This window comes from Sitophilus oryzae, unplaced genomic scaffold (genome assembly GCF_002938485.1).
Source record: "Sitophilus oryzae breed Bouriz unplaced genomic scaffold, Soryzae_2.0 scaffold_847_pilon_pilon, whole genome shotgun sequence".
In the NCBI taxonomy this organism is placed as follows: domain Eukaryota; kingdom Metazoa; phylum Arthropoda; class Insecta; order Coleoptera; family Curculionidae; genus Sitophilus; species Sitophilus oryzae.
The window spans coordinates 1011010-1132905 of NW_022147469.1; the positions used below are offsets into that span (position 1 = coordinate 1011010).

General features: G+C 32.3%; 8 protein-coding genes and 2 long non-coding RNA genes across 13 annotated transcripts; 4 read left to right on the top strand and 6 right to left on the bottom strand.

Annotated features, from left to right (window-relative positions):
• Positions 1-38314: 38314 nt before the first annotated feature.
• LOC115889791 (nascent polypeptide-associated complex subunit alpha) lies at positions 38315-42344 on the bottom strand. Its single transcript, XM_030909872.1, has 5 exons — positions 42244-42344; positions 41820-41911; positions 41591-41769; positions 38893-39066; positions 38315-38837 (listed from the first exon to the last, which is right to left on the bottom strand). Exons 2-5 carry the CDS (start codon positions 41902-41904, stop codon positions 38619-38621), a joined length of 657 nt encoding a protein of 218 aa, XP_030765732.1. The 5' UTR covers positions 41905-41911; positions 42244-42344; the 3' UTR covers positions 38315-38618.
• A 570-nt stretch (positions 42345-42914) lies between these two features.
• Positions 42915-44703, top strand: LOC115889766 (RNA-binding protein 34). The gene is made up of 5 exons (XM_030909838.1): positions 42915-43746; positions 43802-43944; positions 43999-44222; positions 44315-44434; positions 44489-44703. The coding sequence occupies exons 1-5, from the start codon at positions 43079-43081 to the stop codon at positions 44567-44569; spliced, it is 1236 nt and encodes a 411-aa protein (XP_030765698.1). The 5' UTR covers positions 42915-43078; the 3' UTR covers positions 44570-44703.
• A 143-nt stretch (positions 44704-44846) lies between these two features.
• Positions 44847-46463, bottom strand: LOC115889767 (putative transferase CAF17 homolog, mitochondrial). Of its 3 annotated transcripts, none has more exons than XM_030909840.1 (2): positions 46335-46463; positions 44847-46150 (listed from the first exon to the last, which is right to left on the bottom strand). In XM_030909840.1, exon 2 carries the CDS (start codon positions 46141-46143, stop codon positions 45127-45129), a length of 1017 nt encoding a protein of 338 aa, XP_030765700.1. In that variant the 5' UTR covers positions 46144-46150; positions 46335-46463; the 3' UTR covers positions 44847-45126. The 3 variants fall into 3 exon arrangements, with proteins under 3 accessions (XP_030765700.1, XP_030765701.1, XP_030765699.1); XM_030909841.1 differs by having other exon boundaries at positions 46318-46434; XM_030909839.1 differs by having other exon boundaries at positions 46208-46404.
• LOC115889769 (mediator of RNA polymerase II transcription subunit 20) lies at positions 46316-47747 on the bottom strand. Its single transcript, XM_030909842.1, has one exon. It carries the CDS (start codon positions 47589-47591, stop codon positions 46956-46958), a length of 636 nt encoding a protein of 211 aa, XP_030765702.1. The 5' UTR covers positions 47592-47747; the 3' UTR covers positions 46316-46955.
• Positions 47748-48580: 833 nt separating this feature from the next.
• Positions 48581-49792, top strand: LOC115889771 (coatomer subunit zeta-1). Its single transcript, XM_030909844.1, has 5 exons — positions 48581-48724; positions 48821-49066; positions 49144-49277; positions 49343-49433; positions 49630-49792. The coding sequence occupies exons 1-5, from the start codon at positions 48707-48709 to the stop codon at positions 49675-49677; spliced, it is 537 nt and encodes a 178-aa protein (XP_030765704.1). The 5' UTR covers positions 48581-48706; the 3' UTR covers positions 49678-49792.
• LOC115889770 (guanine nucleotide-binding protein G(f) subunit alpha) lies at positions 49666-65953 on the bottom strand. Its single transcript, XM_030909843.1, has 7 exons — positions 65542-65953; positions 58566-58740; positions 58415-58512; positions 58175-58350; positions 53508-53661; positions 52139-52331; positions 49666-50031 (listed from the first exon to the last, which is right to left on the bottom strand). Exons 1-7 carry the CDS (start codon positions 65712-65714, stop codon positions 49840-49842), a joined length of 1161 nt encoding a protein of 386 aa, XP_030765703.1. The 5' UTR covers positions 65715-65953; the 3' UTR covers positions 49666-49839.
• Positions 65954-70658: 4705 nt separating this feature from the next.
• On the bottom strand, positions 70659-87877 carry LOC115889783 (sulfide:quinone oxidoreductase, mitochondrial). Its single transcript, XM_030909864.1, has 6 exons — positions 87456-87877; positions 87066-87396; positions 86704-86904; positions 86387-86596; positions 73130-73316; positions 70659-71195 (listed from the first exon to the last, which is right to left on the bottom strand). The coding sequence occupies exons 1-6, from the start codon at positions 87542-87544 to the stop codon at positions 70879-70881; spliced, it is 1335 nt and encodes a 444-aa protein (XP_030765724.1). The 5' UTR covers positions 87545-87877; the 3' UTR covers positions 70659-70878.
• Positions 87878-89172: 1295 nt separating this feature from the next.
• LOC115889804 lies at positions 89173-90553 on the bottom strand. Its single transcript, XR_004051511.1, has 3 exons — positions 90367-90553; positions 89777-90065; positions 89173-89308 (listed from the first exon to the last, which is right to left on the bottom strand). It is a non-coding gene; the product is annotated as an uncharacterized LOC115889804 (long non-coding RNA).
• Positions 90554-93502: 2949 nt separating this feature from the next.
• Positions 93503-96476, top strand: LOC115889800. Of its 2 annotated transcripts, none has more exons than XR_004051508.1 (3): positions 93503-94208; positions 94276-94565; positions 95072-96476. It is a non-coding gene; the product is annotated as an uncharacterized LOC115889800 (long non-coding RNA). The 2 variants fall into 2 exon arrangements; XR_004051509.1 differs by having other exon boundaries at positions 93503-93975.
• A 1073-nt stretch (positions 96477-97549) lies between these two features.
• LOC115889796 lies at positions 97550-120494 on the top strand. The gene is made up of 11 exons (XM_030909875.1): positions 97550-98007; positions 98073-98219; positions 98278-98402; positions 98459-98801; positions 98860-98981; positions 105132-105738; positions 110888-111170; positions 113948-113963; positions 114538-114669; positions 115055-115320; positions 118827-120494. The coding sequence occupies exons 1-11, from the start codon at positions 97926-97928 to the stop codon at positions 119767-119769; spliced, it is 3066 nt and encodes a 1021-aa protein (XP_030765735.1). The 5' UTR covers positions 97550-97925; the 3' UTR covers positions 119770-120494.
• The last annotated feature ends 1402 nt before the right edge of the window (positions 120495-121896 follow it).

A 121896-nucleotide genomic window follows, 5' to 3' on the forward strand; every position in this document is an offset into this window, starting at 1 on the left:
AAATTAACATTTAAAAATAAACTGGTGGCAACACTGAGTAACGTGTGATATACTCTATTAGTAACCTGTGACATAGACTGCGTAATCTGTGACATACTCGGCTAAAAAAATCACTATAATAAACTTGAAACTGTACCAACCTTGATTTCATGCATATTTTCATCGATAGGTTTGTATACATTTAAAAAACACAATCTAATAACAATTTTAAGAATATTAGTAGAATGTAACAGCATCTAAGAATGTAATACGTTTTGCAGGATTTTTACTTCTGCAGTTACTGCTACATGCGTATACGTCAACGTAAATAAATTTGTAATTCCCCCAACAAACACAACGGTAATAAAAGTAGTTGTAGTCTAGTTTATTAAACAACTCAACGTTTACACAATGCAGATACACCGTTAAATTCGCCTCAGTAAAGTTCTCTTTTGCCTTTTCCTCTGCCTTCTTCCTCTGTCTTAGTGATATATTTTTATTTACAACTTTACGTCACAACGTCATCAACCAGTTTTTTTTCATTCTTTCCATATTTTGTTTTACCTTGTATAGAAAAAGAGACTGATGAAGAGAAAAATTGTTTATTGTGCAAATTAATCAATAATTGCAATATTCTGAAACCGAAAAATTGTATTATAGGCATTAGTTTAAAAGAGTATTATAATTTTATTTTATTTGATTTAACCAGATAATTTTGTTTTCCATCGTGTTATCTTAATAAACTGCATTGAAAATAAACTTGTGCAAGCTTTTAACACGCTGTCAACTCGAAGCAAAAATCTACTTTAAAACAAATCTCTAAATTCTACGCGAAAAATTCTATAGGACTCAGTTTTCGTCCTTTTCTTCTTGCGGTGCCGTGCCCGTGTTCAGGCGTTGGCGATCTCCATGACTATTTCGTTGAAGACTTCTCTATCTTCTGCTGCATGAAACAGCCTCTCGACCCCCAGACCGATCTAGTTCCATATATTTCTCAGCCATGATAGTTTCTTTCGACCTGCCCATCTTCTACCTTCGACTTTTCCTTGAATGATCAAACGAGGAACAAATCAAAATAATATTTGGTGCCACCCATTATGTGTCCGAAGTAGCTAACCTTTCTGGCCCTGATGATGGTTAAGAGTTCCCGATCTTTGTCTAGCTGTCCAAGAACGTCTTTGTTGCTTGTACGTTCGGTCCAATAAATCTTAAGGATTCACCGATAGCACCACATTTCAAAGGCTTCTATTTTATTTTTACAACTTGTAAGTTCTGGGTTCGTTGAAGGACTATTAGAGCTACAATTTAAAAATATTTGTACAAGATACAGAGTGTCCCAAATAAGTTAAAAATATTATAGTTGTATTTTTTTAAATGGAACACCCTGTATATTATTCTATTTTTAGATTCTACGATTGAAATAAAGGTAAATTTGACTAAGGTTTATCACACTTAAACCTTACCGTTTTTGAAATATTTTCAATTTTATGAAATTACACTAAAAATTTTAAGGCTTTATTTCTCCAAGGGTATCAAAGTTTTTAATACTAAATATTTACTGAAGATTATTTATCGATCAGATATTGTGTTGCTATAATAAAAAATTTACTACCTTATACAGAGTGTTCAAAAATTTATATTAAATAATTACTAGCTTTAAACGGCAATAACTTGTTTAATTTAAATGGAACACCCTATATATTTCACATGAATCATATGCACAATGTAATTGTCTATCAAATTGTATTATACCATTTTTTACCTATCTCTTCAAATTTTTGTAGAAAATGCATTTTCTTATAATTTAGACCTCATTTATCACTATACCCATGAAATATTGACATTTTAGATTATTTTTAAAGATGTAACAAATTTTCAAAGAGTACAGATACTAATATTGTCGATATAGTTCGCTTATTTCATTAAAAAATAAAAAAAAACTGTTTAAATATTTTTTTGTTAACAAGGACCAATTAATATGATCCCAGCATTCAAACTACATTAATTGACTGTTTACGTTGATTAATAACATTTGCTCCAAATACTCAAAAACTGAATTTTGTGTGTGTATTAGACAGTGTGGTAAAAAGTAACACTTTGTACATTTTATTTCATTTTTTGACGAATGCTTATTTATAAAAACAGAAACGTTATCTTCATAACTTATTATTATATTGATTCTGAGCCAAATTCACACACACATTTATTTAGAATACTTTATTAATTAAACTAAAACTAATTTTTGGTCGGAAATAATGGATATGTATATTTAATTGGTATACTCTTTCACAAAGATTTAAATATTTTTTTTTGTATACCAATGGGCTTGCAATACATTTTGTACATATATGTTGCTTTAAAAAAATCTGAAACGTCTATATTCCATGGGTATAGTGATAAATGAGGTCTAAATTAAAAGAAAATGCATTTTCTACGAAAACTTGAAGAGATGGGTAAAAATGGTATAATACAATTTGATAGACAATTATATTGTGCATCTGATTCACCTAAAATATATAGGGTGTTCTATTTAAATTAAACAAGTTATTGCCGTTTAAAGCTAGTAATTATTTAATATACATTTTTGGACACTCTGTATAAGGTAGTAAAATTTTTATTATTGCAACACAATATCTGATCAATAAATAATCGTCAGTAAATATTTAGTATTAAAAACTTTGATACCCTTGGAGAAATGAAGCCTTAAAATTTTTACTGCAATTTCATAAAATTGAAAATATTTAAAAAACGGTAAGGTTTAAGTGTGATAAACCTTAATCAAATTTACCTTTATTTCAATCGTAGAATCCAAAAATAGAATAATATACAGGGTGTTCCATTTAAAAAAATACAACTATAATATTTTTTACTAATTTGTTACACTCTGTATCTTGTAAAACTATTTTTAAATTGTAGCTCTAATAGTCCTTCAACGAACCCAAAACTTACAATTTATAAAAATCTAATCGTTTAGCTACAATATTCCGTGTCGTATGTGGTGAACAACCCTGTATTCTTGACTTTTAGCCGTAATGAAGGTGGACCATATATAACAACGTAGTGTTCATAATCGGGTTTGCAGTGACAGGTTTCTACTAGTGAGCGTAGATTTTATTTTTATTAGTATTCTCTATACAGGGTGTCATTGAAATGGAGTAAAAAATCGGGAATCAGGGGGTGATAGTACTCCTAATAATAGTAAAAAAAGGTCCTATAAGTATAGGGCGGAAAATGCATATTAAGGGAGTTAGGGGCACTGAAAGGGTGAATTTAAAAAACGGTTGTTTTGAAATTGCAGGCTTAAAAAACGAGATAAAATTTGGAGAAAAAAATGCTCTGCCACAAATTTTGACCCTAAATTAAATGGTGATACTGAAAAATTATTTCGAAAAGCGAAAAGGGTAGTTTTTGCAAGGGTAGGGGGTTGTTTTGTGAATAACTTTTTTGAGGTTATTTTTTCTGCAACGTGGGTTCATTTTTTGAAAACTACATACTTTTTCCTACAAAGAAGGTACTCTTGTTGCACATCGCCCAGAGCGATGGTTTTCGAGAAAATTGAAGGCAAAGAGTTTGCTCGGATGGGTTGCTAACTGGTTAATCAACATAAACTTATGAAAGTTATGGCAGTTCAAAAGTAACCAAGTAGTTATCAAACAATTAATTGAAAAATCAAAATTTCATGATTTTTAAAACATCTTATTGCTTTCAATAAGTAGTTTCCTGTACTTATTGATTGAACCTCCACTGCTCACCACAAACATAAGGATAATAAAAGTACCAGAAGTTTATTAAACGATTGGAACCCAAAATACAAATACGCCATTACACATACCGACCAAAACGATTTACACAATGCGGAGATACACGTGAAATCCACCTCAATAAAGTTCTCCTTTATCTCCTCCGCCATGTTTGGCAAATGCACCGTGATATATTTGCCGACATATTTCACAAATTCGGGACGGCGTCTTACCAATTTGCAACGGGGCTTATCCCAATTTGCTTGATGTATCTCTGGCGCTCACAAAAGATATTTGGGCTACCTTTACGTATTTAACATGGTTTGGCATTAGGATCTCATTCTCGTATTATTGCGTTTCCTTTCCACCGCGATTTGTTATCGAAATGTTCCGCTTAGGTAATGTGATTTCATAAAATTATTAAATTTTTATCTAAAGAATGAGAGAAGACTATGTAAATCAGGACAAAAGAACGGAATACACACATTTTACTATTCAACAATCTTTCATCACAGCAACAATCAATTTCAAAAATCTACATTTCTTTGACATTACTAATATACTTTGTGCTTTAGATTTTATAGTTAATATATGCATGGTCGTGGGTAGAGTATAGTTCAGGGTGTCCCATTTTCGTGTGGTTTAGGGGGTTTGCCGTTTATGAGTATAGATACAAAGATGCGGTTTTTACATTACTATGCTACTTTTTTATGAAACTAAAGATGCTACACACAGATTTTTCTTAGCCTTCTTAGTTCCTGAAATACCGGGCGAAATTGAAAATGTTGCATTTTTCGACCCCCTACATATCTTGGTTATCTTATAATTTATCGAAAAGGTGAAAACAGAGCTCAGTAGACATTTTCATGTAGAATCCAGTGGCGTAACTAGTTTTTCGTTGGGAGCTGTCATTCTCAAAATATAACCTAAACTTATGTTTTTTTTGTTAAATGGGACACCCTGTAGGTATATTATTATTTTTATTAAATTTGCCTTATTATAAGCTTTCCAAAAATATAATATACCTTTTCATAAATAAGATAAAAAATACATTTTTTAAACTTTTAACATAGGCAGCCGGTTTATAGATATACAGGGTGGTCCGAACTGTATTCCGGAAACTTCGGCTGCATATTTTATTGATAAAAATAAGTAAAAAACTTCATATAAATGTATGTCCTAAAATGCTTAGTTTCGGAGATACAGGGTGTAGAAGTTTCATTTTTATTTCGATTTTTTCCAAATAATTTTTAAAGTAAAATCAATATTTGGATGAAAATTGGTGTCTGGAAGTTTTTTGACATGAGAAATTTGATTTTAATGTCATAATGACTCCTATTTGGAGAGGGCGCCACCTACATGTATTTTAATTGTTTTGAAGAGTAATAACTTTTTGTCCGTACTTGTATAAAACTATTTAATGAAAAAATATACATTTCCGTGATTTTCTACGTAAAAAATGTCTCTTGATAAAAATCGCTACGAGCAACCGTTCTCAAGATATTTACAATGGAATTAGTCAATACATGTCATTATTGACTAAAAATAAACATGTTGAGTAGATAGTTATTTGACTGAAATGAGAAATTCGGGAACTTTTTATTTTTTTAAACTAATCATAAATTTTTCTTCGAAAAAATGATGATAAAACAGTTTCTGTTGAACTTTTGGCACAAAAACATGGCAAATTTATGATTTTAGTCTAATAACTAATTAGTCAACATGTTTAATTTATGTCAATAATGACAGATATTGGTAATTTCGAATCCAAATATCTCGAGAAGGGTTACTCGTAGCGATTTTTACCAAGAGATTTTTTTTACGTAAAAAATATCGTAAATGTATATTTTTTAACTCGCTAGTTTTATACAGGTACGGACGAAAATTTATTACTCTTCAAACCAGTTAAAAAATACATAGCTGGCGCCCTCTACAAGTAGGAGCCATATTAACATCAAAATCAAATTTCTCATGTCAAAAAACTCCCAGACACCGATTTTAATCCAAATATTGACGTTACTTCGGAAATTATTTGGAAAAAATCGAAATAAAAATGAATCTTCTATACCCTGTATCTCCGAAGCTAAGCATTTTAGGACATACATTTATAAGAACTTTTTTACTTATTCTTATCTGCAGAATATGTTGCCGAAGTTTCCGGAATACAGTTCGGACCACCCTGTATATAGTCATGGCCAAAGACATCTAAATGGGTTGGTCATGATAATTGAATAATTTATTTAAAGTCAGATTTTGGCTATTGTCTTTTCCGGGCTAGTTTCTGTATTGTTTTTTGATTCACTGTAGGTACTAAACATGACAGAACAACAAAACGAAAAATATGACAAGAATAAATATTTATAGTCTGTCTAACGAGAAGATCCTTGACAGTGATAGATGTGTCTGTCATTTTAATTTAAAAGTAGTTTATTTTATTTTACAAAGAAATAAGTTGGTACAACTGGAACGCATAGCAGGAAATTAATATATGTATTTAAAATTTGACTGACAAGTAACTTCAAAATATTGTGAAAAAAACTGTATAAAACTGAAAAAATGTAATCGAGTTATTTTATTTAATAAAAAACGGTATGTGTTAATACAAAACAAACAAAAACAAGACACCACATACCAAAAAATATAAAAAAGAACTATTTCTTACTTTCAAGCTTTATGAAACTTCCCGCATTTATGATTATATTTATCAATATATCTTATGTACAAATACAAATTTGTAATATTCCGCAGGAATAAATAAAACAACATAAATAAAACAAACTATTTTATTAATAATAACACTTACCAAATATTATACCTCACAGGTTGATTAATTAACTTTAATCTTAATTTTTTTAAATCAGTACCTTTTGACATTATTTTTCTGCAGTACTAAAATCCATTATTTATCTATCATGTGATGTCGATATTTTACAGCTACTCTAGTTTTTAGTATGTGTTTAGTATGGTCCTTCTACCATATTCGAGATGCTATTATCTACGACGAGATAGTATACGAACTTTATTGATAGTAACTTTATTGGTGTATCTGTATAAGACTTTCTGCCTGAGCAGCGAGTATTAACCATAAACTGTGCTCTGGGTTCTACAGTTAATTTTCACTCGATTTTTCCTCCAACCTTCTTGATCTTGACTTCAAAAGACACAAAACACACGTAATAACACGAATCAAAATGCATCATCTTCCAAAACGCAGGGTATTTGACAAAAGTTGTCACAAAATTATAACCTATAATTTGGCAAGACTTTGACAAACGTCAAAAATCTAAAGGCGAGTTCATACGCATCGGCGTCCGTTTGTCGTTATCGTTCCGTCAAACCAATAAAATTGAAATACGATCTGTCATTTTTGAAATAAACCAATAAAACTGGTTAAAAACAACAAGTGACGACGCATGACGAATTTATATTTAAACCCATCCATAGTTAACTTAAAAATTATTAGAAACTTTTTTTAGTAAAATAAATAGATTGGTATGGGACGTCATCTGCCTTTCTTCTGTCATCGTCTGTCGAAATCTTACCTGAGAAAAAAAACAGAGTATATATTAGCCAACGAAGATTCTAATGCAGCGGCAGAACTATATTTGGACAGGTAGGTTACCAGGTACATGTATCCTTGCATGAGCTCATTTTCAGTGCAGTTTATTAAAAAAAAATGATGGAAAGCAAAATCACCTGGTTAAATTAAATAAAATAATACTATAGGTAGTTAAAAAATGTATTTTTTTACCTTATTTGTGAAAATAAGTCTAGGGTGTATTATATTTTTAGAAAAGTCATAACAAGGCAAATTTAATAAAAAAATAATATACAAGGTGGCCCATTTAAATAAACATAAGTTTATTTTATATTTTGAGAATGACAGCTCCCAACGAAAAACTAGTTACGCCGCTGGATTCTCCGTGAAAATATCTAATGGGCTCAGTTTTCACTTTTTCGATAAATTATAAGATAACCGAGATATGAAGGGGGGACAACATTTTCAATTTCGCCCTATATTTCAGGAACTAAGAGGGCTAGGATAAATCTGTGTGTAGTGTGTAGCATCTTTAGTTTCACAAAAAAGTAGCACAGTGTATCCGCATCTTTGTATCTCTACTAAAATGGGACACCCACTATATTTGACGATTCCATATTTGAAGGGAATATCAAAAAGATCAAACCAATAGCCACACAATGTAATATTGAAACTGCTTTTAGCTCTGAGACTACTCTTTTTATAAATGTCCTCACAAAAACAAAATTGGAATCTACTGAGGTGTTCATTAAGGATACACTGTCCTGTTAAAGACCCCGTGACAATCCGAAGATTGTTCTTGCTTATTAAATCAAGGAAAATCTTTGATTTTTCTCGGTCGTAAGTTCTGAGAATTTTTTTTCGAGTGTCTTAGACCGTTGGAAGATTTCCATTCCAGGTTACGGATGGAGGCTTCAGGTTCTTGAGGTCCGCTTTGAGTTGGTTCCCACTTGGGAAGCAGAACGGTTCTGGTCCAGTTAATGGGGAGTGTTTGCTTCTTTTCTAGTTACATTGTTTGCTTTTTTATTACCTTCTATTCCTTGGTGGGCCCGCACACAGAAAAGTAAAGTAAATATTTCAGTTAACGTCTCCTTTTTGCTACCAGGGCTAATCTGGACGGGTCCTACTTTGTTTACGCGAAATCCGAACCGCGGTTCTCGGCCATATCATGGTCAATGGCCTACCGACTTGGCAAGTGTCTAAATCAACTCTTACTCACGAGATATCCTATCTCATCCGGCCTCGAACCGGCGTGAATGAGCAGCGTGTGTTAATAGATTTTACACTTTTGCCTTTATTGGACAACAGCACGATACAGAGTTTCGAACCGGTCACCCGTCCATCCACTAGTATCGCCTTACGTCGCTTAACTTCGGTGTTCTAATGGGAACCGGTGTTTCGACCTATAGCTGGGCCGTTGCCCCTTTGGCACACAGAGTAGGAAAACTTTGTTTTCTTTGCCTAATTTGTTCAGCATTTCTAGGCATTCTTAGATCAACTTCGAATAGATGGTTACCCAGTTGATCGCATTAATGCTGCTTGACTATTGGATAAGATGACAATTTCTTGTTTCCGACAGTTCCTATCTAGTATAAGTTGTACGCATCTTTCGATAGCGTAGATCTCTGCTTGAAGGATGCCTATAAATTTGTGCTCTTGTTCAGAGTATTTAGTTTACGGCTCAAATATTCCTATTCCTGCTCCTGGTTTGGTTTTATAATCAATCGTATACTAAGGCAGGGGCGGATACAGAAATTTATTTTAGGGGGGGCCCAAATAAAAAATAATGCCAAATATGCCTTTTAGGGCGCCATTTTTAACCCAAAAGCCTAATATTTAACCTAATTTACAGATTTTAGGGGGGGGGCCGGGCCCCATGGGCCCCCCCCCTTGTATCCGCCACTGTACTAAGGGCTGGCAAAGGTTAGTCTTGGGTCGAGATTTCCGTATGTAAGAAAAGTACAATGCGTTTATTATCTCCTGAACAAAGAGAGGACAGTAAACACGTTCCCAAACGTATGAAATAAACCGAGAAACTGTGCACGTCGCTAAGAGACGTGGAAGGGATATAGCAGATTTGTCGCAGTTGACCGGTCGACCCAATCAATACCTCTGTCAGTATTTAAAGTTCTAGGGAAACGTGTACGTCATGCGTTCAACTTCACGATTTAATTACGTCTCGTAATACTTAATTTGTTTATTTATTAACGAGTCGTTGTAATTTTCTCTATAGCTTGAATTTTTTTAAGTGCAAGCTAAAAATACTTGCATTTTTGGTAAAAATAAGTGGAATTGAGTGGGTGTTTGATAGTGGTCGCGCTATTAGAACTACGAAATCGATATCTCGAAGACTATTAGAAATAATAGATTGTAGTTTTTTCAAGAAGTTTGTTAATATTTCTGCTGTATTTTCTTTGTAGACAGTATGTGAAAATCTTGATCAATAAAAAAATTACACGATTGCTGAAAATTGCTATGCTCTAAAAGTAAATGGATGGATTGTCTACAATTTTTGAATGGAAAAAACAACTATATCGAATTTTTCTAATGTAAACATATTGTAAAATATCCGATCTTGAAAATAAAAGAAAGTTTCAATATCTAAAGTGGTTCTTCAGTTATGGCCTGTTATGTGTTAAAAAGTTGAGTTTTTAAATTATCGCGATTACTGACGTTTTCTCGTTATAAAAAAATGACACCCTAACGATATCCTTTTAATTCAATTTCAGATGCTCAGAAACATGTCTAATGATTTTATCTAGTTATCTCTTGAAAAAAAAGTATTTTAACAATAAGCGGTTTGCGATCGTGATTTTACTTTACTTGATAGGGAAAGGCGTACCGGCAACGCCGCAACAGCACACCGTCGCATTTCTCTCACTCCGACTTAATAAGATCCCTATGCGATTTACTTCCACACATGTAAATGCCGACCCAAAAGTACCAGTTGCCAGCACGGTATACCAAATTATGGTATGGCCTTTTACCTGCTGAGCGAATGTTTCTCTCTTCCAATTCTTTTTATTTCTCAATACTACAGTAAGGTGTTTCTCAAAGTAAAGCGATGGACCAAACCTATACCGATTAACTTCGGAAAAATCATACGGCTGTGCTCAACTTGAGGGGTGGCACAACCATACCCCCCGATAAAAAAAACCCGTACTAGTAACCGTTACATGACACATACCGTATAAATAAAATTTGTTGAAGAAAAAAATGTACATCATTAACGAATTTATTCCATTCGCCCAAAGCCCAAAGTGCAATCTTACCAACCGATACCTATATTTTCCTATACCGAAGCACCTTAAGCAGGAATCGGTCTCTTAAAACAAAAGGATAAACAGAGCAAACACAGAAACATTTTATGATTAAGAATTTGTGTTTGCCGTACTTATTACCCTGAATAGACCGTCGTTTGTTCTGCCGGGCTGGATCGTTCGTTTTAATGTTACTCATGACCATTGATAAGCGGATTAGAGAAGATATATTCAGACGTTCTAAGACAGTGCAGCTACATTTTCCCGACTTAGCTAGGCCCCTGTTTGGCCAAGGAATTAGGTCCGAGAAAACTTTCTAAGGATCGAATTTTCCCGTTGTATAAGACAAGAGGCAATTAGAATGTTACATTTGTAAGGCTTTCAGTTCGACTAAAAGGGTAACAAGAAACCCTGGATGGTTTCTGTCTATGTTTTTCTTTATAAAGTTTAAGAATGATGTATTTTTTGTATACAATTCGATTCTCTAAAAGTCGTTAAATCTTTTGAAGGCAGATGACAACTTTTAAATGAATTTCTTAAGATTGCTAAACAACAAATATACAGGATGTGCAAAAGTGATAGACAATGATTTCTTCTTGGGACTGAAATTCTATTTTCAATTTTGACATTTGACACAACGTTTCGAAGCAGATGTCAAGCATGGCGAGTGACGAGTGCAGTCAAAATTAATTGTTACAGGATTTTTAACAGAATGCTGTCTTCTTAATGAACACCTCAATGGATCGAAGCTAAGAAACAACGGCGAATGCAGATTCTGTGGGGAAAATAAGGAAACACCAGAACACCTTATCACTGAGTACGCCGAGACGACAACCATTAGTACCATAATCTTTGGTACGACTGATATGGGAGATGAAGATCTAACCTCTGTAAAACCGTACGATAATACGAACGGTACGAAGATACGGACTTTTGTCAAAGCCCTGAGACTGTACGATGAACACATGCACACAGCATTTTTGAAACATAAGACACGGTTTCAGTCCGTTGCGTTGGGTACAAATTTAGATTCGAGTATGTTTTGACCTTACGGCTCTGTAAAAGTGGACCGACTAACCCTTGCGGTGTAATTGACCTCAAATCCAAGGAGGCAATAGAGAAAAAGGGATATATCCTCTATTATAGATTCGGGATACTATCACAGTATCTATCAGGTCTAAGGACAGACGAATAAAAAGGTGGAGAAAATGGAGACAGATCCTCTAGCCTCCACCTCACGGATATTTCAGCCGGAGACAAGCTCCTCGACTATGAAAGACACAGAGGACTAAACCTCAACCGTGGAAGGGTGTATACTATATTACCTTCGTAGAAGGTAGATCCCACTCCTCGGAGGATGAACATCTGTTGTCAGAGAAAGATGGTAATACTCTGTCCACCCTACAACAAGAATATCCCCATGTATGAGGAGTTAGAGACTGTATGATGATCTATAGGGTGGTCCAAACTGTATTCCAGACACTTCGGCAGTTTCATTTTTATTTCGATTTTTTTCAAATAATTTATGAAGTAACGTCAATATTTGGATGAAAATTGGTGTCTGGAAGCTTTTTGACAACAGAAATTGTTTTAGATGTCAATATAACTCCTACTTATAGAGGACGCTATTTACATATTTTTAACTGGTTTGAAGATTAAGTTTTTGTCCGCACCTGTATAAAACTACTAAGTAAAAAATATACATTCATGACGTTTTTTTCGTAAAAAAGATTAGGTTTGGTTATATAATTTAAAAAAATAAAAATTTCCCAAATTTATTATTTCAGTCAAATAACATCTACTCAACGCGTTTATTGTTTGTCAATAATGACTTGTTGACTGTGAATATTCCATTCTCTCTCTAAATATCTTGAAAACGGTTGCTCCTAGGGATTTTTGCCAAGAGACATTTTTTGTTACGTACAAAGTCACGGAGATGTATATTTTTTCACTTAATAGTTTTATACAGGTACGGACGAAAAGTTATTACCCTTCAAAACAGTTAAAACACATGTAGATGGTGCCCCTTACAAATAGGAGTCATATTGGCATTAAAATCAAATTTCTCATGTCAAAAAACACCCAGACACCAATTTTCATCCAAATATTGACGTTAGTTCAGAAATTATTTGAAAAAATCGAAATAAAAATGAAACTTCTACACCCTGTATCGCCGAAACTAAGCATTTTAGGACATACATTTAAGGTAAGCGCGCATTTATTCGCATCGGACGGACGTATCGGACACACGGAACGGACGAAAATTATTATTTGCCTTATTTTAAATGAGACAACGCACATACATACGTATCGGACGCATCGTAGACACGGAAATCCGTTCAGAATTATTAGGAAAGAATTAAATCCGTATATCCGATGCGTGCGGATGACGCCGTTCGTAAATTCGATGAAATGCGCGATGTAAAAAGGAATCGACTTGCAGAATTTGATTTGCTTTTAATGTTATTTTGAGCAGGTGTCTAAAAGAGTGAAAATGGATGACGGACTATTAATTTCTTTAGTGCAACAATAAAATGAACTTTATAATTTCAAAAACAAAGAGTACAGTAATCAGCAAGGACGCCAAAATATATGGGAGGAAATTGGGCAGATAATGAAACAATCAGGGACGTAGACGGAATATAATAGAATAAATCTTTAACATATAGGTATATTTAAACAGCAGAAAAATCAGTTTAACATCTTTTTAAAAATACTGTTCATATTTACATTATGGACCCAAATTCGTTCTTTTTTCTTGTTCCTTTGCTCATCCTCTTAAAATGCACATGCAATTGCAAATAATAATTCTTCATCAGAAATACTACTCATTTTAAATTTGGGAAGCAAATGTGAAAAACAAAAGTTTCGTATTAGCCCGCTTCGAGGATTGCACTAAAATGAAAATGCGGGAAGAAAATCCGAATATAATATGCGATGATAACAAGTATATTGCGATTCGTCCGATGCGTCCGTTGCGTCCGGTGCGAACAAATGCGCGCTTACCTTTATACGAACTGTTTTGCTTATTTTTATCTGCAGAATATGCTGCCGCAGTTTCCGGAATACAGTTCGGGTAACCCTGTATAATTCAAGAAAGGGGGACAATATAAATCTTTAAGGTCGCGGTGATCAACCCTTCCTCTTACTCATTCTACATTCTACGTGTTTTTGTATTCATCACAGAACTTCAATGTGCTGATGACTGTGTGCTAGTTGCAAATACGTTACAGCAATTGCAAGAAATGTTGAACACATATACCTGGCCATACGAGGCTTTGAGACTTAAGCTGAACATCGATAAAACTAAAATCATGTACACTCCCCCGAAAGATCACAACAATGCTATAAAAATCGGAGAAGAACTATTGGAATAAGTAGCGGAATTCAATTACCTCGGCAGTTTGATTTCGAAAAAGGCCAAATCGACTCTGAAATTCAGCACAGGATTAGCAGCGCCTCAAGAGCATTCTGGAAATTAAAATACAGGGTTTTCTACAATCATGACTTGAGCCCAAAAACGAAACTTGCAGTGTACCAAGCAATAATAATTCGCCATGTTATATGGAAGCGAAACCTGGGTGCCGCATGCCGTACCGCCGACACATGAACGCATTGAACAAGTTGCAACAAAGGCATCTTAGACAACTCTTAAGAATCGAATGGTTCCGTCATGTCTCAAACGTATCGGTCTTTGAAAAAGATAACTGCGAGAGTATTGAAGTGTTGATTACAAAGTCCCGCTTAAGATGGGCAGGTCACGTATGCAGAATGCAAGAAAACCGCATACCAAAATCCCTGCTTTACGGTGAGCTTGTAGACGGTAAGAGGAGGCCGGGTTTACAACTTAAAGGTACAAGGATATTTTCCACGAAAACTTAAAGAGGATTAACAAGCAGAATGAGTGGGAAGAAGCAGCTCACAACAGAACGGAATGGAAAAGAATTGTAAATTCAGTTAACAGCGACAACCAAAAAGTAAAGAGGCAACAAAGCAATGATTTTTGAATGTCCGGAGTGAGGTAGACAGATAACATCACGTATCGGCCTTTTCAGTCACAGAAAAGCTCATGGGGAAAACGCATTGCGTGACCATCTTCTGATGCGTGTCAAATACTCGTCAGCGAGTAACGGCAGTATGTATGTATGTATATGTTTCTGTTTTTCTGTTTTTTAAACTGATTATATGCACCTTTATGTACGCTTGTGGGTCTACAACATTAAAGATCATAAAATTGCCTGATGCTTCCAAAAGTAAAACGAGTAAACAAGGGAATGGAACACTTAACATGTACCTAGTACTAACTAAGTACCAGCGACTATCGGTCTGGCGTTCAATTTCGGCGTTAATGCTCCTGCATTGTGTCCCATTAGCGCAGACCTAACGCGATACAGATCACAAAGCCACCTGCTTATGGAACTGCGAAACAATTTTTTACTTAACACATGATTAACCAATAGTGAATTCCGACGACGATCAGTAAGGCAAACAGTGACATTTACATGAATAATTATAAGTTGGATGCGAAGCCTCAATTAGATAGCGGACGCCAACGAACCGGAATCATTAACGCCATCGTACTAACAGCGAAAATGGCCGGATTTTCATACGGAGCCAATTTGAAAAATTATTCAAATGCGCGGCGGTCCGTTACGCGCCGGAATATATTGTTCGGTTCGAACTACCAACGTTTAGCACAACAACAATTTAATATTGAATATTATTAATGGAAATAGAGCTCAGTATTCCGTCACTAAAAACAAAAAATATACAGGGTGGTCCGAACTTCATTCCGGAAACTTCGGCAGCACATCCTGCAGATAAAAATAAGTAAAAAAGTTCGTATAAACATATTTCGTAAAATTCTTAGTTACGGAGATACAGGATGTAGAAATTTCATTTTTATTTCGATTTTTTCCAAATAATTTCTGAAGTAACGTCAATATTTGGATGATAATTTATATCTGGTAGTTTTTTGACATAAGAAATTTGATTTTGATGTCAATATGACTCTTACTTATAGAGGGCGCCACCCCACATATTTTTTAACTGGTTTGAAGACTAATAACTTTACGTCCGAACCTGTATAAAACTACTGAGTAAAAAAGATACATTTACGGCGTTTTTTACGTAAAAAAGGTCTCTTGGTAAAAATCGCAACGAGTAATGGTTCTCGAGATATTTGAAATATAAATTTATCAATACCTGTCATCATTGACATGAAAAAACATGTTGACTATATAAATAGTTATTAGACTGAAACCATAAATTTGAAATGTTTTTGTGCCAAAGGTTCAACAGAAACTGTTTTATCGTCATTTTTTTTTTGAAGAAAGATTTATGAGTAATTTAAAAAAATAAAAATTCACAGTCCTTTACAAAGATGCAAACGGGGGGGCATTGAAAATGATGAATAAAAACATAAAAATATGATTAGTGTTAATATGAGTGTATTACATACGTATGTTTAAATAACGAACTTAACAAAAATCAACAGATTTAAAGATTCACTGAAAAAGTAGTAATGTTAACATTAAATATAACACTATTAATAATAATTATGCGATCGCACCTATCCGTAAAACAAGCAAGCAAAAAAACCTCGAAAAAAACAAAATAACATACAAAACATCAGGTTAACATGATGACAGATCATGATCAATGACAGATAAAGAATTCTTACGGAAAGTTACACTTTACGATATAACTTTTTACCTGTTAAAGGCAAACACCCCATTTAAACACAAAACTTTTTAATACCTACTACTGTATCTAAAAGACTTTTTTAAATTACTAAATTCTTTGCCACGCTTGTTTTTCTTGGCTGTTGTGCGTCACGTCACAGATTAACAGGCCCACGTTTGCACCACAAGGCGATGCTGCAGACTACTAGGTAGACCGGTCGTAGAAATTTATGTTATACAACTTGTAGTCAATCTACACAAATATTATCAAAAACTTTTTTTCTTTTAAAATGTGTTCAGATTTTATAAAAAGTATAAGTCAAAATCGCAAAACTTAAATTTGATATGAGTTTCTTAGTTTTTAACTAATATAGTGGCGAATTACAAAAATTCCTTTTCAATGAAAATTAATGAGTTAAATAAAATAATTTAATAAATTACTAGCTTTTTCTCGCAACTACGTTCGCGTTACACCTCGAATCGTTTATGCATTGATTTAAATGATTTTTTACTTCTTTATAGAGAGCTAGTGAACATATAGATGTTTTTTATTTTTCATCTTTTTTTTATTTATTAAGAGCACTAATACTCTCTTTATAGGTTATTTTTTATTCTTTGAAGGATAATTGAGGAAGATATATTTCCTTATGATGTCACTAAATAAACCCTTGTATAAAATTTTATACTGTCTGGTTTATAATGTTATAGTATTGCATTTTCGTACAGCAAACTTTCATTCCCTATTTTACTCCCTAAGGGTATAAATTTCATAAATTCGCTTTACCTTTGTGCCAATTTTTATGTGTATAATCCAGACGTCACCAAGTTTTATATAAATTTTTACTAACTTTACCCATTTGGTTGATGAATTTCAAAAATTTCTTCTAATTCTTTTTGTAGGATTTCATTCTTCTAGACGAAATAGTAAGGAATTTTCATACAACAAACTGTTCCGAGATAATTTTACTCTCTAAGAGGATGAATTTCCTAAAATCGCTTTGTGTAGCTAATTCACTAATGTCGTTTAAACGAACCTTTGTGCTAATATTTATGTATCTAAAGCTGGCGGCATCAACTCACTCTAAAATATCTAAAAACGTAATATATAATCTAACTGACACACCACTGACAATGACAACTAATTTATTTCTGGAGGTATTGTGTGTAGGTGTTTTCAGGTATGTTTTAGTATTTAGTCGTTTTACACAAAGAAATAGCCATTAAGCACTATAAAAATACTTCATAACAAATCTACACATATATACCTTTCATTTAAAAAAAGAATCATCAAGATTGGTAAAGCGCTTTCGGCGGGATGGATGCAACAAAAAAACCCTTTGAGCTTTTATATATGTATGGACTAATTATTTTTCCAACATATTTTACTTTGCAAATTTTTATAATATTCAGACTCGCCAATATCGTACTCCACCGTGTCCAGCCTGTTTAGCCAAACGTAGGCCGATTCCTCTTCGGCGGCGTCGTGACCCTGGCCGAAGGAAGAGTCTTGAAGACGCTCATCCGCGCATAGGAATAAGTTGACTGCGTAGCGTATTGCGTATTAATCGATTCTGAAACTTTCTATCTCGTGTATAACATGTTACGCAAGTTTATTATTTTAATCTCGATTTTAATAGATAAATGTGTGAAATGCCACCTGAATATCTTCCGCCATGACATGTTTTTACTTTTTTGTTATGGTAAAGTGATTTGTATAAACTTTATTCAATAACGTATATTTTCCTCCATTTGTGATTTTTTAATTTTAAGCGAAAATTAAGTATAACATTTTAGGAAAAAGAAACACTGTAATATTTAAAAGAATAAGAAGAAATTAGTCTTATTTTGAAAGGAAAATATAGAAAAAACTCTTTCTATAGAAAAAGTCTTTATACTAACCAGAATCCGGTGACATATACGCGGTCTCACCGGAAACATTACTTATTACTTCGCATAACTTGAAGAATATCTACTTTTAATAATGAACACTTCAGAAATACACCAGTAAAAACATTTATTATTTGAGATTAAAACTCGAATTAAATTATAAATATTAGTTACCTATGTTGTTATAGCTTTTATAGGCCTGTTTAACGACTTAATAAGTTACCTAGCGAAAAAATCTGTGCGCGTACCTACCACTATTGTTACAGGTTAATTCGTTAAAGAAATATGTTACACAAGTTAAAAACGCTAAAATTTTAATGGTATTACTTGTGCATTATTGGCCTTATAATGTAATTTGTTGGAATTATATCTTCTTTAAATATAATTAGACTTTTTAACGACTTTTAAGTTACCTAGGAAAAAATCTGTGCACGTACCTACCAGTATTGTTACAGGTTAATTCGTGAAACAAATGTGTTACATATTATTCGTGGTATTAGTGGTATTATATTGGAATCAGCTTGGCATTAGTGGGGCATTATATGAGAAATTTTGGTATTTAATTTGTATTTTTGGCATTACTTTGGCATTAGTATACAGACATTTGTCAGCGGTTTACTCCTTGTAGATAATCAAAAAGTTTTTTGATAAAATTTGCTTTTTATGTCAGATCATTTCTATGAAAAATTACATTAGATTTTTATTAAAGACGCTGGGTAATTAAAACATTGACTAATAAAGCTTGTCCACTTTAAATAAGGGGTCACGAAATATCCTCCTTGGAGTGTTTGGGTTAAGGGGTGTATAATAAATTAATCGTTGTTTTATAATAAAAACCATAAAACATTTATTTGTGAGTAAAATAATGCAATGGTTGGATATCTCTCCTTTATAATTAGGTGACTAAAAATACACTAAAATAATTAGAAAAAAAATCTTGTACTTATTTAGTAATTACGTCAATATTAATTAATTGACTTTCTAGTCTATTTTATTTTATGTACAAATATATTATTAAATTTTAAGCATTAAGTAATAAAACACTTTGTGCCCTCTTATATCGTAAGAGGTTACGAAATATACTCCTGGTTACACCCCTTACAGAAAACAGTGTAAGGGGTGTAAATGAATTGTATAATCACTGTTTTTTATAATAAAAACTATAAAACATTTCTTATTTGTGAGATTAAAAAAACAAAACAATGCATTGGTTAAAATAAGTACATTCAATACTTACAACAATACTTACATTTATAACACATAGATATGTATGTGTTATAACATAATATAGCCATTACTATTATACTATTTTCGTCATACTATATTGTTATATTATTATAACATAAGCAAAATCAGAATGGAAAAGATGCATATAACGTCCGCCGGACGTTATCATAACGGCCGGCGGCCGTTAAGTTTCTAAGGTAATCGTAACGTCTGTCACCTGCAACAATGACTATTTATTGTCAGTTGGACTTTTCAAAAATTGGGAAAATAGACCATAGCGAGATGTCGCGAGAAATTCCGTTGGAAATACAGGAGGAAGCGGCTGCGGCTACTCAAAATTATACTTCCGACTATAACCAGAGAGAGATATCAGCAGGAATATGACAATTTTTTGAAGTGGCGGCAGGATAGAAGTATAAACAGCGTAAATGAAGCGGTATTGCTGGCTTATGCTAAAAGAATGTCTGAAATGTATTCTCCTACATCACTGTGGACAAGATATCCATGCTGAAGCTTGCGTTGAGAGTATATGAAAACATCGACATATCAAGGTAAAAAGCCATTATATTCTTCGATATTTAATCATACTCATCTAAATTATATTTGTTCATAGATTTGGTAAAACTGTTCATGTTTCTGAGGCCAAAAACGAAGGTTATTCACCAAAAAAGCCAAAGTTCTGTCGGAGAATGACATAAATAATTTTCTACTGGATGCCGATGATTACACCTGGTTACTCGAAAAAATTGTATTGGTGCTTGGTATTCTTGGAGCTTGTAGGCGCAGCGAGCTTTGGTCACCACAGTTGATGATTTCGAAGATTCGGAGAAAAATATTCTTGTCTCATTAAGAAATACTAAAAATAAGAAAGATAGGAAATTTCTTATTCCAAAACGTGGGCCTTCCGTTTGATGCCTATGGTTTATACAAAAATACATCAACCTGCGTCCTCGTAACTTTGACAATCCAAAAATTTTTCATTGGTTACAAGAAAGGCAAGTGTGTTAAGCAAATCGTCGGTATACATACCATCGGGAGCGTACCGCAGAAAATTGCAAAATTTTTGAACTTGGAGAATCCAGAACGTTATACAGGGCATTCATTTCGTAGATCATCAGCAACCATGCTCGCCGAAAATGGTGGTGATTTACTATCGCTAAAGGAGCTAGGAGGATGGGAGTCTTCAACAGTGGCAGAAACTTACATAGAAAAATCAGTTTCCAAAAGAATGAAAATAACAAATCAACTTTTTCATGATAGCTCCAAAAATAATGTGTCTTTAGTGGATACAAATATTTGCCATTCTTCAGTAGCATCATCTTCTTTCTATAAAATCTGTAAATCCCTGGGAAGGATTACAGATTTCTAAGAACAACAAGTGCACTTTTAATTTCCATGTTCATTATCATGAAAAATGAATTTTAGTATAAGACATTATGTATTTTTTATCCTTACTTGTGTTATTGTTCAATAAAATTTGTTATTAAATAGTAGTGTTTATTGCTCTAAAAAATCTGCAGTATGACGAAAAATCTAGAACGCAACACGGCCGATAACAAATAACGGCCTTGGCTGCTTATGATCCTCGGCTATCGCCTCGGATCACAAACTTCAGCCCGGCCGTTATTTGTTGTTTATCGGCCTTATTACGTTAATAACTATATTATTAAAATAATATGTGTGTAACATATTTCTTTAACGAATTAACCTGTAACAGACTTTTATTATTGCTGCCCATTTATTATTATATGCCCAGTATATTTTTGTTTAACAAACCAATCAGGAAAAATCCAAAACCTACCGTTATAGGAGGTATAAGATGATTAAACTTATATAATGACAACTACTTATCGGATAACAAATTAATTACTACTGTCAGCTAGTTCAGCTACTGTCTAGGTAGAATTTACCTAGAGTACCTACACTTACCTATGATGTAGGTAGATTAAAGCTTATTTTGACGTTACCTCTCACTTTGGTGTCACAAGCTGAATTTTTCAGGGATGGAAGTACAGTACATCACAGTACATGATATGGGGACCCTTATTCCGAAAGTAGTACAAAATTAGACCGGGTAAAAAGGCACTATCATCAAAAATCCATATATTAATACCACCGTATAGAGAAAACAAATACTTATTTTTTGATCCAGTACACAATAAAGTCTTCGTAGGGAGTAATTTTTTATAATAATTTACAAAAAACATTTCCATTAGCGCTTATGACCAAAAAAAACTTTAAACATGAATAATCATTTCAATCATGCGAAAATTTGGTTTAAAAATAGATTTTTTTTAATATAACTTTCATTTAACGAAAAACGAAGGCCTAAATGAAAAAAAGAAACAATTTAAAAGTTTCTCTTATGTTTTGACAAGGTATCAAAGCAAACCCCATATTTTTTGCTTTTAAACTAATAAAGATATATCAATAAACAATTAGCGATGTAATGGTTTTTGCGCGCGCTGGCCGACTGCCGCCGCTGCGCCGAGATTTCCTATACCCTTGTATATATGACGTCATGGTGTGGCAAATGTAGCATTAATTCGATTTGGGCTCCCTTATATAGGATAACAGAAACATTTTCAATGTTAAAAGTTCCAAAATTTATCATTTCAGTCAAATAACTATCTACTCAACATGTTTATTTTTTGTCAATAATGACATGTATTGACTGTTTTAATTCTAAATATCTTGAGAACGGTTGTTCGTAGCGATATTTACCAAGAAACCTTTTTTACGTAAAAAAACGTCGTAAATGTATATTTTTTACTTACTACTTTTCTACAGGTACGGACGAAAATTTATTACTCTTCAAACCAATTAAAAAATATGTATGTGGCGCCCTCTACAACTAGGAGTCATATTGACATCAAAATCAAATTTTTTATGTCAAAAAACTGTGTGATACTAATTTTCATCCAAATATTGACATTACTTCAGAAATTATTTGAAAAAAATCTAGATAAAAATGAAACTTTTACACCCTGTATCTCCGAAACTAAACATTTCAGTACATACATTTATACGAACTTTTTTACTTATTTTTACATGCAGAATATGCTGCCGAAGTTTCCGGAATACAGTTCGGACCACCCTGTATTCACCCCGGCACAAAATTCCGCCACCCTAAAAATTTGACCAAATTTGATGTTTTATAACATTTTATTTTGTAATCCGATTTTTATAATTATGGTATCAGTGTGAAGATAAATTTATTGGCATTATTTTTTATTATTTTAATGGATTATATTCTTTAGTTAGGTGGGTTTATACCGGGGCAAGTCAAAACGTTGTCTTTTGCAATAAATTCAAAACACCCTGTGGAAAAAATGAGTCGGACATTTTAGATAAAAAAAAACACTTTCCTGTAATCTTTGATGTATTCCTAACATTTCATTTTTGGAATTATCCCATTATCTCTATTCTTTTATGAGCTACACATTTTTAAGTAAGATATTGATTTCAGAGATTATTTTATTGACAAAAACAATGATTTTATAATAATTTTAATAGCGTGTATATAACATCTCGAGGTCTTCGTCGTATCTAATGAATAAGGGTAGTTATTCTTTCTTTTTTGCTGCGCGACAAAATTTGATCGTATTTTCAAACTTCAAAAGATTCGTCGATGACGTTCGATATTAATTGGGACTGAACAGTAGAACTCACTGCCAGAATTTCTTTAAAAATTTCAAAATACGGACTCTTCCTTCTTTATTCATTTTTGAATCCGTTTGCTTAATCCGCAAGCACATATCTGCTATTCCTGAAAGGCCAACTCAACTATCCACTTAGGAATGCGGAGCATGATCTTTATCTGCCAAACTCCGAGCTCAACCAGTTAAAGGCTCAATACTGTACAATGCCAAAAAAATGTACAATAATCTGCCTTTGGATATCAAGTCGCTTTCATTCTTTCTCGCATTTCGCAAAGCTCTGAAATTATACTTACTGGAGAGAGCCCTATATGCGTTAAACGACTTTTTTGTTGATGTTTAATCTTGAAAATTTTTGAATTTTAAAATTTTGATCATCTCACACACTGGTTAAAAGTCTAGTACATATTTAATATTTTATAACTCTTAAATGATTATATCCATGTACAATTTTCCTATTGTAAAATTTTATTGATGTTTTTTTTGTGTTCTGTAATGTCCATATATGTTCTTTTTGTAATTTTAATGACGCAATTTTTTTTGAATTGTATATATTGTATGATATTTTTTATTATTTGTATATTTTTTTGTGGTTTTGTTTGTTTTTAAATGCTTTGTCGATGAAGCTATTTTGACTTTTTGTACAATAAAGCGTTATTTATATATTATTATTATTTAGTTTGTGCCACTTGAATCCAATTTCCAGCCACTCTTTTAATATCATCTGATCATCGACTAGAAGGTCGTCCTCTGCTTCTATATGACTCTGTGACGTGTCTGTCTCCATTCTACAAGTCTCTTTGTCCACCATCCATTAGGTACTTCGTCCATTAGGTACTGCTATTATTTTTGTTTAAATTATTTACTTCATAGTGCCTATGTTAATTGAACAAACAATGGTAATCTATTCTAATAACATAACTTCACATATAGAGATTATTATTCAAATTTCCTTTTAAATAAGTAATAATGTTCATAATATCTGTTGTTACCCCGTTTATTCCTCAGTCATTCTGTGAAAATCGAAAATCGATTATTCATTATAACGTTACTAAAACGCATAACGGGTCTACGATAGTCCACGGGTGTAAGTTAGATAAATCACACAGAAATTCTAGTGCAATACTATTCAAGAATAATATGTCAAATAAACTAAAAATATTAAAGTAGTTTAGGGCATTGTAGTTGATTTGCGGTGAAATGTTTCTTTGTTATAGAACCAAATGTTTCTTCTAAATTAATAGACGCTTTTTTACCTACAACCGCTATGTAGGGGAGAGCGAGTACAATTGTAACGCGGTACAAATGTAACAGGTACCATAACATTTTAAATTCAAATACATTATTATGGCACCTTGTCAGTTATTCAAGTTCAAGACTCAGTACAATCTGACGACAGTTGAGATTTTTGCAATGGTGCAGTGACATAACAATAGAGCTATATCTATTTATCGACACAAAAGCAAAACTTAAGCCATTTTATCAGTTCTTAAATAACTATCATATCTGATAGTTTACAGTCAATGTAGGTATATACTTTTGTAGCCTATGCATGTATATTTAACATGATATGGTTCAGTTTAAGGTAAATTTTGCTCTAGTTTTTTAATTTCAATAAAAGTGCAGGGTTGTCAGTTCGGTACAATTGTAACAATTGCAAAGGGTACTTTTGTAACATGTTACAATGATACCTACCCATTGTTTCGTTAGATGTACTCATTTTTTTAATTAACATGCCTAAGTAGAAATAATTAATAGTGATAAGGGACCTATAAAACAACTTATGAAAAGAGCTGCGGGTTTGGTTGTGAACGAAAATCTTGGATTTCGACAAGTTGCTAGAAGTTTGGACCTCTGTCATGTAACGCTTTTCCGTTATTTAAAAAAAATACAAGCTGGTGAAACTACTAAAGTGGTTACAATCCACATACTCGAATTTTATCGCCCAAACAAGAAAAAGCATTTTTGGAAAAAAAGGAAATTCGCAAGTTGATATTTTTTTAAAGTTTTTAATTATCTTGTTTTTAATATTGTATTTTTTTATATGCGCATTAGTTTTTTTTAGAACGCTGTTTGGAAAAATCTACGATTGTGACTAGGTTAAAATTATTCTTAGAAAAAATTCTATAGAAAAGGTATAACTTTTGAAGATTCTTGTCTGAACCAGTTTTATCACATATTGTAAATAAAAGTTGGCATTCATTTTCTAGCAATTATTATTGTTTGAATGCATCCAAATCATATCTTAACGTTTGTCAGATTCTAGGAGCTAAAATTTTATTTGCTTCAGATGAAAAATCAATATACTAAACACGTTACATTTGTCCCTCCTCTATGTTACAACTGTACCACCGCGGGGTACAATTGTAACACATGTCATCACACCACTGTTGCCTTTTTTAAGACTACATAGGTGAATATGCCTTCGATTTCTTATGTGCATTTTGATGATAAATGTCTAGGCTATCTAAAGATAATAAGTACACTTCGCGAAATTTCTCATTCTATTTTTGAAAAATAAATTTCTAAAAACTGTTACAACTGTACCCGCTCTCCCCTAAATCAGGCAAAAACCCATGATCTAATACAAATGCGGATTTTAGCTAGGTTTTTACCTAGAGTAAGGCAATAATAAAATGTTAATATTCAGTACCAGAATCTGCCTTATCTTTACCTTATACTTTACTCAACGAAATAGTAACTTCATTTAAAAAAAGTAATCTTCGAGAGCTCCAGTTAAATCTTTATTTTTTACTTCTTGAACCTATCTGCTTTTTATCTACAAAACTTTTGCTATAATTATGTTTTAATCGCTTTAATCGATCTATTCACCGCTTTCATCAGTATATTAATCTCACTGCGTTCAAATAATATACTTCCATGCATTTCATTTCGTTGCTTCACTGGTAAAAAGAAGTTTTCTTTGTTTTTATCGTTTGTCACAGCTACAAAATGATATCATTTTACATGATATGATTGGAATCAAAATGAGTTCATGGGATATAAAACAGTTATTCCGATTTGAAAAAGATTTGGGGTGCCTATGTTATGAAGTGCTTTAACAATTGACTTTCACAAAAATCAAGGAAAAGTACGGTAACAGTCAAAAATCGCTAAGCAAAACATATAGGCCCCCAAATCTCATTCAAATCGAAATACCTATCGATTCTTAAAATATCTTGAAAAATGTGTTAATTTTTTTAAATTTTGATGCCCTCTAACGAACAAACGAAGCACTTTTGTATAGAGATAATTGTTAATAAACTTATTTTTATTCCAAAAATACGTAGTAGTTCTATGTTCACGGAAGTGTCTCTAATATGGATACCGGGACATGTCGGCCTAGAGGGAAATGAACGTGCTGATTCCCGCGCCAAAACTGGTGTAGGCTCACCATTCGTGGAGTCAGAACCGACACTTAGCCCGTGGTTACATTGAATGCGTGTCCGTGCGTTTTGAATATTTTTGAATACTAGGTTTATGTTTATTTTAGATATATTAATATTGCTGGAAACATTCTAAAATATTCAAAAAATTTGACCGGTTGCTGTTTTAATTCACCAAATATTTTACATATTCATTTTCTTCTCCTTTTCTTGCATATAAATTAGTTACCCAACATTTTCTTTTGTTTATAAGTAGTTGTTTTAACATTAAATCCTCAGACAGCATCAAAGTAGTGGCGTCCGTTTTGACAAACTCGACACAGGACACCGTGAACGCGCATCTAATGTAACCACTAAAATAAAATAGTCGTGCGAGTAAATTCCGTCAGAGCTCGCACGTATAAAAAACGCACGGACCCGCGTCCAATGTAACCGCGGACTTAACGTACCAAAAAGTCTCGCAAGAGGCAGGCTCTGTGAATGGGTTAGGGGTGCGACGTTTCGGGACTGGGTTTGACAGTCCCGGAATGAAACATGCCAAGACAATCCTAGCAGAGCTATCCAAACGTAGAACAGATGAACTCCTAAAGGCTGGTAGGAACGGAGCGCGTACGCTCACTGCAGTATACACGGGCCACTGCCGGCTGAGATCACACCTACAGAGGATGGAACTGGTGGAAGATACCGAATGCCGACTCTGTATGGAAGATGACGAAACAATGAAGCACGTTATGTGTACCTGCCCCGCTGGGGGCAGGACCAGGTTTGAGGTGTTTGGCAAACCCACGCTAGACCTATCAGACCTAGAAGACATACCACCCTCGGACATAACGGCCTATGTTAAAAGGCTGGGTCTTGGGTGAACTTTAATGCTCTTTTTCTATTAAAGAGCTTGTAGAAACTGAGCCACAATAGGCCCTCGCGGCCGCAGTGGAGTGTCCCACCTGGGACCCATTCTTAGTCAATACAAAATATTTACGGAATATTGGGCACCCTGTATAGGTGCGTAATTCATTTATTCGTGTTGCAAATACATATTCACTTGCAGATTCCCCTTAAAAAAAAGCGTATATATCCAAAATCCAGACAATGACAATTAATACACCCTATTTATGTAAATCTTTAACTCGCTCTGTCCCCGTATAAACCATCGATTTTTTACCACCGAGTCTCGCATTAAAACAATAGGGGTATAGGGAACGACGCGACGGGTGGCAGTAGGTATTTGATTGATGAGTACATTTGTTTGGACAAGTACGCTGCTGCTGTGCTGCTGGGCTGAGCGGCCGGTCGAGTGTTTGCTTAAAGGGGGGCGAGGTGCAGCCAAAGTGCACCCACCCCCGCTTTAAGCTTCCCAACGGTCCCCAGCCGCGGCAGGAAGGGCGTCTTGCGACCGGGCCTCGAAATGTTCGATTGGGTAGGCTATCGAGCTGTTTTTCGTTAGCGATTTCGTAACGATTTTCTTTTTTGACGGTGAAATGTTTCTGTTGTTCAACATTTACAGATCCAAACCGTGAAAAGTGCATGTTATATTTGCGACGCGACTTCATATTGACTTGAGCCGAGTGCTGTAATGTACAGGATGGGTCAAATTGGGAAGCATCCTTTTCTATAGGAGATAGACGAAAACTAATATCGGTGCCTGAGCTCAATTTTTATCGAAAACATGATGGTGAAAATCGCATATCGATATCTGTTACCGTTTCGAAGTTACGGTGTGTTTTTCAAAAATGTGCATTTTAACAAAGTTCACACTTGATAACGGTCAGTGATACTTCTGACCGAAACGTTGTGTAAGCAAAAATAAATAAAGACAATGGAAGTCCGAAACTCTTTTAGTTTTTAAAATGTTCTGATAATCGGCTTCTAAGGCATTGTTTATGCATTGTTTAATGACAAAGTTCTGTCAGGTTCAAATGTCGCCGTATTTCCTACAGACTGGCAAATGGCAAAGAGTGGGACAACGTTCCCGTAGCGCAACTCAGAACGCAAAATTTCGTTCTATTTATGTTGATCTGCGCATTGCGTCTATTGGGCCCACTATCTCATTCTAATATAACAAGAGAGAAAGAAGCAGCCATATAAAACGTAATTTCTAAATAGAAATTAGAACAATCGCCTTTCGTTTTCGTCATCATGACAACCAAGATGACAACATCATGACAATTTGTCATGTTTGTTAATTTTTTTTGGTGATTTAACTCTCCATTTTATTGACTTATGAATATGGATAGGGAACAAATTCCTTTGTTCCAGATAGGTATTTATATTTTGTTACTTATAATTTTAGGTTTTACTATTTGTTATTTTATTTCCTGCAGGAGCCAGTATCATCTATTTTTTATATGTATTGGTACCCCCTTTCTCTGATAGATATGTTAAAGACACCCACGTTCCCTTTACGTGGTATAGGGAATAAATAAGTTTAAGTGAAAATTTTCAGTTTCAGAATGAGAGAATACTACGATACTACTAATAATGGCTAATTTAAATTTCCCGCCAGCCAGAATGTGCGGTAATGTCTTACGATACGTTTTATACCTATCTCTTTCCTTTTCATATAAAGCACACAAAATAAAAAAAAGATAGCAATAAAGACGTACGTCCTGCCATGGTCCTGCTAATTGGTTTCCAAATTGTTATTCTGAGTTGCGCGACGGGAACGCGGTCCCACTCTTTACTATGGGATTTGTCAGTCTTTTTTTATTTGTTTGTCTATGGATAATAACGAGTCTTTGGATATACAACAAGCTGCTGAAACTGCGCTATGCGCTATCCAAGTTAGTGCCCGAGAAGTAGAAAAACTTATACCTACGAGACCACCTACAACAAACTTTGAAACCTGGGTCAAAGAAAAACATGTTGAGAATTTCACAGAAAAGGTATTGCTAGCCTATTTCCTGAAGTTATCCACTACCTTAAATCCATCAACTCTGTGGAGTACCTAAATATTCGATGCTCCGCATCATGATTTACCTGAACAGGAACATAGATATTAGCAAATTCACAAACCTTATTGCATTTTTAAAAAGAAAAGCTTCCGGATATCAGGCAAAGAAATCAAAAGTATTTACAAAACTGGAAATAGAATCTTAATCGTTGGAGCATTTGAAGCATGTAGGAAGAAGGGAAGAAATCACGTTTTTGACCGTAATGCCATTAAAGATTGTCAGTAATTTATTAGTGTGAAGATTCCGAATACAAAAACTCATTTTCCAAGAGTGTTTACGATTACTGAGGGACCAATAGATGGTATCAATTTTTTACATGTATTTCGTAAGTACGCAAAACTTCGACCACTCAATGTGATACATCAGCGATTTTTCTTGACGTATCGAAAAAATCAATGTTGTACCCTGCCAGTTGGAATCAATACAACTGGGGGTATGCCAAAAAAGATAGCGGAATTTCTTGGACTCTCCAACGCCATTGAATACACTGGTCATTGTTTCCGGCGCAGCTCTGCAACAATGCTGGCAGATTCAGGAGCGGACATAACAGTTTTATAGCGACATGGAGGTTGGCGATCAAGCTCGGTTGCTGAAGGTTACATTGAAAATTCAATTGAACAGAAAACCGAAATAGCAAAAAAGAATCATGGAACAGAAAGATACGCCAAATAAGAAATTAAAAGCAGTTCACGTAGAAGCAGAAGCTACCGGCATTGCCAGTACAAGAAATTTACTTATTCCCACTCCTACAACTTGCTTTTCTTTTAGAGACGAAAAGTTGGATGTCTCTGTATTCACTTTAATAATTTAAATAATTGTACCTTCAAGATTTATAATAAACTAGCGTGTACCAGCGACTTCGTTCGCATCGAATTAATCATTTGTAATGGTGATGATAAAGCAAAAAGGTAGTTTCATCTCGTTGGAATTTGACTTTCGAAAAATCCGTTTGCCAAAAATAAGCTAGAAAATAAATAATAATAATTAAATAAATAAAAAAAAATATTATTATTCACTTATTTATTGAGGTAGAAACGTCAAGCAGTTTAAGCAGAATCGTGATTAAGAAGTTACCCAACTTTTGGAACACCCTGTATGATTTTTTAAAAAATTTCAAAATATGTAAAAAATTAAATAAATTATGCTTGTCCAAGCGTTTTCCCGAAAGACTAACCGTTTTTTAAATAACAAATATTGTAATATTTGAGGGCGAGAAACCCCTCCTTATCGAACCTCTACACCCCACACAGTCAATCCGTTTACCAAAAATCAGCTTTAAACGTCAAGCAGTTTCAGCAGAATCGTGATTATACTTAATGGTCATGTTTTATGAAACACCCTGTATAAATTTATAAAAAATCTTAAAATATATAAAACAATAAAATAAAATATACGTGTTTAAGAGTTTTTCCGAAAAACTCACCGGTTTTTAAATAAAAAATATTTTAATATTTGAGAGATAGTTTCACCCCCTTAGAATTCGAGTTTCGAAAAACCCCTTCTTATCGAACCTCTACACCCTAAAGTCAATCTGTTTTCCAAAAAACAGCTTTTTACGTCAAGCGCTTTAAGCAGGATCGTGATTAATCAATGACCAGATTTTTCGAAACACCCTGTATACATTTTTAAAAAATCTTAAAATATGTAAAAAAACAAAATAAAATATACGTGTTTCAGCGTTTTTTCGGAAACTTGACCGTTTTTTAAATATAAAAAATATTGTAAAAAGTATTGCTTCTTACGTTGAGTGGTTTGAGCAGGATCGTGATTAATCAGTATGTCAGGCACTTAAGGATTTTATATATTAGTATAGATAAATATTTTCATTATTTCTAACGTTTCATTTTTTACTTTTAGACGCTAGTGCTTTTTTCGTGCTTTTATGCTTAGGTGCTTTACTTTCATGCCTAGGCCACTTTCATGCTTTACTTTCATGCCAAACCAAACCAAACCAAACCTAGGCGTTAAAATGACCTTTTTATATTGTCAATCATGTCGCAAAAATTAATACTTTTGTGACGTTTGAAAAAAAAACACTATTTCATTTTTTATTCTATTTCATTTTCATTTCTCGATTAGGAACCAAAACCAATGATAAAATTGTTGTAAATCGTTACTGTCTTATTCAAAAGCGAATAATATCTCCAATAAAAATAAAGCTATTGAAATGACTCAAAAAACAAACTATCGACAAAAGATGTACCGATTTCCATTAAATCAATCTTTTTGAATTATTATTTTCCTCTAAATTTATATTACAAGTTTTCAAACTACTTACAACATTTCGTTACCAGTTTCAGATTAAAATGGCGAATTTTTCGAATTAATTGATTACCCGGAGCTCGTAATAAACCAAGTTTCCGACCGACCCAGAAACAAATACATCTGGAGAAAAGAGGAGTTACTCTGTAGGGGGAGGAGGAGGAGATTCATAATTAATTTTGTTGTGCGAGCTTTTTGCGCGCCGCGGACTGAAAGCGTTCTTCTGCGAAAGTTTCCATTTTAAAGTTGCTCTCATCCGTGTGCCGAAAGGGTTGAGATGACGCTGTGCAAACAATAAGACGAATTTCGAGCGCTTCCTTAATTAATAAACTTCTACTAATGAAAGAAATAATTAATTTCTGCGCCCCCTCCCATCTCCCGGGTCCGCCCGCGCTTTCAAACTTCTCGCACCACCTCCTCCCTAATAATTTATTTATAATTTGTTAAGTTCGCGATATATTATAACAGAGCGTATTTATATTGTACAAGATGTATTTGGTATATTAGCAAAGAGCGGCACGAAATTATTATGGAATAATATAATTTATTTATAATTTGTTAAGTTAAGAGATATGATATAGTGTTAATATCAGAGTGTATTTTATATTATAACTACCATGCACAGAATAACTTGTTAGTCTATGATTATACTTATATTTAACATAGGTAGGTCAATGACTAAAGAATACATGGACATGTAGCGTCCATATACAGGCTGCAGCAGAATTTGTTACGTTAGACGCCAAACAGCGACAATTTTAGCGATTTTTAATGATTTGTTGTGTGTAGTGAACTTTGTATAAACTTTATTACAATGGTAATGTGTTCAGCTTTCAAGTAAGTAAGCCGCAAAGATAAGAAAGAACCAGAAGTTGCGTTTCATAAGTAAATAAACAGTCCACTCCACGTTTTTAGCGTTTCATTATTGAATTTTGGCAATTATTTTTCTGATACTATACGTACTTGATATGTGCATACGTCGATACTATAGTTTTGTACCTTTTGTTACATTTTAATACGTTTTTTTCGTAATTACAATACGTCTGCTGGATCAGTGTCTATGAAAGGAATGCGAACAAAAAACATTTAACAGCAATATATTTTATACGTCGATTTAACGAGTACGTCACCGCAAATCGCTCCGCCCACTCATTTTATTGGCTATTTGCAGATATGCCGAATTTTTATTGATGGAACGCGTCGTCTCATTTTTTTTACGAAAAACATCGAGAGAATATCGTTTCCCCTCTCACGGATACCCCGTAGCAACAGAACGGACAGACGTACTGTATATAGTATGATGCCACGGCCTACACCATAGGCGTAGTCAAAACATTTATAAAAAATATAAATATCCCTTCAAGCAGCTAAGTTAAGAAAAATATATGGCCACGGCACTGTTTGGTGCCATGGTAACAATTTCGTCTCGGGTGCTATATGTCCTTGTATTCTTTAGTCATTGAGGTAGGTATAGTTCACATCAAATAAACGTTTAGTCACCTGATTAAGCTTGACCGGCACAGTGTTGCCCTTTTTTACATATTTTCTTTTAATCAAAATATTTTAGGAAATAAAAATTAAATATAAACATATAAACAGTTATTATTTACATCAACAAAAACTCAACTTCTTAATAGCACTTAAGAGACATAAAGGGCCATTACTACCGCTTAATAAAGTTGCGATGAGTTTTTTACAGCTTTAAGGTAATCTTGTACACTTCGCACTAAAAGAGGTTCTAAAAAGAACAATGTTCGACTGCGAGGTCTGCTAGTGAACATTTTTAAGCTTAAAGTATCACAGCACTATTTAAACCAAGTGTCAAAACGAATGACAATGTCGGGAAATAAATAAATAAATAGGACAACTTGACATTTTTACAGCAAAACTACCACCTGAATACCCAGCGGGAAATTCAAATTCAGTTAGTCAGCCCGGCGCCGAATATGTCCATGGTTGGCAACAATTAATTTAAAAATCGCGCTCTCGATTACGTAACTAAAAGTTTAATTGATATCAAATATACGTGCAACATGCAATAATACAGAGCCAGTAAATGTTTTAGAATGTTTTGATATACAGATAGAGGGTGTTTCAAAAAAAATGTGCCATCTCTCGTGGGGAGATTCCTCACGTAAAAATAAGATTTATCTTTTATATCAACATAGATCTGATTCTGGTTTGTTTTGTATCTACAGGAGGTTAAAGTTTTAGTATATTTTTTTCAATTTATTTTAATTCTCTTCCAATAGCTTTTAGCGATTCGAATAAAATTTAGAGGGTAAAAGTTACTAAGAAAAGAAAAGTTGTTAAAGTTGCTGACAAGAGAAAAATAAATCAGTGTGGCACATATTTTTTAGAAAAATATTCCACTAATAACAATAAAATAAAAATGTACAATCTCATCTGCCTTTGAATATCAAGTCGCTTTCATTCTTTCCCGCATTTCGCAAAGCTCTGAAATCATACTTACTGGAAAGAGCCCTACATTCGGTAAACGACTTTTTTTTCGAATCGACTATTTTGTTGATGTTTAACCTTGAACAATTTTGAATTTTAAAATTTTGATCATCTCACACACTGATTAAAAATCTAGTATATATGTATTTAATATTTTATAATAACTCTTAAATTAGTATAGCCATTTACAATTTTCCAATTGTAAAATTTTTATTGTTACGTTTGTTTTATTTTGTGTTCTGCAATGTCCATGCATGTTCTATTTGTAATTTTAATGACGTAATTTTTTTTTTAATTGTATATATGATGCTTGGTTAGATCTTTTATTATTTGTATGTTTTTTGTGCGTTTGTTTGTTTTTTAAATGCTTTGTCGATGAAGCTATTTTGGCTTTTTGTACAATAAAGCGTTATTTATTTATTTATTTATTATTATATTATTTATTTTTATCATTAAAATATGTCGCACTTAGTTCAAAAGTTACTATTTACTAGTATTTACCCTCAAAATTTCATTCTAATCGCTAAAAAAGCACTCAGAAGAAAATTATTTATACGTGAGGAATCTCCCCACGAGATTGGCACATGTTTTTTGAAACACCCTGTAGTTTACTACTTATAGAGGAAAGGCGGCAAATATTTTTTGTGGTCCCCTTCCCAAGATTGTCCGTTCTTTTGATCTGCTGCCCTGTATTTTGATGATAAATAATTTTGATTTTATTTTTACTATAAAAAATAACCATTTTGGGTGTAGAAACCCGAAATTTCTTTCCCGGCGCTATCCAATATCCAACTAGATTTGGCCTTCTGATACATAGGTACACTTGAGCATCTTATGCGTCAGAACTAATTGAATCCTTCATGATCGAAAAAAACACGTAAAGCAGGCTTCGAAATGACGAACAATAAAATTTTCCATTAAATGTATGTAAAATTTTGCGGTGTTAATTTTAACTCTATTCTAAGCTAACTCTGACGTCGTCTTTTTCCGATCGTATGGTATATTCAGGAAAGTGCCCTATAAATTTTGAAAAAATGCTCTGTATTGCGATGTATGCTCTACAGGGTCCGGCAATAGTGCGTCGGGCATCTGTAGCTCCGAGAATAAAAAACTTGAGAATTTTGTTTTAGTGCAAACCTAAAGTATGTACCAGGATGTATTTCAGGAAAATATTTTAACTTCTATAAGGTGGCTCAAAAAAGTGCGAGCGGACCTGGATGATTTTTTTTAAATGGAACACCCTGTATATTATTGCATTTTTGGCTTCCTTTCAGATCACTTTACATAACCCTAAGATATGAATAAATATATTTCCATAGTTCCAGAGATATTAAAGAATAAATCAAAAATATATATTTTTCAACCCTTCTTAAAAAAAATTATTAAAAATACAAGAAGTGTTCTGAAATCAAAACGATATTAGGTATTTACTTTAGATAGTCTGTTCTTACTTTGCTATAAATAATAATGATCGTAATTCATACAGGATGTTCAATATTCTACGCCAAATTTTCTAAAATATAAAATATTTTTTCTTTGTTTTTTTAAATGGAACACCGTGTATATTATTTTTTAGTTAGGAGAGTTTAAAAATGAACAATTTTTGTATTTAGAGTATTTCAAAATTTTTAACGGTTTCGCAGATAGACGCAGTATTATTTCATATAGCGCTTTCAATGGTAAAATACGAGAGAAAAATTATTGGGTGGCTTTGATAAAAATTTACTGTGGAAAATGCCATATGAAATATAAAACCGCAAATATCTGCGAAACCGTTAAAAATTTTGAAATACTCTAAATACAAAAAATGTTCATTTTTTAATTCTCCGTATATTGAAAAAATAATATACAAGGTGTTCCATTTAAAAAAACGAAGAAAAATTATTTTATATTTTAGAAAGCGTAGAATTTTGAACATCCCGTATAATTTACGATTTTCATATTTATAGCAAAGTAAGTACAGACCATCTAAAATAAAATACCTAATATAGTTTTGTTTTCAAAACAGTTTTTGTATTTTTAATAATTTTTTTAAGAAGGGCTGAAAAAACAATATTTTTGATTTATTTTTTAATATCTCTGAAACTATCAAAATTTATTTATTCATATCTTAGGGTTATGTAAAGTGATCGGAAAAGAAGCCAAAAATGTAATAATATACAGGGTGTTCCATTTAAAAAAAAATATCCAGGTCCACTCACACTTTTTTGAGCCACTCTATAGAAGTTAAAATATTTTCCTGAAATACATCCTGGTACATACTTCAGGTATGCACTTAAACAAAATTCTCAACTTGTTTATTCTAGGAGCTACAGATGCCCGACGCGCTATTGCCGGACCCTGTATATGACAGCGATCTTCATTTCATATTCATCACTGACGCCTTTTTTTCGATCATACGGTATAACATATAGAAGAGAAACGAATCTGCGTATTCTTTCTCCCTATGAATTTGTCTTTGACTAGATCGATGTCATTTTAGAATAGAGTAGTAATTTATATGGAAAATGTTATCGATCGTCATTTCCCAGCCAACTGGACTCCGTTTTTTTTTCGATCATACGGTATTTTAAATAGTATAATTTATAATTAGTATAAGTCAGGTTCATTACAACTTTCCAGTCAAATTATGCAGAAAATTCCCGGTTTTAAGATTTTTAAGAATTTCTATTAAAGTCCCTAGATATAATTTCTAGTGGGCATGGCGACATCTCTCGTTGAAACGACAAACTACGAACCCTGGCGGAAAAGAGAATTCTATTGAAGAGACGATTTCTATTTTAAAATGTTGTTGATTGCAAAGTTGAGAGATGGCGTCATAGGCGCATCAATATTAAATATTTCCAATGACTAAAGAATCCAAGGACAAATAACACCCGACAGCAAATTGTGACGCTGGCATCAAACAGTGCCGTGGCACATATTTTTCTTAACCTAGCTGTTTGAAGCAATATTTATATTTTTTGATAATTGTTTTGACTACGCCTATGGTGTATCATCCTAACTAATTACGAAAAAAACGTACTAAAATGTTAACAAAAGATACAAAACTAGTATCGACGTATAGCACATATCAAGTACATATAGATGTTAATTGAAATTGAAGAATAATTATCGAATTCAATAAGAAAACGCTAAAAGTTGGAGTGGACTGTTTATTTACCTATGAAACGTAACTCCTGGCTCTTTCTTGTCGCTGTGGCTTTTACACTTGAAAGCTACACAATTCACCATTGTAACAAAGTTTATACAAAGTTCACTACACACAACAAACTATTAAAAATCGCTAAAATTGTCGCTGGTGACTGGATGATGACTCACTATTTGGCATCAAACGAATGGCGTCTAACGTCACAAATTCTACTACAGCCCGTACAGGGGCGTTACATGTCCTTATATTCTTTAGTCATTGAATATTTCCAAGGAAAGCCGGCAATACGCTCCATTAGTGTGACGTCATGTAGCAGAAGGTCAGTGTTGCAAAATCCAAACAAAGCAAGAATATAATGGGATAATCTAATTTTTCTTAATTTTTTATTATATTACTCTGTTCAAAAGATATTTGTGTCTTTCTGAGTAAGTATATAAGCGTTTACTATAGGTATAATTACATAAAAGGATATATATAGGGATAAGTAATATGAGGTTATGTTAAAACAATAAAGCACTGACCTTCCGCAATAAGACGTCACCACTAATGGAACGTATACCGCATAGAAATGAGCTTACTCTCATCTCTTTTTAGCACGTTAAAATATCCATTTGGGTATCTCCATCTTTATTTTACACACGTTAAAATCCAAACCACGGGCTTAGAATGACCAAGTCTGTATAATAATATACAGTATGATCGAAAAACGGTGTCCAGTCAAAGAGGTTGGTCCAGTTGGCTTAGAAATGACAATAAATAATTTTACATATAAAACGACAGCGATCTTCATTTCATAGCCATCGCTGACGTTTTTTTTTCGTCATATTGTATAATCAGACTCGTCAGGAAAACAACGTACATGTTTTACGACGTATATGGTTTTATGATGAGGGGAACACTGAGTAACAGTTGCCTGTTACTTTAACTCACAAGAAATTTTATTTTCTGTCATTTTTGTGATACTGTCTGTCGAAAGTTGAAACATTCCCTGATTCATTGGATAGACTATGGTAGTCTAGATTAAGGACGATGTCATATACCCGCACTAAAGTTATTTTGGAATAATTGTCTAGTAAAATAATAGAACTGTAATTAAAAAAAATATATAATAAAAACTAAAAACAAGTTTATAAGCTGAAAAATAGTCCATATTTTTATTCAATAAAATAACTTCAAGACATTGAAATTGAATTCCTGTAAACATGTCACAACAAATTGGCTTTAAATAAACGTTATCATGATTTAGTAAATTACTCTGATACAATCTGAAATATTTGAATCTTGTCACGTTCTGTTTGATAAATCATTAAGTTTTTTTTGTAAAACTAAATGGCTAACACTTTTGACTTTATATACACACTATAACGTCAAAAAACAACTCTTAAATACAATATAATTGTGATTATAATAAAACGCTAAACATCGAAAAAATATTCACATTGTAAGTTCCATAATGGCATTTACTATATCATTAGAATTATTTTTCAGCGCCTTTATAGCCTTCGCTCGACTGACATTCGCCTGTGACATGACAAGCTCAACGTCCTTATCTTCAACTCCAGTCTCATCAACTTCCTCATCTTCAGACTCCTCTGCAATCGGAGCCACGGATGTTGTAGTGGCGCCAGAAGCACCATCACCAGCAGGATTAACCTAAAAAAGTCATGTTTAAAACTAATTAATCAAAAAAATTAAAATAAAGCATTACCTCTTTGAATTTCTCAGCTGCTGCAACTTGTGCCTGTTGAGAAAGATCTTCGATTTTAGCCTCGCCAAATACGATGTATGTGTCACTGACAGGATTCTTATACACATCTGGTTTATTAATGACAAACAAGATGTTCTTTGATTTGCGGATGGTTACGCGACTAACTCCTTGAACCTAAAATTAAAAAAAAAAAAGAAACTTAGAAATATTACATTTATCATTATTAATATACAGAGTGTCCCAAAAACAAGTGATCTTAAGGGGTTATTATTATAAGAAACATATTTTTATATACATATTACATAGAGTTATTTAACTTTGAAAATTTATAAAAATAATGGCAACAATGTGAGAACCGCTGGCGATAACTGGCTATTAAGGGATTTTCACGAGATTGTTCAGCAGAATATGTTTTTTGTTTACAACATATGTATGACTTGGTGCAGAGAGAAACTAATAACTAAAGTGAGAGGGCTTGTGGAATAGGGCATTTCGTAGACAAGTTTATTTTGTCACCGCGCATCCCAGACGCGCATAGCGTTTAGGCGGTCAAAAAAGGAAGTTTCCAACTTTGCAAGTTAAACATTTGACAGGATTAATTAGATTGTCAGTAGCTTTTTCTATTTCTTAGTTCTAGAAGGAGATAACTAAAATCTGTTGATAATCGGAGCAAATTGGAGTAATAAATTGTTTTTAACTGAATGTGCCTGTTCTTTTAGCTTGTCAGAAGAGAAGATTATTGTCATTATTGATTATTTCAGATTCCACGATTATTCGGCATTTTTGTAATTTTTGTTTTGTGGTTGAGACCCAGACAAAACGTTTCCTTTAAAGGTAAATTTTATCTCGGTAATTATTTTAACATACCTAATAGTAATAGTGAGTGCACATAATAATCATACATTGCTAATTTAATTTTTTTAATTTAAAACATCACATTCTTTTCTGATACCTATGGAACGACTAGGTATTATACCTGGTATTATTTCCAGTAATACAAATTATTTTCTTCAACTGCTAGGTACTTGTTACAGAATAAAGACTATCAAAAACATTGAATACCTACGGGATACCTACTGATACTCTGTGCGAGCTCCCAACCGTGCTTCCCTGTTCACTCCCAACCAAGTTAGATAAAAAAAGATACTGAAGATTGCAGCCTTGAGTTGGAGTATGGCAAGGAGTATGGAGTTAAATAAATTATTATGTTCCTACACAGTATTTTATTTATAGGTTTTAATGATTTAAAGTCTAATAATAAATTTTCGTTGTCAACAAAATAATCTAAAAAAACTACGAAGATTTCTTATTATAAACTTGAAAGATTAATATTCAGTTCAAATATACAAATTTTAAATTTTTGGCGCCAGTATATATGTATGAATGCAACCTACTATTTCGATAATGCGCTCATAGTTCGGGTTAGACGCCAAAGGCCGCGCCACTAACACAGTCTTCAAAAATTAACATTGATCGGTCTCTCTCACTTTAGTTATTAGTGTTCTCTCTGACTTGGTGTGATCAATAATTACATTTGACAAATTTCTGACTGGTTTGAATGCTTGTGGGAACAAACTTCTATTCGACCAGTGGCGGATACAGGAAATTATTTTAGGGGGAAGCCAAAATAAAAAGTAATATAGAACATGGTTTTTAGGGCGCCATTTTTAAGTCAAAAGCCTAAGATTTAAACCAATTTACAGATTTTAGGGGGGGCCCGGGCCTCATAAGCCTCCCTCTGTATCCGCCACTGTATTCGACGCCCCGTGTTGCCAGATACTCTAAAGAAGTATATGCTATAACTAGTGAAATCTGAAATCCATAGAATGAGTTATGTGTCTCTCATATATGGTTTATTTGTCTGATTTTGTTGATGTTCCGAATAGTGAATTCCGATAAACATGTTGGTATTTTCTCTTATGTGATCTCAGAATTATTTTATTAAATTTAGTTCTAAATAAAGTTATTTTGCGGGATAACTGTGATTTTCGTAAACCTCAGAAGAATAATTTTACCCAGTTTGGTTCTCATTAAAAGGGTATTTGTATTGTATTGACTAAGAGTGGTTAAGATGCTCCACTGCGGCCGCGAGAGCCTATTGTGGCTCAGTTTCCACAAGCTCTTTAATATAAAAAGAGCTTTAAAGTTAACAGGGTAAGTACAAGCAAAATATTTAATGTTATTTTTTTATTGAAAGTACTTCATAATATGGTAATATTAAGAGTTATTTTTTTAAGTATGCCAAAGTTAATCAACTATGTCAAAGTTATACCATATGATAGAAAAAAGGCGTCCAGTTAGCTTGGAAATGACAATATATACAAAATGACAGTGATCTATATTTCCAAGCCATCTCTGACACCCTATTTTTTTAAATTATTTATTAAATTGTATATTATATATCAGGCATCTAAATGCAAAACCTCACAAGTCCGTTGAAATAAATTTTACAGAATACACAAAAAATGATTTAAAATATTATGAATATTAAAAAGAATAATAAACCTAAACCACTGAATTTATCCGGTGCAGTATCTTTTGCAAATATCTTGCATAAAAATGTAATTCAGAGAGTTTTTCTTTGGATAACAATTTAAAAGGTGTATAGAACTGTTTTCAAAAATGTGTGACTTGTCGGGTTTTGCATTTAGACGCCTGATATTAGAGATGCAATTTAAGACAAACATTATAAACTTACTGGTTTAAGTCCTAACTTTGACATTATTTTCCTGGCTTTTTTTTCGCCGCGAGATTGCTTAGCTTTCGAGACCATATCAACAGGAAGTCCTGCAGCGGATGCTCCAGGGAAAGCTGTAGAACCGGCATTTGCGGTGCCCGCATCTTCCAGTTCGGGAATTTCTTCATCAGAGTCGCTGTCTAATGGCTAATATTAGAAATAAAATATAAACTTATTCTTATGAAATTACCTGTAGACGATTCCGCACTCTGTTCTGGTTTTTCTGGTTTAGCTTCTGCCACTACGGGTTTCTCGACTTCGGTCATCTCTGGCATGCTTTTACTAAAAGATAATTAAGGCGATATTTAAACATGAAAACAACAATAAATAAATATCAATTTCAACTTGTTATTTTTGTCAGACTGCCAAGAATATAATCAAAGATTTTCATACTCTTTAATTTGCGAAACCTTGGATTAATATCATCATAATTATTTTGGAACAAAAATAAGATTTTAGCCATTTTTCAAATCGAGAGGGGCTATCATAGAAAAGCCGACAAGAGTTTTTTTCTGAAATACCTGGGCCAAGAGCGACCCCATTATAAATAGTTGCATTATTTTATTTACTTAAATAAAAAGATATAAAGATGATTCAAATTTATGTAGATTTACCTTTCTAAAACGATATTTCACAAATCGCAAGAAATTTAATAAAGAACCACAGAACAAAGCTATAATTTTTGACTGGAAAATGACATTGACAGTTTGGTATAGGGCTGAGATAAAAAAAGAAAAGTAATGAAAATTCGATTCCTCAGAATATGACAATCTTCAATTTTAAAATAATTATAAATAATTTCATTACATATCTATTTCAAAAAGCGAAAATTACATATACAGAACAAAATGGTGCTTGTCATTTTACATTAATAACTCCTTTATCTATGTTTTAGATCATATATTTATATATGATCGAGGGATGGGTGATAACGCGCCAGTGCTTTTTTTTACTTTTTATAAAGTAAAATACATAAAAAATGTATGATTGAGAATTATTTTGTTGATTAAGCCTTGTGAGAGATTGGGTAACAGAGGGATGGAAGTTTAGTAACTCTTTTAACAGGCCGGACAGTCTTAGCAGCTTAGGGCTTTAAATGAATTTAAAAAGAAGCTGTATTGGTTTCCAAATGCCGAATAGCCCTAGCAGCTTAGGCCGTAAAACCAAGAACTACTAATAGTTACCTATATGCGGACCGTATAATCCTAGCAGCTTACGAGCAATAAACAGAAGAGAAGAAGAAAAAACAAACTAACCATAATTAAAAACAAAAGGAAGAAATTATCAAACTAACCATTATTAGTGACACCGACTTTCGAGAAGGAAGTTGTAAATAAACGTGCTGATCACAAAAGTTAAAATTAATATTTAATGCCTGACAGATGCTTTCGGCTGTTGTAACAATATTGTACACTGCATTAAATACGTAATACATATATTTATATAATAATGGAGTATAGTGTAGGTAGTTTAGCAGAATTAATTTCTGGTATAAATGCACCTAACAAAACTAAAATTGTAAAAACCAATATTAAAAAAGAGAAGTCTGATGAGGAGAGCAATTATAAAAATAAAAAAGGAATTAAACATGAGAACCCTATTGAAAAAAAAAGTAGTCAGCCCAAAGGATTAGGAAAGAAATCAATTTCAAAAAAGAGAACTTTTGGAGAAGTAGATAATGAAGATTTTTCGTTTCAAACCCCTGTAAAAAAGAAGAAAATCAAGTTAAATCAGGAAAATGTAAAAGGGACTAAAAAAAGTAAAAAGAATAAACCATTTTCAAAAACAAATACCCCAGCAAAAAGTTCATCTGCATCTTCTAATCCTGTTGTTTCTGAAGGTGCTGTGAATATAGAGAATGCTGTAAACCGAATAAAAAATGCAAATAATAAAAAAACTAAGAGTTCGGCGGAGTATGTTAACAGAACTGTGTTTGTTGGAAATCTACCAATAAGTATAAAAAAGGAAAAAATAAAGAAGCATTTTAAAAAATATGGACAGATTGAAGCTGTTAGGATTAGGGGAATACCAGTGAAAGATCTTAAAGTATCAAAGAAAGTAGCAGCAATTAAAAAGGAATTTCATCCAGATCGTAATACTGTATATGCATTTATTAGGTAATATCCCTGAGCTGTATATATTATTCTTATTTCAAACCAAAAATTCTTTTAGATTCTGTAATGCAGCTGATGCAAAAAAAGCAGAAGAAGCCAATGGAGATCTATTTGAAGAGCATCATCTCAGAGTTGAATATTGTGAAGAAAGTAATAAACATGACGAGTCTAAAGCAATTTTTATAGGAAATTTAAGTTTTGGTAAAAGGGTTAATATTTATTTATGAATTTTTATATTATGTTTGAAATATTTAGATGCAGAAGAAGAGGAATTGTGGAAATTGTTTAATGTGTGTGGCCCGATATCTCACGTACGTATTATAAGAGATGGGCGTACAGGAATGGGTAAAGGTTTTGGATATGTTAACTTCAAAAATATCGATTCAGTTCAGTTAGCACTGGAAATGGAACAAGTCAGCCTTAAAAATAGGGTTTTGAGGATTTCATTGTGTAACTCTACTAAAGCAAAAAAGAAAAATGTAAGTATTCTTATTTGTATGTACTATATTCATATTAATTTATACAGTTTAATATATTAACTCAGTCTTATACTTGTGACTCTTTCTTGTAGGAAAAAACAACAAGAAACAAGAAAATGAATAGCAAGTCAAAAGAAAAGATTGAAGCCATTAAATATGAAAAAACTAACCAAAGTTCATTTGTGGGCAAGAAATCTGCAACTAAAAAGAAGGTATTTTTATGTTCTCTATAGTTTACTCTTTCTTATGTTTTCTTTTTTTTTCAGAATAAACTAAATAAAGGTACTAAAGATAAGAAGAAATTAGCTGAAAAGTTACAAGGAAAGTCAAAAGTAGAAAAAGAATAACAACAAATCCTTTTATTTTAAATTTCTTTTTATTTTATCTTGAATTGTTACAGGAAAATTGTTCATATGTAATTTAGCACATTTTATACAGTGAGTTCCTTCGAAATAAATGCTACAGTGCATATCTTTACAGACCATTTTTTTGCAGTGAATACAATAAGAGCCTAAAATTAAAATTTGGTTCTGATTTGGAGGATGAAATGGGTCCACTATAACATAAGCATCTTCGAGAAGTTGATAGTTTTTAATAAACGGTGGATTACGACCAAAATACTCAAATTTCTCATTGAGATTACATAATGCACATTTAAAAATATTTTCTTGATGTTTGTCTTTTGGATTTTCTTTAACATCACTACTTTCTATGTATGATGCTGATGTACTAGGCTTTTCTTCCATGGTTTCTTTTGTGGATAAACTGTTTTGACTTTGCATGATTATATGCAATCTGTAACAAGAATTATATTTCTTAACCCCTGCATCATTATGTATCACAGTCAAAAAAATTTTAAAATATTTTCCTGAATTTTCTATATTAAATTAGATTAAAATCATAGTTAAATTGAAGCATGGGTAGTTTCTTGTTTTTCCTTTGGTAATTCTATAGGCCACCAATGTGGTTTAATAACTTTGGCTCCTCCATCACCTACTGATATATTTCCAAATTTCAAGGCTTTGTCTATTCTTAACAGTGCAATACCAACATCGCCTTCAATACCCCTTAGTTTCCCTAAATTTACACCATCATGGATAATTGAGTTATTTTCTGGTAAAGAACTCGGTACTTTGGTAAAAAGTAAAGGCATTAAACGTTTTCTTATCACTCCTGTATGGTAAGTCCTTGCTGTTAGTTCTTGTCCTATATAACAACCTTTATGAAAACTAATTCCATGCAAAAAATCACCATTACATTCCAAGGGAAAGGAACTTCCAGCTAATAAGTCACTTATGCCTTCCCCTATACCCAAATTATACCTAATTTTTTTATAACTGCTATTTATATCACAATCGATAATATCTTTGATTGTATTAGAAACATTATTACTAGAGGAAATTATTCGAAAACCCAATTGTGATACTCTAGGATCTTTGAATATTAATAAATCCTTATGAGTTTTTATATCAGTTGAAGTTCCTGGAAATGCATTAGTATCGTAACTTCCAGTTAGTATATTAACATTTTGTTGGTGATCACTATTTAAACTAAATAAAGCATGTATTTTATGATTTCCTAAACTGGAAATGTTCACTTTCCGTCGAACCTTGTATATTTTAAGATGTTTTTGTAATGCTGAACTCACTGCGCTGTCACATTCAAGCCAATATGAATCTTTTTTATCAGTCTTGTATACTATGGTATCATATAAAATGCGACCTTTTAAATTTAAAAACATTGCAAACATGCTTCCTACAGAATTACTAATATGGTGAATATCATTTGTAATTAATCCTTGTAAAAATTCTGATGCATCTGGACCATTTACTTCTAGAAGGGATCGTTCATTTAACGGCTGCAAAGCATTTTGATTTGAAAACAGCCTTTTAGATATACTACTTGTTCTACGTAAGATCATTTTTCACCTACAATTACTAATTTCATTAATCGTTTCTATACGTACTTTATTATGTTGTTATTACATAAGATGAAAACAAGGATTCTTGGTACCTAATTAACCGATTATGATGAAAATTTTAGAAGTTAAAAATTAAGAATATATTAACATTTAAGGAACAAATTTAAAAAATACTATTTTGGAATAATCACCTCCTTATCACTAGTTATGTTGTGTGGAAATTGGAAATTAACTCTAGATTTCAAAAATAAACATTAGAACAACTTAATAATAACCTCAAATAGAGGCCTGTCAGGGCTGTCGCCTGTCATGTCATGACCTTAGATTAAGAATAAAAAGTCTAGAGTGACTTGACCCTGCTTGACCTTAACGCTCAAATTCAAATTAACTAATACCGGTTATGAAAAATGCCGGTGTTTATAATCTATTCCTGATACTGATTAATTTTTTGTGATACACAAACAACTATCAATGTAATTGTTAGATGTAAAATTAGTAAATACAACTTCTTAAAAATATATAGGTAAGATAGTGTTATTATTTTTGAACAAAAACATATACTTTTTTTTCAAACAAAAACATATTATACACTAACGTAGCATGTATATTAAAAAAATGTACCAACCAGACATTTAAGGCTTCATAAATTATACTATTATATGACTATTATATTATCTTAACTCTTATGTTATTAGTTTTTAGAAAAACTGTAAATTAGAATATAATTATTAAAATGTGTTTTTCTAATGTTATAAACTTAAAAGTATGATACCCATGCAACATTATTTTATACAACCAAAGAAATAAAACTATTATTGTGGTCTCATTATCAAAGCTGGACCTGGAGATTTCCTAAATAGCGTAAAGTGTTCTAAGTATTGTTGAATTGTGTCAATTGGAGAATAAATATCTTGCATTCGATTTTGAAGAAATGACGGTGGTGTTGTTGGACCTAGTGATCCAAGAAAACCTTGCATAAATTCCATTATTAAATCCCAACACATAGCAGGAACAACACATGGTTTATATTCTACTTCCACTAAAACACCTTTAAAATTACTGCTCACAGTTACTGAACCGAGCTTTACACAGAAATCTCCAATTTCAAATCGAGGACCTTTTGATTCTGCCTTGGTCTGTTTTTTAGATTGATAAAAACTCGACATTTTCATCATTAACAGATCAAATAATCCATCTGTTGCCAAAGGTATAGTTTTAGTACCAGTTTCAAGCAAAGCAAATACAGTAGCAGGTTGCTCAGAGTTATGCAAAACATGAACAGTACGTTGATGTCCTAAAGCTGGCACTGAACTATATGTTTCACAATCCACTAAGAATTGTCCTTGTGGAACAGCTCCTAAAGCACTGATTCTTTTCGATAACAACTCAATTATTTGGGGCCCAGTTTTGTTCTCTACAGGAAACTGAGTTAATATTGTAACGCCCATATTTGATAAATAGTTTAATAATTATTTAGTTTCAAAATGTACAATTAACTCATATTTATAGACTAAACATGTAAAGTAAATAAGTTGGAAAAGTTTTTTTGTATACAAACATCAAAACATGAAATTAACCTTATTCTTTTTACTCCGCCAAGTCGGTAGGCCATTAACCACCACTAACCATGATCCATGATCAGGGTTCGGAAGTAGTTAATTAAGACGTAATATACCTGATTAACTACGTGTAGTTTTTCTTCAAAAACTACGTCTTTTTCCGTTCATTAACTACATGAAAACTACGTTAGTAAACTATGTATTGATATTATGAATAATTTTCCTTCGTATGAGGTGTAATAGAGATAATATGATGTAAATATTATATTTAAAGCCATATTTCTCCTGTTTTCTTAAATACATTATGTGTTTTTAAAGCTTCAACTTATTATAACCTCACCTCAAACCTTTGACATTTGAAAGTTACATACATAGGTTACATAAACTACACCCTCTACATAAACTACATTAACTACATGTAATGTAGTTTATGTAGTTTTTAAAAGTAACATGTAGTTTTCCAAACCCTGTCCATGATATAGCCAAGGACCGCGGCTCGGATTCCGTGTAAAGTAAGTAGGCCCCGTCCAGATTAGCCCTGAGGGTGCAGCCTGACAGCCAAAAGGGACTTTTTTACATCTTACCATCGGCAACAGATAATTACATGGAGGTGTTCTGTGTTCTATAATTCAATGTTTACTGTAATTTTATCCCAGGATAAGTACATTTATGTGGTTTATACAATTTTTTGTGAAAATCAGACGATTTCAAGTTTTTCCTTTAAACTTGAACATAAAAGAAGCTAGTCCATAGCATATCCATTCATTGATTAGTTATCGATATTTTATTAGTTATCGATATTTTAGTATCATTGATGAAAATCTCTACATCTCTAATCCCTTGTCGCTAATTTCGTAGTATATTCTGTGGTCGCTAAATATCCTAAATATAGGTTAGTGACAAGTGACAAGAATTTGTATACGTGTTTTTGTTTTTAAAGAAATAATAAATTTAGATAAATTTGGATAATTTAAAAAGAACTTGAAGTAGTATATTCATTGAAGATGGAGGGTTCACTTTTGGTACTTTGGAACAATAATTCAGAGAAATACGTAAACACAAATGTTTACTAATATCTCTGGGACAGAAACTGGATAAATCTTCATTACATTTTTTAGGAACCAATTTTATACAGCGTTAAAGCGATAGCAATTTTGGACAGTGACGGTAATCGAATTCTGGCAAAGTATTATGATAAAAATGTTTTTCCAACACCAAAAGAACAAAGAACGTTCGAAAAAAATCTCTTCAACAAAACTCATAGAGCCAATGCCGAAATCATAATGCTGGATGGGCTTACTTGTGTCTATAAAAGCAACGTTGATTTATTTTTTTATGTAATGGGAAGTTCAAATGAAAATGAAGTAAATATTAATTATTTTGTTAAATATTATTTTGAGATAAGGCTTAGATTATTCTGTTACATTTGTCATTATTTTAGCTAATCCTCATGAGTGTTCTTAATTGTTTGTACGACTCTGTCAGTCAAATTTTAAGGAAAAATGTGGAGAAAAGAGCTGTTTTAGAATCATTGGATATTGTAATGCTTGCTATGGATGAAATATGCGATGGAGGGTAAGCTTATTCACATTTTAATATTTATTTACTTGCTTTTATTGCATTATTTGTTTTGTTTTTAGAATTATTATAGATGCTGACTCAAGCTCAGTAGTTTCAAGGGTAGCGCTAAGAAACGATGATATTCCCATTGGGGAGCAAACAGTTGCTCAGGTAACAAATGCACTACATTCTTTGTTTTGGTGAATTTAGTTTCATATTGGTTTATTCAGTATTATTATGTAATTACCCTATAGGCATTATATTTAGCTATTCTTAAGTTATAAGTATATTATTTTTAAGAGTTGAGATGTTTTTTATGTTTTTCCCTTAGTTAAAACAATATGTGACTAATGTGATATTGTTATAGGTTTTTCAGTCTGCAAAAGAACAGCTCAAATGGTCGTTACTTAAGTGAGTTTTATTATTTAAAATGTTTTATTAATGAAGTTACAGTAATATATTTAATTGTGTAATATACAAATTTAAATTTTATTCATTAAGATGAAAAATAAAAAAAACAATGAAGCTTATCATCATTATTTTACATCTAAAAACAGAAAGTGTTTAGTCTTCCCTGTTAGTAAAATGCTACAGTAGTAATTTCTTTTAATATAATTTCCCTTACAGTTTCAAATACTTTTCTTATGTTATTAGTATCTGTAGCAATTGTAAAATGGACGTAGACATCTCTTGGCGGCAGTTCTTGATTTATATTATAACCAGGCACAAATCCAACATTTTCAATTTTAATCGGAGAAGATGCAATACTCTGTAAAAATTCATATTTATATTAACACAGTTTTTTCATTGAACTATCATATGATCGAAAATAAACGGCGCCCAGTTGGCTTAGAAATGACGGCCGATGACGTTCCCCATATAATTTTATATGTAAAATGACAGAGATCTTCATTTGAAAGCCATCGCTGACGCTGTTTTTTTTTTTATCATATTGCACCATATGATCGAAAAAAAAAACGGCGTCAGCGATGGTTTGAAATGAAGATCGCTGTTATTTTATGTGTAAAATTATATGGGAAATGTCATTGATGTTCATTTCCAAGCTAACTGCACGCCGTTTTTTCGATCATAATGTATATGTTTTCATTGATCAGTTGTAAAAAATATATTTCAAAAAATTTATACAAATAAAATGTATAATATATTTATTTGGTTTTAACACTTAAGTATTCAAAATATTGTTTTAAAAATATACAGCGTGTACCAGAAAGTCTTATCCGAGTTGAGTAACACCGCCGTTGAAATCCGTATTAACCGAGCGATTATTATAGCCGTATTATTCGAGCATCAGGCCTAATAATCGGGTAATTACGGAGAATCCCAGAATTGCCGAAGCAACACTAACTGACTTTAGTTGTTCTTTTTGTTTTGTTTTTTTTTTCGTTTTTGAAATATTTTCAATTTTGTGAAATTACACTAAAAAATTTAAGGCTTGATTTCTCCAAGGGTATCAAAGTTTTTTATACTAAATATTTACTGAAGTTTATTTATTGATCAGATATTGTGTTGCAATAATAAACAAAATACTACCTTATACAGAGTGTCTAAAAATTTATATTAAATAATTACTAGCTTTAAACGGCAATAACTTGTTTAATTTAAATGGAACACCCTGTATATTTTACGAGAATCAGTTGCACAATTTAATTGTCTATCAAATTGTATTATACCATTTTTTACCTACATATCTCTTCAAGTTTTCGTAGAAAATGTATTTTCTTATAATTTGCACCTCATCTATCCTATACACATGGAATATTGACATTTTAGATTATTTTTAAAGATTTAAGATGCTTATTTCATTAAAAAATAAAAAAAAACTGTTTACATATTTTTTGTTAAACAGGGCCAAAAAATAGTATGATCCCAGTATTCAAATTACATTAATTGATTGTTTACGTTGATTAATAATAATTGCCCTAAATACTAAAAAACTGAATTTTGTATGTTTATTAGACAGTGGTGTAAAAAGTAACACCTTATAAATTTTGTTTCATTTTTTGATGAAGGTTTATTTATAACAACAGAGACGTTCATTTTCATAACTTATTATTATATTGATTTCTGAGTCAAATCCACATTTATTTAGAATAATTTATTAATTAAAACAATTAACTATGTAATTAACTAATTTTTGAGCGGAAATAATGGTGGTATATTTAATTGGTATACTCTTTTACAAAGATTTAAATAGTTTCCTTTTTGTAATAAACGATATGGGCTTGCAATAAAAAATGGTATAATACAATTTGATAGACAATTAAATGGTGCATCTGATTCACATAAAATATACAGGGTGTTCCATTTAAATTAAACAAATTATTGCCGTTTAAAGCTAGTAATTATTTAATATAAATTTTTGGACACTCTGTATTATGTAGTATTATACTTTTTATTACAGCAACACAATATCTGATCAATAAATAATCTTGAGGAAATAATTAGTATAAAAAACTTTCATACCGTTGGAGAAATAAAGCCTTAAATTTTTTACTGCAATTTCACAAAATTGAAAATATTTCAAAAACGGCAAGGTTTAAGTGTGATAAACCTTAATCAAATTTACCTTTATTTCAATCTAAGAAATACAAAATTTTAAAAAAATACAACTTTAATATTTTTTACTTATTTGCGACACTTTGTATCTTGTAAAATTATTTTTAAATTGTAGCTCTAACAGTCCTTCAACGAACCCAAATCTTCCAATTTGTAAAAATCTAGTCGTTTAGCTACAATACTCCTTGTCGTATGTGGTGAACAACCCTATATAAAGTTTTAATAATGAAGGAGAGTGCTAGGTATAAATGTATTAATTTTAGACTTTTTAGTAAATTTTCTATACAAATTATGCTCACCATAACTTTATGTTTCATAAACAATCTAGCTCTGTCATATTCATTACTACCATCCCAATTTTCTTTTTTATCTGGTACATAATTTGCGTATTCCGGAAAATATTGTTCTACTTTTCGATGTTGCGTTAATATTTTCTTTTCCAATAGGTCCTGTTTATTGAGAAATACTATTAAACCAGCCTCCCTCACAAATCTAAAATAAATATATATTTTTTATTAAAATAAAAACAAGTAATCCTTGAGGGTGCAGCCACACTATCCTAAAAACGGCGTATCGGCGTAACGGCGTAACGACCTTGAATCGATTTCCAGTAATTCTATTGGCTGAAACATTCATCTGTCAGAAATTTTATCTGTCAAATTCATCTGTCAAAAATTTCAGCCAACAGAATTACTGGAAATCGATTCAAGGTCGTTACGCCGATACGCCGTTTTTAGGATAGTGTGGCTGCACCCTGATGAACTGATAAAATGAAAAGATTATCATAAATGTCAATCACAATTATACCGGGTGCGTCTCAAAAGTGGCTCACTCCTATAACTTTTTATTTTTTTCAGATAAAAAAAAACAGTTTTGGTGTGTTAGTATATGACATAAATTAGGATTGAATGACGTATTCAATTGTTTTTTGTCACTTCGTGTTTCACCGGAAATGACTACAACTTTTGATTTTTAAATGGCACCCTCATCGGTATTTTTTTACTTTATTCAATAGAAAATGACACTCTGTATAGAATGACATATCATATGTCAACATTTGACATTTTCGCTTTAAAAAAAATCTTATTTTAAATTTCTAAAAAAATTTTGAGGGGCTATGTTAAAAACAATTTTTAATCAAGGAGCCTTGGAAAAATAAATTTGATAGTCTAATGTTTTTCGTGTCTTGCCCTGGCAGGTTAAAAGATGCCCTAATCGTATTTTTAATCATATCTCAATTTTTTCAAATGGAACGAGGGTGGCTCATTAGCATATTTGGAAAAAGCATTTTTTAGGAATAATTTGGTACCACACACTTGTTATTTCGAGTCAAATTGTCGTTAAGAACCGCATGTTACATTTTCAAATAAATCATATGAGAAAACGTCAAAAGTTGACATATGATATGTCATTCTATTCAGAGTGTCATTTTCTATCGAAAAGGTAAAAAAATACCGAGGCTGCCATTTAAAAATCAAAAGTTGTAGTCATTTCCGGTGAAACAGGAAGTGACCAAAAACAATTGTATACGTAAATCAATCTATCACTAATCTATGTCATATACTAACATACCAAATCTCGTTTTTATCTGAAAAAAAAGTTACAGGGGGAGACACTTTTGGGACGCACCCAGTAGATCATAATAGTTAAAATAAAGCTACACATTACTTGCTTCTATGAATATCATTAAATAAGTCAAATGCCTCTTGCAAACGATTTTTAGTAGGATCTTCTCTTAGTCTTTGATCAAAATCGCTAGCACTGATTAAAAACAAAATGGCTTGTATTCCATCGAACACCTGAATCCATCGTTTTCTATGTCCTAAAAATAGTTTTATGAAATAAAAAATCTTTTCGTGACATAATAAGGGATGAATGTTTCCATACAAAAAACTATCACTTTAAAAAATACAAAAAAATGTTTATAGAGTACGTTCTCGTTTGTGCTTAAATAATGTCTATATGAGAGACTAGCTTTTTCCCGCGTCTTCGTCCGCATAAAATTCAAATTTATTCCACATAAAGTATCTTCTTATACGTGTAACTCCTAACCACAAAAAACTTCCAATACCTATCTATTACATTACAAAGGTACAATACGTTTTTAACAGATACTTGACATTTATCTGTTAAAACATAGACATGGTATCTAAACCTAAACATATTAATTAATATAAAGTGTAATATAGGTATTTATTATAGCTCCTAGTGACAATATTTGAAAGTACCTATTACACGTGTCTAGTTGTAATTGATAGTTCATGGATAAAGATGAGAATTTAACCGAACCGTGTCTTATTTTTGAACATTATCGTTATATATTTTGGAGAATTCACACAATATCTTAATAAATTATAGCCTATGTGTTATTCTGATGTATAAGCTATATTATTGTAAAGTTTCATTAAAATCCATTTAGTAGTCTTTCCGTGAAAGAGAGACTTCGATTGGTTAGAAAATTACGCAGTTTTTAAATTTATTGCATTTTCATGCCTCCGTTCATCAGATGTACGATGATCTCCTGAACAGAGTACGGACCGTCTGGCTGCCGGTAGACGTTATGTTTACTACAGCGCATCATATCTGTATTCACCATCTGTTACTGGACATCACAAATTCTGGACACTACTGGACATCACAAATTCGCCCTGTATTTCAGGAACTAAGAAGGTTAGAACAAATCTATGTGTAGCATACTTACTTAGTTTCATAAAAAAGGTAATGTGAAAATCGCATCATTTATCTCTACTCATAAACGAGAAATCCCATAAAACAATATATTTATAAAGTACCTAACCATATTCTCTCCAAACTACATTCTGTGAAGCCGAGCCGGTGAAATGGGTATATAAATCCTCTGAAGGAATTTGCAAAAGTCGCTCAGTTAGGCTTGCTCAAGCGTAGTGCGCAAGCCTGGATTTTGAATTATCGATCGGATAACTAGACCAATAAGAGACTAGATGCTGGCACCAGCTGTTATTCATTCATACGGCTTCGTCCAACTTCGTACGGCTTTCGTTTGCGCTCCCGTTCGACAATTGGCTAATCCTCAGAGTAAGGGCTGATCGATATTCGGAATTTTGGAGTTGCGCTATTGCGTTAGTGTCTGCCTAACAGACGAACTTATGTGAAATATATATGCACCCGTTATCTAGTTGTCTCTAACTCGGCTTCAACTCCAACACATTGCAGGTATAGGCGATAATCTGTATTTTTGGTTTAAAACACACGAAAATGGGATACCCGGTACAGATGTGAGGCGCAGTAGTGAACCGCAGTAGTCTACCGGCAGCCAGACGGTCCGCACTTTGATCAGGAGAGCATAGCAGAAGAATCAGCTTTCTTACAATTCTCGTTTTCCCGACGGTGCTAGCTCTTGTACTGTTATATTTTTATTAAGGTTAGATTAAATTTCTCACTCTCTTTTTTGGATTGGAAACCGTAATAATAGGTACTTATGCGCCCACAGATGATTCAGACCAAGCGGAAAAAGACTCTTATTATGCTGCACTCTCAAAAGTCCTCACAGAAATAAAACCGAGCCAGGAAGTCTTAATCATGGGAGACCTTAACGCAAGAATTGGTAAGAAAGAAGATAGTAAAGTGGTTGGAAAACACGGTGAGGACGTCCTTAATGATTCTGGAGAGAGGTTAATTGACTTTTGCGAACTGAATGGTCTACGTATACTTAACGGCTTCTTTCCACACAAATTAATTCATCGATATACCCGAGAAAGGCCCTCTCTGCAACAAAAATCTATAATTGATTATATGATTGCTAAACAAATATCGAAACTCAAATTCAAAGACTGCAGAGTTAAGAGAGGAGCAAATTGTGGATCCGACCACCGTCTGGTCGTTGCAGAATTATTAGTACCTTTCCAGAGCAGAGCCAAAAGTATAGAATACACAACATCACAAGAACTGGAAATTGAAGAATCTGAGCGTATTAAGTACAAGCTTCATTTACTACACGATGCCAGTATTAAATAGTTGTACCAGAGAAGATTAGATGTAGCACTAGAGGAAGTGAAAGCCTGTAACGATGTAGAACTAGAGTATACCAACCTAAAAACCCTAAAAAAGTAGCTTTCGAAGTTTTAGGTGAACAGAACATGCAGATGAACCAGCTTGGATAACTGACAGCATAAAGGCCTTAATCAATGACAAACAAAAATTCTATCAAAGATGGCTCTCAGACCGAACAGATACTAACTGGAGTCATTACAAGCAAAAAAATAGAGAGGTACGAGCCGCCATTAAGGTAGGAAAAACAGATATTTGGGAAAGAAGGTGCCAGCAAGTGGAAAGCCTAATAGGGGGCGCACGGAGTACGAGGTATGGAGAACAATCCGACAAATGAAAACCAATCAAACGGACAAGCTCTTGAATAGAATGGATATAGAAAAATGGCGCAACTACTATGCAGAATTACTGACAGAAAACCGACCAGAATTCCGAGCAGTAGAAGATGAGAACAACCTTGCAGGCACTTTAATGATAAGCAAAAGAGAAGTACATCAAAGTTTCAAAAGAATGAAAAATGGACGGTCACCAGGTCCTGGTAATATTGTAGCCGAATTGTTAAAGTGTGGAACCCAAAGACTACGCTGGCGTCTGGCAGAGCTATTTAACCAATGCTGCCTGCAAAGTAAACTACCCCGAGAATGGCGAGTGGCTCACATAGTGTCCATCTTTAAAAAGGGAAATCGTAACGACCCCACTTGTTATAGAGGCCTAAGCATTAACAGTTCGGTCAACAGACTTTTTGGAAAGGTGTTACAGGGTAGGCTCAGGGACAGTATTGGTGACAAAATCTCGGAAGACCAAAGCGGATTCACACCGGGGAAATCTTGCACAAATAACCTTTTTGTCCTGCAGCAGGTGATGGAAAAAAAGATAGCAGTAGATCAAGAAGTCCATCTAGCATTTATTGATTTGGAGAAAGCGTACGACTCTATTCCCCGCAGCAAGATATGGGAAGTATTGAATATCTTAGAAGTAGATAGACCTTTGCTTAAGATAATAAAATAGCTATATAAAGAAAATGAATCGTACGTTAAGATAGGACACAGGCTATCTAATCCAATTAACACCACAAAAGGGTTGCGACAAGGATGCAGCTTATCTCCTCTGATCTTCAACGCTTACGTCGAATTAGCCCTTAGGGAATGGAAGACGAAATATCAAGGTATGGGAATACCCATTGGGGACAACACACTATTTACCCTGAGCTTTGCAGACGATCAGGTCGTGATTGCGCAGGACTCATACGATCTAGAGTTCATGACTAAGAGGCTTTATCAAGTATACAACAAATGGGGACTTCAGGTTAGTCTAAAGAAGACCGAATACTTAGCTGTCAATTCCAACACTTGTTTTGAAGTCTTCATTAATGATAACGTCCAGATTCAACAAGTAGACAAATTTAAATACCTGGGTGCTACTATCAACAACGAGGGTTTGGGCAAAGAAGAAATACAAACCCGAATTCAGAAGAACAAACAAGTTATTGGATGTCTTAACAGCCTCTGGTGGGACCGAAACTTATCTGCAACAACTAAAAGAGACTTGGAAGAACATTGGTGGAGTCAGTTCTTTGCTATGGTTCCGAGCTGTGGACTCTGAGTGCAGACGCGAAGCGCAAAATCCAAGTTGTTGAAATGGACTACCTTAGAAGAAGTGCAGGTATATCTAGGATGGAAAAAAAGACAAACATCGAGGTCAGGCGTATCATGAATGCATCGGAGGAGACAGTACTGGATCGAATCGAAAAATCCAGCTTAAAATGGTTTGGACATGTTCTGCGTATGCCGGGGAACAGGTGGCCAAAAAGAGTTTTTCAATGGGCTCCCCAGGGCAGAAGAAAGAGAGGTAGACCTAGAAAATCCTGGAACGGAACGGTTACGGAAGCAATGGAAGCTCGTAACCTAGAAGCTGATGACGCTCTAAATCGAGATGTGTGGCGTAGGGTAACGGGAAGGCAGCAATAGGCTGTAATTGGAAATGAGTATTAAACACTTAAACCAAATCCCGTTTATATATATATATATATATATATATATATATATATATATATATATATATATATATATATATATATATATATATATATATATATATATATATATTAAATTTCTCAAAAACGTGTAAAAAACACAAAATCGTCCGTTATCGTAGATGCGTACGATATTTCTCCGTTGACGGGCTGGAGTAAAAAATTTACCGATGAAAAGTGGCGTGAAAACGCTATGGCCAATCGGAGCGACCATCGTATTAACGGATAACGGACACATGAAAATCAAGCTTTTAAGCGTCCCATTATTTCTGATTACCTCTCTGTCCGCCAACATCGTACATCCAAAATCTTGCTTGTCCCCCTTGGAACTTTGAAAGGGGCACCTCAAATTCTATTTTCGATATGCTTCTCGTTTCGATACGACAAAACAGAATATCTTGATTGTCAGGAATATAATCTGGTTTTTGTACTTCATCGATTCGATTGAGAAAACTAAAAGAAACACACAATGGTTGATAGAAAACAGAATATTATATTTAATAAGGCATATACTTACTGACCAGCACTATCTATTAGTTGATATTCATTTGAGCGTTCAAAACTCTGTTGTACCCCCTCATCGTTCCAAGCTATTTTAACTTGATTAAAATATTCCTATAAGAATATTATATAAAACAATGTTAATGTCACAATGAAACTATACTCACTTCGGTGAAGTCACTAGGTGTATTAGAGCCTAAATTTAAAATATATTCAATCGATTTTTCTGCTTCGGCTGTCTTTGGTCTAACAGGAGGCTGAATTTTATCCATATTGTTAACTATATCGAAAATCGATTCGTGGATGTTTTGCTTGATGTTTGGAATTTTTTCTCTGCGATCGCTAAAATATAAACATTTCTTTTTAAACGGACACCCGGTATAAAATTATGTAACTGTAGGATGTCTAATATTAGACGACGTTCACAGAGAAGTACAACATGATGGAAGAAAAACCGCGACAACGATGGCTATGAAATGAAGATCGCTGTCATTTTATATGTTAAATTATATGGGGACTGTCATCGATGTTCTTTTCCAAGCCAACTGGACGCCGTTTTTTTTTCGATCATACGGTATTTCGGTCTTAAAAGTAGCCATTAGCCATACAGTATATGATAATCTGTCGGATACACAAAGTTGTTTACAGCAACACTGGAAGAAATCTTCCGTCAACTGGACTGGACCAACAAAGGATTAAAAATATACAGGGTGGCGCCTCTCATACGCCGCGGAAGCTCCAAGGAGAACGACAGTTTGTATTGAAATGAAATTTTGTGAGCATATGTAGATTAATTCAGAGCACTTTTTAAAAATATAGAGAGTTCTACAGAGTGTCTCCAAAAAAAGTTACATATCAAAGTTGTGTTTTTTGTAATGGAACACCCTATATATTAATTGATTTTCGGATTCTGGGAGAAAAATAAAGGTGAGTTTTATAAGAAAAGTATATGACTAAAATGTAAGGTTTTTGACATATTTAACATTTTCTAGAAATAAAGAACAATTTTTAAATTACAATAAAATCTACCTAAATTGGAATTTACCCGGTATAGCCTAATATGTAGTTAAATTAACTATTGAATTTTAAATCAAATTAAAATTTGATCCAAAAAGTTATACAGGGTGAGACAAAATTAATATTGAACATTGGCCACCTTTAAAAGCATGTTACTCTCTTATTTTAAATGGAACATCCAGTATATTATTCCGATATTCAATGGAGAATTCATGTCTCTTCAAAATACTATTAAGGTTGCCTAGCCCTCAAACAAAGATTTTCCTAGATATTTTCATTTACACGATTTGATCTGAGTAGACCTTTATTATTTGATAAAATCTAGATGGCTGTGATATGTCTGACGTTACCAAACCAAATCAAACCAAACCAAATCATTTTGTGTCAGTTAAAACAAAAAAAATTCTCCTAAAAAAAATCCTACATCAGAGAGAATTGATATGATTCTATTAGTTGGTGAATGCAGTGTGCATTCATGAATTAATAGAATACAGGCAGTCCTCGATTTACGTCGTTTCGAGTTACGTCGAACAAATTTTTGTCACTATTCCTCAAATTTACGTCCCACTGTTTCGAGTTACGTCATTTTTTGAAAAGAACGATCCAAATTTTAAAAGAAGTTTGGACATAAACAATAAAATTTTAGCAGCATACAAACAGGGTTGACAGATCCTCATATTGAAAAAGCGGGACAGTGTTGATCATTACTTAATTAGCAACTATTACGACTTTTGACGATACCCACAATAAAAGTTCCAACCAAAAAAAATAAATATATACTTTCTAAATATGTCTACTTTACTCTCTGGTATTTCTGTAGTTGCTATATTAGTATATGTATTATATTTACTATTATATGGATAGTTAAAAATACTTTTTTGATTAGATAATGAAAAAGCGGGACTGTAAAAATACTCGCACTAATTTGTTTTTCGTACAAAAAAATATACTTTTTTTATATTTTTGTTTTTTTTTTCGTTTTTTTTTGTTTCTTGTATTATAAGTTTAACTACGTTACAATACACTGTTTCTCATACCTCAATTATTTAAAAATATAATAATATTAATATATACAAACGCACATATCTTTGTTTTATCGTATTTTTATCTTACAAAAGTACCTAACTTCTCAATTTTCTATAGGATCTTATGACAAAATAAGATTCGACTTACGTCGTTTCGACTTAAGGTGCTATTTTGAAGAACCTAACCTGCCGTAAGTACGAGGACTGCCTGTACTTAAATGCTCCTGATTTTATCTAGTTTATTTTTTTATGGGGATATGTTAAAGACAGTGTTTACAAAACTCGACCAACTAGTGTCGAAAACATGGGAGAAATTATTGTAGTTGCTTTTCGAGGTAGAACTCCACATATGCCTTTTAAAATGAAAAGATCCTTTTAAAAAGACAATTATTTTATGCAGTTAACAGAAAAGGAAGCATTTTAAGCATTTGATTTCATCTAGCAAATTCTTGTCGCATAATTGTAGGTTTATATCTAGACTAAATACCATTCAGTATCAAATAGAGTGATATATCTAATAATACGCTTAAACCAAAGATACAGTATCCAGCTGATACACTGCTATGCACCTACAAGCTCAGCGAGCAGTGAATTGATTGAGGAATTATATGAAGACTTTAGCCGGGCTAGGAACCTTGAAAATACACATTACGTAATCATAACTGGAGACTTTAACGCCAAGATAGGGAAGAAGCAACCGGGTGATACAAACTACATAGGAAACTTTGGTCTCGGGGAAAGGAACGACAGAGGAGACATGCTTGTAAACTTTCTCAACAACAAAAAATTATACTGTATGAATACTTTTTGTCAAAAACAAACTCAGAAAAAATGGACATGGCGGAGTCCAGATGGACGAGTAAAAAATCAAATAGACTTTATCCTCACCAACAAAAATACAATCTGTAAAGATGTCGATGTGTTAAACAGTTTTCATACAGGAAGTGACCACAGACTAGTACGCGCCAAAATACAAATCTATACTAATATAGAAAGGAGAAAATTAATTACTAGATCAATGTTTCCTACAAGGGACGCTCTGCAACTAAATCAGGAAACTTATCAAAAAGAGCTTGAAAAGAGACTAAGCCACAGACACTCAGAGATCAAGACCCCAACGACATTCTCAATAATCTAAAGCAGGGCATAACTACAGCAACAAAGAAAATATGTAGTAAAATGAAACACCCTTCGGAATCTAAATTAAAACCAGAAACGACAAAACTAATAAGGGAAAGAAGAAAGACTGACAGAGATGCCCCAGAATATGACACCTTAAATAAAACAACTAAAAGAGAAATAAGAAAAGATCTAAGGGATTATAAGAGAAACCAAATTTTGGAAACAATTGAAAACAATAGAAGCATGAAAGTATTAAGACGCAAGCAAATGCGCGGAAAACAAAAAATAATAAAAATAAGAAACACACATGGCACTATAACAACAGACAAACATGAAATTAGAAATGAAATTCACAAATTCTACGAACAACTTTATCAGTCTGTTATACCAAACAAAGGTAGAGTACAAAAACACATCACAAACGTAGGATCAGAAGATATGCCAGAAATATCAACCACAGAAATTAAATACGCACTTCAACAAATAAAAAATGGTAAAAGCCCAGGAGAAGATCGTATTACACCTGAAATGCTGAAGATGGGCGGAAAACCATTAGTGGATGCCGTGGAAGTATTGTTAAATAAATGTCTCATGAAGGGTAGAATCCCGGACGCATGGAAAAACCCAGAAGTTGTGCTATTATACAAAAAAGGAGATTTTACAAATATAGAGAATTATAGACCAATAAGCCTTCTCTCGCATCTATACAAGCTCTTCACTAGGATTATCAACAACCGACTGTCTACGAAACTAGATTCCTATCAGCCAATAAACAGGTAGGCTTTCGAAAAGGTTTTAGTACTATCGATCATCTACAAACAATTAAAACAGTCATTGAAAAAACAACAGAATACAATATACCTCTACATTTGGCCTTTATAGACTACCAAAAAGCCTTTGACAGCATCGAAACCTGGTCATTTCTAGCTGCAATGGAGGACGCGAGAATTGATTCCAGATATTATTCCATTATTAAAAATATCTATGATAGTGCAACCTTCCAAGTTAAATTAGATGATGACCTCAAAACAGAAAAAATACTACTCGGCAAGGGCGTGAGACAAGGAGATACCATCTCTCCCAAGTTATTTACACTGGCACTGGAAAATGTCTTCAAGAAATTAGAATGGGAAAATAGAGGTCTAAACATCGATGGGGTACACCTTAGCCATCTGAGGTTCGCAGACGATATTGTCTTGCTGAGCACCGACATTCAAGAACTAAACACCATGCTAAATGAGCTAAATGACCAATCCCAGAAAATTGGCCTTAAAATGAACTTGAAGAAGACCAAGATAATGAGCAACAATATCCATAACATTACCGTTGACAACGTTATTATTGAAAACGTAGACCATTATATATATTTAGGTCATAAAATCAAGCTGGGCAAGGAAAACCAAAATACGGAGATCAAACGCAGGATCCATTTGGCATGGGTAGCATTTGGAAATATGAGCAATATTTTCAAGGATAAAAAGGTGCCCATGAACCTAAAGAAAAAGGCTTACGACAGCTGCATTCTACCTGTGCTTACGTATGGCTTAGAGACTATGGCAATTACCCGAAAAACAGCAGAACAACTACGAGTAGCACAAAGAGCCATGGAAAGAATCATGTTGGGAGTCACCATTAGGGAAAAAATACGGAATACCCACATACGTCAAAAAACAAAATTAATAGATGTCGTTAAAAGAGTGGCAAGTCTGAAGTGGCAATGGATAGGACATGTGGCAAGACAGGATCCAGACCGATGGCCCCAAAAAGTAATCCTATGGAGACCTAGGGGAACAACAAGAAGTGTGGGCCGACCAAAATGGAGATGGATCGATGACGTCAGGGCAGTGGCGGGAAGACAATGGAAAAGATTGGCTAGAGATCGCGAAGCATGGAAAAACCTAGAAGAGGCCTATATCCAACATTGGATGGAACCAGGCTGAGAAAGAATATCTAGATTTAATTCTGTAATAATTAAAATATGTTTTAAACGTGTATTTTTTTATTGCGCTTGAGTATTTTACTCGACAATCTTTAATTTTTGTTAAATTAACAAAAGGTATATCACACAGCCACCTAGATTTTTTCAAATAATAAAGATTTACTGACGCAAAATCATAAAAATGAAAATATCTCTGAAAATCTTTGTCTGAGGGGTAGGCAACCATAATAATATTTTGGAGATATATAAATTCCCCATTGAACACCGGAAAAATATACTGGGTGTTCCATTTAAAATAAAGGAGTAACTTGCTTTTAAAAGTGACTAATGCTCCACATTAATTTTGTTTTTTCACAAAATGTTAAATATGTCAAAATTCTTAGATTTTAGTTATATGCTTCTTTAATAAAACTTACCTTTATTTTTTTCCTAGAATCCGAAAATCAATTAATATAATATACAGTATTCCATTAGAAAAAACACAACTTTGATGTGTAACTTTTTTTGGAGCCACCCTGTATAATTCTATATATTTTTATAAATTGTTTTCAGTTAACCTACATAGCTTTTTCCACTTAAATATTAATTTTTGGACGGTTAGATGTCCATTTTTATTAAATGGCATATCTGTAGGTGTCAGCCCGACAGAAATTATCATCGATTATCATTTGAAAGGTCAATTGACGCTTTTTTTTCGATCATCCGTTATAAAATCTGAAATCTGAATATTATTCATGGATATGAAGCATCTTTTATCTGTTCCCTATATTTGGATTCAAGTTTTGATAAGTATAGTAAAAAACTGACTTGCTGATCAAATTATTTAAAAAAAATCACATTATATATTTACTTAGATTTTAATCCTCGTAAACATAAGTTTTGTCCATATGCCAAAAATCTTACAAGCTGCTATTGATTATCGAGAGGTATCTACTTTGCTATTGTATAACAAAAGTGGGTACTTATCTATTAATATAATATATGGGTTGTGTATGAATAATCAGTAACAATAATGTTCTTGTTCGGGACTTTGTGATAATGATCGAAAAAAGGCGTTACAGTGGCCGTTGAAATATCATCGATGATAATTTATGTCGAGTTCTGTTTTTTTTTGTCTTTGCCTCAAAACTGAATGGCCCTTTTTTTTCTATAGTATGTTATTTTGCAATCCCTGCTAAGATACTGAAAAAGAGCATTAAAAAAATGGAAAATGCCACTATACAGGATCCGGCAATAGTGCGTCAGGCATCTGTAGTTTCTATAATAAAAAACTTAGGAATTTTATTTAAGTGCAAACCTAAAGTATGTACTAGGATGTATTTCAGGAAACACCACTTCTACAGAGTAACCCAAAAAAGTGTGAATGGTAATTTTTTTAAACGGAACACCCTGTATATTGTTGCATTTTAGCTTCGTTTCTGATCACTTTACATAATCCTAAGATATTATTAAATATGTTTTGATAGTTTTAGAGATATTATACAAGAAATGTCCTAAAGTATGGCATACAATTTTGAACACCCTGAAATGAAATGAAATGCCTAATGTAGTTTTGATTTCAAGATATTTCTTGTATTTTTAGTACTTTTTAAAAAAAGGCTGAAACATATTTTTTATTTGTTTATTAATATGTCTGAAAGTATCAAAATAGATTTAATAATATCTTGGGATTATGTAAAGTGATCAGAAAGGAAGCCAAAAAAGCAATAATATATAGGGTGTTCCATTTAAAAAATCATCCCGATCCACTCTTTTCTTTTTTAAGCCACCCTGTAGAAGTTAAAATATTTTTCTCAAATACATCCTAGTAAAATATATACTTTAGGTATGAACTTATGTAAAATTTCTAAGTTTTTTATTATAGGAGCTACAGATGCCCGACGCACTATGGCCGCATCCTGTGTAGTAGTTTGATGTAAAGCATTCGCATTTTATTGTTTTCAGTTTTTTCTTTTTTGTTTCACTGATGATTGAACCCCACCACAAGGTATAGGTGTAGACGCGTTATTGTCCTAAAAAGCACTAATGAAGATGTCTTACTCATCGGAAAATCCATTGATATGCAAAATTTTCATTTGCTTTATAATAGTGGTCTTGCCGGATTCGCCAGTGCCCAGAAGTAGGATTTTCTTCGTTTCCATGAAGTCTCTCGTGTATTTCCTGCTATCATCTTGGTCGGGAAGGTTAACATCGCTTCGACAACAAATCGGCATTTTAAACAAATCTGTACGTTCTTAAATCCCCGTACGAAAACTTACTAGAAATGGATAGGTATTCGCTTATTGACGGATTAAAAGATTAGGCTACTTGTATAATCTTATCTGTCGCATTTAAATATCATCATCGGTATTATTACCAATTTTACATTCATTTTGACGGGCTCAAGTAGTTGTGTCTAATATTAAAAGCAAAATTTTCATTTCTAATAAGTACAATAAAATACCATTTGTTAAAGGTTTATAAACATATTCTAGTTAAGCATTGTACAAAATAAGTTGTAGATAAGACGAGTAAAGATTCTAAGAATGAGAGTATAGATAATTTTATGATGATACCGTTGATTGAAAGAATTGGAAAGACATGCAACCTAATGGGCGAATTCGTGACAAGGCCTTACTTGACTTCCCCTTGCGTCTCAAGTGGTGTATGGTGGAGCCACCACTCGTTCTGCGGCCAACGCATAAAATACTCATTTTTTCTAATTCGGCCAGCAAAGTCATATCGAAGACGGTGTGGAACTGAAAGCGACAGTGTTGCCATATTAAAATGTGTAATATCTGTAATACGTTTCATGAAAATATGGATGAAAAATCCGCGTTTATGTATTGAAAATTTATTCGTGTTAAACATAGAATCAACAACAAAAATAAAAATTCTGTTACAAGTACTGAATATGTTGTATGATCGAAAAAAGTCGTTTAGTTGGCTTGGAAATTACGATTATTGAGATTTACTATAATATTTTACATATGAAAATAGAGCGATCTTCATTTCCAAGCCCACTGTGACGTCGTTCCTTGTTTAATCATATAATATTACATTAAATTGTTTAATGATAGAAAATCGGGATTACTGTACCCAAAATCCGTAAATCTACGGATTAATCAGTAGTTCTGGCGACACTGTCTTCAGCAACCACTCACTCTGTCGACTGAAAACAGAACTACGGTATAGTATTCTTTATCCGTTATGAGTATAGATACAAAGTGCACAGTTCACAGTTCACATGACTGTGCTTTTTTATAAAACTAAATACGCAACACACAGATTTGTCCTAGCCCTCTTAGTTCCTGAAATTTGCAAATTTTGCATTTTTTGACCCCCTTCGTATCTCGCGTTATCTTATAACTTATCGAAAAGGTGAAAACTGAGCCCGATAGAGTTTTTCCCGTAGAATTTCGTGATGTAACTAGATTTTCGTTGGAACCTGTCATTCTTGAAATATGAACCAAACTTATGTTTTTTTTAAATAGTTGCCCTGTATATTATTTTTGAAATGAAACTTCTTTACGCGCCATGGGAGACAAAATTGAAAACAGTGACACATGAGACGCGAGAGCAAAAGTGGTAACGATCTTGGAGCGTCGTAACTCAGGCCCTATGTCAGCTAGGGGGCTGAAACAGAATATAGATGGGACTCATCTTTTCATGATATTTTGACGACGTTTCGTGCACTACGAAACCCCATCATCAATGAATCAAATCAAAAAATCTTCCGGTTTAAATGAAATTTGGTATGTCGATTGATTGGACCAAGGCCGTGGTTGGTACGGCACGTGCCACTGCGATAGTTAGTTTTGACGTAAGAAACGTCAAAAGTTAATGTCGTCCGATCGCGACGAAATTTGGTGGGTGCGCTATGTTAGACGACGGTGCACACCGTCCCTCCCTGCAAAGTTGGATACGACGGTTCGTTTATATCTTCATCAGGGTGGGACTAACGATTTGATATTGAAGAAAAATGTGGGTCGATTTCGCCATAATTGGGGACGGGCTACAGGATGACGCCCTCAACGTTTAAAATGGTACTCAGGATTTTTCCATCCCGGTCGATTGGAACCAAACTCGGCACGTGGATACAGGTACCCCAATGGAGTTCTCAGATGGACAGACGAAAGTAAGAAGGAGTTTCACTTCAAAATATGAGCACATAGTGGACACACTTTTGAAAATTCTTTTTTTGCAAATTGCATTTTTCGACAAAAAAATTATTAATAAACTTGCAAAGCATTGAATTTTATTTTATACAATTTTCCTTTGGTTTGGTTCTGTTGTTTGGAAATACTTCTATATCAGTGTCCACACTATTATCACGTATTATTATTATTAAAATAATAATATCATTTTCAAAACTAAGTGTACTAAAACCCATTATATGCTATCGAATATATACAGGGCGAGTCAAAATTATGTGTTGAATGAATCTGTCTAACTAATTTTAATAAGTATTTTAATACCGCGCTTTGGTTTAAATTCACGAGAACTTTTTGTGTAATAAAATATTACAGATAGTTTTAAAAATGGTAAGAAAAAACGAATGGATATATATGTAAATATTTTATTATGGTGTATAAATATGTCATGTATAATTTTATTTATAGTTAAAAAACAAAAAGCAAGATAAAAATATACTATTTGAGTAAATATATAAAAAATATAAAGTGTAAATAGGTATAGATATATTTTAATTTGTTCTAATATTGATAAAATAATAATAATACAGCTGTAAAATACAGACAAATATAGTTTCATACGATTTCTAAATGTATTGTTAAAGTTCAAAAAGGACGTATTAGGTAAAAATATAAATTTATTTTGAGTCATCACAGATTACCAATAAAATTTATCACAAATATTTTTTGATTTATTTCAAATATATGCAGGTACTTGCTATAGGCTTGGTGCATTCTCTGCCAGTGCTGCCACCATCGGAGAATATCGTCAAAAACTAGCGTATACAAATACACGGGTTTAAATAGCGAGTATACGAAAAATTTATTATTTAATCATTCTAAAAGTGCTAGGAAGAATAATTTGTAAAAATTCTAAAAATAAAAATAAAAAAGGAAATATTTTAATATCTTCAGAAGGTCTAATTTGTATTATAATTTATTATTCCAGTTAAAAAAACTTTTTAGATGAGTTCAACTACGGTAACGAGCATAGTTTTAATCACCGGTTTTGCTAGTGAGGCATAATTGGGGCTATTTCGACTATAACGAAATTTTTTAAAGGTACATAATTATAATTTTAGAAGGCGTTCATAAAACATTTAATCACTAGTTGATTAGAAAAAGTAGACCATTAATATTGCAAATTATATTTTATCCTCTCATAGTATATGCTACTTAATATTTTAATTATGAATACTTTGTTTACTCACTTGTTTCGTCGAACTGCTTGAATTCATTTTTGCTTTTGATCGGTGTGATTTGGAAGCTATAAACTATGAAGCTATAAAATGTTGTTTCATGTTTCGGGAGAGTTGAATATCCGGGAAAGTTGAGCTATTGAATGTTATTGCACTCAACAACGCCCTAATTACGCTCTCCTTTACGCGTTAACATTTTTTTGGCAATTTTATTAACATTAGAAACTGCCACAACACAACATGACGCCTAGGTCGAATTTCTTTTCACTTATTTTTTACTACCCGAAACAGCGTTACATCACACAAACTTCGTACCTGAGTGTTTTATGGTTTCAATAACTGTACAAGCAAAAAACCAAAATACTTAAATATTGTGACAAAACCACGATTTCAATATTATTTGCTGCTTAGTGGTGCCGGCGCCACAGTGCTTCGAACATATGGCTCTAGAGGACAAAAATGCAAAACTTCTCTTTTATTGTAGGCAATTTATTCAAACTAGGTTTATTTGACACAAATGATGAGTACTCTCATTGTACTAAATGATGATGTTCTTAGTCCCACGTTTATGAAAAAAAAAATCTTATAAATAATAAAAATGTTGGAGCTGTGTTCCATCTAAGGAAATAATAATTTATAGTATGAAAACGGTGTAAGTATTAAATAAATCCCTGTGATAAAAAAGAATTGGAATAACATTAGAAAATGATTCCTACAATATAAACCTAATATAAGATAAACATGTTTTTCTTTAATGAAAAAGAAACATTAATGCTATATTTATTTAAAAAAAACTTAAGATGCTATAAATTTACTTTAGGACAACAAAATGCATAGATCATAGCTACTCTGATTCAGAAGAATCACTGCTGACAGAATCTTCCAAATTTATAGTATCCGAATCACAGGTAGATGAAATATCCTCACATATAAGATATTTCTGTACATCATTTTCTAATATTTTACTTTTTCGCTTTGTTACTGTTCTTTTTGTTGGTATGAGGGGTTCGGATGTTAATAGTTACCTCTTTAATAGACCATATCCATATATTATTTTTTCGTTTTCTTGGGTATGAGGTTTTATAATAAATTGAAAGGTGGAAACTTTTTTTATGCCACGTTTCGCTCCAACATAGTGGGCTTTTTCAGGCACAAGTGGTTGTCTCATTGGACTGGAAGGTTCATCAATATCTAATAAAGAACACATTTTTTAAAATACAAATAATTTTGAGTTCTTGTCCATATGATCAAGCCAAGTATTAACCAGATTGCTTATCAATTTTACTCCATCTGAAAAGTATTATAAAATAAAGTTCGTCGCAAGCAGACGCAGGTGAACTATACAAAAATTAAAAGTGTATGAATATGACAACAAAAATATTCAATAAATACGATATGTTTTGATATGTTTTTTTAATGCCTTTTTGAAGTTTGAAAACGTAAAATTTTTATACCCATTTAAGAATCATCTTAAAAAATAAATAAAAACTAAACAATCACGAACTTGTTTAGAAATAAATTTAAAGTAGATACCTTGTTTAACAATGTTCATAGTGGCTTTCAATTAAGTACGTACTGTTTAACTCCATATACAGAACTACTATAAATGTTATTCTTTTTACTGATATAAGATAATGATCGCAAAATTTATTTTAAGTGAAAATATTTGCTAACAAAAAACGCTGTTTGTGAAAAATAATATACAGGATGGTTGAACATTGCTATAAGTATAAAATTACATATTCAGATATTAGTAAATTTTACGTTTTTTTTTGTCCATAGGACGAAGCACTGTGCGGCGGCGTGAACTATACATATATTGATAATTTCAGATTTTTTTCCGTTGAAGCGCTGCGGTCGGAATTTGTTGAAATCAACTGAAATGCACCAAGCCTATACCACAAGATATGTTCTTAATACCTCGAAGCATTAAAATTGCACTCATTTACACTGGACCTATGTTTATTTGAATCATTAATACTACTTAGATAATGCCATAATGTAGATTATTGGCGTTTCTTGAAAAGGTCCAAATGCATTATTCTTCTGAAAAGGGCTGGCCCGTTCCAGTGTCCGTTCATCATTAGAGACCAGTAGATGGTGGGAATCACGTTTTTCTTCAAAATAAACATCGACCACAGTTCTCTGTCTTGGCTGAAAGGGAACGTTTCTAACGGGTTCAGATCGTAATCGAATTCGGCCAATATACATTTATTGTAACCGGTAACCAAAGGACACGAAGCGTATCCGTCGTATTTCAGAGGCATTTTCTTTCCTTTCATTACAGCTTCCAAGTTTTCGAAAACTACCTCAGTTTGGGCAGCTGAAAAAATAAATTTGCTGTACCGATTAATGTGAAGGTTGTTATGTTAAATATTTTAAACATTTTCTTAAAAAAAACAAGTGTTTTAAACATTGTTGGTGGGTAGGACTGTAACGAGATTTTTTTAAGGTACATAATTATAATTTTAGAAGACGCTCACACAACATTTAAGCACTAGTAATATTAAAAGCTTAAAAAGAAATGTGCCATTAATATTGACCAAAATGTAATGGACAATGGGTTTTTGATTATGATTTGTTTACCCACTTGTTCGAACTGTGTGATTCCATTTTTGCTTTTGATCGAATCGGTGTGATAAAGCTGAGAAGTTGTAAAACGTTGTTTCGGGAGAGTTGTATTGAGTGTTATTGCACCCAACAACCACGCAATTATGCTATTCTTTTCGTGATGACATTTTTTCGGAAATTTTATTATCATTTGAAATTGTCAACTACAACATAACGCGTCGCCTTGGGTTCCTTTTTACTTAATTTTTATTATCCGAAACTGTGTTACATCACACTAATTTCGTACATGAGAATTTTATAGTTTTAATAACTACGCTAATAAAAACTAAAATACTTAAATATATCACAAAGCCACGATTTGAATATTATTTCAATGGCATCAACATGGACATCATAACGGGACTGCGTAAATATTTTAGTCGGGCATTTCTAATTTCTGCCATACCGAGCGCTGCAGTCGGAATTTTTGAACAAGATATATGGAAATAGTTCTTCATCTTTAATAAACACCTTTCAAAGATCTAATATGTTTGCATAATTTCACATAATAATATAATTTTACAAACGTTCTTTAGACGTAATAATAATAATAATCTTATAGACTACTTTTTGTAAATATTACATTTGCAGCAGGCTAGACAAAAAGTACATTGAGCATCAAAAAACATAAAGGAACAAATATAAACATATTAAAATGTAAAAAAAAAATATTTAAAGAACAAACAATAACAGATACCTACATTATAGGGGAAATATTGTTTGTGGATTTACGATCGCAAAATATTCGTCTATATTATGAAATGTATGCTCTGAGAGAAACTTTTTTTAGTTTGAATTTTGTATAATTTAGCGCTTTTACTGAAAATGGTTATACATTATAAAGTTTTATCAGAGTAAGTAAACCGACGAGTAGCGACAGTCTCGTTTACAATTTTCTTTGCGGCTGCGTGAAATAAGTAGGTTATCTGTCATATGAAGAAGCGAAGTTGCCACTGTTGCCATTTATCAACTATCTCTATATACTTTATTTCAAGTATACCTCAGGCAACGAATCGTTTTTTTTTTAATTATTTATTAGCTGTAAGATATTTTATACATTCAAATTTAGAAATAAGGATAAAACAAAACAAAAAAAATATGTATAAAACTTTATAATTAATTCCACTTCAAATTATGAGCAGTGTATACTATGTTTATAGGACCACTTCATAAGTTGAGCAGTTAAATACGTAGTCTATCTGTCAAACACGTCAAAAGAGAGAGAAAGAAAATTTGGTCCCACCACATCAAAAGAGCCGACGGTTTCTGTCGCTACTCGGCGATCTACTTACTCTGGTTTTATATTCAAAGGATTTTAACTGACATACATAACCGGTATTTATTTGGTCTAATGTGTAGTCGGGGCTTAAAATGATTATTTATTAATTGATAGACAATATGACACTAGAAAAACACAATATTATGTTATTGTCTACCTACAGTTTAACTGAAGATTCTAATTAATTTTTTATTAGTCAGACTTCAGTTGTTAATTTTATATCTAGACTATAATACCTATAAAAGAACATATAAAACATTTTAGGTATCCCTTAAAACAGTATGGAGTTTAAATATCTTTATAATATAAAATTAAGTTTAAATAAGAAAAATTGACATATTATGTTAATCTTACGGAAAAATATTTACCTGCAGCAGCTGCAGTTTTTGAATTGGGAGAACTGCTACAATCTCCCAGAGCGAAAACATTTGGGAAACGAACATGCTGCAACGTTGATTTATCTACTTCAACAAATCCAGCTTCATTGCACAGCTCTTTATTAGTTCTCACAGATTCAGTAGTTGACATTGGTGGAACAACATGAAGCATAGAAAACTACAATAGATAATCAATATATTAGCATAGTAGTGATGGAAATGACATTAATTCACATTTTTAAGTTTCGGACTAATACTAATGTTCACTAAGATCACAAGTATTATCTGAAAAATCATAGTTCATCGTTATGTCATATATTGCATACTTTCATACTCTTTGTAGCGGGTGTCCCACTAAGAATAGCTCTCGGCTTTATCTGGGAAAGTATTGGCCGTAGGGCTTACGGAAAAAAATATTTATAACTAAAGGGGCTATGAGAAATTGCTGGAAATTATTTTCAAGTTTGTAAAACAGCCGCTAGGGGGCGCAACTGCTATGGAAAATAAGAAAATAGAATTTTTACAGAATTTTGCCTAGATAATGAGTACTATAAATAATAGCTTCATAAGCTTCAGTAAATTTTGGATTTTCTTTGTTGGAACCATTTTCCCCTATCTGCTAAAATAAAGTGGTGGGGGAAGGTTAGATCTATCTTTATATAAATGTTAATAACTCCGGACTGGTTGATCAGAATCCAACAAGCGAGGGCTCGTTTAAAAGAGCGTTTCTTACTCTATATTGCACCATAAAAATAATAATAATAAGGTTTTGAACGTAGACGCTAGGGGGCGCTTTCTTACTATCTAACAAACAGCGCGTTTTTTCAAAAAAATTAAATACGAGAATATATGTAATTTTAGCTGATAAGTAAAGAGTAGTAAAAGCTTAAAAAGTCAGCGAAAACTGCATCTTGATATCTTCTTTCAAACCAAAGATATTAGAAAAACTATAATAAATACCAAAAAATAAGCCCTTAATTACCTTATTTTTACAATACGGTATCAGTAGCCCTCTTGATTATGCCCATTCTAACAAAAAAATAAGATAGAAACAGTCAGTTTATTTTAAAATCGACGAAATACCAGTATACCATAATACCAGATGTATTAATATGTAATAACTAAGATATTAATTAATAACAGTGAACAAGAAACGATGATTCGGTGAGGTCATGGTAGGCTTTGGAAAAAAGTTGCTTTTCACGTAATCGTATAAACGTCAAACTGTTATTAGATCATTTTGATAGTCTTAGCCGCGTTTTTCATCTTGTAATTGCTTTTTTCAAAATACCTTCATTACTTGAAGTAGTTGAAGTTGATAGCATTTTGAAATAGCAATTTGAAATAGCATTTGAAAAGCAATCAAAAGATAAAAAACGCTGCTAAGACTATCAAAATGTTGATCTAATAACAATTTGACGTTTATACTATTACGTGAAAAGCAACTTTTTTCCAAAGCCTGCCATGACTGCACTGAATCATCGTTTCTTGTTCACTGTTATTAATATCTTAATTATTAGATATTCTGGTATTTCGTCGTATTCTGGTATTTCGTCGACTTTAAAATAAACTAACTGTTTCTATCATACTTTTGTGTTCGAATGGGCATAATCGAGAGGGCTACTGATACCGTGTTGTAAAAATAAGGTAATTAAGGGCTTATTTAACATTTATCAGAGTAAATGATAAGGATAAATCCCTTCGACCAATTTGCTGTTTTTTCTTATTATTTCTAGATGTTTACGCATTTTTTCACTTGCCACAAGGTTGAACGATCAGGTGCGGGAGTTGCTAGATAGCTGTTCTATGACTTGTGCGTTGAAGTTCTTCTCAATATCGTTAAACTGACCTACAATAGAATTTCCAAAAATACCAGCCCACACGTTCAATTTCTGAGGGTTTTGTGTGTGCACCTCGTGAAAAACCCTGGGGTTGTCCTCGGCCCAGTACCGAGAGTTATGCCGATTAACTACACCGTTCAAAAAGAAAGTACACTCATCCGAAAAACACACATTAAATAGGAAATTATTATCATTCGCCACTCGTTCACTCATAGTTTCACAAAAAAGCAAGCGACGATCAAAATTGTCTTCGTTGAGTTCTTGTACCAACTGAATTTTGTACGGGTGGAACTTGTGTTTTTTTAATATCCTTTGGACAATTGTACGATTCACGCCGGCTAATTTTGCATTGGCAACTTGGCAACTTGGACCAATAAGGGTTTTCCCTCTGCCTCTTTTTATTCATAACGGAACCAGTTTCGCGAAATTTTGCTACTAACTCGCGAACAATTTTGCCATAAAAGTGTTTTTCAGGATGGCATTCATTGAATATCTGCGGAACCCGACATTCATTCATTATTTTTAAAATAAAGTTCGATTATTTCCACTTTTTCTGCAAGTGAGTACACCATAATTGTTAAAAAGTTTAACGATATTGAGAAGAACTTCAACGCACAAGTCACAGAATCTAGCAACTACCGCACCTGATCGTTCAACCTTGTGGCAAGTGAAAAAATGCGTAAACATCTAGAAATAATAAGAAACAACAGCAAATTGGTCGAAGGAATTTATCCTTATCATTTACTCTGATAAATGTTTAAATAAACTTTTCAAATTTCAATCCTTCATATTTTCTCAATGACTCGACCGATTTTCAAAAACGAAGCGGGAAAGTATAGAGAATAAAAAGCTCTTTTCATTGCGGTACCACTTGACCCCCCTTCCCATTAGAAAAAAGTTGGGGGATGACACCCCCGCTTAGAAGGTTTAAGATTTTGCAATCATTTTTGGGGAAAAAGTTGTCCCCCTCACATACAAAATTGACGTGTTTTTGAATTTTCTGAAAAAAAATTACCCTGGCCGTTATGCCTTGCGGAACGTTTTCGATGGGCCACCCTGTATAAAATGATACTTAAAGAATTTCGACCTTCCATTGTTTTATTTATTTTAACTTACATAACCTTTCAGTCAGATGTATTACTGACCGTTACCAAGTGAAAATAGAATTCTCCCTAATTTTTAGCACTAGCTCAATTTATACCCTATTATAACGATTTCCTAAAGAAGAAAACATTACACCAATGTGTACTACCAGTCATGACCTAGGCATGCGAAACCTAGACTCTTAAACGGACATTATAAGAAAACTGCAGGTAGCACAACGCTCAATGGAAAGAAATATGCTGGGAATAACCAAGAAAGCTCACAAAAGAATAGAGTGGGTACGACAAAAGACCCAGGTAATAGATGTTATCCACAGAATCAAATCCCTCAAGTGGCAATGGGCAGGACACCTGGCAAGAAGGACGGACAACAGATGGACCACAAAGATTACAGCGTGGTACACAGGAGGAATTAAGAGACCTAGCGGCAGGGTCCGGAAAACTACATGTTACTTTTAAAAACTACATACTACATTACATGTAGTTAATGTAGAGGGTGTAGTTTATGTACCCTATGTATGTAATTTTCAAATATCAAAGCTTTGAGGCAGGTTTGAGGTGAGGTTATATTAAGTTGAAGCTTTAGAAAACACATAATGTGTTTTAATGTTTTGAGTTTTCGTATTTTATAATAACTTTAATATATTGTGTTATCCTTTACATATATTCTGTTTTTTATGAATTTATAATTCTAGTTTATTAACGTAGTTTTCATGTAGTTAATGAACAGGAAAAGAGGTAGTTTTTAAAGAAAAACTACACGTAGTTAATCAGGTAAATTACGTCTTAATTAACTAGTTCCGAACTCTGCCTAGAGGAAGACCAAACTTGAGATGGGACCATGATATTAAGAAATATATATAGGGCCCGCATAGCCAACAATAGACAACAATGGGCCCAACTACAAAGAGAGTATCTAAACATGTGAGGGAGGCTACACCATAATTGGAAATGGTTGAATAAGCTGAGAATGATGACGATGATAAAGATGATAAAGATTTTAAATTTTTTAACTCTATGAATTTTAATATATTTATATATCTTTTAATTAATTGTGAATAAATTTTAATAATATAATGATTTTCGACTATAAAAATTAAATTTGTTTTTCTTTGATACAAAAAATACAGTATTATTTAAAAAGAAAATATTTTTCATATCAGTAAAAAACATTTCAACATGATTTCAACACAATTTGTAACAGTAACAATCCATAGATTCCATTGCTGTGACTGTGCTTAATTTTTAGTAAGTTTGATAAACAAGTTTCTTATCTGAGAAAAATATATTGGAGCGGCTATTTACCTGATTAAAAGTCAATTATTAAAAATAAGAGCAAAACATGCATTAAATAATGCATTATGCTTATAATAATAAATAATAGTTTGATGAAAATATTAAATGGAATTCGTTAACACCAAATTTCCGTTAAAAATTAAAAAAATCTGTACCTACTATTCTAGAAAAAAAAACATGAAAACAGTTTATATACCGGGTGCGTCTCAAAAGTGGCACACCCCTATAACTTTTTTATTTTTTTAAATAAAAAAAACGAGATATGGTATGCTAGTATATGACATAAATTAGGATTGACTGACGTATTCAATTGTTTTTAGTCACTTCCTATTTCACCGGATATGACTACAACTTCTGGTTTTTAAATAACACCCCCGGTATATTTTTACTTCATTCGATAGAAAATGACACTCTGAATAGAATGACATATCATATGTCAATTTTTGACATTTTCGCTTACAAAAAACTTGTATTTTAAACAAATACGTTTAAATTACCTATACGGAGGGTACCGCTTAAATTCCTGTCCCGATGTTAAAGGATGGCTATAGAATTTCAATGCATTTCCTACATAAGTCTATCCTTGTGTGGTAGGAGGTTTGACTAAACAAGAATGAACCTATGTCTTGAAACCATTCGACTCGATTTTCTGTCCTCCTTCAATACTGGGACATAAATTCTCTCATTGCTCTTACGGGGAGGCCGGTAATATATAGGCGGAGGTATAGGTAATTTAAACGTATTTGATTTTAAATTTCAATCTAGAGTGCAATGGCTGTGTTAAAAACACTAAACTTTAATCAAGGTGCCTTTGAAAAATAGATTAGATCTAATGTTTTTCGTGTCTTGTCCTGGCCGGTTAAAAGATGCCCAAATCGTTTTTTAATCATATCTCATTTTTTTGAAATGGAACAAGGGTGGCTCGTTAGCATATTTGGAAAAAGCATTTTTTACGAATAATTTGGTACCACACATTTGATTTTTCGAGTCAAATTGTCGTTATGAACCGCATGTTCAATTGTTCTATTGTACAATTTCAAATAAACCATATGCGAAATGTCAAAAGTTGACATATGATAAGTCATTCTATTCAGAGTGTCATCTGTCATCGAATAAAGTAAAAAAATACAGAGGGTGTTATTTAAAAATAAAAAGTTGTAGTTATTTCTGGTGAAACAGGAAGTGACCAAAAACAATTATTGAATACGTCTCAATCAATCCTAATTTATGTCATATACTAAAATACCAAATCTCTTTTTTTTATCTGAAAAAAATAAAAAAAATACAGGGGGTGAGCCACTTTTGAGACGTACCCGGTATATTATTACACAATTTGTAAGTGAGAAGTGCAAAAACAATCAAGTATAGTAAACGCCACGAATGTTTGGGAGCGATTCATCGCTTGATGAAGTTAGAATCGACACGCGCGCTATCATTTTTACATTAAAAACGTAAATTTTTACCGCAGACGTAGGTTTTTAAAGGCCCGGTCTAATCATCTGCCTACGCTCCTCCTACTTATTCTAAAATGTTAGCGTGATTGACAAAGACGACACTATATCGTGTTTCTTTGATTGATTCGTTTTTGTGCGTCAGTCCATTGGTGTGCTTGCAGTGCGACCAATGGGGCATTCCATTTTATATTTATAACCAAATATATGTTTTGACAAGACTTGACAATTAAAACAACAAATTATCACAGATTATCTTTGAATAAGAAGACTAAGGAAGGAGCATATCAAAAATCTTAGGTACACCGCGATGGGCCTCAAATATGGCCGACTTAAATTCCGGTTTATCAGTGTCGTTCTAATTTTATTTAAAAAATGTAAAACTATGATGTAGGGTAGCCGTGGGGTAGACTCAATAATTTGTTGTTTTATTTTACGTTGTGAATAAATGTTGGTAGTTATTAAAATTGTTATAAAAATATATAATTCTAATAAAAATAGATAAGTTATAATAAGTATTTATTAACACAAACATCCGATACGCTACTGAAGCAGGTAAGTCAAATTAACGTATCTAAATTCTTTGACATCTAATCTTTGACAAGTAATAAATAAAAGCTAAAATGCAAGAAAAATATATAATTTAGTTAATTTAAGTGAATTTCATAAATGATCGGTTTACTACACGTATGTATATTATATAGTCACTTACTAGCGAAAAGTTGTTCCATTATTTCACTCAATTTTTGCCGAGATCTACCGCACGCTACACAACCAACTATTTTAGCGTCTTTTTCGATAAATCGCGATAGTGTCACTGTGAATTTAAGTTCTGCCACAATTTCCATCTAGATTTACTACCTTTATACAACTATCAGTAGTAGAATAAATAATAAATAACATAAAATAAGCTCCGTAAAGACTGACAAATCCACAAAATTTCAAATCAAATTCAAATGTGTCAAATGAATCGTCAAACAGAACTGTCAAGGATCCCCACCCTAGAGAGCTTTTATGGTGGCTTTTCCGCCCACCATGCGTGAATACATGGATAGCATTATGCTCCATCCTTAGTCTTCTTATTCAAAGCAGATTATATATTAATTATTATATGACTTGAAACACCACGGCACTGGAATTAAGTTTTATGTGACCTTGAACAGATTAGTTCACATGGTAGCGACCGATGAATCACTCCCAAACATTCGTGGCGTTTACTATATGTGATTACTTAATGAGTTTTTAAAAATAACATTTTTTTTTCATATGAATTGATATCTCTCTTCAAAAATATTTAGTTATACAAGGTGGTTCGAATTGTATTCAAGCAACTTAGGCAGCATAATCTGCAGATAAAAATAAGTAAAAAAGTTTGAATAAATTCATGTTCTAAAATGCTTCGTTTCGGAGATACAGGGTGGAAAAGATTTATTTTTATTTCGAATTTTTCAATAATTTCTTAACTAACGTCGATATTTGGATGAAAATTGGTGCCTGGGTGTTTTTTTGGCATGGGAAATTTGATTTCGATATCAATGACTCTTACTTGTAGGGGGCGCCACCTACATGTTTTATTAACAGTTTTGAAGAGTAATAATATTTCGTCCGTACCTCTACTAGAAAAAAAATTAAATTGAGTGCAAAAATATACATTTCCACTGCTTTTTTACTTAAAAATGTCTTTTTTTAAAAAATCGCTTTGTAAATTAAAAAATATTGTAATATTTGAGGGGTGGTTTCACCCTCTTGGAACTGGAATTTCGAAAAATCCCTTCTTATCGAACCTCTACACCCTAGAATCAACCTGTATACCAAAATTGAGCTTCTTACGTTGAGTGGTTTGAGCAGGATCGTGATTAATCAGTATGTCAGTCACTTAAGGATTTTATATATTAGTATAGATTGCGATGCTTTCCCATTCTTCTTTAAGAACCAAGCGAAGTTTATTTAATGAGGCTGGTACCGCTTCGCGACCTCTAACGCTCTAACCCTCCTGCCAAACATGTCCCAAACGTCCAACATGGTGGGCAGTTCATAGTAGTATATAGTTCACAATAATCACCAAAGCCGGCTTGTCATATTGAAAAATAACTTCAAAAAAAAATGATAATTGAAAAAATTGCAAATTGGTGGTGTCAAGTTCATTGCGCTCTTAAAAATTTACCAAGGCATATATTGACATGATCCAAAAAACAAAATGCTCAGGAGACATGGTTCTGAACGTAAAATTATATTTTAAGAAAATTTACACACGAAATTATTGCACAGGGTGTTTTAAAATTAAGGTAAAAATACAATTCCTCGATTGACCCTGTATAATATGTCAAATACTAAAGTTTATAAAAAAACTGAGTTTATAAATTAAAGTTGATATAATTATAATTATGTACAGGTTTATAAAAAATTCATGAAAATAGGGCTAAAAATAACAAAAATATAACACTTTAAATTTGACCAAAAATTTCTCCGTTGCGTTTTTTGCATCTGAGTGTACTTCAAATCTATGTATAGGCATTTTAGGATATAAATTTGGCTGTACTTAAACTGCTGTTAAACGGTAGCTTACTAAAATGCCATTAATAGGTAGGACGTCGTTGATGAGACGCACTTGACGGTTTTATGAAACGATGTACTTAAACAGCCGTTAAACGGTAGCCTACTAAAATGCCGTTAATAGATATTGTTACGTCGTTCATGTCGGCGGAAAGTAATGCCTAGCCATAAGCATTTTGCAAGAGCACCTATGGCTCCGTGGCTGAGGCTATCGCTTCGTGAGCGAATGGTCCGGGGTTCAAATCTCACGCCGACTAAGACTTTTTTATATATTTTTTTTGCTTATAGCGTGATCTTATTGCATTGGTTTCACTCTTTTTAGTTGGATTGGTTTAGTTATTTGGCGGGTTGGTTAGCGTGGTTATTTGGAGGGTGTTAATTCATTGGTTAGTTGGTTATTTGGTGGGGTTGGTTGGTTTTTACTAATTTATATTTGTTTTTTAAATTTTTTTATCAGTGTCGAGGTTAGTTGCGTTGGTTAAGTTGGTTATTTGGTAGGGTGGATAGCGTTGGTTAGTCCCTATAAAATTCATATATTTCATAAAGCCGTCAAGTGCGTCACATCAACGACGTCTACCTATTAACGGCATTTTAGTAAGCTACCGTTTAACGGCAGTTTAAGTACAGCCATTTTATAAGGACTAACCAACGCTATCCACCCCACCAAATAACCAACTTAACCAACGCAACTAACCTTGACACTTGTAAAAAAATATAAAAAACAAATATAAATTAGTAAAAACCAACCAACCCCACCAAATAACCAATTAACCAATGAATTAACACCCTCCAAATAACCACGCTAACCAACCCGCCAAATAACTAAACCAATCCAAACAAAAAGAGTGAAACCAATGCAATAAGATCAAGCTATAAGCAAAAAATAATATGAAAAGTCTTAGTCCGGCGTGAGATTTGAACCACGGACCTTTCGGTCACGAAGCAATAGCCTCAGTCACGGAGCCACAGATGCTCTTGCAAAAGGCCTATCGCTAGGCATTACTTTCCGCCGACATCAACGACTTATGCAACGACGTCATAATATCTATTAACGGCATTTTAGTAGGCTACCGTTTAACGGCTGTTTAAGTACATCGTATAAATTTATACGAAGTTTTTTACTTATCTTTATCTGAAGAACAGGTTACCGAAGTTTCCCGATTACAATTCGAACCACCCTGTATAGAGTCAACCAAAATATAGCGTTCTTAGTTGAAATGTTTCTTTTGATATTAAAATTTTCATATTTACAATTATTTTTACACATCTTTTTCAACATAAAGCAGTTTGTAAGGAAAGAAATAAAATTCATTTCAAATAATTGTTACAGTATAAATCTTACCGAGAAAACAGTTAATACAGGATGTTTCAAAAAAGATAAAATAAGATTTGTTTTTCATATCAACATAGGCCCGATTCTGCTTTGTTTCGTAGCTACAGGGTGTTAAAGTCTTGATATTTTTTCGATTTATTATAATTTTCTTCCAGTACTTTTAACGTTTCGAATGAAATTTTAAGGGTAAAAGTTACTATAAATGCGACATATTTTAAAGTTAAAGCACGGCATATAAATCACACGGCAGGCCGACTCGCTTTGGCGGGAACGCTACGCGCATATCCTCGCGCACGCCGCCATTTGCGTTTCCATCAACAGAAAGTAACCAGTGTCGTAGTTTTTTCAGCAACAACACACAGTTACGGCAAGGTTACGGCAGATTCGGGTCAGTAGCGTGCGACTTAATTTATTTTGATTTTTTCTTGAGTGATATATTTTGTTTTTGTTGTTTTATTTTTGTTTATTATGTGATATATTTGGGTTTTCTAGTTTTATTTTCGTTTCTTATGTATTATAATTGCTAAAAGGTGCCCGGTGGCGTAGAGATACAGGCTCTCCAATCTCAAGGTAGTGGGTTCGAATCCCACACCCGGCATTTCATCAGCCGACAATTTTTATTAAAATAAAAATAGTTTGGGTACATAGGTCGACTCAGCCTTAAATGAGTACTTGGGATTCATAATCCTGAGGTAACGCGAAATTTCGAGAAATAATAGGCGGTTGAAGCGTAGTGCTAGCCACATTACCTTCCTTTGTATACCGAACGGCTCTAGTATGGCAAGCTGTACCTTGCTACTTCCAAGGCGTCAAACGCTATATACGGGAGCTATTATTATTATAATGTAATATAATTAGTTTTAGTAGTTTTATTTTTGTTGTTCAATAAAAGTTTCTTTCTGTTTCCTAGAGATCCTATTAGGTATGTATATATGTGATTAATTATTTTAACATATTTTAGTTGTGAAAAAAAAACAGTAGTATACATATTAGGACATTCAGCTAAAAGGAAGATCTAATTAAAAATCTTAACAAACTTTAATATTAGTAAGATTTAATGTTAAATATTTAGTAAAATTTAATGTTGTATCTAGACATTAAAAATTAAATTTAAAAATAATTATACTATTAATTTAAATATAATTATAAAAGTAAATAAAATGAGTATATCTAAAATAAGTTAACAATACATTTTGAAGATATAAATAAGGCCCACAAAAAGTACAAGTTGCGTTCTGTTCATTTTGAATTTAAAATGTTTACCAATTCACTTTCTAACCGTATAAAATACAATCAATGCGGTACCTACTTTGTTTCCTGCCATGAAAAAAAATAGAAGTTTCTCAAAAAAATTGTGGATTTATTAATTTGTGAAATTTGAATATTAATAAAATTTGCTACGCCCATTGATGGGCATAATTTGTACGTAGCCTCTTTATATTGTTCAATAAATATTTTATTGGTATTTCTTTAATTCTGGTTTGTAACTCCTGGCATGTTTTTGTTGGTTGCATGTTTTTTAATTTTAATTGTCTATTCTCTACAGTGAAATATTTTTCATTTTTACTTTTCGAGAAGTATGCGCGGTTAACGATTCATTTGTTTGGACAAAAGTGTTGTAAATAAAATTCAGTTTTAGTCAATTACAATATTTTTTTAATACGACCCTGTCGTATTTTCTGAGAAATTTTTTAATACGTTTTAATCCGGCCCTGACTAGGAAACGATAATGGCTCCGTCAAGGTCAAATTTTATAGAAATTTTAAACAAAGGAATCTGAGCAGAGTTGGCGTGCCGTGGTTAAATGGTGGGTTCATACAGCCAAATAAAATAAAATAAGAATAAAATAAAATAAAATAAGAAACTTGGTTATATGGGATACCGTACATGCGTTCATACAGCCAAATAAAATAACAAATAAAATAAGAAGTCTTTATCTCTTAACTTCTTGTTTTATTTTATGTGAAAACGGCTTTGCGCACGCTTAATTCTAACCTACAAATATTTTCAGTTTGGATTTAATTTATTTTATAATTTCACATAAGTAAAATGTATAATATAGTAGGCAACGAATAAATAAATATACTATAAATAGTAAAATTACTATAAACAATCGTAAAAGTTAACTTTTATCCAGCCTCATCGTACTGCGCATGAGCAAATATATATTTCTTATTTATTTTATTTGACTGTATGAACGCACACAAATAAGAATTCCTTATTTCTTATTTTATTTTATTCTTATTTTATTTTATTTGGCTGTATGAACCCACCAAAAGTGTCGACATATTCACCAGGGACGTGCATATGGGTTCCAGGGTTCGGAAGTAGTTAATTAAGACGTAATTTATCTGATTAACTACGTGTAGTTTTTCTTCAAAAACTACGTCTTTTCCCGTTCATTAACTACATGAAAACTACGTTAATAAACTATGTATTGATATTATGAATAATTTTGCTTTGTATGAGGGGTCTAAATAATATGATGTGTGAATATTATATTTAAAGCCATATTTCTTCTGTTTTCTTAAATACATTGTGTTTTCTAAAGCTTCAACTTATTATAATCTCACCTCAAACCTTTGATATTTGAAAGTTACATACATAGGTTACATAAACTACACCCTCTACATAAACTACATTAACTACATGTAATGTAGTTTATGTAGTTTTTAAAAGTAACATGTAGTTTTCCGAACCCTAGTTATCACTAGATTATTTTTCTAAAACAAGCATGTACGCCACTGGAACTTTCACAGGTTAATGATATTAAAAATTTTTAAAGGTGGCTATTAGACCTCGATCAAGGCAAATTAATAAAATTGCGTTTATCTCATCAAGGAGGCCAAATTCGACAAAATATCAAGAGATAATTTTTAATTGGTAATAAACGGCCTACACAATTTCGATATCAAAAGAAAGAAAGTCAGTGGCGCACATGTTTTTTTTTTAAAAATATTCCAGTGATAACCCATACGCACGTCCCTGATGAATTTATCGACACTTTTTTAGCATTAGAATATGTAGCACTTATAGTAACTTTTACCGTCAAAATTTCATTCGTATCACTAAAGTACTTAGAAGAAAATTATAATAAATTGAAAGATTATTAAGACTTTAACACCCTGTAGCTACGAAACAAAGCAGAATCGGACCTATGTTGATATGAAAAATAAATCTTATTTTTACATGAGGAATCTACCCACGAGAGATGGTACATGTTTTTTGAAACACCCCGTATATTTCTTTTTGCCTTAAGTAGCAATTGAAGTATTGACCAAAATGCTGTCTCTTTTTCACAGAAATACAATTTTGAAATTTAGGAAACAATACGATAAATGAAGGATCTTGAAGATAAGGTAAAAACCCTTACCCGTTATTATAGGAATTACCTTTCAATTGATATTCAACATAATATTACAATATCTTCAAACTTGACTTCTAGGAATTATTTCTATAAACATACCGTGTTGCAGTTGCAGATAAATTCTAGATTGTTTTTTCACTGAATTTAAGTGAAATTCGACATAAAGCGGCTATTAATTTATTTTAAAATCCATCTCTTTAGATACGTCAATCGTCAATAACAAATAGAGGTCAGAAAAAATATCAACAATACTTTTTGCTGATTTAAGAATTAATTCATTTTCAAAGTTTACAGAATATCTTACCGAAATTGTTGTTTTCTCTTCAGGCTGATCCAAATTCTGAAATGTCGCTTCACTATTCTGCGGATTAATAGATATTAAATTTTTCCTAGTGTTCACAGTTATGTTCCTTTCTTTACATATTTTCCATAAAGCATCAGCATATTTCTTCACGCCAAATATTACTGGCAAAGAGGTATTATAAATTATGTTAACATTATCTCTTTTACCCTCCTATAAATTTTCAGCCTTTTAAAAATTAATAAATACAATAGGTAATTTATTGATAATTAATATATAATTACTTATGTATTTTCTATTTTACTTATACATGCTCTTACCTTCCTAAGATAATCATCTGTGAGATAACAAATTTTCTGTGGTGCACCTGGACATTTCACAGGAGACGCAGGGAAAGTAAATATAGCATTACCAGATTTTAAAGTTTGCATTGTTGGAAATACATTTTGCACATATTTGAGTGAATATATTGAACAAACACCAATTTTGGGATTTTGCAGAGATTCTACCAACCCTGGTATCTAGTAAAAATTGAAATAATAATTTATAGATATTGCTAAAAAATATAAGAAAAGAAAGAAGGAATCTTCTGAGTTTTAAATTCAAAACTATCTAAAAGACTAATTAATTGCAATTTGAATTACTGTTAAGAGTAGACCGTTTATAAGAAAAGTTACTATACCATCTCATATCTAGGTATAATTCCAGTAGATACAACTAAATAATCATATTCGATTTGAGATCCGTTTGCTGTTGTTACAATATTTTTATTTAAATCAAAATGTGCAGCTTTCTGTTTGATCCAAGTACAGTTTTCAGGTAGTATGTCTTTTTCATTTTTCTTTGTATCTTCTATTTTGTCTATACCAGCTCCAACAAGAGTAAAAAGAGGTTGATAATAATGCTCGCTGCTTGGCTCTATTATTATAAGATCAGACTTTTTTAATGTTCTTGAAAATTTTGCCGTAAGAGCGCATCCACCTGTACCTCCACCAACCACTAATACTTTACAACTACACTACAAACATAATAATATATTTGTTCTAAAATCAATTACTATGTAGGTACTTACCTGTGCTTTTCGGTACTGCTCGAACTTGAAATATATCTACAAAATAAAGATACTGTTTTTCGAGATGACTTACTACATCGTAACAACATTATAAAGATTTATAATGATTTATAACTACTGTATATTTAGGTGATAATACGTTTTACCGTCGTTTAACAAATATACTGCAGTTTTTTATTATCAGATGACATATAATAAAAAAATTTTGTTTTAAACCTCTCCCCAACCTCGCCCCTTTGGAAATAAAAAAATGTTAGCCCGTTTTCACTTTCACTGTTTTCAAAAGTTTCTTAATAATTATTTGATATTTCCATATATTTCATAATATTTACGACCAATCCCTTTAAATATAGATATGATCTTAGATTAAGAATAAAAATAGATAGAGCAAGTCATTCATAAATTCACAAAATCGAGGTGCCTACCAGGGGGGTGACAGTGAAATAGGAAAATTGGAAACAGTCATTAGTGTCATTCCTGTCATTCTCCTCACGACAAGTATGGCCGCCTAGACAAGGACAGCATTGTTTTTGTCTAACTATTGTCTAACTTCACAGTTTAGAATTGACAGATTTCAGTTTCAGAGACAACTTCAGATTTGATGATAGTAAAGTAAAAGCCAGAGATATAGAAGTAGGTGGTTAGAGGCTTGTTAGAGGCAAAGATAAAATATTTTTTAATAATAAATTTTAAAAATATGTTCATGCAATAAAACTAATAAATTATTATAAATACATAATAGTATATGCTATAAAATATTTAACAAACACTATAAAAAATTTGTTTATTAAATATTCAATAATTAAAAGTTAGATATAATTAAAAGATATTATACATCTATTATATAAGATGTCTTGTTATTTAGATAGTATTAATTACAAAAGAAAAATAGATGCATGTGAATAACTATTTTTTATATTAAATATCAGTAGATATTATTTACAATAATAATATAATTAATATAATGTATAATTAAAAAGCACAAAATTCATCTTTTCCTACCTATACCATAAATATATTCGGTAATTTTAAGTGAAAATATTAGCACAAAAACTAAAAAAAAAACAATGTTCTGTAGTTTTCAAATTCATATTAGTAAGAGAGTAATATTTTGACCAAACGAATTCTCAGTGTAAGGATATTTACATACCATATAATTTTACATTAATTAGGTATTAATCATAACACAATATTAATAAAAAACACAAGTGTTGTATTTTAATAATATATTTAGGGACTGAGTAAAAAATATAATATATGTATAATATTCTTACATTTACAGGTTCATATTAAATAAAATATTGTAACCTGAAAAAATATATATTTTGTTAAATGCCACTGTAAGGATCCAAGCAGAAACTAATTTCTCATTGGCTTTTTACTTGTTGACATATGTATTTGCATAACAGATAACATAGTTATAGCAAATATATTCAATCAATCAATCATTTATTTATTTCCATAAAACAATGTACAATTGTATAGGAATAGTCAATAAATTCTTAAAGCTAACACAAATATATAATACAAAATATAAAAAAACAAACACAACAGATCATAATAAAATTATCATATACGTAAGCCTCATATTATAATTTGCAGGTATTCCTCCACACTATAAAAGTTCATTCCGAACAAATCATTTTTTAAGTAAAAGTCTAGAATATGCGATTCTAATCACTATCATAATTTGTCTCTCAACAAAAGTAATTCTGTAGCTCTGCCTAGGATTCACATCTCTCAATATTTTGCATAGTAGCATTACGTCAATTTTAAACATGATGTAAAGGACCAATTTCATATGCACTATGTAATTAAAGTAACGACTTCCACACCATGAATATCTTCACTTCCTAAAACAAAATATAAACATGAAGTTGGTGAATATAAATATCTACATTGAGTATACATTGTGAGCAAAATAAAATTGACGATCAATGACATTCACCACATAAATTTACATTTTATAAAATTACATAAATCTTGCTTTCAAAGCCAACCCTAACGCTGTTTTTTTTTCGATGGTGAGATCTTATACAACTATAGTGTAATTTTAGTAAAATAATATTAATATAGGTATAGGGTAACACCTCTCATAGGACGCAAAGGCTCCAAGGAAAATGAAAGTGAATTTGTATGACTTGATTGATTTCTAAACCCTCCATTTGTTCTTTCAATACAAACTTCCATCAACAAAAATCCTTGAAACCTTCATATCGTATGAAAGGCACCACCCTGTACACTTTGAATCTGTGTATACATATTAGTATATAGTAATATTTTATATTAAAAAATTAAACTGTAAATATATATGTACTTACATATTGTGACGGAATAGGTATCCTAACAAGATCATAGTTCTTATCTCGTTATATGCAGGATCCTGATATCTTAATGTTAATTTCCTAGGTGATGTTGAAACAACTGAAAGACCACAAATCGCGACATAAATGGCTGTGAAAATCATCAGATTTTAAATATTTTCTTCAATTCCTTATAAAAAAATCAGCTGTTCTTGAGTTCTCTTTTGCTCGACTTTTTAATATTATGCTATGAATAAATCCTAACAGAGAAAACCATTTAATTTTTCTCTCACTATCTTTTAGAAATCTGAAATAAAATATTTATCTTAGTAATAGAAAACGTAAATAGGCATTATTTTACAAATGTAAACATACCAATTATAATTTATGTAAACATACAAATTATTTGTATTCATAATTAAATACAAATATACGATTTTAAATCGGACAATATTGTAACAAAAATATAAACATTACTTCTTATAATATACATAATATATTATATTCACAAAATTATATTATAAAACAAATAAACAAATTTTAACAAATATGGTAAATATTTTAGGTAAATAAAACGAGATGTTGTATTACCACAGAACAGTACTTACTTTTGAAATGACGATGTTTAAATTCTTTTATTCTCACACATTTTGCCAGTGTAGACCCATTTTAAATGCTAATTTTGGTCTTTTATATAAAATGAAACAATTATACATTAATAGTTTATTAATAGTTAAGAAATATGGAAAAATAAAAGCACGGCAAACAGCTGATCATGCCAATCAGCTGTTTATCGACAGTATTGACACTGTTGACCGCGTCCAATTCCCCTACTATAGAAAATACTATAACAACAGAGCGGCGTTGTCAGATTAAAAATTAATCCTAACGGCTGATGAAAAATGACGAAATTTACAAATATTTCAAGTTTATTTTTCTTGTAATCTTGACTGAATCTTAATAAGTACTAAATAAAATTATAAATGTCGAAATTTTGAAAAGTAGTAAGCTAATTATATTATTATTTTCTTAAGATTTCCCCAAAGTATACGTATACAAAATTAAAAATAAACAAAAGCGGAGAAATACTGGGCAACATACCAAACAATAACAATAGGATGTTGGCATTCGCATAAAATGTAAACAGTTCCCCTGTGGATATGATCTAGGGACCAATCAGATTTTGTCTCAGGGTGCAGCCACACTATCCTAAAAACGGCGTATCGGCGTAACGGCGTAACGACCTTGAATCGATTTCCAGTAATTCTATTGGCTGAAATTTTTGACAGATGAATTTGACAGATAAAATTTCTGACAGATGAATGTTTCAGCCAATAGAATTACTGGAAATCTATTCAAGGTCATTACGCCGATACGCCGTTTTTAGGATAGTGTGGCTGCACCCTCAAATATTAACTTATGTCCACAGAACAGCTTATGTCATGTCATCCATATGTCATCCTGAATCATATATAAAGTCCTTATATACGTTGACAAGTCTAAATCTGTGGAATCTGTGATTTGGCTTAATTTGGGCTTCATGCTTTTTCATGGTTGGGATGAGAGTTTTTTACGTTACACATTTTCATATTGGGTATACCAAAACTGGGTAAAACTGTGGACCGGATCCAAGGCTGACCTTGAAACGAGTTTTTGCTGCATATAGTCACAGATACTACGCATGCGCACATCGTCGATGTTGCCAGATTGCAAGTTCTTTTGGAATTATTTTCAGTAGAAAATAAATAAGGTTTATTTCAGTGACGGGTGACGGCAATATATATACATTTCATTTTTATTTCAGTGACGGCAATATATATACATACGTGAACGCTTATTATGTATTATATCATAGTCAATAAAATTAAATAGAAATAAAGCTCTAAATTGCTATAATTAATCTAATTGCTCTAGATTATGTTACGCTTAAAAAGTGCTTTATTAAAAATTAGGAATAATAAAAGGGGTGTGCCCAAATTTCTTCTTTTTTTAATTTTTAAATGCTGTAGCTCCATATCATATTCATAATAGGTTTTATAACATTTCATTAAAACTACGTGGGCCTTTAAAAAGCCTTTTAGCATCCGTAATTATAACTGTAGTATCAGCGATATTAATTGGTACCTTGTTTAATTCTGCTTATACATATATTGCATTCATTTTTCCGCTACCTTAAGATTTTTCTATCCTTACACCTAATTTATGTGATTTTCTGAGCATATATGATTTATAAACAATATTTTTCCTGAAGGATATGCAAGTATTAAGATATCTAATGCAAGTATTAAGATATTCTCCACACCATAAAGCATATTGACATAAAAACAATTATAAGAAGGATATAAAATCTTATTATAAATCATAAATTAACTTAACTAAGTCTTAATGGTTAAGACTTAACTAAGTCTTAATGGTCTTAGTGGTTATTTTTGGTCTGTGTATAAATCTAATAAGATCAAAAATGAACCTTCACCTATTATCAAGATTTTTGTATTACAGAAAAGAAATTACAGTAAAATAAGAAAAGAATATCAAAGTACAGGATATTAAATACTGTAATGTATTCTAGGACACAAACCATATCCCTTCTATAGAGAAAAAGATCATTCATCGATATATGTATACAATTGCTATTAATCCACTAACTTGATATTTTTAAGAAATTATGATACAAATACTATAATCAAACTAGGTAAAATGTTACCTCTATCTCACTGACTTGTATTGTGCTGTAAGACTCATCATGCGGTATAGTACCGTATAATCGAAAAAAAAACGGTGTCAGTGCAGAACACTATGAAATGAAAATCGCTGTCATTTTATATGTAAAATTATAATGGGGAATGTCATCGATAGTCATTTGCCAACTGCACGCCGTTTTTTTTCGATCACACGGTACTTCAATATACATATAATAATTGATATAATCAAAACTATTGTTGCCTGTAAATAACTAGAAAAAAATCTTGTATCAAATTAATGTGTCATATTGATTATACAAAATAATTCTAAAGGGACGTCCAGACCAGATGAACGAGCAGTAACGAGGGCGAGCAAACATTTATTCAAATTCGCTCGTGATCTCTGAAGGATCTCTCCCGCTCTCGAGCAGATAATCAGCTTCCGTCCAGACCTAGCGATTATTTGTATGTTCGGCGTTGATCGGAGTGTGGCACTTCATGTTCATAATGTCGGAAAAAATCACTGCTTGTGCGCCTTTCATTGTATTTTATAAATTGTTGAAACGTCAAAAGAGAAAACGACTGCAGAGGAGATGGTGGAACATAACTCTTTTTAAAAATCGAGTTTCTCATGGTGGTAACAATTTACTAAACGATGTTGAAACAGAAGATTCTGGAAAATTTAAGAACTTTTGTCGGATGTCACTTACAGATTTTAATACCTTATTAGATTTAATTGACATAAAAATAATGAAAAGTGATACCAATTACCGAAAAGCAATTTCACCTAGGGAAAGGCTAGCTATAACCTTACGGGTCTTGGCGATTTTTGTACTCCTCTATTAGTTCTAAAACAACTTCATTTGGCCATTCCATTTTTGATATTAGATCGCAAACGTGGTAAACAAAATCCCGTCTAAACCGAACGTGCAATAGCGCGAATTTTCTTTGATGTACCGACACGGCGTGGAACAGCGTCGAGCGCGAGCAAGCAATCATTCGCTCGCTCGCAGAGCCGTCCACACCATATAAGTCCACACCACTTAAGCGTTCCCATACAGGGGAACTGTTTACATTTTATGCGAATGCCAACATCCTATTGTTATTGTTTGGTATGTTGCCCAGTATTTCTCCGCTTTTGTTTATTTTTAATTTTGTATACGTATACTTTGGGGAAATCTTAAGAAAATAATAATATAATTAGCTTACTACTTTTCAAAATTTCGACATTTATAATTTTATTTAGTACTTATTAAGATTCAGTCAAGATTACAAGAAAAATAAACTTGAAATATTTGTAAATTTCGTCATTTTTCATCAGCTGTTAGGATTAATTTTTAATCTGACAACGCCGCTCTGTTGTTATAGTATTTTCTATAGTAGGGGAATTGGACGCGGTCAACAGTGTCAATCTTAATAAACTATTAATGTATAATTGTTTCATTTTATATAAAAGACCAAAATTAGCATTTAAAATGGGTCTACACTGGCAAAATGTGTGAGAATAAAAAGAATTTAAACATCGTCATTTCAAAAGTAAGTACTGTTCTGTGGTAATACAACATCTCGTTTTATTTACCTAAAATATTTACCATATTTGTTAAAATTTGTTTATTTGTTTTATAATATAATTTTGTGAATATAATATATTATGTATATTATAAGAAGTAATGTTTATATTTTTGTTACAATATTGTCCGATTTAAAATCGTATATTTGTATTTAATTATGAATACAAATAATTTGTATGTTTACATAAATTATAATTGGTATGTTTACATTTGTAAAATAATGCCTATTTACGTTTTCTATTACTAGATAAATATTTTATTTCAGATTTCTAAAAGATAGTGAGAGAAAAATTAAATGGTTTTCTCTGTTAGGATTTATTCATAGCATAATATTAAAAAGTCAAGCAAAAGAGAACTCAAGAACAGCTGATTTTTTTTATAAGGAATTGAAGAAAATATTTAAAATCTGATGATTTTCACAGCCATTTATGTCGCGATTTGTGGTCTTTCAGTTGTTTCAACATCACCTAGGAAATTAACATTAAGATATCAGGATCCTGCATATAACGAGATAAGAACTATGATCTTGTTAGGATACCTATTCCGTCACAATATGTAAGTACATATATATTTACAGTTTAATTTTTTTAATATAAAATATTACTATATACTAATATGTATACACAGATTCAAAGTGTACAGGGTGGTGCCTTTCATACGATATGAAGGTTTCAAGGATTTTTGTTGATGGAAGTTTGTATTGAAAGAACAAATGGAGGGTTTAGAAATCAATCAAGTCATACAAATTCACTTTCATTTTCCTTGGAGCCTGGTCCTATGAGAGGTGTTACCCTATATGTATATAGATTTGTATATATATATAATATATATTATATTAATATTATTTTACTAAAATTACACTATAGTTGTATAAGATCTCACCATCGAAAAAAAAAAAAAAAAACAGCGTTAGGGTTGGCTTTGAAAGCAAGATTTATGTAATTTTATAAAATGTAAATTTATGTGGTGAATGTCATTGATCGTCAATTTTATTTTGCTCACAATGTATACTCAATGTAGATATTTATATTCACCAACTTCATGTTTATATTTTGTTTTAGGAAGTGAAGATATTCATGGTGTGGAAGTCGTTACTTTAATTACATAGTGCATATGAAATTGGTCCTTTACATCATGTTTAAAATTGACGTAATGCTACTATGCAAAATAGTGAGAGATGTGAACCCTAGGCAGAGCTACAGAATTACTTTTGTTGAGAGACAAATTATGATAGTGATTAGAATCGCATATTCTAGACTTTTACTTAAAAAATGATTTGTTCGGAATGAACTTTTATAGTGTGGAGGAATACCTGCAAATTATAATATGAGGCCTACGTATATGATAATTTTATTATGATCTGTTGTGTTTGTTTTTTTATATTTTGTATTATATATTTGTGTTAGCTTTAAGAATTTATTGACTATTCCTATACAATTGTACATTGTTTTATGGAAATAAATAAATGATTGATTGATTGAATAAGTTAGGAAACCATACGATCGAGAAAAAAACGGCTTCAAAGGCGACTGGGGAATGAAAATATGATAATTTCAGTGAGGTCAAGCCCTAGAAGTCATTTTCTTGGCTCGTACTATTTTTTAAAGGCGCTCTAAGGTTGTAATTTATTTTTACATTAAGTAAATATGATTTTTAAATGGTGTAGTTTAAGATTGACCTCGCTAAATTATCAATCGTCATTCCTCAGCCGCCTTTGACGCCGTTTTTTTTAGACTATTTGCTATAACTATGTTATCTGTTATGCAAATACATATGTCAACAAGTAAAAAGCCAATGAGAAATTAGTTTCTGCTTGGATCCTTACAGTGGCATTTAACAAAATATATATTTTTTCAGGTTACAATATTTTATTTAATATGAACCTGTAAATGTAAGAATATTATACATATATTATATTTTTTACTCAGTCCCTAAATATATTATTAAAATACAACACTTGTGTTTTTTATTAATATCGTGTTATGATTAATACCTAATTAATGTAAAATTATATGGTATGTAAATATCCTTACACTGAGAATTCGTTTGGTCAAAATATTACTCTCTTACTAATATGAATTTGAAAACTACAGAACATTGTTTTTTTTTAGTTTTTGTGCTAATATTTCCACTTAAAATTACCGAATATATTTATGGTATAGGTAGGAAAAGATGAATTTTGTGCTTTTTAATTATACATTATATTAATTATATTATTATTGTAAATAATATCTACTGATATTTAATATAAAAAATAGTTATTCACATGCATCTATTTTTCTTTTGTAATTAATACTATCTAAATAACAAGACATCTTATATAATAGATCCATTAACATTTTAGTTTATCAATTATCAATCACTATACGATATACAATACGTATAATATCTTTTAATTATATCTAACTTTTAATTATTGAATATTTAATAAACAAATTTTTTATAGTGTTTGTTAAATATTTTATAGCATATACTATTATGTTCCAAAAAAACGATACGCCACTGGCCATTAGAACAATCCCAAATGCGCCTAGTTGCCGGGGTCGGAAATTGTAGACTTCTCTGTCTCTTCTGTCCTTGTTTGACACATTGGAATGTTTGATACACTACCAATGAGTATTTATGAATGAGATGTTCGGTCTATCTTTATAATGTCTTTGTTTGATGCTCTTCCGCTGTAAACTCCCCTACCACTTTCCTCTTTACCCCGCTGTCCATAAACTATGGTAGTGGGGGCACTCACCGATAAAACGATGTAGGCACCTCGATTTTGTGAATTTACGAATGACTTGCTCTATCTATTTTTATTCTTAATCTAAGTTCCCATAGAACATACCCGAATTCTTGCTCGCTCATCCGGTCTGGACGCCCCTTAATAGGTATAAAACCTAAATAAGAAAAATATCCGTAAATGATAATTTTTAATTCTAATGTAAAAATATCTTAACTTCACAATCTTCGACGTTATCCTCCTTACCTTAATTTTTGATATTAAGATAAATCTGAAATTATAAAATGAATTATAGAATTTGTATTATTACTGATTAACACAAAAAACATTTGTTTTCAACTGCAAATAATTCGAAAATAAACTGCAATTTGGCAACATTGACGATGTGCGCTTGCGTAGAATCGATGATCAAATGCAGCAAATATGGGCTTCAAGGTCAGCCACCGGATCCACACCTTTACCCAAAACGCTTATTTAAAAAAGAATGATCCTTCCAAAAATTACCACATATTCTTTTTTAAAAATTATATTATTAATAAAATTACCAAGAAATGACTTAACATACTGAAATAAATTTAAATGCTTTACTAATCTATAGACGTACAGTTTTGACCACACAGCTTGCCACACAGTTTTGAGGATTTTTCACGTTTTCAAAAAAACGTAAAAAATTTATCTTATTTAAAATAAATATTTTACAGGTAAAAAACTAATTTTTCTTTCCAATGTTTATCCTCTTCCATGCCTTCCATTTTCATATCTCTGTACCCGCCCATCCCTGAGAGAATCCATAGAATAATACCATAAAAATACTGTCATAATCAGTAAATCTGTGCTCATAACGCAAAATCGGCTGAAATCGGTGGAATACTACACTGGCTGACACTGGTTATTTTTGTATGTGATTTAATTTGTTTTAATTTATCTATAATTTCACTATTGGTTTGTATATTTACATTTTTTTATTCATGAATCTATCCAGTTTTTATACAATTCAATTAATGTTATTTTACTTGGGGAGGGATTTCAATAGGATCAATAGAAAGTTCTAATCTGCAGTTGTGGGAATCCCATAGCAGCCATAGCTCGGAATTTAATTTTATTTTAGTCTGTTTAAAATTTAAAGTAGTTTTAAGTCTGTCTTAAAGAGAGTTGGAATTATATAATAACCGAGTACATACATAATGTGTGAAAAATATCATCAGTTTTTTATTACTTATCAAGATTCAACAGCTCTTCTTTCACTATCAGAGTATGATACTCTTGGTAAGTAAATGGAAAATTTAGTATTTGAATTATCCTATATAAAATATGTAATTTATTTTTTATAGGTGATTTAAAACATGAAATTCAAGATAAATTTAATATCCCAGTAAAACTTCAGAAAATAAGTGGACAATATATACCTGAGAATGATAAACAAATTTTACAAAGTTGTGATGAATTTGTTTCTTTGCTTGTTGAAGATGATGTATTAGGTATAATTTTATTTCGTTTTATATTATTAGGTTCGTATTTAACTTATTTATTTTGAAGGTGCCCAAACTGAAGCTGTAAAACTTTTAAAGTATCAATTACCTTCTAACATACTCGTGATATTACAGGAAACAGTGCTTGAACATGCAGTGTCTCTTATTTCATTGAAACCTTGTTGTAACGGAGTAAGTTTAAATGTAAAAAATGTATTTCTTTTCTATAATCTGGTCCGTATTTACAGATAAACGGATTACTTCTTTATCTTCATAATGCAACAGATGAATTTTCATCAAATTTTATCCAACTGTTAACAAATAATAATGATGTTGCTGATATTATTAACAATAATTTTCATTTTATTGGTTGGGATATTAGTAATATTTCATATAACAGAGGTTTGCTGAGAGCCCTAGATAATTACGAATCTTTATCCATGATAAAGAATCTTATTTCTGGAAGAACTGCAGCGGCTGTATGTATATTTCAACAGAATAATCAATTGAATGTGTTTACATGCCTAAAAGGATCTCAGGATATATTACAAAGTCTCAAGATGATACACCGGCATATTAAACAACAAAGAGGTGAATACTAATTAATTAGTTATAAATTTTTTATTAACATTGTATTGAAAAATTTTAGATACTTCAGAAATCGAAGCAACAAAAAGCTTGCAAAGAAAATTACCCCAAATTTCTCACATTTTCCATCATATTGAATTAATGGAGGCCATTAATTTTATATGTACTGCACCATTAAATGAGGTAATTTTCTACAATAGCACAGCTATGCAACAGTTTTATGTCTAATACTTTTCAAATATAATAAATTTTTTGTGTAATCGCTATTTAATCACCTGTATTTGTATAAATTGGTGTTTTACGGAATTCTGTGGTGGTGGCACTGTTGGGGAATGTATTAAGTCCATAATAATCAGTTATTAATAAAGAAAATCTCCCAGTTGAGGCAGACTTTTTGCGGACACTATAGGGGAGTCTTAAATAAGTGCAAATATCTTCAGGTGTGGTATATTTCGACCCCAGGAACACGTCTGTGAGGTTTTTTTTCGCAAAAAAAATCTTGAAAATCGTGCATTTTCATTTATATTTCCCTGTATATTTTTCGAAAACTTTTTAGAACTGCCTCTTCACCGCATATTTTCCCACGGTCTAATTTCTTAATCTATATTACCATAGTTACGGCTTTACTCTATGGTTACAGCCAAAGACATTATAAAGATAGACCGAACATCTCATTCATAAATACTCGTTGGTAGTGTATCAAACATTCCAATGTGTCAAACAAGGACAGAAGAGACAGAGAAGTCTAAAATTTCCGACCCCGGCAACTAGGCGCATTTGGATTGTTCTAATGGCCAGTGGCGTATCGTTTTTTGGAACGAATTTAATTAGTAAAGTAATTAGTAAAATTTTTACTCCATATTAATATACTACATTAACACTTTTTTGTCAGATGAGTTTTGTTATAAGGTCTAATATAATAATATAATTAATATCCCACATATACTTATGTTGAAACGTTAGTAGTTTTCGAAAATCGCTTACTTTTGAATATTTACAGGGTGACTCAGGCTTCCGAAACAGTTCTATATTAAGTTTGGGGTTGGTGACTTTTCTTTCAATTTTTTTTTCAGAATATGGAGGCAATGGTAAAGCATATTTTAGACATTTTTGTAAACATAGGTGGACGGAACATATTTTCAAACTAAAGTTGTAGATTTGCCATTAAATTTCCATTCCAGAAATACCTAGGGTTGCCACTTGTCCTTTTTTGAAAAGGACAGTTCTTTTTAGGAATAACTTGTCCTTTTGACTTTTTTTACTTAAAAAGTCATTTTGATTTACGTATTTTCCCTGAGAAAATTACCTACAGCAAACAGAAATATTCTTTTCGACCAAATTTAATTAGGAATTTACTAAAATTAACTAAAACTTATAAATAATTTTTTTTTTTATTTAGAATAGGCAACATTATTTAGAACTTCCCGTTTAATCTCAAATGATAGTTTAGGTTTTAGTTTTACCTTTTTTTTTTATCTTAAAAGAACTTTTCAAATTAGTAATTAGTAACGATTTAGTTAGTTCGCAATCGATAGCTTCCTGTGAAGTACTGTGTTATAGTTGTTTAATCTTGTATTATTAATAACTTCCTATACCTAAAATCAATATTTAATGAGAAAATTGTGTTTTTTTTTTCAAAGACAAGATTTGACTTTCGGTCTTCTTCTTGTATTATGATGGCTCTGATACGAGGCAATTGCCTTTTAGTCTCTCAATAGAAGGCATTTATCATTAAAAGTATAAAATCTGTGTGCTACAGTATGGGATTTCTGTCGCATGAAAATGAATACCTATTATGTTTATTTACAAATCCATTACTTTCAAAGGATTCATTTCACTTTCAAGGATTTCAGATAATCAAATTTTAGTTAAATGTCTCAATCTTCATGAACTGTATTAAGTATATGTATTGCGGTTTGAATCACCCTGTATGTTGACAAAAATATTTTGAAAATGTGCGTTACAATGGCTCTCATCTTATGTAAAAAATTGAAATAAAAATCAAACCAAAAACGTAATAAGTAAAAAGCTTTTTTCGAGGCCTGGGTCACTCTGTATATAGGTATGTATAAAACTAGTAGCCTAAGAATTATTTACAGTTCGTCCCATTCCAAAAAAAAGTTAAACACACCGTACAAATAACTCTAGGAAGATGTATTTGTGTAAAAATTGTCTAAAGGTGGTAAAAATTATCTAAACAAAGCCGAAGGGGCAGATATAATAAAGCAATAAAATGTAAAAAGGTCGGGTAAACACCTTTGTTTATTTGTTGAGCAAAATTCCTTTAGAATATCGTATATAATGACCAAAATATGACGCAATTTAAGAAAAAAAATCTCACTTTTTGGCTTATAATAAAGTTTCAAATGCAACGTTTATATTCAAATTTGTTATGATCTACAACAGTTAGGTAGTAATTGAGACGAATTATAATTCAATTACCGGCTACTACGTTCTTGTTTTAATAGATCAAAATTCAACAAATATAATTAGAACTTATTTTAATTGTGAGAGGCTCCCTTATGGGACGCCTATGTACAATTACGCCGGAAATATAAAACGTCAAAACAATACCTACCTGTGAAAAGACAAATTCGGGTAATTTGAGCTTATTTTTCCACACACTTGACACTGTCGTACCATATTGAACATTCGCAGATTCAAAAGTACGTTAAACAAAAACAAAACCTACTGAAAAACACTGAAAAATTCACTTGATTCCGACTTCAAACACACCGTAAGCTAAACGTAGTACTCTATAACGTGACGACCATGGGACGTCGCGAGAGGTGGTGGGACGGACGGCTCATTTCATTCTGGAAGACTAGCAGCGACGTTGCCAATAGTTCTAGACGTTTCAGCACATTAAACAGTAAACATATCCTTTAATAGTAACGCATATATTCTCTGGTTAATAACATATTATTACGCATGCTTTTTTAAAAATAAACTATTAATTTAATTAAGAAATTGAGATTTATTGATATCCGGTGAATGTTTTAAAATCACCTTTTCTGCAAATCAAACTAAGTAGATAGGCACAAATTTGATATGTGGCAATGTCGCCTTCTCTATCTCAGTTGGTTTTTACAGTACGTCGTCAACCTCCGAATGTTTGATCGGGTTAAAATGCATAATGTGATATCTGTTCTTCCTAAATCTATGGTTACAGCACTAAAAGGGATGCAAATACAGAAAAAATCCGTTGGCTCTCAAAATTTTTTTCAAAAAAGTTTTTAAATTTTCAAACTTAAATAACTTGGTTATTTTGGACTTATCTGAAAAATGGTAAAGAGAAAATAAGTTTCTTTTTATCGAGATCTACCAGCCCTGAAAATATTTGCACTTGTTTAAGACTCACCCTGTATGATAACTTTTAAATTAGTGCTGTTCCATCTGTCTAAATTATTTTCAGTATTACAGTGTTGCCGCTTTATCCTAAATATGGTAGTATCTTTGTTATTTTAAATGGAATACCCGGTGTATTCTTACATTTTTGAAACTACTTTCATATCGTTATTTTTCTATTGTACTAACCTAGGGTTGCCAGATGGACAGTGTATAAAAGTAGGACAATTGTACAAAAAGCCTGATTTTTGATAAAAAAAAAAGCCGGACATTTCTTTACTTATTAAGCATTTACACAAGCTTTAAAAGCTTAGTTTGTTCTTGTTATTACCGATTCTGAACCGTCCTAGAACTGTGATGCATAGGCGCAGAACGAAATATGAAGACATTATTTCATTTGCGCATGCGCTGCAGAGTTCTAGGACGGTTCAGAATCGGTAATAACAAGAACCCAAACAAAGCTAAAATTTCAATAAAATTATTTTCTTTTTATCTTATACACTAATGAACCGGTCTTGGTTTGATTTTTATGGTTGACCGGTTGCCGGTTCGCCGGTTGCACTTTGCACTTTTTAGTATTATAAAAATCGAAATTAATTAACAATTTTTCGTAAAATGGAAAAAAGCCGGACATAAAGAAAAGCCGGCCGGACATTAACAAATTGCCAAAAAAGGAGGACATGTCCGGCTTTAGCCGGACGTCTGGCAACCCTAACTAACCTATGCCAATCTCTAATAGTTTTTGAGATAAAAATAAAACGTGTAACATCACAACAAAATTAACAAAAACACGATTGTTAATAATCATTGGTTAAATCATATTTTCGGCTAAAGCTGAAATTTGGTTTATTGGTTAAGGAAAGTCGACATATTCGATCTGTCCAAATCAACTGATTGAATATCAGACAGGAGGGTCAGAAAAATAATTACTTCCTCTTGTTATAAAATCGTTCAAATTATTGTTATTTTAAACTCAAGCCTATTTAAAAAATGAATAGTCTAATAAAATTGCTTTTCAATGATATATCACAAACTAATTTAAATAGAGTTGTCTGTGGATATATCTTGTTCCTATAGTTAAACCTTCTTGTTTCTTCAGTAAAAGGAAGGAATACAGTTTGTACCACTCTGTACAGGGTGACGCCTCTCATACGCCGCGGAACCTCCAAGAAGAATGGTAATTTATATCGAAATGAAATTTTGGCAGCATTTGTAGGTTAACTGAAAGCATTTTATAAAAATATATGGAATTATACAGGGTGTCCCCAAAAAAAGTTACACATCAAAGTTGTGTTTTTTCTAATGGAACACCCTATATATTAACTGATTTTCGGATTCTAGGAAAAAAATAAAGTCTAAGGATTTTGAGATATTTCACTTTTTGTGAAAATGAAGAGTAAATTTCAAATTTCGATAACAGCTACCTAAATTTTAGTTGACCTTGTATAGCCTGATATTTAATTACAGTAGATATTGTATGTTAAACTAAATTGAAATTTGACCCGAAAAGTTATACAGGGTGAGACAAAATTAATATGAAACTTTAGCCACTTTTAAAAGCAAGTTACTCCTTTATTTTAAATGGAACACTCAGTATATTTTTCCGGTGTTCAATGGGGAATTTATATATCTGCAAAATATTATTAAGGTTGCCTACCCCTCAGACAAAGATTTTCCTAGATATTTTAATTTTATGATTTTGCATCAGTAGATCTTTATTATTTGAAAAAATCTAGGGTGGCTGTGTGATATACCTTTTGTTAATTTAACAAAAATTAAAGATTGTAAAGTAAAATACTCAACAGTAATAAAAAGATACAGATTTAAAACATTTTAATTATTACAGAATTAAAACTATATATAAACCTATAATTATGTGACAAAAATTTGGTTGATGAAATCAAATGCTCAAAATGCTTCCTTTCCTGTTAACTACATAAAATGATTGTCTTTTCAAAAGGATCTTTTCATTTTAAAAGACATATGTTGAGTTCTACCTCGAAAAGCAGCTACAATAATTTTTCTCATGTTGTCGACAATAGTTGGTCGAGTTTTGTAAACACTGTCTTTAACATATCCCCCTAAAAACCCAGACTAGATAAAATCAGGAGCATCTAAGTTCTATTATTTGGTGAATGCACACTGCGTTCACCAACTAATAGAAACATATATCAATTGTCTCTGATGTAGGATAAGTTTGCATTTTCGGAAAATTTCTGAGAATTTTTTCTTTGTTTTAACTGACACAAAATGATAACTAGTTGTTAAAGCTGGACTAATTAGATAGCTATGTTAAAGTAATGTCAGACATATCACAGCCCCCTAGATTTTATCAAATAATAAAGATTCACTCAGATCAAATCATGTAAATGAAAATATCTAGGGAAATCTTTGTTTGAGGGGTAGGCAACCTTAATAGTATTTTGAAGAGACATGAATTCTCCATTAAATATCGAAATAATATACTGGGTGTTTCATTTAAAATAAAAACAGTAACATGCTTTTAAAAGTGACTAATGTTCAATATTAATTTTGTCTCACCCTGTATAATTTTTTGAATCGAGTTTTAATATAATTTAAAGTACAATAGTTAATTTAACTACATATTAGGCTATACCGGTACAATTTAGGTAGCTTTTATTGTAATTTAAAAATTGTTCTTTATTTCTAGAAAATGTTAAATATGTCAAAAACCTTACATTTTAGTCATATACATATAAAACTCACCTTTATTTTTCTCCCAGAACCCAAAAATCAATTAATATATAGGGTGTTCCATTACAAAAAACACAACTTTGATATGTAACTTTTTTTGGGAACAGCCTGTAGAACTCTCTATATTTTAAAAAAGTGCTCTGAATTAACCTACACATGATCAGAAAATTTCATTTCAATACAAACTGTCGTTCTTCTTGGAGCCTCCGCGGCGTATGAGAAGCGCCACCCTGTATAACAAGCAATACAATAAAAACATATTTATTTCAGAGGAAAGTGTTGCTGCTCTATCTTCACAATTCGGCGGACGACTTCAGCCAGCTATTTTTTCAAAATTTAATGACGTCTAAAAAACTGATAGAGTTATTGAACCGAAACTTTTTGATTTTGGGATGGGACGTCGAAGAGGATGCTTATCACAAAGCTTTAACTGACGCTCTTAGCTCTAACGTTAACTTATCCGACATTACACAATACATAGCTGCGAAAAAAGCTGCCGCCGTAGCTGTGCTTCCTTTAGCTAACAACGTGAGCGTCTTTATGGTCTGTCGAGGAAAAATGAAAATAGAAGAACTAATATCGGCGTTAGAAAAGGCCGAAAGTGCCTTCGTTGCCGAAATGGAAAACGAACGAGAATTGGCAGATTTAAAGGATAAAACGAATCAAGAAAACGATATGAGTGGAGATAAATTGCAGGCTCTATTTGCGGACATGCTGGGAGATCGCGACTACGATCGCTTCGAACATAATCAGCATCAGTTTTTGAAAAGTAAAATCGGATTTGCTTTGGACGGTCCCCCTAAGGAAGAAAAAGGATACCCTAAAACAACGGAGAAGCTTATTGATAAAATATATAATGCTATAAAAGAGACGAGCGGTAAGTATTTTTTGTGTATGGGTTTCATGCATCCGTCATTCATCGCCCGTCTTTGATTTTATGCTATTTTATTGGTTTATTTCAACAATGACAGCTCATTACTTAAGTAGAGTTTATAGGTTAGGTTAGGTTGCTGGGATTTGGGATCTTGTTTGATCCGTCACTCGGAGGCCTTTGGCCCATTGCGATACCGCTGTATTGAACCAAACCTTCCTCTCATTCTGTCTTTGCGTTAAAGCACTTCCTGCGCTTTCCAAAGTTCCCGATGTCGCTGATGTTGGCTTCTGCTAAAATACTGCTTTAAATACAGTTCATACCAAATAAACTTTTAGTCACGTGATTAAGCTTGACCGGCACAGCGTTACCCACTTTTATATATTTTCTTTTAATGAAAATATTTTATGAAATAAAAATAAACTAATTATAAATATACCCTGCTGGTCATCTAATTTATGTGGTCTGGATTTTAATGAGTGTCAGAAAGAATAATATAAATGACCGGTTAATAGACAGAGAGACAAAATCAATTGCGGCATACAGTGTTGCCGGTTTTTTGCGTTTGTAGGAAAATGTGTGTAGAAAGATATAAGTTATTTTAAAAACTTTCATGTATACTACTGAAATGATGATAATATATCTAAACTAAATATAATCTATTAGAGCTGTAGTAAAATGAGTAACTAATGGTGAAAAATAAAGTTCCAGCCCTAGATGCAATATTTTTCGCAAACGCCTAAATGTGCAGTTTGAAATTTTACTGTCTTGTACACCTCGCACTAAAAGAGGTTTTATAAAGAACAATGTTCGACTGCAAGGTCTGCTAGTAACATTTTCAAGCTTAAAGGATCACAACACTTATTTATTTAAACCAAAAACTCGTAATACAAAACTGAAGTGTCAAAATGGATGACAGTTGTCAGGAAATTAAATAAATGGCATTGGCATTTTTTACAGCAGAGCTACCACCTGAATTCCCAGCGAATATGTCCATTGTTGGCAACAATGAATTTAAAAGTCGCGGCCTCGATTAAGTAACTAAAAGTTTAATTGATATGAAAATTTCATATACAGGGTGATTTTTACCCTATACGCATAAACTTGGGAAAATATTGCCGATGATAAATAATGACTAATAATGAAAAAAAAAGTTAGTAAAATATTTTTATTTACGGAGATAACAAACTATTTGAAATAAAAACAAAAAACGTAAATTCCATTAAATTGAATGTGCATTTACTGATAAAGTTGATAAATTTTTGTGAAAAAAAAACTGAAATTATTTCAGAATCTAAAAATATTTTACTAACATTTTTTTTTCATTATGAGTCATTATTTGTCATCAGCAATAATTTCCCAAGTTTATGCGTATAGGTTAAAAATCACCCTGCATATTTAATATAGCTTTGTTTGCACAGCGAAATATCCAACTGATCTGATCCAACAAATCTGGTTCTGCGAACGATCAATCATAATTAAATGAAGGGGTGGCTGCAATAACCAGGCAGCTCCAATTTTTTTAGGAAAATGAGATTTTTACTGAATTTCCCTTTAAAAAATAGTCCATTCGTTCCCTGCAACGATCAGATAACTCCATTTAATAGTACACAAATGACAACGTTATTTAGAACTAACTTGCTTTCGGCTTGCAGCAAAAACCAGGGTAGCTCCTGGGAGCTGTTTGCAGCAAGCAAAATTTCTTACAATGGAGCTGCCTGGTTATTGCAGCTACCCCTTCAAATGCCAAAAGTATGTCCGCGAAGGACGTGACAATTAACTTTTTACAGTTACGTTATATTAATAAAATAGAAATTTTCTATTTTTGTTCTCCTACCGCAGGATTTTTGGTTAGGTATCACGAATTTTGCTTCTGCGTACGCTTTTTAACTTTATGCGCATGCGTCGGACCGTTGTAAACTATTTCTAGCTGCTCTGCGAACGAAGCTAATATGATTGGAGTGACGGAACACAGAACGAGAACGCATTACGGATGCATGTAAACTCACACTAAGAGTTATGTGAAAATTATGGCGATTGTCCTAAAGGTTCCAATGAAATTAAATTTATATACAAGATAAGAGGATGTTGTATTTTTCAGGCTAACAAACATACATTAAAATCTTTAATCATGTAGTAGTACCAGTATGCGTGGTACAACGTCCCAGTTTAACTGAAAGGGGCAGTGTTTTTTATGTTTAAACAACGCCATCTATTATCGACTTTTTGTTGCTTTTTTCTTTCAAAAAGAGGGCATCCTGCGATTTGTAAGGTCTATTGTGTTTGTCCCTTTTCCATGTCTGCCTCCACTTTCCTATCCCTGTACTGGCCTGTACCCTGCACCAACTTGTGCAGGTCCTTGATAGGATGGGAGCCTAGTTCCTCCGATTCTTGCCTTGCTTTCTCAAATAGAAAGTGTCGCGATCCAGAGCCATTATGTGCCCCGCTGTTTTAGGATATTTATCTCAGAGCCTGTAGCAAATACTTCCCTGATACAGATTGAATTTGTTCAGGTAGCACCTGACAGCCATATGTTCTGCCAAGAGACCTGTTGTAATCCGCTCTTTATTTCTGCTAAGCATCAGCAGTTCCTTTTTGGTTTTAGAATTAGGTTCTTGGATGAAGGTCTGCTATGCCTATGCCATTGTCTGACAGTGGACATTCTGTTTTTCCTTGATTGACAGTTTTACTGCACTGCAGGTCATACATTTGGGTATTCTCAAGTGCATGACCCGATATTGGTTCTGGACTTGAGTGATAGGACGATGATCCTTGGCTTCCTAGTTCATCGGCTTTTTCGTTGCCTTGGATGCCGCTGTGGCCCGGCACGAAGAATAATTTAATTCCGATTCTTTCTGCCGTAGTTCCCAGTTCACCCAGGCATTCCCAGACGAGTCTCGACGATACCTTTGAGCTCATAAGCACCTTAAATGCCGCCTGGCTGTCTGAGCATATACAGGGTCCGGCAATAGTGCGTCGGGCATCTGTAGCTCCTAGAATAAAAAACTTGAGAATTTTGTTTAAGTGCAAACCTAAAGTATGTACCAGGATGTATTTCAGGAAAATGTTTTAACTTCTATAGTGTGGCTCAAAAAAGTGTGAGTGGACCTGGATGATTTTTTTTAAATGGAACACCCTGTATATTATTGCATTTTTGGCTTCCTTTCAGATCACTTTACATAACCCTAAGATATGAATAAATATATTTCGATAGTTTCAGAGATATTAAAAAATAAATCAAAAATATATATTTTTCAGCCCTTCTTAAAAAAATTATTAAAAATACAAGAACTGTTCTGAAATCAAAACTATATTAGGTATTTACTTTAGATAGTCTGTTCTTACTTTGCTATAAACATGATAATCGTAAATCATACAGTATGTTCAATGTTCTACGCCAAACTTTCTAAAATATAAAATAATTTTTCTTTGTTATTTTAAATGGAACACCCTGTATATTATTTTTTCAATAGACGGAGAATTAAAAAATGAACATTTTTTGTATTTAGAGTATTTCAAAATTTTTAACGGTTTCGCAGATATTTGCGGATTTATATTTCATATGGCATTTTCCACAGTAAATTTTTATCAAAGCCACCCAATGATTTTTCTCTCGTATTTTACCATTGAAAACGCAATATGAAATAATACTGCGCGTATCTGCGAAACCGTTAAAAATTTTGAAATACTCTAAATACAAAAAATGTACATTATTTAACTCTCCATCTAATAAAAAAATAATATACAGGGTGTTCCATTTAAAATAACAAAGAAAAATTATTTTATATTTTAGAAAGTTTGGCGTAGAATATTGAACATCCTGTATGATTTACTATTATCATGTTTATAGCAAAGTAAGAACAGACTATCTAAAGTAAATACCTAATATAGTTTTGATTTCAGAACAGTTCTTGTATTTTTAATAATTTTTTTAAGAAGGGCTGAAAAATATATATTTTTGATTTATTTTTTAATATCTCTGAAACTATCGAAATATATTTATTCATATCTTAGGGTTATGTAAAGTGATCTGAAAGGAAGCCAAAAATGCAATAATATACAGGGTGTTTTACCATTTAAAAAAAATCATCAAGGTCCACTCACACTTTTTTGAGCCACTCTATAAAAGTCAAAATATTTTCCTGAAATACATCCTGGTACATACTTTAGGTTTGCACTTAAACAAAATGCTCAATTTTTTTATTCTAAGAGCTACAGATGCCCGACGCACTATTGCCGGACCCTGTATACTGATGAACTTACCTCAGTAAGTTGTTCTGTTGTTTTCTCTCGTGCATTCTAGAATGGCGAAGATATTTGCCTGGAATACGGTTGAGTATTTTTCCAAGGAAAAGGATAAGATTACCCTTGGTCTTTCTCCAAATACTCTAGTCCCTATTCCGTTAGCCATCTTTGACGTCTGTATTTGGGTTAAGTGGAAGAGCAGCTCCACCGGACGCTGTTCGGTAAGAGCTGAACTTAGCCCTTGTTCTACTTTTGAAATATCGTAAAAAATTGTATTTTTGTTTATTTAGAACAATAAAGTCAATCACGAATTATTATTATACCAGGTTAGTCCGTCTTGAAGGAATTTTGTATCTGTCCATGTTCCTCGGTATATTTTATTCACCTCGAATAGTTTGTGGTAATGATAAAGAGAGGTCATTTGGCCCAATTTTTTTTTAATTGGACAAATATTGTTTCTTTTTTTAAGCGTTATTTGCATTAGCTGACTTAAAATGCCATTTATTAAAAAAGTGCAAGAGTCGTAGGTACAGTAAGATAAAGACTGAGCCTGTTAAAATCAAGGCTACTTAGACTGCAAGACCAAAACCAGAGGAGTCTCGGTCTTGCACTTGCTCATCACTAGTTCTCTCTGTTTCAACACAAATAGGGAATATATTAATATGAAATCTTTTATCCATTCCAGTTCTTTATCCATGCTTAAATTAAAAAATAAGGACTGTTGGATATTCAAGGCATGGAAAACAAAATACAGAGTTTTAATAAAAAAATCAGCATCATATCCACAAATCCATTTTAAAGGATTTTCAAAAAAAATAATGTCTTGTAAGAAACCAACCTCCTTTTTTTAGTAAAATTGTTTCATATTTTGATGACACAGATTTTTTATAAACCATTAATTCTTTTTTAGAAAAAATAGCCGAATATAAGGATGTTATTGAAATCGCTGTTATCTACAACTGTACTGAGCCCCTTCCAAAAGAAAAATTAGGACTCAGTAAGAAGTATCCCGACTATAATCCCGAAACAGATATTCGACCAGTTCCTATATTTATTTTGAGGAAATGTAGAGGTAGCGAAAATCCTTGCAGGATATTTATAGATGATACTGGTCGAGTATATCAAACTTGGGAGCAATATTTAAAGAAAAATAAATTGCCAGAACGCAAGATGACTTTACCTCTCAATGGACGGTAAGTATATCTTGTCTGAAAATTACAAAATGTATAGAAAACTGTAAATCAGTTGTTACTGTTTAACCGATAACGTGCGGAAATAGACATAACCGCTAACGTACAGTCATCACACAAATGTCGGGTTAGATTACGTAATATTTCACTAATTTTTTAATATACAGGGAGTCTAAAGTTCTCCACATAAGTATGGAATTTTTTGTATTATTACTTTTATGAAAACACCAGTTAGTTACTTTTTATAAAAAGGTCTGCTTTCTCAGAAAATAGGTAGTGTTAAAATATTCAAATTTGAGGTAGCATATATAGGGTGTTCAAAATCATCGGAAAAAGAAATAACCAGAAATATATGACAGATAATAGCAATATAAACTAAATATTCAATTGCAAACACTTACCTACCATAGTTTAGAATTTACTGAACGTTTGATAAATATATTCGGGAAAACGCTTGGGCAAGCATAATTTATTTGGTTTTTTACATATTTTGAAATTTTTTAAAAAATCATACAGGGTGTTCCAAAAAGTTGGGTAATTTCTTAACCACGATTCTGCTTAAACTGCTTGACGTAAAAAGCTTATTTTTGGCAAAGGGATTTTTCGAAAGTCAAATTTCAACGAGATGATACTGCCCCTCAAATATTACCAAGTTATATAATAATATCGCCATATTGTTTTTCTTATGCTGACATAAATGTGAGAAAATTTTATCGTTTGTATGATGTTAATGGAAATTCTTGCTTTGCTTTATTATCACCCTTACAAATGATTAATTCGACGCGAACGAAGTCGCTGGTACACGTTAGTTTTTTTATAAAATAATATGTAATATATTTGTTTTTTATTCAGTTGACTGATATGATACCAAAACATTTTTAATCCACTTTGTTTATTTATTTATTTATAAAAAAATTAATGTAGCTGACCTAGATGCGCATAGGATCTATTATGCTATTTAAACATACTTCGAAATAAAGTCATGTGATTTCAGACAGATTTTGTTATTTAATATGAAATAAAATTGTTTATTATTCTGAACTGGAACAGAGACTACCTGTGCTTTAAAAGCGCTCTAGCATTATAATATCTACATTAATAAAAACTATCTTGCAATAAATGCAACAAATGTTGCGTAGCAATATTGCCTAAATATTAATATTAATGTTGAATAACAAATACATTGAAGTAAATTGCTTATTCCATTTTTATTTTCTAGAAAATTTAATTATGCTTAAAAATATCAGATTTTCTTTTTTTATATTTCTTTTAAATTCTAATGAAATATAGAGGTATATTTTTATGGACACTTTAGTTTTCCAAACTATAAAAATGTAAATTTTTATCTAAAGCACTTTTTGATGTGATTTTTGAAAATATTTTCATTTTTAGTATTTTCAAGTGTGTGTTTTATTTATTTTAAACTAATCAAAAAAATATACAAACTAATCAACGTATTCAACGCTAACTAATAAAAGAAAGATACGAAAGTATTTAATTTTATTGTTTGAACAAAATTTTGAAATCTTGGACTTTCTTACAATGAATTAAATTCTGATAACTTAATGATTTGTTATATTTATTAATGACTAACGGCAGATAATTCTATTAATTTTAAAATTAATAAAGAAAGTAAATATTAAGCTTGATAATATTTATAATGGTAAATTGACCAGACGTTGCTCAAAAGAAAATATTTTAAATGATATATCAAAATAATATGTTTATTGCTATTTTAGAAGAAGCAAAGTTTTTGTTGTTATAAAATTGTTAATTCCTTTTATATATATATATATATATATATATATATATATATATATATATATATATATATATATATATATATATATATATATAAATTCGGGTCAGAACGTCCTACGACGTTGTCCGATGCCTAACTTCCACCCTGCGCTATTTTCCCATTGATCTTCGGTCAGATTTTTCTCGCTCATGGACCTTCTTATTTCTTCCATCCATGTTTTCTTGGGACTCTTTTCCTCTCTTTCGTTTACCAGGTGGTATCCAATGAATGACTTGTTTTGGAATTCTTTCATTGTGCATTCTATGAACTGTTCAGAGGACTCAATTCGGGTACCTCTATCCACGTGCTGGGTTTAGTTCCAATCGACCCATAATTAAGAAAAATCCTGAGGATTTCGGCTATTTGGAAGCATTGCATCGGTTCGAAAAGTCGCGGGTCTCATCCTGTAGCCCGTCCCCAATTATGCCGAAATCGACCAACATTTTTCTTCAATATCAAATCCTTAGTCCCACCCTGATGAAGATGTAAACGAAACGTCGTATCCAATTTTGCAAGGTAGGGCCACCAAATTTGGTCGCGATCGAATATCAACTATTCACGTTTCTTACGTCAAAACCAACTGTCAAAGTGACACGTGCCGTGATGGCCTTGGTCCAATCTATTAACATACCAAATTTTATTTAAATCTGACGATTTTTTCGCCCTTGATGATGGGGTTTTATAGTGCACGAAACTTGGTCAAAGTATCATGAAAAAATCTTTTTCTGCAGAAATGCATGATTCTTTGTTTCTTCGACTAGACTACCTGATACTTTAGAATTTTAGAATAACCAAAATCAGTTACATGAAAACATGTTCCTGCTTTACATTTTAAACACTTTTCTAAACATAAACACACAAAAAATTTTCTGCGGAAATACGTCCTTTTCCTAAAATAGTGTTAACTTTAGAATAACTGCGAAATCAGTTATATGAAAACATGTTAATGCTTTAATTCCTAAACAATTTTCATGTGTAGGTATGAACTTAACCTAGTAGATACTGTGATTTAGACATCAATACCGTACCGAAAAAACAACAAATAAAACCAAAGCAATCAAAACACGCTGTAAGCTAAAATGCGCCTGTTTACGAATTTCAATTGCCGAGTGCTTTTCAAATCTTGCTATATTTTACAATGTTTTATCACTAAAGTTTATCAAGAAGTTTTTTGCGTGTCTATGTAAAGAAAAATTTCTAGAATGAAAAACAGAAACGTGTTTTCATGTAACTGGTTTCAGCTATTCTAAAGTTGAAAAACTGAAAAATATGCATTTCCGCAGAAAAATTTTAGTGACTTTCTATTTGGAAAGGCTTCCAAGTACTAAAAATAAATATTTCTTACGTCACTGATTTGAGCTAAAATAAAGTAGCCCGGATTTCAGCAATTCTAAAGTTGAAAAACTGAAAATGATGCATTTACGCAGAAACAATTTGGTGACATACTATTCAAAAAGGCTTCCAAATACTAAATAAGCAAATATTTCTTAACATAACTGATTTCAGCTAAACTAAAGTAAGATTTTCTGTACACGCTTTCTCATATAATATAATTTCATTTTGTTACAGTCTATGAGTTTTGCCAATTCAGAAGCTCGAGGAGCGTATTTAAATATTCTGGCTGGCTCGCTTGGATTTGCAGGGGCGGGCGCAAACTTGGCAGTGGCGCAGCTTGCTACCAGAGGATTTAATATAGGACGGGTAAAACAAAAAACTATTAAAATAAAGACTAAATAATAATACTAACAAAAAAATAATAAACAAAAATAAATAATACCCAGGCTGTTACATACTATCTTTTTGTCATCTCTTACTTTATGACGTTTTGTTAATATTTGTACACCATAAAACATGTACATTAAATAGAATAATATACAGGGTGTTCTATTGAAAAAAAAATACAGCTATAATATTTTTTACTTATTTGGGACACTCTGTATCTTGTAAAAATATTTTTAAATTGTAGCTCTAATAGTCCTTCAACGAACCCAAAACTTACAATGTGTAATAATCAAATCGTTCGGCTACAATACTCCGTGTCGTATGTGGTGAACAACCCTGTATTTGTATTTCCGGATATTTTTAGGGAGCCATATACGCCTGCAACACTGTCGGATTCCTCAACATTACCGCCAGCGGGGTCAGTCTAGTTAACTCAGGCTACGACGTCTTCGATCAATGGTACAACGAGCAACAAACACCGTCAGCTTTAACAATCATTCAGCTTAGTTCTTCCGTTCTGTTCTTCGGGCATGCAGTGTACAATTTTAAGCCGGCCGGGACCATAATAGAGGAGAGCCAAGCGAAAGTCCTACGCGATTATCAAGATTCGCTGAGAAGTAACAGGCACAGGTAATCTTAAAAAATGTCTATACCTATGTGGCGGATTCATCTCTCCAAAAAATCCTTTATGGATATTTCGCCACTGCACTGCATGAAAATCTACAAAATAAAATAGTTATTTTTTGTAAACACTTTTGCGTTAAACCTAAACGGACACTGTTTGTCAGAAGTTATGTTTACAGTTATACAAATTTGCCTAACAAAGAAAAAACTCCTTTACGTTTCGGTAAGTTTATCTCTTTCCGTCGTCGGAAGCAAAAAAAAATACAAAGAATAAAGAAAAAAACTATTTAAAATATTTAAATTCAACTATTCGAGAACGCTTTACTTTTTTAAAACAGATACGTCTACAAGAAACCGTTGACGTTCTGTTAAAATGACATTATATCAAGTTAAACTTCAAAATTAACAATTACTAACTGATAGGGTTGGCAAAATCTGGTATTTAACTTTTACTAGTTTTATACCAAGTTTTATACTTTATTATACCAAAAGGTATAATACTTTCGATTTAAAAAAATGGTAAAGGCTTTTTGTTATAAAATAAATCTGTTATAACCAAACTTAGCATTTATTCAATAAAACTAAATAAAAACATTAATAATTAAAACATTAATTAATAAAAACAATTATTAAAAATTTTATTTTAAACCAATAAAAAAAAACAAAGCAAGTCAAACTGGCTTTTTTGACTTGGAATAAAAAAGTTTTGTACTTAAAAAAGTTTTGTAATTTCTGCGAGGGGCATATCGTCCTCATCTTCGATCTCCGAGAATTGTATCTCCGTTTCCAAGTCACTCAGTTCAACTCCCTGGACACTGTTCGTCTCTGGAAAGCTAGAGCCTGAGAGTATCCAATTCAATTTCCTCCTCCTCTAACGTGGCATTATCCAACTCCCCTCCATCTAAAAATAAAAATTAAGAAGAAAAAATATTAGAAATTGTCAATATATACCTACCCTTTTGGATTTGTGAAGATGTCAAATTATTGCCCTCTTCCTCTAGCTCCAGAAACCTTAAATTGTGTTCTACGACAAGCAGCTTCTCAACAGTTTTGTTTTGTTTGGTTTGGTTGTAAATTAAGCTAAAAAATTGGTTGTATCGTTAAGCGACTGTCCACCAAATCTGGGATCTAAGATATTGGTCAAATTGTGCGTGGATGTAACCTAAGGATGTAACCACAAAATCTTCCCAACAACAAAGGCGGTGAGACAATGTTTTGATATTTAATAGTTTAATACAATATGGTATAATACTGGATAAGTTAAATACAAAGTATAATACTAATTATACCATTTGGTATAAAACCTTTGCCAACCCTACTACCTGATAACAATTACTTAATAAGGTAAAACCAAAAAGCCCCAAACTTTCTGTATGATTATTTTTAAATTTTACGTATATTATGTTTATTTATGTTATGTTCTTTAAAATCATACAAAATGAATACAATCAATACAAAACAACAAACAAAAAATGTATTAGAAAATGTATTATACCAAATACCATGTGAATGCGATAAATTTTACATTGGTGAAACATCTAGACCCTTAAATGTTAGAATTAAAGAACATAAAGATTATATTTAAGAAAGGGAGATTTTCACAAATCTAAGATTTGTCAGCATTCATGGGACACAGGACACAGAATAAATTTTAATAACGCCAAAATTATAATGAAAGAAGCGATAGCCTCTAAAAGAAAAATAAAAGATGCTTTTTTAATTCAATCTAATAAAAATAAATGTATTGCTCATGCATCTGTAGATGTTAGTAATGTATAGCAATCGCTTCTTTGATTTTAAAGAACATAACATAAATAAACATAATATACGTAAAATTTAAAAATAATTATACAGAAAGTTTGGGGCTTTTTGGTTTTACCTTAATAAGTAATTGTTATCAGGTAGTAACAATTTTGAAGTCTAACTTGATATAATGTCATTTAAGAGAACGTCAACGCTTTCTTGCAGACGTATCTGTTTTAAAAAAGTAAAGTGTTCTCGAATAGTTGAATTTAAATATTTTAAATAATTTTTTTCCTTATTCTTTGTATTTTTTTTTACTTCCGACGACGGAAAGAGATAAACTTTCCGAAACGTTAAGCATTTTTTTCTTTGTTAGGCAAATTTGTATAACTGTAAACATAACTTCTGACAAGCAGTGTCCGTTTAGGTTTAACGCAGAAATGTTTACAAAAAATAACTATTTTAATACCCATAAAGGATTTTTTGGACAGGTAATCTTATCGTACCGATGTACCTAAAGGCACTCTAAAGCATAGAGCAACTAAAATTAAAGAGTGTTTGAAAGGTTGTGTAACTTGACCATAATGTTGCGTAGTTCAGTTAGGGCTCCCTAGAGTCGCCACCTGCTACCTGTCATATGTCATGACAAGATTGGCAAGTGACATGACAGCAAATTATTTGAACTTTGTGTAACATATTCTTTGTAATTCTTTGTTTGTTTGTTTTGTGATGAACTTATATCGAGTAAAGTAAAATCACGATCGCAAACCGCTTATTTTTAAAAAAACTTTTTCTTCGAGAAGATAACTAGATAAAATCATTAGATATGTTTCTGAGCATCTGAAATGGAATTATAAAGATATCGTTAAGGTGTCCATTTTTTTTATAACGAAAAAACGCCAGTAATCGCGGCAATTTAAAAACTCAACTTTTTAACCCATAACGCGCCATAACTTAAGAACCACTTTAGATATTGAAACTTTTTTTATTTTGAAAATCGGATCTTTTACATTATGTTTAAATAAGAAAAATTCGGTAAGGTTGTTTTTTTTTTCATTCAAAAATTTTAAACAACCCATACTTTTAGTGAATAGCAATTTTCAGCAATCGTGTGTGAATTTTTATTGAAAGATTTTCACAGACTGTCTGCGAAGAAAATAGCAGAAATGTTAAGAACGTTTTTGAAAAAACTACTATCAATTATTTTTAATAGATTTTGAGATATCGATTTTTGAATTTAGAGTTCTAATAGCGCGACCACTGTCGAACACCAACTCAATTCCACTTATTTTTACCAAAAAGTGTTTCTAACTTGCACTTAATCATTTTCAAGGTGTAGGGAAAATTATAACGACTCGTTAATAAATACACAAATAAAGTATCACGAGACGTAATTAAATCGTCAGAACTTTAAGTACTGACAGAGGTACTGATTGGGTCGACCGGTTGACTGCGACAAATCTGCTATAAGTGCTATATCCCCTTCCATGTCTCTTAGCAATGCGCACAGTTTCTCGGTTTATTTCATACGTTTGGTAGCTCTTAGTATGCATCTAATTGCGTGTAATTTGAGACCTGTTATAACATATATATAAAATGGTCTTTATCAAAAATATGTTGAGCGACGAAAGATTCTTTGAATCTAGTTAATATTGATCTTCTAGTTTGCCCAACATATTTTTAGACACTTTATCAAAAAAAATATTTTTTTCATTAAAATAACAGTAATGCTTTGCAAAACCAATATAATATGCAATTTTTTTTTTCAGGAAAACCTTCAGTAAATTAATGAAAGAAACATTCAGGAGTCAAGGTGAAGGGGTAAAAGGCAAAGCTGAAGTAATTTCAGCCATTCGAAACATACCAAACAAAGACGAAGTTTTTGCGGCATTAACCAGAAACAATAAGGCTATGAATAAGAACGGGATACGTTTTTCCGCTGACCAAGGCGAAATTAAATTAAACGGCCTCAAAGTGGATATAAACGAATTTGTTGGAATGAATAAAGAAAAAGTGAATGTGTTTTTGAAGAGTGTTAGCGGGCAAAATCCCACTCCCATGCCCTCGGCTAATTCTACTGGCGCATCTACGTCCAACACCACCCTATTGAACGCAGTTGATAGCGTAATGTCCACCTTAAACATAGATCGATCTAATGTGACCCCATTGAAGATTGTTCTATTTATGACAGATCTTTTAAAATTCTGCAGTGAAGATACTAGAGGATTGTTCGTGGAAGCCGTTTCGCAGACTATACGTGATTTATTGAGTAGAGTGTCTGGACCACTCCTACAGGAACTCGACAACGTGTTACCAAGCAGGGAGTCGTTATTTGTAGAACTGGCACAGATGCTTATTGGTTTTTTTAAAGACAAAGCTGACGATTTAGAAAAAAATTATCAAGAGTACAAAATGACCGGCAACAAGCAGTATTTTAACAGTTTATTCGAAACGATCAATCCGTCAACAGTAAAACGCACTGTGATATTTTTCGAGTATGCCATTAATTTTAGCTTTGAAGGTAGGCTACTTAAGTATACGGTCTTGAAAAACATTTCAGATTACATCGCGGCGGGTCTTGCGAAACTTATTTTCGATGGCACACAGAAGATAGAACAGGAAAAGGAACGAAGCAGGCATTCAGCCGGTTACAGGCCGAAAAAGGAAATTTGTTCTATTTGCAACGGGTATTATTTTACTAACAAAGTTTAAAATGTTAACCCGTCCTTTTTTCCTTTATTATATTCATAATTGGATTATTAAATTTAAACATTTATATTTTCTACAAGTTTTCTATATGGATCATTTAGAGGTCTATTCAAATATGTCTGTCAACGTCGTCTCAATTGCGTTCCATCAATGTGTTGCCTTTAATTCCAATAGACACATGTTCAAATACATCCGGCTGCGTGACCAATTTTATCGTCGGCTTTTCATTGTCTGTTCAAATATTTTTGACGAATGTAAGTGGACAAAACACCAATCCCATGCCTTTCTGCTAATCCTAGTGGCGCATTCTCGTCTAACACAACCCTATCGAACGCAGTTTATAGCGGCATGTCCACCTTAAACATCGATCGGTCTGTCTTGACAAATATAGCCCTTCTTCAATGAGTATCTTGTTTTAAGTGGGGTTCTAGTTCTATATTATTAAGGAGTATATAAAAAACAAACTTGAGGCATTCTAAAATACTCATAGAATTTGGTTCATTATCGATTAATTCCTAGGGTGCCCGGTAGCGTAGTGGTACACTTCTCGTCTACCAATCTAAGGCTTGTGGGTTCGAATCCTACAGCCGACTATTTTTAATAAAATAAAAATAGTTTAGGTACCTAGGTTGACTCAGACTTAAATGAGTATTTGGGATTCACAATCCTGAGGTAATAATACGCGGTTGAAGCGTAGTGCTAGCCACATTACCACAGATTATAAACTTATCGTCAAAAGTATTGTTTTTCGTGGTTCCAATTTTCGGAATCGCGCACTAGTTAGGTAACTAGTTTGCGCACAAGCACGCCCACTTATGGCCTCTAAAATTGTACACAGCGCCTGACCGGCCCAGTTATTACGCTGTTTAAATGGGAGTTTATTTTTGCGCACTAGAAAATTTACTCGTTTGCTCATCGTCATAAAAAACATTTTTCATACCACGAATTAGGGACAAGATTTATCTGTATACTTATAGGATACCTAATCTGTGACATTACATTCCTTGTATACCTAACGGCTCTAGCATGGCAAGCTATACCTTGCTACTCTCTCAAGGTGTTAAACTCTATATACAGGAGCTATTATTATTATTAGTATTATCGATTAATTCCTTATAAAGAGTTCTGAATTCTCTCTCAATTGTCATTTTCCAAAATCACTACAACAATATCTCAATGGGAGGACAATTTTTGACTGATTGGCCATCATAGGTGTTGACTGAATACTTAGATGGTACGCCAACGAAACTGAGACGTAAGTGACATGTGGATAACCTGTAATATTTGCGCATGTCTATTTCTATTTTTTATAAATAATCGAACTCTCTAGAAAAATGAGTGATATAAACAAATGATCTGAGAATTTACAACATGTGCCTCTGGTTTTTTATGTAACTAAAAGGGGGTTTTACAATAGAGACTCGTTACCACTGGCCGCAAGTGCCTATTTCGGCTCAATGATAACTACATGTGCCTTAAATATATCTACGCTTTAACCTGGCATCGAAATTTTGAATTTACTGTACTATTATACATATAGACCTGGTCATCCTAAATTCGTGGACTGATATGTATTTCTTCTATGCAGTATTGCCGGTTTTCCATTAAAATATTTAATACAGATCAAGAAAGCATTTCGGGTTTTAATGCAGCAAGGGTTAGATCGTTAAATTGATAAATATCGATAATTCAAGAAAATTTGCTACAGTTCTAATACGCTCTAAGTTCGCACTTAATAAATATTTTACATTTTATTGTTTGCCCGCTTAAATCAATTTTTATTTTAATCTCCCTAATCTTAAATTATGCCTAATGCACGTTGGAACCGGCAACCCTACTTGTCTTTGTATCTTTATCTATCAGTCGGTTGTAAAATGAAGAAAATTTTATCTTTGTCTTAAGCCCATGCTTAAGTCCCGTTCTTGGAATTACGTTCAGTCGCTGGCGACACTGCTTGACGCTTCTAACAACCAATGAGAGCTGTACCAAATTCAAAATTGACAGCTGTTTGAATTTAGTACAAATCTCAGTTCTGGGAACGGGACTTTACTCATTAAAATATAGACCATGGATTTGGAATAACTAGGACGGTGACAAGTCTGTCTAACGAGAGGAAGTGTCATTTTAATT

Coding starts and splice junctions, on each gene's coding strand:
- LOC115889791 (XM_030909872.1), bottom strand. CDS start 41,904: ATGCCAGAGATGACCGAAGTCGAGAAACCCGTAGTGGCAGAAGCTAAA. Junction 41,770..41,819: donor GAGTGCGGAATCGTCTACAG/GTAATTTCATAA, acceptor ATTAGCCATTAG/ACAGCGACTCTGATGAAGAA. Junction 38,838..38,892: donor CAGCTGAGAAATTCAAAGAG/GTAATGCTTTAT, acceptor TGACTTTTTTAG/GTTAATCCTGCTGGTGATGG.
- LOC115889766 (XM_030909838.1), top strand. CDS start 43,079: ATGGAGTATAGTGTAGGTAGTTTAGCAGAATTAATTTCTGGTATAAAT. Junction 43,747..43,801: donor ACTGTATATGCATTTATTAG/GTAATATCCCTG, acceptor AAATTCTTTTAG/ATTCTGTAATGCAGCTGATG. Junction 43,945..43,998: donor TATAGGAAATTTAAGTTTTG/GTAAAAGGGTTA, acceptor TGAAATATTTAG/ATGCAGAAGAAGAGGAATTG.
- LOC115889767 (XM_030909840.1), bottom strand. CDS start 46,143: ATGATCTTACGTAGAACAAGTAGTATATCTAAAAGGCTGTTTTCAAAT.
- LOC115889769 (XM_030909842.1), bottom strand. CDS start 47,591: ATGGGCGTTACAATATTAACTCAGTTTCCTGTAGAGAACAAAACTGGG.
- LOC115889771 (XM_030909844.1), top strand. Junction 49,278..49,342: donor GATGAAATATGCGATGGAGG/GTAAGCTTATTC, acceptor TTTTGTTTTTAG/AATTATTATAGATGCTGACT. Junction 49,434..49,629: donor GGGAGCAAACAGTTGCTCAG/GTAACAAATGCA, acceptor ATATTGTTATAG/GTTTTTCAGTCTGCAAAAGA.
- LOC115889770 (XM_030909843.1), bottom strand. CDS start 65,714: ATGCCGATTTGTTGTCGAAGCGATGTTAACCTTCCCGACCAAGATGAT. Junction 58,741..65,541: donor ATCAATGGATTTTCCGATGA/GTAAGACATCTT, acceptor TTTATATTTTAG/CGATCGCAGAGAAAAAATTC. Junction 58,513..58,565: donor CACCTAGTGACTTCACCGAA/GTGAGTATAGTT, acceptor ATATTCTTATAG/GAATATTTTAATCAAGTTAA.
- LOC115889783 (XM_030909864.1), bottom strand. CDS start 87,544: ATGTTGTTACGATGTAGTAAGTCATCTCGAAAAACAGTATCTTTATTT. Junction 87,397..87,455: donor AGCAGTACCGAAAAGCACAG/GTAAGTACCTAC, acceptor TTTGTAGTGTAG/TTGTAAAGTATTAGTGGTTG. Junction 86,597..86,703: donor CAGATGATTATCTTAGGAAG/GTAAGAGCATGT, acceptor GAAAATTTATAG/GAGGGTAAAAGAGATAATGT.
- LOC115889796 (XM_030909875.1), top strand. CDS start 97,926: ATGTGTGAAAAATATCATCAGTTTTTTATTACTTATCAAGATTCAACA. Junction 98,403..98,458: donor TGAAACCTTGTTGTAACGGA/GTAAGTTTAAAT, acceptor CCGTATTTACAG/ATAAACGGATTACTTCTTTA. Junction 98,982..105,131: donor GTACTGCACCATTAAATGAG/GTAATTTTCTAC, acceptor TATTTATTTCAG/AGGAAAGTGTTGCTGCTCTA.